Below are 140,337 nucleotides of genomic sequence, written 5' to 3' on the forward strand. Positions count from 1 at the left end.
GCGTGACGTGAAAAAAGGCACATACCTTTGACTTGCCTGATGAACTCTGTATTCCTCGTCCACACGTAAACACAAAAAAGGAGTTTTAAAAGATCTCCATTTTCAGTGATTCTAAACGTCGTTTACGTGTAGCTGAAGGACCCGTCCCATCCAGGCAACAAACTGTTCCAACTTCTGCAATCTGGTAGAAGGTTCCGCATCTTCCGGGCAAGGACAGAGAGACTCAAGAGGAACTTCTATCCCCAAGCCATCCGGGCCCTAAACACACACACCCGCCCTCTCACATCATCTATAATTGACTGAGACAGGACTCTTCCAGACATTAAACCAAGGCACAATGTACATTTCAAATTCCTCTAATTTTAAATATGTTTATATTGTCTATCCTGTAAAATAGTCAGATGTCTATTCATATTAATGTACAGAATTCACCTGCTTGCTGCTACTACTGCACATTCACCCAGTGTATATACTATATATATATATATATAATGTTCTTCCTCTACCCCCCCCAAAAAAAAAAATTTTTTGCACATGTCGAGGAGCGTGTCAGGCTACATTTCACTGTATGTTATACTTGTATATGCATGTGACAAATAAAGAACCTTGAACCTTGGACCTAGCTGCGTTTTCAAAAAGAGAGTTAGCAGTTTAATCTCTTACTACCTGTAATTTATTGCAGATTACTTGTATTTGTTTAATTGTTTACTAAATGTTTGAGGTGTGAAATAAACCGCAATGGAGCAAAAGATGGGTGTGTGTGGCTGGAGGATGTGTTTGTGCGTGTCCGTGTGCGTGCGCGCACTGGGGGGGGGGGGGCAATATTTTTCTTGTAAAACAAAGGGGGGCCCAGCAAAAAAAGTTTGGGAGCCACTGTTTTAGAGCAACAAGTTATTTATAGCACAGTGACTGGAACACAAGTGAAGAGAGATGTAACATCATACAAGACCATTGTTTCATCTGCCTCCATAATGACATCTCTCACCTTATCAACAAATCCAAAGTGTTTTGGATGCAGTGATTAGAGCTGCAAAGGGTTCATCTTTCACCATCTTACAATGCTTTGACTGCAGCCACTCCCCAGCTCTCTGTGAATGGTGCTCATGGCCATTGATCAATAGTCATCGAACAGTGGTCGCTGATCAATAGTCATGACAATAATGATCAAGAAACTGACCTCACAGCCTGTTGTTGTCAGTGGTGCTGCTTTCAATCATTGTGCAAATGTCCTGTTTATAAGGTTGGGAAACCTGCAGTCATCTGAGCCTGAAGACGTCACCTGGATGATGACGAAACGTTTCTCCCACTGAAAATGTCCAGATGAACAGAATCAGCGTTCTGGGATTTCCTTACCTGGATGACTGAGCTTGTAATGACATTTCTGTGTCAAAAAACTATCCTTGTTTTCTTAGAAGACATAATGATACCATAAAAAGTTTTACTGTGTTTTTGTGGGTATTTTGTCGACTCCATTTACATATAGGGGATTTTCACATATTTCACTGAAGAGGCATGTGCCACCCTGCCTAGACCTCTTGCCCCTCCTTTGTCCCCCCATGTAAAAAATTCTACAGCTGATTCTGCTTTACTGCTTTGAGTCCAAGACTTGGCAATTAAGGGGATTCACAGGAAAGAACATAGCCACTGAGAAGTGAAAAGATTAATTTTAAAATTACTTTTATCCATCACAGTCAAAGGAGCTTGCAAAGAAAAGCGTCTGGACTTCTTTAAGTTGCTTGAAGACGTTTCACCTCTCATCCGAGAAGCTTCTTCAGTTCTAAGGTCAAATGGTGGAGAGTCCCAGATATAAACCTAGTGGGAGTTTCCCCCCACAGAGGGACAAAAGGACCCCCTGATGATCCTCTAATCGCCTGAGCCAAGGTGTGAAACTGGGTGTGGGTCCCAATCAGCCAGAGTTTCGGGTGTGTTCATTGTGAAACCTGGCCCCACCTTATCATGCGAATTCCTGAGGTCAGATGGTCCAGGATGTGAGTGGGCGTTAAGGCGTCTGGGAAGGGATCTCAAAACTGGATTATAGATGGCAGAGAGTTGGTGTCGTAAACCCCGCCTCTGTTCAAAGATGGTCGCTCACAGTGGACATAGATGGCTTCTTTCACTCCTCTTTCAAACCATCTGTCCTCTCTGTCCAAAATGTGAACATTGGCATCCTCGAAAGAGTGACCTTTGACCTTAAGATGCAGATGGACTGCTGAGTCTTGTCCTGTGGAGGTGGCTCTTCTGTGTTGTGCCATGCGCTTGTGAAGTGGCTGTTTGGTCTCTCCAATGTAGAGGTCTGAGCATTCCTCGCTGCACTGTACAGCATACACCACATTGTTAAGTTTGTGTTTTGGCGTTTTGTCTTTCAGGTGAACCAGTTTCTGTCTGAGCGTGTTGCTGGGTCAAAAGAGTGTCCTTTATCCTTAAGATGCATTTATCCTTAAGATGCATCTTAAGGTCAAAGGTCACTCTTTCGAGGATGCCAATGTTCACATTTTGGACAGAGAGGACAGATGGTTTGAAAGAGGAGTGAAAGAAGCCATCTATGTCCACTGTGAGCGACCATCTTTGAACAGAGGCGGGGTTTACGACACCAACTCTCTGCCATCTATAATCCAGTTTTGAGATCCCTTCCCAGATGCCTTAACGCCCACTCACATCCTGGGCCATCTGACCTCAGGAATTCGCATGATAAGGTGGGGCCAGGTTTCACAATGAACACACCCGAAACTCTGGCTGATTGTGACCCACGCCCAGTTTCACACCTTGGCTCAGGTGATTAGAGGATCATCAGGGGGTCCTTTTGTCCCTCTGTGGGGGGTCACTCCCACTAGGTTTATATCTGGGACTCTCCACCATTTGACCTTAGAACTGAAGAAGCTTCTCGGATGAGAGGTGAAACGTCTTCAAGCAACTTAAAGAAGTCCAGACGCTTTTCTTTGCAAGCTCCTTAGACTAAGATGACCTGGATGACTGAGAACCTTCACAGACTTTATCCATCACACATTCCTAAGCAAATTCAATCTACAAAAATGTATTTATTTGTATTTATTTATTTTACTAATTTTTAAACATTTAAAATAGAATTAACCAGTACTCTCAATATTTGGGTTAAATTAAATGAATAAAGAGAAGGTTCATATATGTTTGAGGGGTTTGCCACATATTAATGTATAATTTCACATGAACTGTGCTGTTTTGAGGTATTTGTGTTTGTGTGGCTAATGGTTCGCCCCCATCATGTAATATTTTTATTGACATTGTGTATGTGTGTATGTGTGTGTGTGTGTATGTGTCTAACACCTGGCTGTGACTATATGTGGCTGTTACGTTTCGGTGTGTCAGTGTTTTGTTTTTGCGTGACTGTTATGTATTTCCTGCTTTACTTTGAAAGTCTGTGTTATCTTAGTGTGTTCAGTTTACGTTTTCCCTGTCTCGTCAGTTCTAATTTGCCCCAGCTGTGTTTCCCTCCTGTGGTCCATTCCCTGATTGCTCCTTCTATGTATTTAAGCCTTGTGTTTCAGTATGTCATGGTCGCGATCTCCCCCGTGTTGTAAATAGTTTGGTGTGTTTGTTGTAAATAAATAGTCTGTTGTAAATAGTTGTGAATGGGTTTGTTAATATTTTCGTTTGAGACACCTTCGTTTTGGGATTTTGGTGGAGAGCTTTAGTTTTTTTCTCGTGTGTTTTGCCTTATTTTTATTTTCCTGCGTTGCACCCCGGTTGCCTAGGCCGGGGTGTAACAGTGGCCCTGTCAAGAAAGTGCAGCGACAGCCTTCAGCTGTCTGCTTTCACCGACTTCTGTGGATACATACCATTATTGCTTTTTCCAACAGTATTTTAATGCAAATTCATGTCTTCCTGCAGTAACTGTATCCTTCATTCAAGCTGAAAACATGTTTAAAAAAAAAATAAAAAATTTCAAATCATATCCACAAAGGTTCAGGAAACACAAATGATATACTCTAGCTATTTGCTTCTGGGTTTAACACAAAGTAATACATCCTTGTGTTAGTAAAGGATGGGCTAAGAAAGCAAAGAAAATTGATTGGACAGAATAGAAAAATAGACTCACAGTTGAGATATAATGATGCTGCAACCATGTGACAAAACCAAGTGTCAAGAGGTTAAACGGCATCCAAACTGGAAGATTTAAATGTGAAGTAGCTTGATCCTTACTTACTTAAACCTTAATGAGGTGCAGCCTCATTAAGGTTTAAGTAAGCTTAATCTTCAGTGAGTGTAACTTTTTTCTTGTAGTTTATTCAGATACAGTTCATAGTAATATATGGTAGGCTTAGTGCACCATGGATGCTTTTATTTTCAATGCAAAGCACCAAGAATTTCATTATTAACATGCCACATGGCAAGTGTCACAAGGCTTTGCATATAGCATTTTAAAATATTACATATTCATCTGTTACTCATCACTTTCTAATCATCTCGATTGTTGATGCTTCGTGCCATCCTTTCCAGTGTTGTCAGATCAAATAATGTCAAAGAACCCCAATGTTCTAACTCCAGGATGGGAACATTTTTCAAAAACACTTATCAAAGACTTTTAAGTAACAAAAAAAAGATACAAAGCTACCTTAATGCAAGAAAGGGCAGGGGGCAATACCAAGTTCAAAGTTTGTACAAAGTTGCAAACACTTAAACTTGTGACTATTTTAGCTACAGCAAAAACCATAGTTACATGTTACCAGCAGGCAGAGGTGGGTAGTAACTAATTACCTTTCCTCAGTTACATTTACTTGAGTAACCTTTTGTAAAACAATTACTTTTAGGAGTAGTTTTACTTTTTACTTTTACTTGAGTAATATTATTATAAATCGCTACTCTTACTTGAGAAAAATTGCTGGCTACTCTAGTCAGTGTGAGTAACTTCACTGAATGAATGATAAACAAGTTTAAACCAAAAATGAATGAGACACAGACACAAACCTACAGTTTGTGTCAAAGCGACACTTGTTGTTTGTACATAAAGTTTGTTGATTTAATTCTATTCTATCTGCTGAGCCTGTTGTGCCATTTGGAGATCAAATCAATTAACACCATATATTGTCACTGGGAGTACTTTACCCAATTTTAATATATGTGTGTGTGTGTGTGTGTGTTTTATATTGAACAAAAATTGATTTGGAAAAGTGTTTCTTCTGCTTAGATGTATTATTTTGTAATCATGTTATTTATATGTAGCGAAGTTGGGCTAAACTTTATATTTTTGTCTGTCTGATTGTCTCATTTTTGAACATTAAATCAGATGTTATGATCAGTTACTCAGTACTCAAGCAGCCCTTTTTTACTAAATACTTCTTTACTCTTACTTGAGCCATTTTCTACTTTTACTTGAGCAAAACTATGTTGAGGTAGTGCTACTAAAGAATAAAATTTTTGGCTCCTCTACCTCTGCCAGCAGGTAAGGTAGGCTGCCCTGTAAAGAGAGTTCACAGGTGTAGCGTCACCAAACTTCGTCACCCAATCAGAAGTCAGCTGGGTGTGACGCGAAATAACCAGGCGAGATTCAGCGCTGTTTGTTGAGACCGCGTAAAATGTTTGTAGCCTACTGCACACGGAAAGCAACCCGTTATTTCCTAAAACTACAAGTGCTGAGGAAGTTTATTGATAGTACGAACTTCTACTGGCTTGTTATTAGTTTCTGAAGGGAAAATTCGCTGTAAGCTAACAAATGTATTCTTAAGTTCACCGGCGTTGCTGAAGCTTGCTAGCTAACTGATTAACTTCAAGGCCACGTTTTTACAGAACGACTAAATGTTGTAAAGCATGTTTTTTCCTGGTCTATTTGTTGCAAGTATGCTATTTAATGTTCTCTGTACTCTGCCAAAGAACGTGTGAAAGATGGGGCGGGAGAAGGACGCTAAAGAAGACGAGAAGGCCAAGCACAAAGCGACGAAACTGAAAAGACTGAGTGACAGTGAACGCGCAGGAGCTGGGGGAGATAACATCAAGAAGAGGTGAGTGTTGCGCGTGTCTGCTGGAAAGCTATATATACACACATGTATATGACAGGCACAGTTTAGCGAACACTTTATCATTATTCCATCATGAGAGACTGAGGGGCCATTATCAAATCAGCTCCCCGAGCCACCGTGTCCTGATTGCAGCTCCCTGATGATATATGCATGTGACCTGACTGAAGCACGTCCAACATCTGTTCAGCGTCGACACAGGGACCAGATCAAAGCTGTTTTTCGCAGGGAGCTTTGCCTTTCATGTTGTAGAATGTGGAGACAAATTAATTTGGATTAAAAAATGTTAATGAATAAGTTGAGCCATATGGCAGTATGGGTGCCGCTAAATGGGGGGAAACAGTGTTACTGGAAGACTGCTGTACTGGCTGAGCTGTCACGCAGGCTGATGGCATTGAGTGCATGCATTAATTTCACTGTGTACAGTGGGTACTCCATCTTCATATGAATAAATTAATTTACTTTGATATCTGATGCGTTTATTAGCATGCATATGTGAGCAGACAAATGAATGTGGAGTGATCTGTCATTGGCTTGTGTAATTGATGAGAGCAGAGAGATGAATAGACACCTGAAAGCGGCACTGGCAGCAGAGCAGACGGCTTTCTGTGACAGCTAGCCTCATGTTATTTCATGGCACACTGACTGAATTACTGATAAAGGATCAACTTATCCTTCTCAGGTACAAGACTCGGGGAACTAATTTTCCTGAGCAAGTGGCTCCTGCTTTAACTGGCGAACTGCCTCATTCAGATGCTGAGGATTTGTAATTTAAAAAAGAGAGGAGTAATTACAGCTCAGTTTCATTTGGCATCCTGCTCTGAAGGTTGGAAAGGTCACAACTCAAAAAAAAGCAGGCTCAGGGCTGTGGGAGGCTCCTCTGGGACACTGCTTGTCTGATTGGTGGCATTTTGTAGTGTTGTCTGTCTAGAATAATCGTATCTCGGCGTGGACACGAGTCTAACATCATCCTAATATGCCCTCAAGCCTTCACTTGATAACAGCATAGCTCTAACTGTCTGTTAATGCAGTGCTTCTCTGACTTGTCTTGTTTCAAAGACGGCATCATTAACAGCATTTTTCTTTTCCTTTCGTCTGTCATGGCATCCCGATGAACAGCCCAAATCCAACTAAAGCCACGGAGAACATGGATAAAAGAAAATCTCATAAAAAGGTAATTTTTAAAAAGCGGCCTATCAGCCACTGAAATGTGACCCAGTGGGGAGGGATCATTCGTGTCCGCCTATAACTCATGCATATTCCACATGAACATGAACAAATCCCACTCCATTGTCTAACTCAGTGGTTCCCAAACTTTTTTTGCTGAGCCCCCCTTTGTTTTACAAGAAAAATATTGAATCAAGAATGTGGGATACTGTCCGTGATTTGAACAGCCCAGCGCTGCTCCCGACGAAGGGAAAAGCAATTCTGCAGGGGAGACCTACCTCGGCACTTGTGCAGGTGAAGCCAAAGGGAAGATTTGCTTCACCATATTTTCTAGTCTTTGGCTTAGAATGAAGTTGGTTTGGAAACATATTCAGCGATGCTTCATCTCCTGCTTTGCGTTTGTGTGGGCGCCCCGTGCTAGCAGTGTCCAAGCGTTTAGTTTTTTTTCTCCTTGGCATACGGGGGTGGGCCCCACACTTTGGGAAGGTCTGGTCTAACTGTTTGCATATTAATAATAGTACTTTGTATTACAGTGTGTAACATAACCCGATGCTATCCGGTCGTTAAGTGATGACACAACGAATCCTATTTCCGGGCCTAAAGTAGTCTGCGTTTAATATGGCTTTTGTGTTGTTAACATGTTTAATGTTTTGTATTTTCTTCTATTTAATCTCAAAAAGCTCCTAAAACAGTCAGTGATCACTGTTGACCTCCCTCGGCTTTTATTACCACTAATCATTTATTTAAGCTCAGTTTTTAAAACCTTAGGATGTAACTACAGCCCAGCCCATGCAGCAGTATATGAATGACTAACCTCGTATTGTGGATGGATTATCTCAGTTGTTCTCCTGGCTGAAGTTTGGTCCTTTTACAGCATCCTACCATGCGATTACATTTGTTCCTGACCACCGAGAACACTCACGTTAACTTTTATCCAGTGGAAAAAAGTTAGCTTGTTTATATTATGCTAACATAGCTGTGTCGCTAGCGGTCACGTAGCACATCATTATATACCAGCTAGCCAAGCTTCAGTAACCCTACAAACGTCACTGCTGTTTAGTTTTCTGTCTTCATTTATGCTGGAAGTGATAACAGAGCTGTACATTTTAATTTGTTTCCAAAACCCCGCAGTCAGGACATGCTATGTTGTATTTAGATAGAAGCTAGCGAGCTAACTCCCTGCTAACTTCTAACTCCGTTAAATGTCATAAATTCCGTTTTCATGGATGCCTGGATGTTAAACTCAATTGTTACACCTGGTAGAGCAGAACGCTGATCATTTTATTAAAGATGAAAGACTTTAGACAGTTTTTCAACTCTCAGTAATGCCATAGTGATCGTTTGATATATGGACCTGCAGCGGAGTTTAGACCCAGACACGGCTAGTGACGTCAGACTGAACGACCGGATAGATTTAAGGACTGTAGATATTGTTTCATTGTAAGGAATCTTGATTATTCTCGGAAAAAGTTGCTATTTAAGAAAAGCCCAAGCTTGTAACCTTGAGGTGCAGCACTGTTACAGAGATGTGAAAGAAATGAGTCGCACTTTTTTTTTTTTTTAACACTTCTGGTGCTTTGCGTAAGATCAAGGTCCAGCTGTCTGTCCTTGAGCTTTAATCTATGTTATTCCCTTAGGTCAAGACACCAAAGATGGAGAATGTTGAATCATCCAGCAGCATCAGGTAGGGTAAAAGTCCTGCTACCAGCACTGGATTACTGTTGAAATGCTGAGATAATAATCTCACTAAGCTTTGGTGTAACTGTGCCAGAGTTTTCCTTTTTTTTTCTTCTCCCTCCCGAGGTGATGAAAAATTAATTCTTGTGTTTTGATGTTCAGGGTCCCTGGACAGAAGCATTCCCATTTTCTACAGTGTGTTATGTTGTCTTTCAGAAAATTAATTTTACTGTGCACTGACGACAAATATCTTTGGCTTGTCTGCAGTGAAATAAATGAGACTGCATAGTTTGAGTAGTTGGATGCTCAGCGGGGTGTTGCCAGGATGGCAGGCTGTGGCCGAAGGCCCGCTGCGTCAAATCTGTTTCACAGCAGTGTTTCCATAGAGTTGTTAATGGATTATTTCCCAGATGTGGATTTAGCCCAACCCAATGTTCTGAGTGACATTTCAAAGGAGATGTCATATGGAAAAACGTTTTGTGAAATTCTGGCTTTTAATGTTTCCCTTTAGGGTTTTTTTTTCTCCCCCCACAAAGGCTCAGGTGGTAACTGTGCTAGTTGAGTGGGTTTCGTGCAGAGAGCAAAGTTAAGGCCTTGCAGCAGAGTTAGTGAAGAAACATGAGGCTATTAGAACCACAGACCGTAAATGTCAGTGCACACAGAGACCCAACCTCCTTTTTATAGCTTTTTATGGATTTTGCTCAGTAGTGCAGTATACCACAAAAATATAACCGTTTCTACTAGCGCGACGTTTTTTTCCTTTCATTGAGCAGTTGAACTGAACATCTTGACCTCGGTACTCTTACGTTTGCAAAGTTTGACTGAAAAGAGAACAGAACGACAGATAAAGCGTTTTCCTTTCATCGTCTTTTTCCAAAGTGAGCATATTACACGTTACATTAAAAATCCCTCACTTCCTCCATAAAGCCTTACACAGAGTGAACCTTCACTAACTAATCTATTCAGCTCGGCTGCATTTGGCTCAAATCCTTCTCTTCCTTCTCATGACTTCATGTTAAGCGATGTTTCGGCTGTGAGCAGGTGGGAAAAAATCTTTGGGAATGATGTCTTGTTTTTATTTTTGTGATTTTAATATTGTTAAAATGTAGGAAAAGCTCATACATCATCTCTGCTTCAATGCCTGGCTTCCTTCTGACTCATAATAGCCAATCATTAAATTCACTAATTTTTAGTGCAACAATGAAAATGACTGTAGTGTCTGATTAAAGACGTGATGGACCATAAAGGACAGTAATGACATATAAAGGTGTCTTATTGTCTACAGCGTGTACAACAACTGAAACGTCCATCCATTCGCTTCCGCTTATCCTTTTCAGGGTCGCAGGGGGCGCTGGAGCCTATCCCAGCTGTCATAGGGCAAGAGGCGGGGTACACCCTGGACAGGTCGCCAGTCTGTCGCAGGGCCAACACACAGGGACAGACAACCATTCACACTCACATTCATTCGAACATTCACACCTAGTGACAATTTGGATTATCCAATTAACCTATCCCCACAAGCTGCATGTCTTTGGACGGTGGGAGGAAGCCGGAGTACCCGGAGGGAACCCACGCAAACACGGGGAGAACATGCAAACTCCACACAGAAAGACCCCGGCCTGGTGTTGGAATTGAACTCAGGACCTTCTTGCTGTGCGGCAACAGTGCTAACCACCGTGCCACCATGCTGCCCACACAACTGAAACGTTACTGTAGAAATTAGCTTTGCAAATATGCCTAAAGTGTTCCAGTGATGTAGCTTCTGATTTGTCAAAGTAGCTACAATAACACAACTTATCATAGTAAGACTCACTAATACTAATGATGATAATTACTGGTTGTGTTCTGTTTCAGTGTTTCTGAAACTCACAAGTGTGATAGGTTGTCAGGCACAGAGTCCACTTTTCTGTCACATGTTGTGAGCTGTGTGGATTCTCTCCAAGTACTCGGCATTCCCACAGTCCAAAGACGTTAGCTTGGGTTAATTGATTCTATATTTGTTTTATTCTGTGGGGTATACTGGTACTTTATTCTAATTGTATTGTAAAACAGATATCTTTGTTTTTCTGCCTGAGTTCATACAGTATTGGGTGCAGTGACCGGATGGAGTCATAGACCTGAGAACCCCAGGAAAGGCTCATTACCTTCAATCTGAAAGCATCAGGGTCCTGCTGTAGCAGAAAGAACATTATCCTGATAAATGCACAGTGAATAGTTGCTACTATAGTGCCTTGTAATTTGGATCAGTAAGCCAATTTGGCAATTATGTGCTACGCTGCTTTACATTTTCCACATTTTGTTCATTTCCAGAATGTTGTGGGAGGAAAAGGAGAAAACTAATTTTTATTAGCAGCAGTGACTGTAATTTGTTGATTTCTTAATTTGGGCCATTTCTCTACCCATCAAATCTTCACTCTGCAGGGAAATCCAGGCTTGCACTTGTGTAATTACTCCTTTTTTTTCTCTCCTTTTTAAAATCTCTAAACGCTGTCATTATGTCATTATCATTACTGTCGATAATTTTACTCAATTACCACAATTATGCTTGATTTCTTATGGTCAGTGAGTCATCACGGTGTGCTTAAAGATTTTCTTTCTACGCCAAACAGGAGGGCAGCAGTGAAAAATAAGGCATCAAGCTTTTATTCTGCATGTTAACTTTATTAAGTTGATACAAAACCATCTACTCAAGTGAGATTAAAAATGAATAAAATATAGAACACTTGATAAGAATTCAGAAATGTGTTAGTCTAAGTCTTAAAAAACTAAAATAAGGTCCGACTTGGGTCCAAAAAAATTAAAATTAAAAATTGTGAATTAAATTTTGAAGGCTTGCTGTTAAGACTAGAGCTGCACTTTGGAATGAGTATTTTAATAATTATGCTAATATGTCAGCAGAAATGTGTAACTCTGATGCTACAGAGTGGATACATTTGTAGCTAAAACTGTTCATTTTGTCATTCAGTGAATCTGTGAAACAGGAACTACAGGATGATGCTTTTACAGCAAAGAAGAAAGGAGTGAAAAGGAAAAGAATTAAAGATGACCCCAAAGAAGGCACCAGTGATTCTGCCAATTCACCCGCGTAAGTCTGACCAGGTCTAGAAAAAATCCTTGTGTGTCCTTCTTCATGTAGGATCACTTTTACTGAAAGCTGCTGCAGAAAAATGTACCTTTCATGAGTAATTCACTTAGTTTTGTATGCAAGCCATTAGTTTCTTTCATTCCCATGTTGCATGCAGCCTGAAGAAGAAGAAAAAGCAACGTCATCTCGAAGAAGAAGGTGATGGAGTGGCTCAGACAAAGACGTCAAAGAAGAGAACACAAAAGGTAAACTTCTGTCTCCATCGGGGTAATCTTGCACCTACAACAAGTTCAGCACGAGAAACATGGTTCATGGTGAGTTTTTTTTCTCTCTTCTGCACAGATGGTAAAGAAGGAGGAAGAAGAGCAGGCTGTGTCAAAAAAAAGTAAGAAGACAAAGGAGATTGAAGAAGCAAGACAGCTGAAGATCAAAAAGAAGGAGGAGGAGGAGCAGAATCGCTGGAGATGGTTGTGGAGTGCTCTTTTCATCTGGACACTCTTCCCATCCACACATACAAACACAAAGTGCAATTTTAACTTTCACTGATGCGTCTGTACTTTTTTATCATCTTGGTTTTTGTCAGGTGGGAGGAAGAGAAGTATGAAGATGGGGTGAAATGGAAGTTCTTGGAACACAAAGGACCCTACTTTCCCCCTGAGTACCAGCCTTTACCTGACAATGTTCACTTCTACTATAATGGTCAGTTGAGTGTGTGATTGAAACAAGGGTGACGGGTACAGGAGCTCTACTTTTGTGTCTTACAGATACTGTTGAGACAGTGTTAAATGATTTTACAAGTTAGATGCACTTCAGTGTAGGCTTCTCTGCTTCTATACAGCGCAGTCAGACATTACCGACATCATTTACTGATACGTCTGCCTCACTCTAAAAGCCAGAATCAGCTCATGTACGAAAAGCATTGTGTGGGTCTCATTTATGGAGAGCGTTACAGTTGTCCTAGAAAAATTATGAATAAATAATTATACAAGAATTTCATTTTATGCCAATAATTTACGTCATGATTGTCTGTATTCCTAATCTAGGATTACCAGTTATGTATCAAATCAATAAAATGTAAGAGTGAGTTCAATCTTAGACAGAAAAAAGGTTCAGTGTCGATTCAAGAGGCTGTGATGGATAGTCTGTTAATGTTTCTTCAGAAGCTTTTAAAAAGGTTTATTAAACTTTCTTTAAGAAAGATTTTAGACTGATTATCAAACCTTCATGAGTGTCCTTCCAGAGCCAAGGCCAAAGCTCCATCCTCTTTAGTTTAAGTGCTGCTCTGGTCACGGCTTAGTTTTGTAGAAGAGCAGTCCTTTCCAAGAAACATCATCAGTTGCTGTTGGAAAAAAAAATAATGAAATGTTACATTGCAGTTCTGAAAGGTATTCATGCAGTCCTGTGAAATTTTCTTTATGCAATACAGATATTTAAACCCCTCACATTCACACACCCAGACTTCAGGCCTGCATCAAGATCACGTGTAGAAATGAACACGGCTCTCACACTGATACAAAAAAGGAATCCCTCCCTGCTCATGAATAACCTCCACTGCCTGTGATATCCATGTATGGCTTCCAGATATTCACAAAGTGCCGTTGTTTGCCCATGGCAATGTATGAATCTGTGATTTCCTTCTTCCAGAGTCCCATGGAGGCTGCATCCATACTTGTCCAGCATAGTGCAGTGGCTCCTCAGGCTCGAAGCAGTCCATAGTCCAGTGATTTAGTCTGCTTTATCAGTACACAGTTTAGCCTTTAAGGGGATTTTAACCTTAAATACTTCAGACAAACACTTAGTGACATCTTTCCAGAATTCCTGAATTTTAGGACATTCCCATAGACAATGGAGAAGAGTTCCTTTTTCTGTATTTCGTACAAATGTCCAGAATGTCATTGGACATATGATGGAGCCTGACGGGTGTTATATAGGTTCTTATGAGCCATTTATATTGCAAAAGTTTAAAGTGTGTGTTTGTTTGTTCAGGTTACTTTATAAAGTCGCTTCAGCTCATTGGGCATAAAGGTGCAGCCACACAGTTTCGCTCGGGATGAGGTCTGAGCTTGGACTGTAATTTTAAGACAATCTTGTGAACGCTAGCGTACACACATCCTGACTTTGTTTGCTCACACAGAAGACATAGCCGCACGCTATTGGGCCTTTAGGATTCAAGACGTGTTTGAAGCTGGATACTGATTGATGGCTGTAATTGTTTTTGCTTTGTTTAGCAGTCCAGCTGCAAACGGGGTCCTACGGGGACTTGGTTTGTTCTGTTAATTCCTGCACGTGCATGTTTTTAAAGGTTGGTCCTAGCAGTGGACTTGAATGTAGATCACTGTCCTTGCCTCTAATCCTACCTCCCTCTATCCACGGGCTAGTCTGACAGCCTGGAGGAGCTAAGGTGGGGGTGGTACTGGGTGGTGGATCTTCAGAGGACCCCGAGCTCCCAAAGGCTTGTGTTCTTGACTAGTACGGCTCGATAAACGTATAGTTCTGACAATAAGGCTTGGTTGGTTTAATGCTGTTAAAAATGATCTCAGTGTAAGTGATGCTGCTTGTGTGCAGGTAAAAAGGTAAAGCTGAGCCTGGCGGCAGAAGAGGTGGCGGTGTTCTTTGCCCAGATGCTGGATCATGAGTACACCACCAAGAAGGTGTTCCGCGAGAATTTCTTTAAAGATTGGAGAAAGGTAAAGCCAAATGCATCATGGAAGTTGGAGTAAGTTACCTTTAGGTGTGATTATGAGTTTAAAATGTGCTGCAGTAGACTGGTGGCTCCAAAGCCAGCTGGGGTTGGTGTCACCACATCTGCAAACTTTGTCTTCATGTAACAGTTTTGCAAAAGTTGCGTATGTTCAAGCCTTTTGTTAGTGTGAGTGCATCATAAATAGATTGTATGTGTGTAAATACAGGACGAGTGTGACTGGTACATGCTCGCTGGTGTCTGTCAGGGTGTCCTCTGCATGGAAAAAACACCGTGCCAAGCCCCTAGGCATATCATGCAGAATTAATTTTGCGCTGCTTAGTGCTCAATGCACTTGAAAATACAATTTATGTGAAGGCATTGATATGCTAATCCAGACAACTAGCTCTCCTGCATATGAACAAATCCAATTAAACTGTTTTATTATAGCCGGAAAAAACTCTCCTCGGTCCACTGCCCTCAGTGCCCGCCCACTGTCGGGTGTCATTCATGCTTAGACACGCAGGCTGACTGCCTGTCCACGCTGTCAGTGTTCCTGGAGGTGTGTGTGGGGTTGTGTGTAGGTCTCTATTTGCATCTCATCTTCTATGACGGTAGATAACAAAACTGGGCTGTATCAGTTTGATGGATGAGAGTCATTTCCTTTATTCCTAAAGTTTGTGCCCATGATGGAGTGTGTGTGTGTGTGTGTGTGTGTGTGTGTGTGTGTGTGTGAAACATTTAACCATTTTGTGTGCATTTCAAATTACGGTCAGTATTTTTGTGTGATTATTACTGCACTGTTTATAAAAAGCACCTCTGTGGCAGTAAGTGACAACTTATTAATACACTTGATCATTAATTATTATTAGCAATATGTCATGAAATACAGATTCTTTCCCTACAGCTAGACAGCACATTGAAAGCCACTGATGATATTTCAGCATCACAACAGCTTAGAGCTGCAGCTGAAACAGAGTTGCTTTGCCCTGTTGGTCACCTCTGATATGACCTCTGGTGACCCCTTGTGAAACAACTTTTGGCAATTAAAGTTGAAACTCAGCTGCTCCGCCTGGCCTGTCAGGATTCTTTATTTAGCCTGCTTAGCAGTGACCTTACAGTGTTCACACTCATAGCTACTGTAGTTCTGGGAGTGATGTGTTGTTAAAAGTGCTAAATACTGGAAAGCTGTAACATTTTCTTATGTTTCTGTGATGCAAAACTGCAGCTTTGACTGTCCCCACTTTTTAAATGGCTTGTTAGGAGAAAGTACTGTAGCCTTTTATGACAGCACCAGTTGTTTTTTTTTCGACTCTGCTTCACCTCCGTAAAAATGAGTAATTAAAGGAAAGGTCGGTGATCTGTTTGAATCCTCCTCATCTAGTTTTTCTTTTGTTTGTTTTTAATGATGCATTATTGCGTTAATTTGTTATATGAATAGACAAATGTTATGCACTCTGTTTTCATAGCTGGTCAGTAGGGCTGCCACGATTAGTCGACTAGTCACGATTACGTCGACTATCAAAATCATCGACGACTGATTTAATAGTCGACGCATCGTTTGAAGCTTTGTAAGATCACAAAAGACGCAGGAATAAGTAGCAGGATTTAAGAGTGTAATAACGGACTGAAACAGAAGATGGCAGCACTGCATGTACAAGGAACCAGCTGCCGTTAAACTCAGAAGAAGAAGCTGTGTCCCAGAATTCATAGCGCGGCCCAGCTCAGTTTCCAACAATGGCGGCAGCTAGTTAGTTTTAATATTACTCTTATTACGCGAGCCGGCGTACTCGTGCGTTTGAGGAAACGCGGACTGAGAACGGCCCTTCCTGGGATCTTCCTTTCTAATGTACGCTCACTCTGGAATAAGATAGACGAACTGGCCCTGATGAGAAGCATGAACAGAGACTTTGCCTCCTCCTGTGTCTTATGTTTTACGGAGTCGTGGCTCAGTGAGGACATCCCGGACTGCGCGCTCAAGCTGGAGGGCTTTCATCTGCTGCGCGCGGACCGGCAGGCCGCTCTCTCCGGTAAAACCAAAGGTGGAGGTGTCTGCTTCTACATCAATAGTGGCTGGTGCACAGATGTAACAGTGATTGCTCAGCACTGCTCTCCCTCTCTGCTCTCTGGAATATCTTTTCATTCACTGCAAACCGTTTTATTCTCCGCGGGAGTTTGCTTCATTCATCCTGGCCGCTGTTTACATCCCGCCAGACGCGGATGCGCAAGCAGCTCAGTGCGCACTCGCAGAGCAGATTCTCCACACGGAGCGGACATACCCGGACTCTCTCATCATTGCTCTTGGGGACTTTAACAAAGCCAATCTGAGCCATGAGCTTCCGAAATACAAGCAGTATATTAAATGCCCGACCAGAGAGGAGAGGACATTGGACCACTGCTACAGCACGATCAGCGGGGCCTATCGCGCGGTGCCGCGCGCTTCACTCGGACTTTCTGATCACGTCATGATCCACCTAATCCCTGCGTACAGACAGAGGCTGAAGCTCTCCAAACCTGTCGTGAGGACCAAAAAACTGTGGAGCAACGAGGATGTGGAGGAGCTTCGCACGTGTTTGGAGACCACAGACTGGGACACATTGAAGGCTGCTTCTAACAGCTTGGACGAGTTTACGGACACTGTCACCTCCTATATCCACTTCTGTGAGGACAGCATTGTGCCATCACGCACCAGGGTGAGTTATAACAATGACAAACCCTGGTTTACTCCTAAACTCAAAAAGCTGTGGCTGGAAAAGGGAAAGGCGTTCAGAAGCGGAGACAGGGACTGCTACAGAGAGGCCAAGTACAGGTTCACTAAGGAAGTGGACATTGCCAAACATCAGCACTCTGAGAAGATGCAGCAGCAGATCTCAGAGAATGACTCGGCCTCTGTGTGGAAAGGTTTTAGGAATATCGCCAACTACAAGCCTAAAACCCCCCACTCCACTGATGACTTGCTCTTAGCCAACACCCTCAACGACTTCTACTGCCGTTTTGACGAGCCATCAGGCAGCCTTCACACCTCCAACGACCCCAACAATAGAGGCACTTTGGACACTCATTCCCCCACCTCTCCCCCCTCCATAGAGCCATCACCACCTTCAAACTGTTCACCTGCAACACCCGCCCCCTCACCCCACACAAAAGAGGATTTCACACCACCTCCTCCGACCACAACTCTTCATATTCATGAAGCAGATGTGAGGAAGCAGTTTAAGAGTCTGAATGCTCGGAAAGCTCCCGGCCCAGACGGTGTGTCTCCTGCCACCCTCAGACACTGTGCAAACGAGCTGGCCCCAGTGTTTTCTGGCATCTTCAACTCCTCACTGCAGGCATGTCATGTGCCTGCCTGCTTCAAGTCCTCCACCATAATCCCTGTCCCCAAGAAACCTAGGATCACTGGACTAAATGACTACAGACCCGTGGCTCTGACATCTGTGGTCATGAAGTCTTTTGAGCGCCTAGTTCTCTCCCATCTCAAGACCCTCACGGCCCCCCTCCTGGACCCCCTGCAGTTTGCATATAGAGCCAACAGGTCTGTAGACGACGCCATCAACATGGCCCTACACTTCATCCTGCAGCATCTGGACTCCCCAGGAACCTACGCCAGGATCCTGTTTGTGGACTTCAGCTCTGCCTTCAACACCATCCTTCCAGACCATCTCCGAGGCAAGCTTTCCCAGATGAATGTGCCTGATCCCATCTGCCGGTGGATCACTGACTTCCTGACGGACAGGAAGCAGCACGTGAGGCTGGGGAAGAATGTCTCGGACTCCCGGACCATCAGCACCGGCTCCCCTCAGGGCTGTGTTCTTTCTCCTCTGCTCTTCTCCCTGTACACCAACTGCTGCACCTCCACCCACCAGTCTGTCAAGCTAATCAAGTTTGCAGATGACACCACCGTCATTGGGCTCATCTCTGACGGGGATGAGTCTGCCTACAGGAGGGAGGTTGAACGTCTGGTGTCCTGGTGCAGCCACAACAACCTGGTGCTGAATGCCCAGAAGACAGTGGAGATTATTGTGGACTTCAGGAAGCACACAGCCCCACTCCCCCCCATCATCCTGACTGACACCCCCATCACCTCTGTGGACTCATTCCGCTTCCTGGGTACCACCATCACCCAGGACCTGAAGTGGGAGCCCACCATCACCTCCGTCATCAAGAAAGCCCAGCAGAGGATGTACTTCCTGAGGCAGCTGAAGAAATTCAACCTGCCAACACGGACGATGATGCAATTCTACACTGCAATCATCGAGTCCATCCTCACCTCCTCCATCACCGTGTGGTACGCTGGAGCCACTATCAGGGACAAACAGAGACTGCAGCGTGTTGTGCGCTCTGCCGAGAAGGTGATTGGCTGCAGACTCCCATCTCTGCAGGACCTGTACACCTCCAGGACACTGCGGCGTGCAGCCCGGATCTCAGCTGACCCTTCTCACCCTGGACACAGTCTGTTTGACCTGCTCCCCTCAGGCAGGAGGCTCCGGTCCATTCGCACCAGAACCTCTCGCCACAAGAACAGTTTCTTCCCCTCTGCTGTTGGACACATGAACAATAACCACATGACTGTCCCCGCCACTCACACATGACCCTACGCTGTGTCACTGCATCATTTCATGTCTGGCACTGATCACCACCTGCACTCATGTATATATCTTTCTACGTAGCACTCATAATTCTTATTCTCATGTATATATCTCATGTATATCTCATGCACATATCTTTCTTTCTACATAGCACTTTAATTCTTATTGTCTGCACTGAAGCACCGCAGCAATTTCCTAATGTTGTAAACCTCAACATCTGGCAATAAACCCATTCTGATTCTGATTCTGATTATTCTTTCTGGGTCACAAAATAAACGTTTAACATATTTTCAGGTAAGAATGTAGCTGTGTAAACCTCAAATATCTGCTCAGTTTATCAAGACACCACATATTTTCAAAAGCGCTCCGATGTTTTTGGAGATGTCTGTTACCCACTAGCTCGATAGCTAGCCGGGGGCTAGGCTCACTAGCGCCGTGAGAACACCGGACTCCCGGCAAATCGTTTTCAAACCCACCGCCGTCTTTTGCTACTCAGGTTAAACATGACATATGAGTCACTTAGATCACTTAAAAATGTTATTGTTTGGCTTTTTTTAGTATTTTATTTGTTCCTGAGTAAATCGGTTTGGCTGAGATTAAAGTTATAGTTTTTACACAGCTGAATAAACGTCAAGCAGACAGCTGATCATCAGAAGTGTGAGATGCTGGACTATATACTATCATGTCTTTATTTTTAGTTAGCACATACCGTAAACACTTAAAGCTGTAAGCTAATGATAGTTATATAAGAGCAGATGCTGCTGGTGCAATAAGCTGTACGTTTTACGTCCAATGGATGCTGATCTGATTAGTCGACTAATCACAAAAATAATCGGTGAATGGTCGACTCAAAATAATCGTTTGTGGCAGCCCTACTGGTCAGTGAATATAACAAAGCAATGCTCTGTACAGAACTCTTAAGAGCTTCTTCTGCTGACTTTATCACAACACCGTCTTTGACCCCTTCCTCATTTCTTATTTTTTTTTTGCATATTTGTCACACTGACATGTTTCTGTTTTTATTAAAGCTACATTCTAAATATAAAATTTAGCTTTTAAATGAGTTCATCTATTCAGGTGATGAAAAAACTATCCCAACCTGCCTGGCCTAATGTGATTAAGTTACGGCCCCTTAAACCTAATAACACAGTTAGTGATGATTTCATTTATTAAAGGCAGAAAAGCCCAAACCTAATCTGAAACTGCTTGTGGCACCGTTGGCAGCGAGAACTGCAATCAATGGTCTAACTGTCAGTCTTGGTGTGGAGGAATTTTGGCTCTTTTTTGCAGAATTGTTTTAATTCAGCCACAGTGGAAGGTGTTTGAGCACGAGTGCCAAGAGAATCCTAACCGGCCTAACGTCCGGACTTTGGCTAGGACACTTCAAAACATTCAGTATTTTATTTTTGAGCCGTTTTGCTGTTATGTTTCCAATCATCGTCCTGCTGACTGTGTCTTTGGTTTTGGGCATGATGTGTTGCTATGTATTTTTAAACACGTCTGGCAGTAATCTGCAGTGGGTGTGGTCAGTGAGACTGAACTCAGCTTTCCAAAATTGTGGTTAATCAGATTTAACAGGTGGGTGTTCGTCTTCACAAGAAACGGGTAGGTGTGGATAGTTTTTTTTTCTCCTTTCATCAGCTAAATAATATAAAAAGTGCAGTTTTTAATTGCTCAGATTATCTTTCTCTGATATTTGTTTGATCTGAAATGTGTGAGAAACTAAATGGATAAATGGAGGTTGTTATAATTTTTACAGCAGTGTAATTGCTGTTTGCATCACTAGAGGCGAAGACACACGATCAGTTTCTGCAGTTATTCTATCATCACTTTAATTGGAACCATTTACATCATGTTAATTTTTTCCTGTAAATATAAAAATAAAGAATAATGCTCACTACAACTTCCAGATTGTTTTGGTTAATAGCTTGCGTGTTCTTTTTGTTGCTGCTGATATTCTCAGACTTGAAATGAGACTGTATGCCTCAACACACTTTGTGCTTGTGTAGGAAATGACCCATGAGGAGAGGTCACTGATTCAAGATCTTGATAAGTGTGACTTTGGAGAAATCCATGCCATGCATAAAGCCAAAACAGAGGCAAGGAAAAATATGTCCAAGGAGGAGAAACAGGTAAAGCTCGCGTTCCCTTCTTTGTATTTGTATGCTGCTGTCTTCATAATGTGTAGCGTAATAACTGGAGTAAGTCCAGAGGAGCACCCTGTCCATTTCTGAGGTAACGCGATCTGTATCTGAAATCTTTTTGTAGGCTTTGAAAGAGGCAAACCAGAAGATAGTGGATGAATACGGCTACTGCCTTCTGGACCACCACAAAGAACGCATTGGCAATTTTAAGATTGAGCCTCCGGGGTTATTCCGAGGTAGAGGCGAGCATCCCAAGCAAGGCATGCTGAAGAAGAGGATCCAACCAGAGGACGTCATCATCAATTGCAGCAAGTGAGAGTGTGATTGTGAAATCAGTGTATAGTTGAGTACAGCTTTAGTTTCAGTCCCCTCCGTGTGCCCTTGTGGCTCAATGCAGAGCAGTGACATTTTCACTCAAAGAAACAAGTTCTTAATACACAAACTGTTTAAATGTGTAGAATCACAGGCTTGTTTTGTTTTTTCTGACAGTGTTCAAATCAACATGACTAATATTATTTTTTTTGTTACTTTTTTTTAGGCTTAAATCTGTATTTGAGCTGTGCATCAGTGCTGGTCATTTACATACTGTATTGCACTTGTTCTTGCTCTGGCAGAGAATCTCGTATCCCCGCACCACCCGCTGGGCACCACTGGAAGGAAGTTCGACACGATAACACCGTGACATGGCTCGTCAGCTGGACTGAAAACATCCAGGGCTCCAATAAGTACATCATGCTTAATGCCAACTCAAAACTGAAGGTGAGCTATCTGTTGCATAATGGGGGGGATGCACATACAAGTGGGTACAAAGAAACATGCTGTCAGAGCTGCAGACTTTGGGTTCAACAAAGTTCAGACTACTTTGGCAGCACAGTTCTCAAACTGGTTTTGGAAAAAACTAGTATCTCAGATTATTAGAATATTGTTAGATTTGTCTGCCAGTCCACAGGTGGTGGTCCCCATCTTTAAGAAAGGGGACCGGAGGGTGTGTTCCAACTACAGGGGGATCACACTCCTCAGCCTCCCTGGGAAAGTCTATGCCAGGGTGCTGGAAAGGAGAGTTCGTCCGTTAGTCGAACCTCGGATACAGGAGGAACAATGCGGTTTTCGTCCTGGTCGCGGAACACTGGACCAGCTCTTTATCCTCTCCAGGATACTTGAGGGTGCATGGGAGTTTGCCCAACCAGTCTACATGTGTTTTGTGGACTTGGAGAAGGCATTCGACCGTGTCCCTCGGGGTGTCCTGTGGGAGGTGTTGCGGGAATATGGGGTGTCTGGCCCATTGCTACGGGCCATTCGATCCCTATACAACCGTTGCAAGAGCTTGGTTCGCATTGCCGGCAATAAGTCGGACTCGTTCCCGGTGGGTGATGGGCTTCGCCAGGGCTGCCCTTTGTCTCCGGTTCTGTTCATAATTTTTATGGACAGGATTTCTAGGCGCAGCCAAGTGGCGGAGGGCTTTCGCTTTGGTGGCCTCAGAATCTCATCTCTGATTTTTGCAGATGATGTGGTTCTGTTGGCTTCATTGGGTGAAGGCCTCCAGCTCGCACTGGAACGGTTCGCAGCCGAGTGTGAAGCAGCGGGAATGAGGATCAGCACCTCCAAATCTGAGGCCATGGTTCTCAGCCGGAAAAGGGTGGAGTGTCCACTCTGGGTCGGGGATGAGTTCCTGCCACAAGTGGAGGAGTTCAAGTATCTCGGGGTCTTGTTCGCGAGTGATGGGAGAAGGGAGCCGGAGATCGACAGACGGATTGGGGCTGCAGCTGCAGTGATGCGGATGCTGCACCGGTCCGTCGTGGTGAAGAGGGAGCTGAGTGTAAAAGCGAAGCTCTCAATTTACCGGTCGATCTACGTCCCTACCCTCACCTATGGCCACGAGCTGTGGGTAGTGACCGAAAGAACGAGATCGCGGATACAAGCGGCAGAAATGAGCTTCCTCCGAAGGGTGGCTGGCCTCTCCCTTAGAGATAGGGTGAGAAGTTCGGCCATCCGGGAGGGGCTCAGAGTAGAGCAGCTGCTGCTCCACATCGAAAGGAGCCAGCTGAGGTGGTTCGGGCATCTGACGAGGATGCCCCCTGGGCGCCTCCTGGGTGAGGTGTTCCAGGCATGTCCCACCGGGAGGAGGCCCCGGGGCAGACCCAGGACACGCTGGAGAGATTATATCTCTCGGCTGGCCTGGGAACGCCTTGGTATTCCCCCGGATAAGCTGGAGGAGGTGGCTGGGGAGAGGGAGGTCTGGGCCTCTTTGCTTAGGCTGCTGCCCCCGCGACCCGGCCCCGGACAAAGCGGATGAAGATGGATGGATGGATGGATGTTAGATTTGTATTGTTGATTGTCATTTATGCTTAGAAATATTTACTTATATACTAAGATCAATTCATACATTTAAAATACAGAAACATCCAACTTCTGAAGCATGTGTTCAGTCACTGGTTGATGATTCTTTACCATAAATGACTTCATTGTGTGCCGCATGGAGCCGATCGGCTTGCTGCTTCACTGTTATTGGCTGCTTTGATAACAGCCTTTAACTTGCCTGTTTCTCATTTTCTTTTCTGACTAAATGATAAATTCTCTATCGGCCTCAGGTCGTCTGAGTTATCTGGTCTATCAAGTACAGCAGTAACACCGCTGGTGTGTCACTGCATCAAACTAAACTGAGATAAGCAGGATCAACATAATATTTCATTTTCTCAAACTTGAAATTTTTTTCACAAGCTGTAAGTCAGATTAAAATGACAAAGGCTTGAATCATTTCACTTTACATGTAATGGACATGATATAAATAAATTTTTGAGATGCATTAGTCAAAGTGCTTCAGTTCTGATATTTTCCTAGCTCGCATTATGCCATTTTAAATAGAAAAGAATAAATAAGTATAAAGATATTTTGCTGTGTGTTTCGCTCATCTTCTACTGTTGTTCATGTGGTGAGCAAACACTTAGCCACTGTCCTTCAAAGATAACTTGATAAATGTTGGAATTCATCATTCAGAACATTCAAGCTTTGTTTGATCTGTCACCAAACATCTCTCTATTCATTCTGTGGACTCCTTCAACCAACATTGTGAATGCTTTAATCCCACATTAAAAATATGAAATGTAACAGAAGCGTCCCGTTTCCAAAGGATTTACTTTTTCTTTCCCTCTTGAACGTAAGAAGCAAAACCAAACCGACTGGAAAAGCAAAAAAGCAGAACTTCAAAACACCATTTTCATCATCACCAAAAACTGCATGTGCACCAAACGTTTGATATAGAATATTTAAAGTGAAACTCCTAAGAACCTGTTTACAAGTCATGGGTGGAACTACATGTGAAATAAGTTGTGGCTTCAAAGTGAGTAGAACTGATAAGTTTCTTCATTTGAACTAGTTTGATTCTGCAGACTGCAAGTTTGGGGAAAAAATGAAAAAGAAGTTTGTAGAATTAGCTGCTCGTGCAACATCCTCCTCCAGGCTAGAGGCTGGCTGTAAAATTAGACGAACTGTTGTGCTGCAGAGTTGCGTAGTAAGTAAATCAAGAATCAAAACCTTACAGAAAGAATGCAGGGGAATGCAAATAACATTATAACCAAGTTATAATAAAATAAATAATTTGAATGGTTTGCATTTTGTCAGTTCAGCTCCAGATCTGCCAACTGACAAATGGTTGTTGTCCTGCTTCTGATATTATTCACAGAGCTGATTTAAATGAAACGTTAGCATAAACACAGCACAGATTTACAAACAAATCACAAACCTGGACACTTTTACACATTATGTTGAGCTATAATGCATAAAATGTATATTCTTAAACAAAATTCGTAATTACTTTTGCACAGCATGTCTTTTATCCCGCCTTCCTTCTCTCGCCCCGCCCCTCCCTGAGCCGGAGGTTTCTTCCTGTTAAAAGGGAGTTTTTCCTTCCCACTGTCGCCAAAGTGCTGCTCATAGAGGTCATATGATTGTTGGGTTTTCTCTGTATTATTGTAGGGTCTACTGTACAATATAAAGCGCCTTGAGGCGACTGTTGTTGTGATTTGGCGCTGTGTAAATACATTGAATTGAATTTGATAATCCAATATGAGTAAACCTTTGCAACATGTTGTTGTTCTGTGCTCTGTTTGCTGACTCGTCTTCCTTTCCATCTTTCATGCATAAAGGTTAAGTTATTCCGCAGTTCTCCGTGACTGTATCGGCACATTGACTGATGGAGGGTTTAATTGTATGTAGATAGCAATAAATAACCAGAAGCAAACAGCAGACACAGAATGTTGTCTTATAGTGGAAGATCCTGTGTTAGTGATTGTTTCAGGGCTTTTAAAGGAAAACCACTTTTTCATCATTTTATTTTATAATTGTCATCACCTGTCACTTTTGCTTCGTGTTTCCGTTTCATGTTTAGTCTTTTCTCTCTTCCTGCTTATCTTGCCTTTCTTTCTTGCAGGGAGAGAAGGATTGGGAGAAATATGAGGTTGCTCGGAAACTGAAATCACGCGTGGATGACATCCGTTACCAGTACCTCCAGGATCTAAAGTCCAAACAGATGGTTACACGTCAGAGAGCTGTGGCGCTGTATTTCATAGACAAGGTTTGGGTTGCACAACTGATATTACAAATTGTTACATGTTCACACAGCAGAACTAGAAAGAAACTTTCACACGTGAGCTTCTCTGATATCTGTCCACACGGCCTCTGTCGTAGCTTTGCTTGTGATGTTTGCATGAATGTCGAGAAAAACTGACGACTGCAGTGGCCGTGTAAATAGGCTGGAGCAAAGTGAAGATATTGGAAATCAATTCAGTATGTCTTGATTGCCTTTTCTGTTTTCCAACATAGTTGGATGAAAATCTTTTGCAAAGTAAATGGATTACATGTAGCCATTTTCTTCCAGAGACTTCAAGCTAATTATCTCAGTCTGTATGAAGTGAAATGATGGATTGAGGATGTGATTGCTTTTGGCTCATGCCAGAAACTGTTTCAGTTGCCATTTTTGTCTTTCGTTTGTCACGAAGGTCTTTTTATTAGTGCGTGTATATATATTTTAACGGTTGTCTGACTCGCATGCGTGCTGTGTACCTTGTGATGGAAAAGCTCGGCGTGTACTTCTGCATCTGTGGTAATCTCTGTATCCTCTGACCCAAAAAGCTGGCCCTGAGAGCTGGCAATGAGAAAGAGGAGGGAGAGACGGCGGACACGGTGGGTTGCTGCTCGCTTCGTGTTGAGCACATCACTCTGCATGAGCAGCTGGATGGAGACGAAAGTGTGGTGGAATTTGACTTCCTGGGTAAAGACTGCATTCGTTACTACAACAAGGTTCCTGTCATCAAAAAGGTAAAGGAAGAAATGACATAAACACGTTGGCACTTAAACGGGTGGATGCTAAACAGTGTTCTCATGGGTGCACAGTGGTCAGCGTGATCGCTCTAAGATCACAAATGGAGGCAATTTTTAGCCTGGTTTCTCATTAAGATAATCATGTGCGCATCTTTGCATAAACCTGTACTTGTAACACACACACAACCACACAATGTTGGCAGCTCTTTCCTCTTTGAAATCATGGATGTGTGTGGGGAGCAGCTACACTAATCTCATCATCAGGAGGAGGAACAGGAGGGTATCTTTGTTGATTTGATTTTAAACTGGAGCTTAATCTATCTTAGTTTATAAACTTGTGTGTAGGGAATTTTGAATGAAGGAGAGACGGCTGAGCCGCTTTACACACAGCAAACAAACTGCCTGAATGACTTACTGGGCTACAGACCCGAGCCAAAACAGAGCCAGCCAGATGTTGTGACAGATACTGTTTTAATACTTTATATGGTCACTAATTATGGTGCTTATGAGCAATATCATTACCTTAACAAGTACATGCACTTGTTAAGTGCACCTGCAGTGATGATTATATTGATTAGAGGTGCTGTTTGTTTCAGTAGCTAACACCCTGGAAACTCTGGGTTTTCTCCTCCAGAGAGAGTCAATTACTGGGGAAAGACTCAGGTTTTCTCCCCTCTGACCTCTGCTTCTACTGCACCTGAACCAGCTGTTTTATTTCGTCATTCATAAAATTGCTATCAAACGGCACAGCAGAGCGAATTCATTTGTAGAAGTTTTAAAACCCCTGTTAGCTGTTAGTTCACTTTTTCCTTGTCTTTTTTGTGTGACTGCTTTTATAGTTTATCAGTACTCAATACAAGGACAGAGATCAGCTTAGAATAAACTTTGTAAGTTTCTAATTGTGTGACTGTGATGCAGCTAACAGCTAATTCCTGCACTGGAATCACTGCCCGTAATAACGTTTCTCTGTAAAGTTGTAGGCGAATCATAAAATCAAACACTGACGTCACACAGAAAAATGACTGTCACTATTGGGATCCTGGAGATGATGAATAGTATATAATATTTGAGAAAAGTTGAGGAGGAAATCACTTTAAAACAGAACCTAATACATTTTAAAATCACTTTTTAAATACACGATGCAGGAGGTCTGATTGTAATTTGATTACATTTCATGTTGAAATGTGTTCAGATTGAGATTTAGTCCTTGTACAGTTTCTGAAAACTCAACATAGTTTCCACTGAAACTCTAAATCAGAACTGGATCCGCTAACTGTCCAGTTTGGAGTCCACATGCATGATTGTTCCAAAATGGGTCAAGATTACAAACTGAGACTGGATCATACCTGGATCCAGTCTGGCTCCGGGCATTTCCAAGTCTTATCCCATCAGGATCCATTCATAGTGGCTTATTTAAAACGGCTCAGCCTTCGTCCAAAACTGAGCTGAAATGTCTAAAATCTAGCCGATCAACGTGTCGATGGCTCTTTAACAGCCCGGACACTTCTTATTATTTATTTGTTCATTCTGCCCTTTTTTTTTTCCCCCAGTTAAATGAGAAATAGTCATTTTGAACTCTCGCAGGCTCCCAGTTCTGCTGTCTTACAGCCCTACCAATCAGCTATCAATGAAGTTTGCTATTACATGGTTAAATATTAAGTGGTTATACTGGAAAACATCCAACATTTCATCCAGTAATGACAAAGATAATGAAATCTTCTGTAAGAACTTGAGATTGTTAAAGATTGTCAGTACATTAAAGTTTACTAAATAATGTTTGAAACTAAATTTTAAATGAATACAATCCTCAGCGCTGAGACATGTTCATATATTTTGATCTGCTTGATTAAAACGGAGGCTCTGCTCTTTATTTACCCGTTGCCATGGTGATTCATCACTGCCTTCGTCCACTCGTGCACATGCTCGGTTCAATTAACTGTGTTTGTTCACTCTAACTCTGCTCAGCTGCTCAGGAACCGAAAACTATTACAGAGATGATCTTAGTCACTCAGCTCGGTTTATTTTTAAACTCAGTTTGTTGAAGATGTTTCCTGGAGCAGCGCCCTGAATCTGCAGTTTGTAAACAGTAACGCTGTTTTGGAAAAGTCTTTACTAATGTAGTTCATGTGAGGCAAATCTGTCCATTCTCAGTAAGACAAGACATCAGCAAAAGCCACTGAGTCCAGTTTATATCATTATAATAATCAAGGTTTTGCCCTTTGGTTTTTGGCACAACTCACTGTGGAGAAGGTCACACGTGTCGATGTGTGCAGAGCCCCAAGCGCAGAGGGAACTGAGATTTGTCCGAGGGATGCAGTTGTGGATTGGATCGCTGCGTTGGTTTAATTTGTCAGGCTGCTTGAGTAGTTCAGTCTGCAGCTCTCGGATCCAGAACCACAGCACGATGCTTACATAAAGTGCTGCTTCTGTCATCTGGACGCTGCACTGATACGCATGTAGTTCTGGGAAATAGATGGTATTGCAAGTTTAAGCTTGTGTTGCCATGTATTTACAGATAAAGGTGTATTCAAACGATTTATTATTGTGCACACATACAAATGCTTTGTTTTCAGGAGAGAAAATAGAAACTGAAGGCAGCAGATAACCTGTACTTTTGCTCCTAGTTCAAAACACTTGGTATTACATTTGCTACAACGTAGCTTAATAGGATCTGTCAGCAGACCTCATTTTTAATGTCACCTCACATGACTATAAGTCCTTTTTTTTTTTTTTTTTTTTCGAGACTTCTTGATGATAAATCAAACAGCTTACTTTCAAAGTCACCAGAGAGCCGTTTTACAATGTAGCGACAAGAAACCTGCTCAGATTGTTTCCAGTTCGCTGTCCTGACACATAACAGGCAACGTTTGTGAGAGAGCACTTTAGTAAAATAACTGAAACTCACTTCTGATTGATTACAGTTAAAAGAAGGTTCATCATGTTTTGTCACAAATGATTGCGAAATTAGTCTCGATGTTTGTTTGCTGGACATTAGTGCAGAGAATTGAGGGGCTGCCTCAGACTTGCAGGACCTTGACGTGTCTGTATCTGATGCACTAAATGATAATGCAGACTTAATGAGCAGGTTAGCAAATATCACAACAGAAGAACAAAATGTGACTGAAAACTTGACAAAAGAAAGAAGTCTAGAGTCTGTCAAACAGCTGTCTCGTGCGGATGTGTGTGTCTGTGTGCGCACACGTGCATATATGCATATGTAAATTTTTAACTCCTCCTCTGGTGTCAGCCAGTGCTATCATCTGTTGCAGAGATGGGAAAAGAAATGTTAGCACCTGACAGCCAAAGTGTTTTGTTTCTTGGCAGAATGTATAATTATTCAAATGAGTGCATTCAAAAGCATCACATGAGCTAGAATTAATTAGTCCCTGCATATTTTAGCATCATCAATTCCATGGAAAATCAGTAAGATTGCTGCTAAATGTCACCAGGAATAAAATGGAACAAGAATGGAAGAGAGGAATGTTTAGTTCTAATATCTGGAGATATCCCAACACATTGAATGCTGTCATATGTATTTCACTTATCCTGTACATTTTGCATTGACAGTTTTTCTCAATTTTTTCGAGTCATAGAAAAAAGCACTGGAATAAATAACCGAATCATTTTAAAGGGAAGTCCTGTATGTTGTTCGTTAGCATCAGGCTGTCAGTGCGTGGCCACCGCTGTATCAACTTGGACGACGGCCTGACTTTTTCAAAGAACCCAGAGTGTGAGGACACATGTGGATGCGTAAATACAGACACATACATTACATCTCACGCCCAAAGCATCGGTGCTTTGCTTTTTATATTTGCAGCTCGTCTTTCAAAGGAAACAAAATTGACACACAAATCAGCCGGTGAATATGTCAGCGTGTTTTATGAGGCAACACATCTGTGGCTCGTAATTGGTGTCTTGCATATTTTAGTAGTTTATTTGGGGAAAGGATGCATCTGTGAAACCCACAGAGTCACTTGAAATGTCAGATTTAATTGTGCCAGTTTTAATCCTCTGGCTTTGAGATGGACAAATAAAGCGAGGCTCCAAACGTGCCCCACAATTGCACTCTGATGTGTGTGTGTGTGTGTGTGTGTGTACCTGTAGTTTTGTGGTATTTTTAGACCTGTCAGAAAATATTTTCTGTTTGGTTTTTTTTAATTTCATCAGTTTTTTTCAGCCAGAATCCACCAATGAAACATAAACCCAAGAAAAATCTAGTGCAGCACCTGTGCAGATGTATTAAATGTTCTTATTTCTCTCTATACATGTTGATGTACTTTACCTGCATCTCTTTTCAGGTGTTTAAGAGTCTTAAACTTTTTCTGGAGAATAAACAGCCCGGAGACGAACTCTTTGACCGCCTAAATGTGAGTATGTCTCAGCATGCATCTCCTCCAACATGTTGCACCTTTTATATGATCATTGCTATTAATGTGTCACAACATGGGACATTATGGGAGTTTTTTTGTTCACATTTTTAGCTGCTACACAAATGTTGGTGTCAAAAGCAAGCAGCTGATTTGATTTGAGTGTGAGGTTGTTTAAAAAGGGTGAGGAACCCCCCCCCCCCCCCCCCCCCCCCCCCCCCGAGTAATATTTTAAGAAAACAGAAAAAAATGGTGGAAGCAAAGTAGAATTACACTTTTTATATTTTCTAGGGACAGAAAGCTGCAGTGAGGGGAAAAGTAGGGACTAAATTGTGAGGTGTAAGAGATGAGATTGAATGAGGATGAGCCGTTGGTGTGGAGAGATGAAAGGGCTAAATTAAGGAAATGGGAGGTGCAGAGAAGGGCTCGAATATTGGAAGCAGGGGGGAGACTGAAAGCAGAAAGGGAGTTTCAAAAGGGAGAGGGGATGGACCCTGGCAGATAAAAATGAAACTGTGCGCGTGAAAATTGAGAGTGAACATGTTGGGCGGATGAATTTCCACACATCAAAATGTGGCATCCTCTGAACCTTCTCCTCTAGCTTCAGGCAGACGGCAAAGCCTCACAGAGTGCTCGGCTTTCTCGAAAACGACCTCACTCATCTGTTTGAGACAATAACCGATTTCTGAAAAATACCTGACTTTGCGATATGTTCAGAGTAACAGTGTTGTATAAAAACATACAGAAGAAAATGCAGATTAAGATTCATGTGCAAGATTAGAGAGCCAGTCACGTGTTTGGCATATTAAGACTGACAGGCAGGAGAAGGATGTTGCAACACAGGACAGGAATGTGAGGAAGAGATGAGAAAGATGGAGCAATTGAAGGAGGGAGTACAGTGCTTCTGCTCTCTGCCCTCCTGTGTGTGTCAGGAAATGTCAGTGTCTGTTGGAGGTGGAATGGTAATGGCTGCAGAGGGCAGGCCTGATTGACACCTGGAAAGGCCAGGACACCGAGAGAGCAGAGGCAGAAGAGGTGTGTAGTAGTAGATGAAGCAGTAGAAAAGTGCCAAATGGTCCAGTTGAGGGGTGGTTTAGTAGAGAGGGTGGATGATTGGTAGAAAAAAGGATGGGGAAGGTGGTGGGAGGGCAATTTGGAGAGGTGACAGGCAGGCAGCTGAGAAGAAAGGGAGAGTGGGGATGGAAGATGGGTAGAAATGTAAGGAGGGGGGGAGATTCTGACATATACCCAAATCAGCTTGGCTCATAAGTTTGCTGTTCATTATTGCAACACTGATGATATTATACCAGCACGAGTTTTCTTCTTCTATAGAACACGCAGCCTAAACAAAAGGGCAGAATAAGAGCATTGAAGCAGCTGCATTTGTCGATTAAATGATGTATTCTCAAACACAGACTCAGGAGTGCTGAGTTGTCAGCGTCCCCAAAACAAGCTAGTTAATGTTGTGTAGTTCAGCCGCATGGCGAGGTAAAAGTGTTTGTTTTGAATGCTGCGGCAGAGGGCTGGGTGAAAAGATTTCTATGGCAGAAATGGTGCAGATCGTGATAACGACAAGTACTTTTTTGTGCTTGGAAAGTGCCTTAGTTGAAGCCTGCAGGCACACTTTAAACTTGTTTTTATCTGCTTTTTTCAATTTTAGAAAAGCAGAAAGTTTATTTTTCTACATCTGCACTCAGCTACACAGACTGGAGGAAAGACATCAGGAGACGAGGCTTATGAGTTAGACATCAGTGAAGATGAATTTCAAGGAGTGTGTGTGTAGCTGCCATCACCTGTGTGTGAATGGGTGAATGACTGAATGTAGTGTGAAGCGCTTTGGGGTCCTTAGGGACTAGAAAAGCGCTATACAAATGCAGGCCATTTACCATTTGCACACTGGTCGTGGGTGACAAAGCACATTCATTATTTCATTATTTGGAGATTTTGTTTAAAAGCTGCACATATTGATGGTGAAAGAAGAGCTAGAGTCTCAAATAGGACAAAACATCCTGGGCAGATGAACTTAAATACTTTATTTCAGTGTTTTAGTTAAATGCATTCACTTAAAGGAATCACTGTTAATTTTGTGGAGGGTGAAGCTGAAGGAGAACAGGATGAGTGTTTCGGGTTTTTTCATCGGCCTGCTCCTTCTTATGGTGCTGCTTTGTAGGCCGTGAGATTTCACATCTCTAAGCATTCAGTGTCGTGTCTTAGTGAATAACATTTTAGAGAAAGACGAGGAGAGTTGATGCTCATCAATATGATTGCAGAATGCCTCGCTAAGGTGATTGTGGGTTTTATGAGCATGCACACAGATAAACACACACATAGACAGACATTATGTTAAGGTCTGGATGTCTGATCTGTTTTGAAATTCCAGGTATTTTCAGCTTCTCTGGAAGCCTCTTTACTGAACTCCACATCATTCAGGTTAGCTGTAATAACTACATCTTACAAAGATGAATTAAATTACAACCAGCAGTGTGTTGTGGTCCTTACGAGCTCCTTTATTCGGTACATTTTCCCTCCACTCTTTTGTATCATTTACCCATCTATAGGAACCGGTTTTGTTTTTTGGCCGAGGAACCGATGCACGCAAATTAGACCCAGTGAGAAATGAAAAGCACCTCATCATAGGCGGTGTAGAAAGGCAATAGTCGATATTTCCCTGGCATTAGTAGCCATCACAACAAATTGGATAGCAGTATGTTAATGAGAAAGTCCAGTATGTTGCATCCTGTATTATAGATAGGAAATTAGAACTGTGGTAATGACGCATTTTAATAACGCCTTAGGAGAAGACATGGATGACACACACACACACACACACACACACACACACACACACACACACACACACACACACACACAGCGCACCATGCCGAGGGAGTTGGGGGTGTGAGAGGTATCGTACTCGCCCCATAGACTTGCAAACTCCTTCATTAGCATCGTAGGGCCAGAGTTAGGTAGCTCGTTAGCAAGGCAGCCACAGCAGCAGATGCTTCTACCTGCGTGCTCGTGCTCCAGCACACGCATGCACACATACACTATATGTATACATGGAAAAACACCCACTCAGCTTGCAGTGAGACACAGTGATACAGGCCTGTGGCCCCAGTAGGTCCTGATCCTGATGATTAAACCAGCATCATTATTATAGACTATCAGAATTACTTCTGCTTCACATCTGAATGCTTTCATCCATATTCAAAATGCATGTGACGCCTTCCTCATCAAGTCTATATTTGCACCTGAAACTGCCGTGTGTGCATGAGCATATGGTTTTTGCTCTAACTCCAGTGAGTCCTCTCACACTGTTAACTCTGTTTCATCTGTTTTGTAAAGACTGCTGTTTCTCAGGTGTTAATGGAAATGTAAACTAGCTATATACAACTTAAACTTGTTATAACACCTGCAGAAATGTCAGTGAGACATAGAATTATGATCTGTTTTATTCTCCCTGATCTAATGGATGATGATAATGAAGTCAGAGATTCTATTTTGATTTATTTGTAAGATGGAGATTCTTTGCCACCGCAGTGGCACATTACCACAGTGCCACCTAGTGGTAGATGGCATGTGTTGATTTATGTGTTTTCTTTCTTGTTCCTGTTTCTCGTTGCAGACCAGCGTTCTGAACAAACACCTGAGTTCTCTAATGCCCGGTCTGACTGCGAAAGTCTTCAGGACATACAACGCCTCCATCACTCTGCAGCAGCAACTTAAGGAGCTCACAAACAGTCAGTCACACCTGCTCGCTGCACTGTAACAGTCTAAATTGACTTTAAATGCTCTGCACCACACATGAGCATTTTAAAGCGGTGGCTCGTGTTCCTCAGGTGCTGGTGCAGGGCGGTTAATAATGTAACTTGCCATCAGTTCAGCTCATTGTGTCACAGGGTCCAGTGAAAACAATGCAGTGACCCTCTTTTATATTTAGCCGGCTTAGTTCAAGGTATCCTGATGTCAGTCGGGTTTCTCAGTTATGACAGGAGTACATTATCACTAAACCCAGAGCCGTGCATCTCGGTCTCGCTCTTATCAGAGTCCCATTGGCTGCCTCGGCCATGATTTTTCCCTTTCAGAGATAGAAGTGTCATACTCGTCTCATTTCTGGCTTGCCACTGAGAGCCAATATGCAGGCTGACATGTGGTTGCAGGCAGTGTTGTGTGAACCACAGGAGGAATAGATGAAGTTAATACACGTGTATAAATGAAATAGGAGAATGTAATTGTATGAATGTGACTTGAAGCTTGATGTTTTGTCGCTGTGTGAGGTAATGGCATTAGGCGTGTCAGCGTGAGTTTCTCTTTAATAGTTTCTGTGCATAATTCTGGTTTGATATCTGTTCTCACTTGGATTTTTTTCCTTGTTTAAATACAAATTACTTTTTTTTTTCGTTCCTCAGAGTCTGACAATGTGGCAGAGAAACTGTTGTCCTACAATCGAGCTAACAGAGCAGTTGCTATTCTGTGTAACCACCAGCGGGCGCCGCCAAAGACCTTTGAGCAATCCATGGCTAACCTTCAGGCAAAGGTAAGGGCAGCTTGATTGAAAGTTACTTTAGTTTATATTTTATTGGACACAGTAATTTAAATTGGATTAGAAAGGGGCGATCGTGGCTCAAGAGTTGGGAGTTCGCCTTGTAATTGGAAGGTTGCCGGTTCGAGCCCCGGCTCGGACAGTCTCGGTTCGGTCGTTGTGTCCTTGTGCAAGACACTTCACCCGTTGCCTACTGGTGGTGGTCAGAGGGCCCGGTGGCGCCAGCAGCCTCGCCTCTGTCAGTGCGCCCCAGGGTGGCTGTGGCTACAATGTAGCTGCCATCACCAGTGTGTGAATGTGTGTGTGGATGGGTGGATGACTGGATGTGTAAAGCGCTTTGAGGTCCTTAGTAAAGCGCTATACAAATACAGGCCATTTACCATTTATTTTTTTGTATTCTTCTCATTGTTAATTGACTGAAGAACAGATGAGAATTCAAGTGACAGTAAATGGTAATGGTAAATGGCCTGCATTTGTATAGCGCTTTACTAAGGACCTCAAAGCGCTTTACACATCCAGTCATTCACACACTGGTGATGGCAGCTACATTGTAGCCACAGCCGCCCTGGGGCGCACTGACAGAGGCGAGGCTGCCGGACACTGGCGCCACCGGGCCCTCTGACCACCACCAGTAGGCAAACACGGGGTTAGTATTAGGGCTGCTCAATTAATCGAATTTTAATCACGATTACGATCTGGGCTTTCAACGATCATTAAAAATGACTGAGCCGATTATTAGCCCCTCCCTCATTTATCCGCGACACCTTAAAGGCCGTCTGTGAAAATATTGTCGGGCATAAACCGGTCCGTGGCGCAAAAAAGGTTGGAGACCGCTGATTAAGAGGACCCGAGGGAAGCTCGGAAAGCTAAGCAGAAGTTATTTGGAGAGGAGAGTGACTGCCGTTGGTTGAAAAGAGAGTTTAAAAAAAAAAAAAAACTTCAGTGGTGTTGCACACTATTTTATATTATTTTTTTAAAGTCATTGTTAACCCTTTAAAGCCGGTCAGAGCAGCACGCTCCGTTTTGCGTAACTATTTTTAAATCCCTGTAGAACCTGAACCGTGTAAGCTAGCGCAATAATTTGTTTTGCATATGAAACCGGAGGAGTTGTACTTACATCTGATGCCATCAGCTTGTCCTCGGTCACGGTTTCGTTCCACATATAGCTTTGCAAAAACTGCATAAAAAGCGCTTGCAGGAACAAAAACATAATATTCCAGAAACACGTTTTGCTGTTCCTATCAGCTGTTTGTAACACTTCCCACAGTGAAATGATGCACCTGCTGTTTTCTTTGCAAATTTGCATCATAGGATTGTTTTTTGTTTTTCCTGCAGTATATAAAAATTGCTGTATCTCCAAAATAAAACTATGAAGACACTCAAAATAAATTTCCTGTGGTGGGAAACTATTTTTTTGCAACTTTAAAGTTTTGAGGGATAAACCTCTTAAATTTCTCCAAGTAGAAATATATGTAAACAAAACAAAAGCGATTTTCAATTTTTTTTTGTAGTTTATTGCACTTTTTTGCAATTTATGTAATTACTATGGACTTAATGCATACATATTATTAAAATATGGGCTATAACAGTTGTATTGATGTATAGCAACTTGAAATGCTCCCACAAATGGCACTACAGCATGTACAAAAAAAAAATAATATAAGCTCTGGTGGACTTGGTTCTATAGTAGGTCTTAAAGGGTTAAATAAATATCGTCAAATAATCGAGATCTCAATTTCAGTGAAAATAATCGTGATTATCATTTTTGCCATAATCGAGCAGCCCTAGTTAGTATCTTGCCCAAAGAGATTTGGATCCACAGCCTGTCCTGTCACATTTTGAATTTAAATGTGGTGCCTGTGTGAGAGCTTGTATCCATATGTTCTCCACCCAGATTGATGCCAGGAAGGAGCAGCTGGCCTTAGCCAAGACGGAGCTGAAACAGGCCAAGAAGGAGGCCAAGACGAAGGGGAGTTCGGACCCGAAGTTGCAAGCGTGAGTGTCAGTAGTGGTGCGGCGGACAAAAGAGAAGCTTTGGTAACATTTTGTCCTGTCCATGCGTTGGACTGAGGGCTACCACGAAGTAGCTTTAACCATTTTGGCAGATACCTGATATCCTCTGTCCTGAACATTTTATTTCTTTAATACAACCAAAAAAAACAAGAGCATGAAACTTTACAGGTGTGTACCCGAGATCAGAATAAAGGTTTTAAAATGGTTGCGGTGGAATCCACGGTGCACTGCTGGAGTTACGTCATCGTTCTTTCCTTTTTCTTGTATGCCTCCTATTTTTAGAATATAATTCATTCATTCATTCGAGTGACCCTCAGGCAATGAATGGTTTCATGATATCTAATATTTTCATCACAGGGTAAATAGGAAAGCGCTGAACAACTTTGAATGCGTTTGCAATGACAACATTAGATTTATTTCCCCCCCAGTAAAAATGTTTGTTTTCGGGTCTTTTCTACTATTTTCAAATATTTACACAAACTCCTCTTTAATTGTTACACTGTGAGAGGAAGTGATACAAAAAGGTTCTTCCATCCACACATATCTGTACCAGTGATGATTCCTTCTCTGTCAGGCTGGTGGAGCGGAAAAAGGCAGCAGTGAAGCGTTGTGAAGAGCAGCTGCTGAAGCTGGAGGTCCAGGCAACCGACAGGGAAGAGAACAAACAGATCGCTCTGGGTACCTCAAAGCTCAACTACTTAGACCCGCGGATATCCGTGGCCTGGTGAGTGAACACTACCAGCTGTTAAATATATAACACAAGATGTATACTGATATTTTCCCTCAGACTCAGAAGTGATAGCTGGTTTGTTTCAACTTTACCGTCTGTGTACCTCTGTTTCTAGGTGAAAAGATCTAAACCTGAATAAAGACGTTTAGGCTCATTTTTAATATTCCTCCCATCTATTCAGGTGTAAAAACATGGAGGTACCTATAGAGAAAATCTACAATAAAACCCAACGGGAGAAGTTTGCCTGGGCCATCGACATGACAGAGGCAGACTTTGAGTTCTAACCTAAAACTTGTTCAAGTCTCTCGTCTTAAAAGGTGACATAAGCTGCAATTCAGGAACCACTCCGTTAATTTTACATACAGTACTTCAATGCTGCATTTATTGTATTTTCAAAGACTGCCCATGTTGTACTTATAACTGTGTGGTACGATCGAGCTGTGCTTAATGTGCTTTTGCTTAGTGGTGTTTGTTTTTGTTCAACACTTTCTTTGGAAAAACTGCTGTTATTTGCTGTTTGTATGTTTTTGTTTTCATTAATCTGAATAAAGGTTCCCATTAGGCAGTAACGGGCCAAAGAAGCTGTCACGAGTTCTTAAACACCACTTTTGGGGAAGTGTTGTTTCAAATGCATAATTCTGCTGGTGTCGGTTTGCATTAACAAAGACAGTTTGTATAAGACTGAGGGCCAGTTCATTCTAAACACAGTGCTTTAAAATTAACAATGGGAAACACTGATTAGAATGCAAATAAAAAGGCAGTAACTTTAAAATCCTTTAAACCCCATATTTAATTAAAATGGTACAAAGACAACAGATTTTGCTTTTTGGAAAAAATCAATGAAAATATATGCATGCGCTGATTTTTATTTAAGGGCAGAAATACATTTAAACAAACTTTTATGACCGGTGTTTTCCAGCGTGTTGCGTGACCTCTTCTTGAACTGATGAGACTAAATGTTGTAGTTTTTAAAGTAAAAGTTGCATTTTCCAGTTCATAGCACACTAAAGTTTACAGTAGATAATTTCATCTGTGGATGCGATGACAGAGTCTTTAATGACAATAAGTGCTTCTGAGCCCAGTGACTGAAGATTCTTATTTTTGTGCCGTGTCACTCCATACATCTGAATATATTATGCACTGTCCATGATGGGCTCACATACTTATTTGCTGTGTCATTGTCCTTATTAATTCTGAAACCCTTGGTGTCCCTGTGGTGCTCATGATGAAGTTTCAACATGCAGGGTTTAAATGATTATTTACATTTTACAAACTGTCCTAACCTAAGAGGTTGATTATAATTTCATTACATTATAAACAATATAGATTTAAAAACCATGCAACACTGAGACGTTCCACAGAATTTGCATCTGAAAATACGATTCTGGTTTAAAAAAACAAAACTACAGAAAAATGCAGAGCACCTCGGAGTTGGATGTATTGTTAAAAATTCTGTCAGCACCAGAGGGGTATGCTACGAAGAACATTCAACACAGGCAGGCTCTCTTTGCTGTAGCTGGCTTGACAAAACGTAAAACTCCAGTAAGAGATTTGTTTTCAGCTCAGTGCGCGCTCGTGTAAAAAGGGGTTTCATGCATCGTGACTCTGTGTCCACGCAAAATGATCCAAGTGCCATCTACTCCAATCTCAGACGTTATCAGATGGTGTAAAAACTGGATTTGGTGCATAAAGTGGTAAAAATTAGAATTTATTATGTTATTGCCGAGTGTAATTTCAGTGCTGTCACCTTAGAAATAGTTCTGAGTCTTTTAGACTGGATACATTAAATGTGCCTGATGTAAAGGAAATGCACAAATCGCTTTCATTTGTCAGCAGATTGCGAAATGAATTTCACATTAGTACTCTTTGTGTGGGTTCTGTATGCTGGACTAAATCAGGGGTGTCTAACTCCAGGCCTTGAGGGCTGGTGTCCTGCAGGTTTTAGATCTCAGATCTCACCCTGGGTCAACACACCTGAATGAGATGATGAGGTCATTACCAGGCCTCTGGAGAACATCAAGAGATGCTGAGAAGGTCATTTAGCCATTTAAATCAGCTGTTTTGGATCAAGGATGCATCTAAAACCTGCAGGACACCGGCCCTCGAGGCCTGGAGTTTGACACGGCTGTACTAAATAGTTGGGATAGGCTCCTGCCCCCACACACACATCTTAACTGGATAAGCAGGAAAGAGATGGAATGAAGTTTAACATTTATACATTTTTTTTTTTTTTTTGCTTCACTAAAATAAACATGCACATACATAATGCAATTTCCTGACGATGATTTTAGTGGTTCCACTAAAGTGCAGCTTAACAACTTGTGACACATAAAACTTATTCCCCGAACATGCGTATAAATAACACTTTTTAAAAATGCGATGGATAAAAAAAAATAATAAAAACTCTGAAAATATGGATTTTTAAAACAAACTCTGAACATAACCTGCGGCCGAGCGGCTTACGTCTTCAGGTTAAGTGACCATAGTGACTTAGGTTAAAAGAGCCGCTTATCTTAAAATCAGTTTTCTGTAATGAAAACTGATTTTAAGTTTGACCAACTCCAATAACTCACTGATCTCACTTCATAGTGCACCCCTCTTTCCAAGTATTGACCATACATGACAAACAGCCGTGTATTAAATAGCTTTAATAGAAGACTATCAGGATTGGAATGCATCCCACACAATGGTTGTAACAGTGCTCACTGTGAAACACTGCTAGCTTTAGAGATTCGCTGCACCGTGTTGGTGCGGACACTGGGTTAGAGGTTTGTACTAACCTGTTAGCCTGCAAGTTTTAGTCCTCGTCAGAGGCTAGGGCAAAACCAACACTGTCTGCTTTCGTGTCAAGGAATTCAACTACTGATATACATGTATATGAAAATAACCTCCAGGTTAGTACGCTAAATCTGCAATCCTGCACATGAGCACTTGAGGTGCTGAAGGGCATGTCACACTACTCTAGCTTACAAGTAACGTTCAAATTTTCAAGTCATTACATAACCATTTCACAATATATAAAAAAGCATTTCACACAACGACACACCAAATCAATATTAGTCATTTTCAGAATGGAAAAAGTCTGCTGCTCCTGAATACAGGACCGACTTCTCGCCTTGTGATTTAGGAACCTGTGGGACAGATTTAGAAAAACATTCACTATTAAAGCTGACATTCAACATATTTACAGGAAAACTGACAAAGCTAGATGTGCCGACTACTTGATTACCTTCATTATGATCCTTGACCCTCTTTAGCTTTTTCTGGTGTTGCCTCGATCTCCTCGACACCAGCCTGGGTCATCAGGTCAGCAATGTTTTTTTCCAAGTCATCAATACGTGTGCTCATTTCATCAAGTGGAGAATTAGTTAAGGCTGGTAATTACAACTGGAAATCACAAAGTCAGCTAACACGGAACAAATGACCCAGCCTACAATTATTAACTTTGATGCATATAATCAATACAATGTTTTAGATGATTATTAGGATATTCCTTCCAATGATCTGGTCTGACATGGTCTGGAACTTGTCCTGCATCTGTTGCAGCAGAGTCTGAACCTGTGGAGGGGAAAAGAGCAGAAATTATAAATGAAACTGGAGCCACTTAGTAGTTAAAGTTTATGGAGATATAAAGTGAAGTCATAACACTGCCAGATACAAACACTTAAGCATATGGTCTGTGAATCTGTTTCTATGCCAACAACTTAAAAGCTTGACTATGGATCTATGATTTACTGTAACAAGTACACCTGCAGCGCCCCCCCATCTCTTCATTCTGCATCTCCTTCACATAACAGTCAAGTTAATCCTCAGCTTCTTTAAATCTGTGTGAATACGACTGTAGGAAACTAGGTAATGCATAACAACAAATGACTCAAACTAGCGGAGGTGGTTTTTAAACGTTTGCGAGGTTTACTGAAGCTGAACGTCTCTCACTGACCCCCATCTCTATGGCAACACTCAAACACTGCCTACGCAGGCTTTGTCGTATAGGAAACACTAAAAGAATCATTAACATATAATCTGTACATTTTAAGGTCTGTGTGAAACTGCGCGATATTCAGTAGTCAGACACTGATAAGGGAAACCTACTATATATAAGTGCCAGGTGAATAAGGATAGAAAATGTACTGCAGGTAACTTTTACATAATTCTGTGCAGTTTACTCGTTGGAATTTGGTGATGCCATTTACATGACCGGTTGACCATTACATAACATTCTGGAGCTAAAGTCTGGGATTGTGGTTTGGATGCAACAAGCTCAACACACACTTTGAATCTAGAGTTTTACACACCAAACAAAATCCACGAAACACCGCATAAGTGCTAAAATTTGCTAGCTCAGATAGCTTGCTATCGTTAGCATTGTTATTGGCTTTGCTAGCTAAGGCTAAGCTACTGTGGCTAAAGCTAGCTTGCCTCGCGATCACGACTCACCACATTGGTAAGGTCCTGCACCGATTTGGGGTCCGTCTCAGCCATGTTGTGATGTAAATGATTATCAGCGCCCAAACAGCACAAAAATTCAAACCGCTATCTAGCGACTGTTTTGCTATCTACTCGAAGTAAGCAATCTCGCACAACACCCACAGCACAGTCAGCTGTTCCAAAGCACAGAGAATCTCGCGAGAGCTGCTCCAAAGTACAGCGAGTTTTGAATGGGCAGTACAGAGTTGTAGATTTTATTTACCCCACGTAGCTTCATAAAACTCCTGACATTCAGATATTTGTTCAGTGCAGTAGTCTGCCTCATTTAGGCGTCCGGGTCATAGAAACATGCACACAAAAGCCTTTGTTAAATCTGTATTAACTAAAACAAAAGATAGAAGTCGATGTATCCGTGCGAGTGCGTGTGCGCCTGCCTGCGAGTGCGTGTGCGCCTGCCTGCGCGCGCACGTTTCTCCTCATCTGAACGAGTTGGATTTGAAAGTTGGAGCTGCCGGGAGCCCGGTGTGTTTTGACGCCGAAGAATTCGTGTGCGGGTTTTGTTTATGTTACAAACGGGCGGAAAGTGAACGACGAGGCTTGGTAAGTAAAGCTTGAAGTTTTAAGTTAACTCTTAAATTAGGGAACTTACTGGGGTATAAAATCCTTATAAGGGGCGATACAGAATCAGCCCCAGTGAGCTCGCTCTACTATTATAGAAAACGGTAGACTTTCTTTGGTGATTTAATTTTTGCCCTTAAAAGTTCTTATTTGCACAGGCTTATACGAAACCTTCATCTGTTTATAACAATGTAACCACTCGCTGTGAATGCTGGGCCTCTGTGTCTTGTTACTCTGAGGCTGGCACAGTAGCCTAAAATTGATGTCTGGAAGTTCAGGCATGTTAGCCCAACCCAAAGAAGCTATGCTTTGCTTACGTAACAAAGCTCGTTGTGTTATCAGATGTAGTCCATCACATTTGGGCTGCTCTCATGTGATGGTTAACTTCTACAGCAGGCGGAGGGAAGTAGCTGGAGACGCCTTGGATTGTTAAATTTCCTGAATAATATTTAACTTTGGAAAACACGTAGAAACCTTTTTATGGAATGTGTTAAAGGTCTGCTGCAGGTTTTCATTCACTTTGCATTGTTAATCATCACACCTTTAAAATGCTTTCTGCAATGTTGGTGTTTTTACAGCCGTTATGTCCTTATTACAAATAAATGCCCTCTGATGTTAATCAGGCTGTACACAGGAGATTCCACTCAATGCATCTGCTGTTACGTTGAGGAGAAAAGGTTAACAGCAGCAGTCTTACAAGAAGAGAACCTGTTGGTGAGGGTTTTGTGTTATCACGACAAAAGTGTGTTGACCCAGTGCTGACTGGATTTCCAGGTTTGACTGATTCGTCAGCTGAGCCTTGTGACCAATCAAAAGAGCACATTCATTCTAGCGCGTTTCAAGGTTTGATAATGAAAATATTACACAGTCATTACTGAACAGGAACACAACAGTACCCACAAGCATGATGCCACTGCTCACTGTTGTTCAGCATGTGTAGGTCAGGGTTTTGTGTACACAAAATACGTTTGTTTTTGTTTTGTTTCTATTGAAGAACAACAATAGGGAACTGGAGTTTTAGGGAACTGTATGAAATCAAATTTACTGAAACATATTGTAACACTGTTTGGAGGGAAAAGAGAACTACTGTGACCATTTGTAATAAAGTAAAATAAAATTCACTTCCTGCTGTGACAAAACAAATTTCCCACGTGTGGGACTAATAAAGCTTATCTTATCTTATCTTATCTTATCTTATCTTATCTTATCTTATCATGCCAAGTAGTCACAGTAGTCACTTTGCATTGCTAATAATAATATTAATTTGAAGATTTAATTTAAGAAAACATTTTGAATTACCAGGACCTTTGTTATGAAGACAGCCTGGTAATAGAATATGTTTAACTGAACATTTAAGCTAAGAAGAAAAAAGAAAAGCTGGTGTATGCAGTTTGACAGAAGTCGGTGCAGATATGCATTTTGACTTGTTATTTAAACAGTGTGGTAGATCCCATACTGGTCACCTTAGTAACGCCCCTAGCTTCACCAGCCGGTGACTGTTTAACCTCTCCTGGCAGTCCATGTCCTCTGTTGCTGTACATTCCCAGACCTTTGACTCTCACTTGTGATCCCTGTTCTGATATGTGGCCACTATAAAAGACAAGAAGTTTAAATAATAGAAAAGTAGTTTGCTACTTGTCTGTCCTCCTTGACCTATTTATGTAATGAATTAAAGTACAGTATACTATTTCCAGACAGTCATGGGTCCATTTATTGTAACTGTTGGGAAACCTGAATAAAAATGAACATTTTCTTTGCTGCACCTCTGTTTGGAATCACTACTACGCCTGCCTGTAACAGCAGAGCTTGCCTAAGATGTGTTATTGAATGATTTTGATTGATGGAAATGGATGTAAAACGATTAGAAAAATAAGATAACTGCCAACATTTAGAAGTTGTATTTGGACAATAATGAGCCTTTTGTACTTTAAAAAAATATAAAAAGATAAACATTTAACAGCTGTTTTTGACTAATCAACCAGCAAATATGTGAAACTGTAACAGACTATGCAACAATGACATAGTTGTCTACTTCAACATTATGTTCTGCATAAAGAAGCTTAAAAGCAGTATTATGCCTGCCTTGTATGTGTGCATTGATAGGCCAGAATCAGCTGACTGAGATCATTTTGGCTCTAATATGAAAGTATATTGCTTCATGTTTTATGTAAGTTTGGTTGTTTTGGTCATCATGCACGGGCTACTTTCCTGTAAGAGATTTAGTGCTGGAAATAAACATGAAAATTGTGATGTGAGATATAAGAATGAGGCATTTAATTGCACTCGGGCAATGTTAATCTCTGGTTAGTGACTCTGGGCGCCTCATAATGCCCATTAATGATAACGCTGCTGACCTCCCATTACTTTGACTCTCTGACAGTGGCCTGCTGTCTGTCAGATCTCCTACTGCTACTCATCCACCTCCTGAACACTCGTAATATTCCCTTGCTGTGATGGATGCCGAGGTGGTTCTCCAGGAGGAGGACATGGAGGGCTCGTGGACGCTGCTCTCCTGGCTGGCATCATTCGTAATGGTGTTTGGGGGAGCCCTGCCTTATGTGCCGCAATATCAGGAGATCCAGAAAAGCAGCAACACTGAGGGATTCTCCACCAGAGTCTGTCTGGTGCTGCTCATAGCTAACATCTTGCGTATATTTTTCTGGTAAGAAAGCATTTGTTCTTTACTCATAATTTTTATCCTTTTGCTTTTCTGTTTTATTCCTTTTAAAGGTGCTAACCTGTCATGTCAGCCTTGAGGCTCTGTATTTAAATACAGCTGATCCTACCGGACTACATGCTGATCTATAAGAGCTCTGTATCTAAAGTCCTGATTGATTTTGGTTGCCTTGGTCTTGTTCTTGCAGGATAGGGAAGCAGTTTGAGCTGACCCTGCTGCTTCAGAGTGTGGTCATGATTCTCACCATGTTTGCCATGCTCCACCTTTGTTGCACTGTGCAAAACGCCAACAGAGTAAGCACCAAGCAGCATCGCCTTTCAGGTAACCGCAGCTTACCATGCAATCACTGTCATGAGCATTTACAATTACAGCAAGTGACGCATCCAACATTCAATGCTTCCCTGTGTCAGCAGTTTTAGGCGAGAACTCCTGCTTCTTTCCAAAAGAGGGAGCTAGTGGAAAAGCTAACATTGCAAGATTGCTGTTCTCAAAACACCTTACCTATGAGAGCTACTTTTTTATATTCTGACTTGTCCTCTGTATATTGAATTCTTCTTTTCAGTTTCCAGTGTGACGAATACGCAAACACACTGAACACAGTAAAGCTTGAAATATCATTAAAATATCACGTTAAAGAATGTGTAAGAAGTGCAAAGCCAAACAGAGACCATCCACTATAACTGCAAACCCTTCTTTAACCTTATGGCATAACCTGAAGTGCACCTCCCTCAAAATGTAACTACATGTCATGTTCATGCAGCCTGCAACTAGTTTTTAATTTATCAATAATCACTGTCTCAATGTAAAAAAATGGAAACTAATATAAAAGCAAAATTCTGGAGTGAGATCACTGAAATTGTCCAAATTGATGTGAAGGGATGAACAAGGCACTTTATTTGTTTCTATTTGCTGGCACTGCATGTAAAGCACCAGGACTCAACCATAAGGTGAATATGCACCAGCACAAGTATAAATGTCGGCAACAACGTCGACCACTAAACGTAGGTTACGTCGTAGACGCTACCGCAGACGTCTAAAACAGCCATTAGTCAGTTTGTGTGGAAATAAGCCGGGTTACATGGTGGCATTGTGACAAATATGTCTTCATAACATGAATTATAGAGTACAGCAAGGTAAAGATTTGATTTAAGGTGCACAGGCAGCAGGTCTGCAGAATGTCGGCCCATCCCACCCTGTGAATTACAGGATATCTCTTCTTAGAGTGCGTGTGCACGAAGTATAAGAAATGTGATGGAAACACAAGCATGTGAATGTGTTTCTTAGGAGGCTGTGGATGACGTATTGGTACAGAGTGAGAGCAGATGATGTGAGCTAAGATTAAGCGCACCAATATCAGTGTCTCCTCTGAATTGTGTGTGTGTGTGTGATGCCAAGACGGGGAACCCAACCAAGATTATTTACAGGGTCTATTTTTATAGGCTGCTGTCTTTTATAGGTAAAAGACGCTCGAGTTGATTGCTAAATATCCTGACAGAAATTCAATCTTAGTGCAGTTTTTCTTTTTTTGTTTTATTAGACAACGAAGTAAAACTGAATAATGGAATCTTGTAATAGTCTGATCATGCAGAGCACAACGTGTTATTAAAGACATAAATCACGATAACTGATTTTAGGTTGATGGATATGAAACAGGGAGAATATTTCTTTGTAAAGACGAGCAGAAAGCATGTCTGTTTGTTAGGCTGTCAGAGGCAAATCCCTCTAAATGAGTTTTGATTGAGGAACTACAGACTGAGTGTGTGTGTGTTTAGACAGGAGAGTAATGATCATCTTTATGTTAGACTGTGCTTCTCTTGCCTTTACAAAGAACTGATCTATTACTCATCAGCAGCCCCCTCCCCCCTCTGTTTATATTATTTCAGCCTACGCCAAACAGTTTTTGTGGTGAATAAAATAGTTTATTGTCTGATCGTCTGATTTCCATATAGGCTGTTTGTGAACGTGTAGCAGTGAACAACAATTCTGCCTGCAAGCCACTGAGGCGTAAACTGTTAATCAGAGGAAACAGAGCGATTGATTTAAAGCGATCTTTATTTTTTAATCACACTATCAGATAAAACACATCATGAACACTCTTTCACATTAAGCCCCTCGCTCTCTCTTAAGGGCAGCTCTGAGGTCCAGTTGCGATGGGGGATGGTGGGGTCGGGACAAGAATAGATCAGAACGGCTCTTCTCCCCAGCTGCCTGCTCTTCCCTCCACGTTTCTTGTGCAAAGTCTTTCCAACAGATCAGGGTCATCTCTATGTAAAATAGTTACTTCTAACCATGATGCATGTCGGCGTGGTTTACAAACACGGAGCTATTTTTGTGGCTCCTTCATTTCTTAGCTCCTCGCTCAGAAGTCCTGACTGCTCTTTATTTTTCTCTTCTTCTTTTTCTCACACCTTCCTCCACTGTTCTTCTACTCTCCCATCTCCTCCTCCTGTCGATCCTTCTGTTGCAGTTTCAAGGGCTCCCACTTCTTTTCCTTAACTTCTACTTTTATGAACAGATATCTGAGACTGCCAGAGTCCATGCTGAGGTCATCTCTGATCCACTTGCTTTAATGCCAACTTCTGTCATCTGCCTACTAACCTCATTTCCACTGCCTCAAAGCACACTCGAGCAGAACATAACCTGACTGACTGAGGCCAAACAGAGAACTGGATGTCTCCTGTGAGTGTCATTCTCCCACAGTTAAAAAAAAGATTAAAATTTTGCAGTGCTGAAAGTTTTTTTCTTTCTTTTCTGTTGGCTATACCAACACATTGTTGTTGCGTTCCTAAATACATTAAGATATAGTGAAATGTTTCTTTTATAACATTGCTCTTATTACAATATTACATAGTCCAGTGTATTACTTACCTTTTTACGCTTTATAGAAAGTAATTTATGAATTGCTCATTACATTACTTTTTGCATTACTCCTCAGCATCACATAGGAAGCACTGTCACTTAATTGCCTATATAATATGAAACTTTCCATCTACATGTATATATGGATATCCTGACAGTGAAGACTTATCAATGATCTCCTTTCAGTATTTAGTTCTTATCACAAAGCTGAAAACAGCTGGGAGCACTCGACAGCTGCTTCGTGTGTTAGCACGCTGCCATTGAAGCTGGATGCTGAGATTTGATATCGTGCACAGGAGATGAGTTTGTTTTTTCTTCTGGATTTCACAACCTTGTGTCCAAAACATTAGCATAATGTGCATATCTCCACCCCTGAAGATCTGTAGACCACTGTGCCATTTAGGCTATGGTTCACTAATGATGTTTTACTCAGAGCTGACTCTGGTCTTCTCAGCCTTCCTGTCCTTTTGTATCTGAGTTCAGCCTTCGACACGATCTCTCCTTCTAAACAGACTTTCCTCTCTTGGCGTCTCCGACACACCCCCAGCCTGGTTCCAATCATATCTCCTTGACCGCTTCCAGTTTTTTAAACTCAAATCATTCCGCTCTCGTCTATTCCCGGTCACTTCTGATGTACCCCAACGTACAGTCTTAGGCCCTCTTCTCTTCATAACATACATCCTCCCTCTTGGTACCATTTTCCATAAATTTCATCTTTCCTTTCACTGTTTTGCTGATGACACCCAGTTAAATCTCTCCCGCTGGCCTGATTCCTCCCTCCCACCTTCTCTTATAGAATGTTTATCGGAATTAAAATCCTAATTTTCTAAAGCTCGATGAGGATAAAACTGAACTCCTTCTTGTCGGCACTAAATCCAGCCCACTGAAGGCAAATCATTTCACTCTCACTGTTGATAACTCCACAGTTTTCCCTTCTCCTCAGGTTAAGAGCCTTGGTGTCATCCTAGACAGTTCACTGTCCTATAAATCTCACATCAGTGATCTCACCTGTTCTGCTTATTTCCATCTATGCAACATTAACCGATTACGTCCTTCTCTTTCCACCCAGTCTGCGTCCATTCTTGTTTAATAGTCTCGTTACCTCCCGCATTGACTATTGTAATTCTCTCTTGCATGGTCTCCCCCAAAAATCCCTCCATAAGCTTCAACTGGTTCAAAACTCTGCTCCCGGCATTATTACCAGAACCCCCTCCTTTTTTTTTCTTGCGCCTGTCCCGTTTGGTTCTTTTGCCATCAGAATTATTGTCTAAAGGCAAAGAAAGATTCTCCCCATGTTTGCGTGGGTTCTCTCCGGGTACTCCGGCTTCCTCCCACCGTCCAAAGACACGCAGCTTGTGGGGATAGGTTAATTGGAAAAATCCAAATTGCCACTAGGTGTGTGAATGTGCGAGTGAATGTGAGTGTGAATGATTGTCTGTCCCTGTGTGTTGGCCCTGCGACAGACTGGCGACCTGTCCAGGGTGTACCCCGCCTTTCGTCCTATGACAGCTGGGATAGGCTCCAGCGCCCCCCGCGACCCTGAAAAGGATAAGTGGAAGCGAATGGATGGATGGATGGCAAAGAAAGATGCCCAACGAACTTCCTCCTACAAGCGCATCACCTGTCATGTGATTACTGAATTAAGGAAAGTACCACTGCTTATGAGAATCACAGTTAGGCGTCTCCAAATAGGTTTGAAACTGGTGACTGGGAGTTCCTTTTTGTGTTTCTGTCACTAAGATGTGGTTAATAGTAAAAATTTGTAATTGTTTTCTCCTCAAAGGGTAGGTGTAAAGCCATTGTTGCCCGGTAACAGTGCCTCCTGCTTTTGTATTGTATACGTGAAAACAGGTAATTGTATAAAGTTGTTGCCAGAATGGCACGACAAAGAGAAATGTCAGTCAGATGAGCAAGCTCGCTTCTTTCAAGGATGAGCTTGTTGTGCAAGTTTTATGCCCACACTTTTTTTTACTCCGGCTTTCTTATAAACAACCAAAGAGTGCCAGTAACTACATCATGGCATGTGAAAAAGGAAGTGCTGTTTTTGGCTTTATGCACAAACTGTAGCACAGTCTGGAAGTTTCTTCAGACTATCTCACCAGGAGTGCTCAGACTTTAGAAGTGAAGCCAAGCTAAGAGATAACAAACACAACTACACAGCCTGGATTTTCTCGTCAGGTCACCTTCATTATTATTTATTGTTTTTGTACTAGATGTGTAAGGTGTGTGTGTGTGTGTGTGTGTGTGTGTGTGTGTGTGTGTGTGTGTGTGTGTGTGTGTGTGTGTGTGTGTGTGTTTGCATCCTATACAGTAGCTCTTTCTGTCTCCTTAATCCATTGATGATGCAGTGATATCAGGATGAAAAGTCAGCAGAAAACAGAATCTGTTTTTCGTCTGCATCAGCATTGTTACTCTGCCCATTTTGATGCCCTTTGCATAATCGTTCATAGAGGTGAAACTTCATATATTTGTGGTTAAAATGTGTTCTTGAGTCTTTGTCATAGTCTCTGCCTGTGCTCACTCAGAGTTATGACTTTGCAAAGTCTTCAGTACCTGCCCCAGGGTGCCACATTAGCAGTCCTGGCCTTATAATGCAGGAGTTTGAAGCCAGATAGAGAAGTAAGGGGTCTGAATATATTCAAAGACACACGTGACCTCAGGCTAAGTGTCAGATTGGTGCAGACAGTAACTCTGAGTATGTGAAAGAAGAGAATTCTGGGGCTGGATAAAAAAAACTTGATTTAAAACAAGTCAAGAATATCTAATGAAGTGTAATTACTGAGCTACTGTGAGGTCACTGAAAGTGGAACACCATAAAAGCTGAACAACATCCTCCTCTGTTGGCTGAAACGGGTAAAGCACACACATTTAACGTTGTACTTACAGCTTACGTTTGTGTGAAGAAAGCGCGTTTGAAAGTTAGCAACAGCTGCTGTTTAACATTCTGTTTGTTACCTTACCTCACTATAAACAGAAGAGGCGGGGCTCTTGATAACTAGCGTTGACCCTGTGGTCTTCCCTAAAAGCATTATCACTCAAGACAGTGGAAGCATGATAGGAATTGTTGAAGTGTTCACGAATCACCGTCTCTAATGTGATAAAATGAACTGCTACTCTGTCCTCTGTTGCCTCATAAATTCAGATCATAGCTGCCAGATGCAGCCGCAGTTCTTTGAAACAATACTGCTAACTTGATTTTAGAATGTAACAATTTCAATGAATTAATAGATAGAAATTAGACACGAGACACACCTGTGGGTTCAGCGCATCAAAATAAAAAGTGAAGGAAGCTGAATATTTGACTTATTTTTGAATTTCCACATCAAAGTTATGGTCGTGTTGTACTTAAATTGCTCGTGTTAACATACTAATATTAATTCAAGTACAACTTTAACATATACTCATAGTTTCATACAGTCCAACAGCTCAGCTTTTGCTGACAAAGGTTTTAATGAAGTTATTGATGAAGGCCACAGTTAATGAGACTGATGCACTGTTGTCTCTCTAATAAATGAAGTGTGTGTGTGTGTCTTTGTTGTTTTCTAGCATCTGTTCATCAGGTCTGCTGTAGAGCTGGGTGGGTGTATATTTCTGTTCCCTCGAGGAAGTGCACTTGTATTTTAGCCAAAAGCTGTTATCCTGTCACAGCAGTTAGACACAGGTCAGACTTAGGGCCCGTTCTTCGTACCTCGCTAAGTAAGTTAGCCGGATTTGACTGTTGACGATTTCGCGTGATCTTGGATCGTTCGGTTCTTCGAAGCTCATCCGGGACTTGCTGTCATAGCAACAGAGCCGTAAGCGTAAACCTGCTGGGGAGCAGGTTTACTTTATGTAAACAGGATTAGATCGCGGCCACGCAGGTATGCCCGCGTCATTCATACGAAAGCAACAGCGATATTTTACCACTGTTGTACCATAAATAAATAACATCAATGTAATTAAAGATAATGCAGCACTTGATCCTTTTATTGATGTCACACAGATACATACAGGTCATTCCCTAAAAAAGGGAAATGTACTATTAACATTCTATTACATGTATGTGATTATTACAGATGTAATTCATATTTCAGAGTAGCAATTGCAAATTACTTCGTGTAATCAAGATGAGACCACGGCTATAAAAGCGAAGGTGGATTTGGGAAGCCTGTCGCAGCCATGTCCTGTCCGTTTACGCGAGCAGCCCATTGCGGAAGGTGCAAGATTGATAAGGAGAGTCCTCAGAATTCAGCGTATATTGCGGGACAGACAGGATCCTTTAGCTCAGCGCGACAGTGTGCTCATAGAGAGATATCGATTTTCCCGTGAGGGTATTATTCACTTAACCAACTTGTTGACGAGGGGGTGCAGGACCACCACCTGTCTTTTTTTGCGCTGCCCCTTTTCTTGGTTGCTGTTATAAACAAACAAACAGATTATTTCAGGGTCTCTTTCCAAGAGACGAAAAGCAACATAAGTGATAAATATTACCATTCTGTAGAATATTCTTATATTTCACTTTTACTTGTTCCCATGTTCTAGTGGGTCCTGTTGTGGCTCTAATGTGAAAGGGGATATAATATAACATAATGTAATATAATATAATGTAATATAATATTGGATAATATAGTGTGATATGATAAATCTACCCTACCACCTACTGGTGTTGGCCAGAGGGGCCGATGGCGCGATATGGCAGCCTGGCTTCTGTCCCAGGGCAGCTGTGACAGCTACCAGTGTGTGAATGTGAGAGTGACTGAATAGTGGCATTGTAAAACGCTTTGGGTGCCTTGAAGAGCGCTATATAGATCCACTCCATTATTATTGTTATTATTAAATTACTTACGAGTTTAATTTGTCAGCAACTTTCTGCCAGCCCTCTCTCCTTGCTTTTGCAGCCTTTGCAGTGTTCCCTTGCGTTTTAATTAGACTCTGAAACTCCTAAAATCCCTCACTCAAGAGTTCTTGCTCTGCTGCCGAAGAATACCGAGCGCGCTCATTCGACATTTTCGCCGACCAATCAAAGGGTTGCCGATCAATGTTTCTACTATCGATGCGTAGCCCCTGTTGGGCCACCCAGTGATCTCACATTACTTCATCCAGCTATACTAATCGTCAACAACAGGTGTGTTCGGGGAACCGGAATAGCGAGCTCAGAGTTAGCGCGATGATTTGATCTTGGATGTAGTAAGCGACGTACGAAGAACGGGCCCTTAGTGTACTAGTAAGCCTGTGTAGCGTCAGCTTGTTGTACACTGTCTGTGTCCAAAGCTCTTCTAATCTCCGTCTTATGTCTCTGCTACATATCCAGCTCATACTGTGCAGCTCTTTCTGAACTATATGCAGATTTGTCACTTGATGTGAAGTCGCTGTGGATGCTATCTGTAGTTATTATCAGCTGTCCAACAACTGAATCACTGTGGTGGTTATCTCAAAGAAAGAGACTAATGAGGGCTGAGGTTGTGTTTGATATCAGGAGTAAGCTTGAATAGTTTTTAAAGTGACATCAAACCTTTGGTTTTATTTTATTTTTTTAACTAGCCACACATATAGTCAAGGTAAAGGTACCAATGTTTTATGTATCAGGACACAATGATGAATCATGTGGTCCTTAGTGTGTCTTAAAATAATTTCAATAAAAACCCAAATGAACAACATTTGAAAACTAAGGCTAAATACAGAAGCAGTATGGGAAAGTTGAGCTTATAGAACCACCTTAAGCAGCTTAAGCAGCTTAAGCAGCTTATAGAACCACCTTAAGCAGCGATAAGTTGTTTTACAGTTTAGAGTAAAATTTCAATCATATATATTTAATCTCTGTAGTATTCTGGATAAAGCTATTTCTTATATTTTGTAACTTTGTAAAATATTGTATTATTTACCCCAACTGGTCACAGCAGATGGCCCCGCCCCTCCCTGAGCCTGGTACTGCTGGAGGTTACTTCCTGTTAAAAGGGAGTTTTTCCTTCCCACTGTCGCCAAAGTGCTTGCTCATAGGGGCTCATATGATTGTTGGGTTTTCTCTGTATGTATTATTGCAGGGTCTACCTTAAAGCGCCTTGAGGTGACTGTTGTTGTGATTTGGCGCTATGTAAATAAAATAAAATTGAAGTGACTCGAATTGAATTGAGTTCAGTCTGTTGGAGCAACTGTAACCACATAATTTCCTTAGAGTAAAGTATTCTGTATGACTTCAACAGTCTCTCACATTGTTGTGGAGGCATTTTGGGCCACTTTCCTTTACAAAGTTGCTTTAGTTTATTGAAGTTTGCAGGTATTCATTTATAAATCGCTAGTTTTAAGGTCTGGCACAGCATTTTAATAAGTTTGAAGTTTGGACTTTGACTAGGTCATTGCAGCTCCTTGATTATTTTCTCTTTCAGCCAATCTGTTGTAGATTTGATGCTGTGCTTGGTTTCACTGACCTGTCGCTTGACGGCTAAAGCTCGGCCCATTTTGGTGTGCAGAGGAGTTCAGCGTCAACTCTGCAAAGTGCCCAGGTCCTGTATGGCTGCCAAATCATCACCTTTCCACCACCGCTGTGTTTGACAGTTGGTGTGAGGTGTTTGTGCTAATATGCTGTGTTTAGTTTTCCTCCAACTTGGCTCCGTACATCATGGCCATATATCTTCACTTTGCTACTTTGGCTTTTTCTAGTTGTACTGTCATGAACTTTTACTTTTTACATGCTAACTGAGACCTGTAGAGTCTCAGTCCGCAGCTCTTTTTCTTTTGCAGTTTCTCTGAGCATTGCATGTTCTGTCCTAGGGGGGGAATTGTTATGATGTTCACTCCTGAGAAGACTGGGAACTGTTTTCCACCTGTGAATAATCTTTCTGACTGTAGAATGATGGACTGGAAATTGGTTGGAAATTGACTTGCAATCCTTCCCAGGCTGTTGGGCAGCAACAATTGCTCATGTGAGATCACTGCATTGTGTTAACACACAGCCGGAACGCTCCGGACCACCAAACTGCCAAAACGTCTGTTTTAAAAAAAGGTGCTCACACTTGCTCAGGATCAGATAATCATTAGCAAGCACGTTCTGTTAACAGCAGTTGGCTGCTACTTAACATCCTAATTGCTATAGAAACAGACACTGATTCTATATTTTGGCATAAACAATAATAATAATAAAAATGATAATAATAGCACAATCTAGTATGTCTTATGTTGTTGCAGTGACCTAACTGTAAAACCTGCTACAGACCAATTTCACACATATGTGAAATCCTGGATTTGAAAGAATGCATACTTTATTTATTTAGCATGACTGTAGACACATGTATGGGTGGGCTCAATGTTAGCCTGTGCATGAGATTCATCTGGATGCCCGTTCAAGAGCAGTGCAACTGAATTATTGCAGGTAAAAGTTGGCAGCCCTATTCCTCCTGCAGTAAATGACTTCTGTTCACTGTTCTCTGGTGTAAACCCTCAACTTGTTTTCATTATCATATTGAGAAAGTATCTTTTTTCAGATAAAAACTGTGTGGTCTCAAGACTAATTCTACTGTGTACTGTCTTTATTTTCCTATGTTCGTTTTTATTCACCTATAAGGGCACACAAGCTGAACGACCAGACACCGTCCAACGATGGACTCTGTGTGTCGTTCAGTATTAAAGGTGCTTCACATGATGTGCTGAACAAATAACTTGCAGTTTCAGGCTCTGCCCAACATACCACAACAGTAACACACTCACAGAGCAGCGCATTAAATGAAAACCGCTGCTCACGCACATCTGCATCACTGCGGTGGCACAAATCAGGTGTAACAAACATTGACCGAGATTATGTGCAGCCTAAATTGAATTTACATATCCTGCAACAGGAAAAAAGTGTTTTGCTCACTTTCAAAGTGATGTATTTTAATTAAAGCCCCGATAACAGCTGAGTTTTATTAGCAAGTCAAATGAAGTCAGCTAGGTGAGAGGTGTTTTATTAGCAGCCAGGCATACTGGATTACTCCAACAGGATAGATAAAAATGCAAATAAAACGAGGGGGGGGTATTTGCAGTGATAATTTTTGTTCCCGGAAGCTCAAAGGAAAGTAGCAATGAGAAAACATTTTTGAGACGAGAGATAAGTGTTATAATTAGTTTTGGATTTGATAAGGCTTTATTCATTTATTTTTATATATTGCATTTGCAACAGGAGCAGTAGGTTTTTGGTTGGTAATAAAACCAGAACATTGGCGACTCTTCCATTGGTCTCATGGACCAGGCGACGGTTCATCCCTCAGGGGCGGTTTGTTCCCAATCATGCAGCTAGCATTTTTCAAAGTTTATGGGCTTTTTAGATTTGTACCATGTAACACATAAACCTAGCAGGAACAGTACTGGTGCAACAGGCTTTTTCATGGGTCACATGTGCACATAAGAAAGTCTTTGATAATGTGGCTCTTTCAGATCAGTGCTGTGATATGGAGCCTGGTGGCACTGTCGGGAATAATCATGCATTCATATGGCTTCAGATGATTCCATTTACAATATTGGCAAATTGTCTGTGACAGTGTGAAGTTTTTTCATACTCTGGGGGAAAAAAAGGATTGGTTCACCACTCAGGACCTGACTTTTTCTGATTATTTCACACCCATGTAAAACTTTTCAGCTGCAACAGGCAAAAAATGTTTTTGTAGCTCTTTTATACTCCAGTTGTACGCACGCATTAGCCTGCTGTCCGGTCAAATTGTCAACACGTCTTACGCGGCATCCACTCTGAATTTCTTCCGAAGAGAGGATTTGGTTCTTCTAAACCAGGGGTAGGCAACTCCAGGCCTCGAGTGCCAGTGTCCTGCAGGTTTTAAATCGCACCCTGGGTTAACACACCTGAATCAAATGATTAGTTCATTACCAGGCCTCTGGAGAACTTCAAGAAATGCTGAGGAGTCATTTAGCCATTTAAATCAGCTGTGATGGATCATGGACACATCTAAAACCTCCAGGACACTGGCACTCGAGGCCTGGAGTTGCCTACCCCTGTTCTAAACCAACATGTCTGCCCATAGCTGTGCCTCAGTGTAAAGTTTACAGCAGCTTGTCAGCTGGTTTGATTCTGCCCATGGAGTAGCTCCATCAGTCTTCTTTTAGAGACGTTTTCTGAAACTTGGATCGAGTTTAAATCAGAATGCATGTTTTAATTGAACTACCTGATGCCCTGCAGGGCTTTGCTAACAGAAGAGAAACCCCTCTGGTCTGTCCTGATACCTTGTGGTTATTTATGGATGTGGGTTAGTAATTCACAGAGTTGTCTCTGACCCTGTTGACCTGGTTGTGTCAGTCAGGACAGGGTGTCGCCTCATTAGACCAACACTACGGAGAAGACCTGACAAACAGATAGCATCCATCACATCCGTCTCCACTACATAACCTGACAGGTGTGTGTGCCTAAAGAGAGGTTCGGATATCTACCCATCTGTTAGTGTGTGTGTGTGTGTGTGTGTGTGTGTGTGTGTGTGTGAGAGAAGGACAATCTCAGGGGGTGTTGTACATCTGTGGGGGTGTGTGTGTGTTATGTCAGTGACGACCTCCATCTATCAGTCCAGGTAGATGCTAACTGAAGATGAAGGCAATACCATGTAAGTTAGGTAAATGAGACGGTGCTCTATGAATTACAAAGAATGAAATATAAAATTACCACTCGTGTAAATGTTGTTTGTTCTGATTTATACTCAAGAAAGAACTGAAACCACTTTTCTTTATCATCTTTTTCCTTCTCAGTTTTCCGTCATGGTGCTAGCTCCTGATACGCTCTATGCTGTGTATCCTGATCAGCCAATAGCTGATAATTAGCTGGCTTCCTTGTCGGTGTCTATCCGTTTTCCGCTCTCATCTGTCTGTCTGAGATGTCTGGAAAGAAAGATTTGTTTTAGTGGCTCGTCTGAGTCAAACTGATTATACAGATATAAACACACCAGACTCACAAATACAGTTAGCTGGAAAATTATTTTTCTGTACTCGATTTCTTATTTTTTTGCAAATTTGACTATGAAACAAAGATATCCCAAATAAAAAGTTTCAAAATTATGGTTTATGTATTAATGAATGCATTTCTGAATGAATTAAGGGAAAAAGCAACCCGAGTCTACCTGGCTCTGTGTAAGTAATTCCCCCCTAAACCTGATAACTGGTTTTGCCACCCTTGGCAGCAACAACAGCAGTGGTGTTTGTGATAACTGGCAGTGAGTCTTTTGCATCACTGTGGAAACATTTTGGCCCACTCTTCTTTGTAGACTTGTTTTAATTCAGCCACACTGGAGGTTTTTCAAGCATGAAAGTCTGACTCTGACTGGGCCTTTCCAAAGTTTTCATTGGTTGTTATTTTTTCTTTTTTAGCCATTTAGAGGTGGATTTTCAGGTGTTTCCAAACTTTGTCACGCTGCAGTACCTGAGTGCCTTCGAATTTCCAGGGTATGAACTGATCGCTGCTCATTCTCCTGGTATAAAATACATTCATGGTTTCATCGGTTACGGGAACTTTCAGGTCCTGAAACAGAAAGCAAACATCACACTATCATCAGTGTCCACGCTACCATTCTGAGATCATGTGAACTGAAATGAGTGAAGTATCCTTTTCAGTCATCGGTGTGCTTTTTGCCTTGGAACTCTCCTGTGGATGCCATTTGGCTCATTTTTTCCCACCTTTCTTTAAGACTGATCTTAACTGAGGCAAGGTGATGCCTGCAGTTCTTTTGTTCTTGGCTCTATTTTGGCCTCCTGGATCCGTCATTGATGTGCTCTTGGAGTAATTTTCCCTTCCTGTGAAGGTTCACCGCTGTCCCTCCAGAGGCTTTCTCTCCATTGTGGATAATGGCTCCCACTGTGGTTTGATGGAGTCCCAAAGCCTTAGATGTGGCTTTGTAACCCACTCCAGACTGATAGATGATGCTGATAGTTGTTTTTAGTTAGTGGCACGATGTGTTGCTTTTTCGAGATCTTTCCTCCTTCACTTTGTCAGACACGTAATGTCTTGATTCATCATGTCTAACAGTAATCAGATCCAGCCAATTGGAACTCAGTTTTATAATAACAGTTAATTCATGATTTTAAAAGGGAGGAAATGACTTTTGCACACTGGTCAGGCAGCAGTGAAATCGTCATTTAAAAACTTCATTTTTTGTCTTTAGTTGAACGATATTTGTTTGATGGTCTGAAACATGTAATTGTGGCAAATACGCCCAAAAACGTATGACGGGGGAAATGCGTCTTCATAGCGCTGTACATTAAAAATGCTGATCATGGACAGCTGGCACCTCTAAGAATTCCTTCTATGCTGCTGCTACAAACACCTCACAGTTCTTCGTGGGTCCGTATTAGTGTTTTAGTCATTTGCTTCCCAAAGACAATGATGCTGCGTAATAAACACTGATTGCTGTGAGGTTTAAGCTCATTATTTCCTCATCCAGTTGTGCTGAAATGCAGTTGGCCTCAGCCGTTCCTCCTTCGCGCTCTCACCGCTCAGGTTTTGCGCTCTGATCAGGCGTGATCAGAGGGAATATGAGTCAAATTTTAAAAGCCCTCAGGCTCTCTCATTAGAAAACTTTCTGCCTCTCACTAAGACCGAACCTGCTTTTACTGTAGCCCTGAACTTTTTTTGACATTCCACCGTGGGTGTGAGGACGCAAATGTCTGGACATGGAGTCGTTTTGAACAAAGTGTTCGGTGGTCTCCATGTGAGGAGGGTTTTGTCCTGAGAATATTCACTCTTCCTTATCAGTATCCACATTTATGTGGATATTTGGCCAAATATGTCATTTCTAGCCTGTTTTTGAAGTTTGTGACACGATTTAACGCGTAGTCCTCGTGTCAACCACACGAGTCACAACAGTTTGAGCTCCACCTCAAACTTGCCACAAAGTCAAATCTGCCAAAGTTTTCAGTGTTAACTCTACAACAATTTAGAGATAATAATTTTTGCACAGGAGCAGGAACTTCCAGTGGTGTGTAGTAGATGATGTAGCAGGGAGCTTTCCTGCTGTCCTAATTGGAGAGGTGATGCTGCGCCCTGGGCACTCTGCCATCTACGAGATGCTAGACTCGTCTCCAGCATGTCACACAGCGCTTCCTGAGAACATCGGTGTCTGGAGGACTGCCCTGAAACACACACACACACACACACACACACACACACACACACACACACACACACACACACACACACACACACACCACTAATATCATAAGACAGTGATAGAAAGATAGACAAACTGCAATGCCACTGAGGAAACAGGATATCACAGAGACAAAAACAGACAACCAGGTGATGCGAGTGTCATTATTGTTTGTTTATGCTCGTTCTTGTTTGGATGAGTAATTTTTAATCTCTTGCTGCTTCCACAGTTTTCTGAAAGCAGGCACTCCACAAACAGCTCCGGTTTATCAGAAGCGATGGAAGCACAGACAGTGTTAGTACACACTGATGCTTAATAAGGCAGCGATTGGCAATGTTTAATTATTATTTGAATGTCGCGCGAGTCATTTAACACATGGCACAAAGTGCAGTGCGGCCATGATTTAAATCTTTTCGAGTTCACGCTGTGAACTTTACGCCGTGCTGTTATTGAGTTTTCCGTTCCGCTTTTAGACGATTGATTTTCTTCTCTTAGATTTAGGAGAAAAAGAAGTTTTGAGTCTGGAAACCAAAATGCTGTTTGAATGTTTGGATATGTAACTTGGCTCTGCAGTTAACGTCAGAGTCGCTCTGTCGTAAGAAGGTGTAAAGTAAAATATTCTCTCTACAGTAAGTCGTCTGTCTGTTTTCCCCGACATCCTTTTTTGCATTATTTGCACGAACTTTTTTATTTATTTTTACTTCCCGCTCATCTCTCCAACCCTATAAATCTTTCTTCATTCATCTACTCTGTTGAAACAAGTGGACACTGATGCAATCTCGCAGCAACTGCCCGGCTGCTGCTGCTCAGGCTGCTGCTGCTCAGGCTTCTGTCCGTACCGGTATGACAACAAGCACCGATGCACGTCGCCTGTTATTTAGATCAGTGTTTGACAGCGTGTTGAGTGATGACTTTTGAGAAGATTTTTTTTGCGGAAAGTTTCAATCTTTTCGCCGTCGGCTGAGGTCCTTTAGGGTTCGTATGAAGCGCTATGTTTGCACCTAAAGATAAGCCCAGATTCAGCTTATTAGCCTTTGGCAGTCAGTAGTCGCCCATGTTTTTCTCCGCTGTGTAGAAATGTTAAAAAAGCCAGCCGAAGCAGATAACCTCCCTCTGATTGACAACATCAGGGCTGCAAACACAAGAACATAACACAATTTCATGCTTATAAGTGTGTATTTGTTATGTACTTGGCATATCTGCTGTTGTTTGCTGCAGTAGCAGAACATCTGCTCTGTGGACACCTGGTATCAAGAGCTGCTGATAAACGCTCATTAAATTGCTGTGGGCGCTAACTTTGAACAATGTTTCTCAGCGAAATAATGACTTAATGTTGCTGCTGTGCTTGTAATTGTGCTCTCTGACTGAGTAATGTGATAATTATACCTGTGTGTGTGTGTGTGTGTGTGTGTGTGTAACACTGTGGATACAGACGTCCTGTGTATCTCGCTAAAGTTGCCAACTCGTGTATCACTTCCAGTCGACGCACGTCGTTGTTATTGTTGTCTTTGTTGTCTTTGTTGTCTGGATCTACGGAAACATTTTTTTTTTAATTTCTTTGCTTTTGAACATGAATGCACATCTGGCAGAAGATCACACTGTCAGGTACGGATTCTTCTTATTCCTTTACATCTTTGTACGAGCTGTGAGAGCATTTGGATTCATTTATAAAATGATAACATTTTTATTGCATTCTCCATCTGCACGCTTCAAGTACTTCTGACAAAAGTGCAGCTGTACAAATATAACGCTGCATTTGTCAGCCTATTGCAAAACATGCCTGATTATATTTTCATGCATCAGGTCTGTGTTCCTGCTGCAGGGGGGTCGCGGCGGTGACGTAGATGGAGCTCTCGCCGCTGTTGCTCATGTCATGTGATCCACGCAGTCACGGCGTGCACGACCTCACTCCTAGCTCTGTGACCGAGCGGGGAATGTGCAGGGCTGTTCAAACATCTACGGCGTTAACCACGCTGTATCAGCTTCCTGAGTTTGCAGGCATGTGAATCCCAACATGTTTACATGCGTCATTGGTACAGATTTGCATAGATCAGCTAAAAGTCGTCCTGCAGCCTTAATGCTTTTGCGTAGCTGCATGTCTGATATTTTCCAGTATTTCAAAGGAAAGTCCAGTTATTTAATGTGAACAGAGTTTTTAGACATGTGGGAGGGTTGAACGTGGTTTATGAACGCTCCTAATTCTGTTGCTTAACATTACATGACATTACATAATGTTGTAATGTCAATACATTCTATTTTTGCAAGTGCTGTGAAGTCTTTGCCCTGTAATGCTGGTCTGTGTATATCATATGTTCACTTAAGGCTTTATTCCCCTCCAGGAATCTGCACATATTAATAAAGCACAGCATTAAAGCATTAAGAGGTCTTCTTCCAACATAACCCTTAGACTAATACACAGACACGGCCCACGTAGCACATCTCTGCCATGAAGGTCATGTTGTTTGGTCAAGAGAGCTTTTGTCACACCCAGTGGTCTGCAGCAAAGAACAGTACTGCTGCTTATCTTTGATTAACACCTGCTTATCTGAACAGAAAGAAAGCCTCCCATTGATAATGTATCTGCCGAAGTAAAGCTTTAATAAACAGTGTGTACCTTTTTCCTTATCTGGACCTCCTGATTCTTCCATCTGGTCAACAGCTGATTATTATCAGAACAGATCACCTTCACACACACGCTTAGCTTTGACTGCATTAGAGCGTCTGTGTGTGAGTGAATCTGCATTAAGCGGAAAGTTGGGAGAGAAAAGAGGAAACAGGTTGTGTTCTACATATGTGTGCACCGTGTATGTGCATGCACATCATGTGTGTGTTTGTGTGTCTGCGAGAGACCGTCAAGACAGGACGAGAGAACAACAGAGCCAAAGTGTAGTTAATTTGATCTCATGCTTCTCTGTGTCTGTCATGCTCTCGCAGTGTGGATTAGAGTGGGTAGAGTGCTCCGCTGACACCACACCTCCTCGCTTCTGTTCACTCCACTCCTTCATCCTCAGCACCAAGGTCACAGCATTTCAGTGCTTCGGCCTCAATGCTGGTTGTCATCCATCAGACACTCTCCATCCTGAAGAATTCCAACTGTTCAGTCTTTCACAGCCCTTTTGAATCTGCTGTGTGGACACAGAACGGAGCTGCTTTAGAGCTGTGGAGCTAATGGAAGGAGCCTGAGTGATCCAGGACATTTGGATGTTGTTGTCTGCCTACATCCACTTCAAAATGTCTAATAGCTTTGCCTTAATCTGAAGAGTTTTTAAGCAGAGATATTTGGTGTAACGTGTAATGACAGAAATGGGTAAAGAGGGCAGACGCTTACTAAATGCCACATAATTTGCTAAAATGCAGCTCCTGAATATTTTAACTGATAGCTCAGCGGTCCCCCGCCTGTCCCCAGCCAGGCAGTATTTTCACGGACCGGCCTTTAAGGTGTTGCGGATAAATACAACAAAATAAAATGATCCGACCAAGACAAAAAATGTGGTATTTTGTAAATATAATAATAAACATGAATTCACTGTGTAACTTTATTAGCAGCGTCCTCCTGAAATGCGCCTACAACACTGAGTAACATCCTCCGCTCTGCCCCATAATGCTCTCTGGTCGCTATGGTCATGTGTAAACATTTCTTTCAAAATGAGACACACAATTACAACACAGGAAAAGACCCTGAAAACCATAAATGTCACACCCGAGCCTCAAGTCTCGCGGCCCGGCGCCAAACGACTCACGGACCGGTACCGGGCCGTCGCCAGGGGGTTGGGGACCGCTGTGATAGAAGATATATTAATAGTAATAATTGTGTAGTACTGTTTGAGACAGGTATCATAACTCTAAAATCTTCACCATATAAGCCCATCGGCGTGTCTGGTCCAAATGAATTCCTGTCAAACATCAGCATTAGGAACTGTTTTTTATCGTAAGCTACAAAGCTGACGTTACACGGCCGACTCTGTCTGGGAGCAGGTGTACGTGAACATCACACAATCATAGACTCACAGATGTGTTTTTGTTTCTCATGCAATGTGCTGAGTGCAGCGAGAGCAACAGAAACATTGTTATTATTATCCTATCCTATTATCCTATTATTATACTTATCCTGGTGCATGAAGGGACATTAGCACAGTCAACTTTGCTGGACTTTGCAGCTCAGCGTCAGCTCTGTGCTTTGACGTATCAAACAAGTCCTCACAGCTCAGGCTCGTGCTACTCTGACAGCATGAGCTGCCAACACTGGCTGAAAGTGCCAGTCTGCAAAAAAGTAGAAGCGAGGCCACGGATGTTTTGCTTCATCTGAATCACCTGAAGTTGCTCCTGCTGAAAACAGACTCCGATCCGTCTGTTATTATCTTTAAAGTTTCTGAGAAGAAAAGAATGAATAAAAAATGACTACTTTGGAGAAACTGAGGACTTCTTGTCTTTTATGTCAGTGTGTTAGAAACGGGCTTCGGTGTTTGGGATTAGAGGGTGACGGCTTATCAACTGGCATCAGTAACAAAGCACAGCTGCTCACTCAGCCTGTATCTGAAAAACATGTGAAACACAAGAACAACAGCACTTAATTTGAACCAATGTTCTGCTTTCATTTTGCTGCAGACAGCAAATTCTAAGCAAAAAAACAACTTAAAAAAGAACTTGCTGAAGTGTCTTGAGGCCAAACTACCTTCAGACTTACCCAAATTTGGGAATTTCAAAAAGGTTGAAGACATTTACGGATTGAACGGGCATGCAAGGTAAGATAGAGGATTATGCAGCTGCTGTTGGGGCAAATGAAGGACAGTGGCAGCAAAAAAAGCTTTTAAATTTTGATTTTCTCTGCTTAACGGATTTTACAGTGTAAGAGAAACACAGAAGGACTGAGGGAGGATAAGAGTCATGGAAACATGTGCCAAGTGCTCCTTGTGACTTGAGGTTGGTTGCACAGTTTAGCTGTGTTGTACTGCTTCTATCGGATAAAGTGAGATATCAAGGATATCTCACTTTATCCGAGCCGACTGTATATAATTTTGTTTCATTTCATTTTAAATGTACTCGTACTTATTGTTCTAAGGCTCGTCATGTTGAACTGAATACAATGAAATAATCGCACAAACACAAAGATTGCACTGAGTCTTGCGAGAGCCTGACTGTGGTGGCCTGTGCAGACGGGTCATCGTTTTTGAGCACAGCATGCACAGCTGACTGACTCACTCTTGTTTATCTCACAGCTGCAGGTGGAAGCCGTCCGCCGACTTTCAGGGAGGGAGACTGACAAAGGAACTAGTGTAAGAATGAAAAGTAAACTGGATTGTGGCGAGGATGTGAGAGTTTGAAAGTACGTTAAAACTGTGAGCGGCCCTGAAGCTGAAATAGAAGTTGCAGGTCGAAGCGACTCTTTGCATAAGTAGTGAAGGAGCACATGCTGTGATATGAAGCTCTTACAATTACTCTTCTATGTTGCTGTGAGTTATTAATGCTAATACAGCTCGTTAGTTAGTCCTCATCTCAGTCAAAGGTTAAAGAGAACACACACACACACACACACACACACACACACACACACACACACACACACACACACACACACACACACACACGCCTTCATCTTCAGTTAGCATCTACCTGGACTGATAGATGGAGGTCTTCACTGACATAACACACACACACAATCTGGTACCCACACACCCTCACAGATGTACAACACTCTCTCTCACTCTCACACGCACTCACTCACTCACACACACACACACACACACACACACACACACACACGGGGTGTAAAAACAATCACTAGTGGAGAAATCAGTCATGGATCACAGGAAGGTCAAAGCCTCCCACCTTCAAAAAAGTGCTACTGCAGCAAAAATGCTGTTGACAAATGACTGTTTGCTAAAAACCACAAAGAAAAGACTTTCAGCTCCTTATTTTCTTAAGTATGTTTCAGAATGTGTCTTTCTCTTGTAGTAGCCAAAAGGACTGTAAAGCTGAATAACTCATTTAAATGGTAATAGTAACGTCGCGGTGTATTGCACTCACTGTTTATTCATTTTTAGGAAATCATTTTATTAAGTCTCCCGTTGTATCACATCATAATCTTTCATGTAATACCTCCTGAGTGTGCTGTTAAGGCGACAGAATCAGCTCTTGCTGCGTCGGCTGTTTGCCCTTTGTTGCACTGGCTGCTAACATTAGCATTGCTAATCTCTGTTGTACAAAGAAAAAGTCTGACCTTTGCCCTTTGACCCTTCACCCCCGGAGTACAACTTGTTGTATTATCTTTTGCACACACAGGAACAGCTGTTTGGTGGTTGATTTGGAAACTGAAAAGTCCAACACATCCCATCAGACGTTAAGAGCTCTTTATCCTTCCAGGTCTAGTGATGCCTGATTTGAGAATGCACCACGTCACAGTGTGGGGTGTTCACTGATTGTTGGTGGGTATATTTTGTATCCTGCATGCTTAAGGCAGCACCCTCACCTAACACAGAGGTAGAGACGCGGACTCACATGTGGTAAGTCAGCTGTTGTCCTTATGTTGCTTTATTTCAGGAAGAATCGGCTGTATGTTCCACTTGGTTTAGATATTCCACTATGACGATTTCCATGAGGGAAGAGATTCAATTTTCTGAAACCAGTTGCTTAATGCCAGTGTTCACATTTTGACGACAGCTCGGGGGCATTGATATTCCAGCCCATAGATTTGATTGGCTATCATTAGCCATCTTATGGCTTTCCCTTGACTGATTGCTTTTCCAGCCAAGTAATCTCAGTTTCAAGTAAGAGTGCCAGATGACGCTCTAAACCCAGAGAATTGGAGAGATTCAAAAGTGTGAACCCAAGTGACTCTCTTACCTTGCAGCCTTTCAGCTTACGGCACCTTTTTAAAAACGTTTTCCTTCATAAAGCCTCTGTTAAAAGGCTCACAATGCCTTAGCCTTAGGCATTCAGGCAAGCCACTGAGAACTATCGACTGCTGAATGCATTACTTGGATGTTTTTGCATGAATGACTTTGATGATACACAGAACATTATGCAAATTTGTGTTCTTTCTGTGAGTAGATATTTATAAAAAGATGCACGCAGGCTTTTTAGCTTTGCCAGATGTGGCCATGCGGGGATGAGAGACTTTACCGCTGTGCTCCGTGGGATTATAGAACAAGTTATTTTATTAATGTGCTGGACATAAAAGATTAAAATAGAAGACATACTTACAGTAAATTGGGCACTGAAGCAACAAATAGAAAACTGTATTAAAATGAAAATTGAAAAGATGCTGCAACAGAACACAAATTGAAATTAAAACAAAACATTGTTAAGGTATCGCGCAAACAGACAGAAGCTAATGGAAATTAAAAAGATTGCATTAATTGCAGTGGACATTGAGAATTCCCTCGGTGATGTACGATGATGAGATTTAACCTCTTTTCCTTTAAAGGACCAGCCTGAAGCAGTCTGTTAAGTAATCATGCTGAAAACGACCTAAATGGCATTTTCACAACTTACGCTGTTTCGTTGTTTATTATATTTTTTACGTGTCCCACATACTCGGAACAAAAACATGTTTACTTGGAGCTTTCCTGGCAACTGGAAACGTCAATTAAGGAGCCATCCTAAAGGGTCGAATGTTTTCTGTCTTGAACGACTGAGCACGGATGGTAACGTTCTTCAGAAAATCACCTCATATTTCACAGAAATAGCCCCTTTTATTACCACAGATAACTCTTGTAATGCATAGCTACTTCAGAGCGTCCAGTTGCCCGCTCTTCTGTACTGTTGCATCTCAGAATTGTTCTTCACTAAGAAGAGTTTCAAGTGTGTTAAAAAAGGACGGTGAAATGAAGCTGTTGATGTGGATGAGGGTCCATATGAAACATTACTGGTAATATCTAGAGTCATTTCAAATAATGGTGATCGCTGCTTCCTTTTTATATTCTGCTTTTTATTACTTTTTTTGACTGAATTGTTCTGTGCTCAAGTGAAAATGAATTTTAAATAGATTTTATAATCTGTGATCTTCATCTCAGTCAGCGTGACTCGACTCAAATATAGTAAAAGTTTGACCACAGGCTGTGTGTTCATCCATCGCGAGCAAAATCTAAACTAGTTCAAGACATTAATCTGCCGGGAAGGCAGTTTATTTATTTATTTATTTATTTATTTATGTTTGTAGATTTGTGTGTGTGTGTGTGTGTGTGTGTGTGTGTGGCAAAGTGTTTCTGAGCGGTGTACCAGGGGCACGGAGAAAAGTTGTCGTAGCATAGGCACAAGCAGTGTGTGCGTGTGTGTGTGTGTGTGTGTGTGTGTGTGTGTGTGTGTGTGTGTGTGTGTGTGAGAGAGAGAGAAAGGGAGAGGCCCAGTGTGTTTTACATTCTCACTATATCCTAACGAGTGGACATTTGCATTATTCAGAGAGCTTGCAGAGCAGTGGACCCTTTCCTGTCTGTCTTCTCTCAGTCCTGTTCAGTTAGTGAACCAAGCTGGGAAAACAAGACCCCCCCCCCCCCCCCCCCATCCCACCCCCCTTTATGTGGTATTTCTGCCCATCCAAATGATTGCAGAGCTCCTGCAGCGTCCCCATTAAAACCTATGAAGGAGGCGTGTCTGTTCCTCGTGCTGTCAGTATTCTGTGGAGCTGTGTTGAGGAGACAAAACCAAACTGCGGCTCAGTTCGCGGATTCTGACACGACCGCCGGCCACAGCTCCTGGATTGGATTAGAATACGGTGAGGAAGTTAGTTGCTCGCATTGCCTGCGTTATCTAAACCGTCTTTACCCGGGCGACCGTGGCTCAGCGGGTTGGGAAGCGCATCTGTAACCGGAAGGTCGCCGGTTCGATCCCCGGGCTCTCTGTCCTGGTCGTTGTGTCCCTGAGCAAGACACTTTACCCTACCGCCTACTGGTGCCGATATGGCAGCCTCGCTTCTGTCAGTCAGCTGTGGCTACAACCGTAGCTGCCTCCACCAGTGTGTGAATGTGAGAGTGAATTAGTGGATAGTGGAATTGTAAAGCGCTTTGGGTGCCTTGAAAAGCGCTGTATAAATCCAATCCATTATTACCCATTACAGCGATCTCAAAAGTCCACTCCATCCAACACAACAAGAAGTCCCATCCATCAGATTAGGCCAGCGAGCCGAGCGGCGAACGAGACAGCCTACAAGAGATGTCAAACAGCAACTTTCACACATCTTAAAATACACAGAGCAGACTCCACAGAGCTAAGTCGTTGTACACGCAGACTGACAGTGCTGAGTCGGCACATCTCAAAGCTCTCTAGCTGTCAGTGTCAATTCCCATCTCTGTCTCTGCTCTTGGTTCCACGCTGCTCTCTCTCTCTGCTAAGCCTGATGGGAAATTAGTTTAGCTTCTCTGCTGTATATCTCAGGACTACTCTTTGACTCAGGCACCTTCTCCAGTTATATATATGCTTCCATCTCTAATCATCTTTTCCAGCCTCTGTGCAGCCTGCATCAAACAGCCATTGAAATAATGTCTGGAGTTGTACGCTGTAGCTCCTCCTGCCGAGACACTTCCTCCCAGAATAACGTCACACGCAGGTATCGACATGTCTTTTACTCATTAAATTGTCTCATCTCCAATGACCTTTGTGTAAACAAAGACTCTGTGTCAAGGAAGAGTGCTTCCTCACCTCCTGGCACTTCGGAGTCTCTGGGGTCTTTGAAGTGCGCCTCTGGTCTTCAGGCCCACCAGACAAGGAGGGAGCTCTTTGAGAAAGGCGGTCACTTGCCCTTCCCGATGAAAGGATTCCAATATCGTGAGGGAAAAGGTGAAGTGGTCAGAGAACGGTGCAGGAGGATAATAGAAGCGACTCCATAAAAGACGTCGTCTTCTCTTTTGGTTGTACTTTTTAAAGGCTTTACAAAAGAGAGAGGGGGGTGCAGGGATAAAGAAGGGGAAGTCGGCGTGTTGCTTAATGTATGAAAATAGATTGCAGCTCTCAGGAAGAGAACAAGAGAAGAACATTTTTTGGCATCTTGGCGTGTGTGCTGCAGATAAGCAGAAGGAAGGTTAAGCTGAGCTCAAAAATTGAAAATGTAACATGTGAGAGGCTCAGAAAGGAGTGCTACACAGAGAGGTGACACTGATTTTCACTACTCTCATTGGTGCAGCGCCTCGATACTTCACCACCTCGGCCTCATTCTTAAGGAAATGAAGCAGCTTTTAATTTTGTGATAAAGGCCAACCTCTCCTGGCACTTCCCTCCCTCTGCCAAGCGCCGGTGGCTGCAGTAGCTCAAGTCAGGTCTGTTTATTCGTGCGGAGCATGAAACACAACAAATGCTGTCTGAGGGGCTGCACAAAATCAGACAACAGTCCAAAGAAATTAAGCTATTAAGAAGTAATTAAAACAACAAATTAACCCAGTTAAAACAATTAAGACAATTAAGGTCTTTAATATTGTAAACAAAAGATAAGCTTGAAGCTGGGACTAATCTGAGAGTAAAGGAGGTTTTTCAGGTGAGGGGGAAGCTGGAGTGACTGAAGACTGTTCTTCAGTCACTCCAGCTTCTTCTAGCCCATACCGCAGATAGTTCACGTTGAGCGTAATAGAAATCTGAGTCACTCAGTCAGTGATTGAAGAAAGGAACAGTTTACGTTGACCTTGACCTGAAGTCTGTGACGGCAGATTTAACCTGCAGGTCTAATTTATGTCTTACCCGTGGTTTTCAGCATGATGCCCAACTTTATCAAGTTGGTTTATTTTCAGGTTGACAGAGTTTTGTGAGAGCCAAGCAGGGTTTTAATAGTTTTGCAATTTTCATTAGTTTTTATTTTTATTTAGTTTTGACTTCAGATTTTCAATTTTATATCAGTTTTGATTAGTTTTTACCGATTGTTTGCTAGTTTAGTTTAGTTTTTATTTTTTTGAAAATCCTTAGTTTCAGTTTAGTTTTGATTAGTTTCAGTTATAGTTTTAGTCGTGTTTGCAATAATTAAGTGCAACAAAATCCCAGTTTCATCATATCACGCAGAGACAGACAACTCACATTCCCACCTATGGGTTCTTTAAATAAATAAATAAATACATAAATAAATAAAGCCAGATGAACAACCATTGATACCAGGCAACTATAAAATGTATATCTTGGCCCCAATGAGACTATTAGCTCTTGCAGCACCGGGTGTTCGTAATTTTGGTTCAAGTGAATTGATAAACTTTTTGAAGGCAATTGACTCACAGTTATGTAGATGTCCCCGTCCTGTTGTCTCGGGATGCATCACGCTGCCTTGCCTGGGGTTAGCGTCTGTTTCTGGGGATGAGGGTTGAGTGTGCTCCCTTCTCAAGGTAAGCTAGGTTAGCCTTCTTGTGTGAGCTTTTCAAGTTCACTTTAAGGTTTGTGGGATTTTTTTCCCTTTAGAAATGTCCCTCATAATTTGTCTCTTCCCACTACAAGACACTTGCTTTATCCAAAACACAGTCATATTCAAAGTAATCCCAAATTGGACTCTGGCGCTTTCTCCCGACTTTTCCTGACATGATTCTGCGCGTGGACGGAGCAGCAACACAGACGACTCGACTAACGTGCTGCCACCTGCTGGCATAATGAGACAGCAAGAAAAATCTGGGAACTAAACTTCATTTTCACCCTCGACTATTGTAGGACACGCACACATCAATGAAACTAAACACATTTTTGCTATAAATTCAGTTAATTTTAGTTAGTTTTGTGAACACTCATTACAGTTTTAGTTAGTTTTCCTTTTTTTGTTTTTATTTTTATTTCCGTTAACGAAAATGTTTTTTCACTTCTAGTTTTTGTTATTTTGTTAGTTTTCGTTAACGATAATAACCTTGGAGCCAAGCACATTGAGGATATTCAGCCGGTTTAGAGAAGTCCTTCAGATGAAAATCAGACACAACAATAAGGTCCAAAACCAGCACATACGCTATTATTATATTATTATATTGTTATATTAGATTAGTCTTCTTTAGGAGCGGATGGACTTTTTACTTCTCCCCTCTCAACTTGATTTATTTATTTCACGGTCCAGTTACGGAGGAAAGAGATATTTTAGTCTTACGTTGGGGGTTTCAGCTTAGTTAAAGCTAACAGGGAAATGAGCCCGCTGGCGTTCTTAAAGATATTATTGACAGATTTAATGGTGTTAATTATAACGATCTGCTTTGTTAAAAGCTTTCTAATTTCTGTTCATCTCATAGTTTGTGATGAACGACACAAGTCTGTCCAGAGAGGCGATATTTGTCCTGTCGCATGTGTGTAAGAAAGCTGCGAACCCTGTGTGGGGGTGATGTGTCTGCTGCAGTATGTTCTAATAAAGCCATTAATCACATTTGCTGTTTGCTGCAAACATGCAGCACTTGTTGCAACACGTCTCATTCTGTGTGTCCCAAGACAGCGCAGCAGATGCAGCGTACAAGAGTGAAATCAAAAATGTCCCAGTCAGGTGTTTGATGCATGTGCGCGCTTATTCTGCGCAACCACACGTATGTATCGCGTGTACGGTTAGAAATGGAAAAGTCCTTGTTCAGACGGAGGAGCTGGAAACATTTCTCTCTGAGTGACACAGAAACATTGACTCCTGTATCTTTGTCACCACCGCCAAGAAAAGCAAGAGTCGTGCAAAACCGTCGTCAGGATGCGATCAGAAAGTTCTGCGATTCTACACATAAAAATCCAACTTCCAGTATTTTGGTTCTCATTAGCTCATTTCCTGGAAGTCCCATTCTGACCACTCATGCATCTGCAGTGTGCACTGAATTTCCGTTTTGGAACGAGGACATTCAGCAGATGTGGCATGTGTGAAACTTGGTGAGGAAGGTAGTGATGGTCCAGCCAAAAACCCCACAAAACAGTTCAGCTTGTCTGAAATGAGCCACCCCAGTGTAAAGTGTTTCCACTGAATGTGAGATGGAAACACGTCAGGATGAGATTTTTAATAAACTATGAAGAAATAAAAGCCACTAATAGACTTGTGTTGTTTAATATTTCAGAAGAAAGTTATCATATAACTTTTCTACATGTATAAGCTGATATTTGTACTCTTACTGTGTCCTTAATCAGGCAGTACAAGTGGAGTCAAATGTATATACAGTAGTAACAGAAACTTGCTGTGTTTGAATCGTAACAATAAGTTTGACTCTCAGCATGTCTGATCTATTCATCTGACACAAGTAAAGAAAATGCAGTTTAATACCTTTAATAAGTTTCTAATGAATGTTGTGAGTCTGCGATCATTTCTTTTCTTATAGCATTGCTGTCTCTAATTCTTATACTTCGATTATTTTAACTGGAATCAGGACTGATGTCTGTTGATCTTCCTCAGATTTCTTCCGTTGTTTTCTCTTATTTGATTTGATAGTCTGGGGTCGGAGTGTGAATGCTGGGATGTTTGCTTATACAAATGAAACTGAATTGAAATGATTCATTTTTAGTTTAGCTGACAGCAAACTAAATGGTTAATTCCACCTTAAGTCTTAGTCTGGATTAATTCATTCTTAAAAGATGAATTGATTAATTTGGAATGAAATAGATTCTTCTTTTTCGTTTGTGTCATTTTGAATGCAGTATCTGTATTTTACCGTCTTGGTTGAACCAAAATGCAATTTGAAGACATCTGTGTGTCTGACGTCTTCTTAATGACTGTTTTCTGTTCATCGAGTAGATCACAGTAGACACCAGGATAGAGCACAGAAGCATCATTCAAACCATACAAGTAAAAAACATCAGCTGACACAGAAACGTCAGTTTGTGAGCTTAAAATCACCTACATCTACACACCTACACGCCCCTATTTTTGCTCATGAAGCGAGCGTACTTGGACGTCTGAAAAGTATCTACCTCAGGTGGAGAGGTCAGGTGCTTCACAGCACACGGCGTGCTCCAGTCTCTACACTAACTAATGCGCTCTTATTTAGTCATCAATCCCCTCTAGCTGATGTCAGCCGGTTTTCCACGGTCATACATACACAATGAGAGATTGTCCATCATCTCATATAATGGTCCACTGGTACAATACTGATGGTTGATGGGAATTCAGCTGTAGTGAGCCTAATGTTCCCGCTCATAAGATTTCCTTCTGAAGCACGTGGAGTCGCCGCTGTTACTGAAGATGGCAGGACAGAAACTGCTAGACCACAGTGTGGCTGTTCTCGTGTTCAATTTTACTTCACAGTCACACTGACTCACTTTTTCTTTAATGTTTCTGCAAGCTAACAAACGCTGTGGTCTTTTAATTTTCCTCTGAATTGTAACGGCACACGTGATAAATACGCTTGTGTCAATGAAAAGGTTTAAAGGTAATAAACGTAAATGTATAGCTCAGCCTCGCTAAAGTTCAATTTATTACAAAGTCATAGAAATGTTAAAAATCTCGTTTTTCTTTGTTACATTCACGTATGCATGTGCTCAGTGATTTTAGTGCCGTCTTTGCAGAATTCTATGCATCCTGTAATGAAATGTGCTCATTGGTCCTTCTTTTTTGCACCTGTCTCAATCACTCCTCTTTTCCCATCCTCACATAGCGTAAGCATGTCGTTACCCCTCAGCAGCCACACACGCGCTTACATTTATCTCTGTTTCATCATCTCTGCTTTCTGTTTCTGACTCTTTTTCAGAATCTTTCATTTTCTCTGTTCTGCTCTCGTCACCATTTCTTTCATTTTTGACTAGAGTCCAAAAACCGTCGATTACCAGTAAATGTTTGTCTGCGTTTCTATCTCCCGATTATAGACCTGAACTTGCATTACTTCTGGAAGTGGAGCGCCTTTGAGGACTACCTCCTCTTCTGCTTCGGCTTCACCGTCGTGTGTGCAGTCATCACCCTGCTGCTGCTGGACTCTGTGGTGTTTGTGGAGACTTTGGGTTCGCTGGCCGTGATGTTCGAGGCCATGCTGGGCGTCCCGCAGCTGCTGCAGAATTTCCATAATCGCTCCACAAAAGGCATGAGGTACAGTGTGCTCCAAGGTCAAACAGAGCTCTGCTCACTGCCCTCACACTGGCATACAGAGGCACAGTCAGACTTCACTCCTGTCAGGGAGTCTCAGCAGTGATTTATATTCTCATGAACACATTATGCTAATAAGGTCATTTATAGCTACTGAAGTCTCCATGAAAAGAAAATGGAGAGTCACATGCATCTTAATTTCACTAATGAAATCATTTTTTAAATGTTTGAATTCTTTTAAGACAATAATTATAACAAAATTGTTTTAATTTATTTTATTTAACAATTCAAAGCCAAACAGAAAAATTCAAAACCTACAAATTAAAAAATTAATAATTTTTTTCCCTACTAGTCTTAGGACTGTGAACTGCTTACTAACAGTATGTGTCAGCACAAAACTATCTCATGGCTTTAAAAGGTTAATGCCAGCATCATGTTTGTGATGTATTGTTTGTAGTTGGACTTATCGTGTTTGCTTTGTAAGAGTTTCAGATCAGATCATGCAAATGTGCTTTATTTTGGTTCGCAGCACACAAGTTTGTGAAAATTGTCCTGAATTTAGGGTAAAAAGAAGAAGCATGTGTTATTTTGTGTCCCACTTGGTTGTGATAGTTGCTGCTTAGGAGTGTAAATTTACTTGGAATGAGAGGCTTTTAAAAACAAGTGTGTAATCAGCGCTGGTGGATCACTCAAAGGTGTGAGGATCGTGCCCAAGCTCTGGCTGTGCGTTCTAGCTCTTCACCCTGCATTTTTAGAGCCGTGCACGACATATTTCCAGTCTTCAAGAACACTAGTATTTGGATGAAAACAGAGCAGATCTTAACTAAACCGACTGTCTGAGCTGAGGCAGAAGGAGAGTCCTGATACGCGATGTATAGCAGAATGTGTCTGCTTGTACAGAGAACTGTTGCCACGATCTGGAAGATTATCAAAAACTTATTGTCATTCAGCTGCCTCTCATTGATCTGAGTTACCATGTTTTCCATTATTTTGGTTAGTGGGCTACTTGCACCCTCTTCAACTTGCTGATTTGGGGATCTGCTAATTTGCGGTGCTCTCGGTAGAATGCTGGCATTATTTAAATGGACTGTCTGAGTCTTTGTAAATTAGCATATTGTTAGTAGATCATCTGCAGAACTTTTTACTCCCATCAGAGCATTTTTGTGATTGCAACCTCACTTAATTTGCTCCACTAATGAAATCTGGTCCTTAGTGTCCTACAACATCTGCAGAGCTGCACACTACAGCTTCTGATTAGTAAAGGTTTCAGTGAAAGATCAAAGATCTGTTTAACATATATACTCAGTTCCACTTGCACTTGTTGATTTCAGTTTGTGTGCCAGAGGCTGAAAATAGTGTCACAGTCTACAGCGTGTACCGGGACGTCACTTTGATTCTTATTGCACGAAAGGACGAGAGCACGAAGTCGCATCACGGATAGAAACAACTGGGTTATGCTGCTAACACAACATGCTAATGCTAAGCTAGCCAAGACTGAGTGTCTGCTGATCCCAGCTCAGTAGCCAGACCCTGAACTTCAACATGAGCTCTCAGGCTCCAGGCTCTGCTTCTAGAATCACCGTGATGATCACATCAAACTCTCGCTGCGCTGGTTTTTATCTTTGGTTTCTGGTGTCAACTTTGTCTTCATACCTCAATACTAAGAGAAAGATCATATGTGTGTCATTAGGGATTTGTGTTGTGTGTATCTGTAGCTTAAAGGTTTATATTGTTAAATGGTAATTTTGAGACAATGTGTTCAAGTCGTTTTATGGAGAAATGGGAAAGTAATGAAATGAGATTTGTGATGAATTACTTTCTGTATTTGATATGTTGCCTAGCGATGGTGGTGACTCTCAAAGTGGAGCCAGTGAGAACCAATCAGATTGATTGTCTGCTATCCTGTCTTCCTTCTCTCACCCCAACCAATCACAGCAGATGGCCCCGCCCCTCCCTGAGCCTGGTTCTGCCGGAGGTTTCTTCCTGTTAAAAGGGAGTTTTTCCTTCCCACTGTTGCCAAAGTGCTGCTCATAGGGGGTCATATGATTGTTGGGTTCTTCTCTGTATGTAGTATTGTAGGGTCTACCTTACAATATAAAGCACCTTGAGGCGACTGTTGTTGTGATTTAGTGCTGTATAAATAAAATTGAATTGAATTGAATAAGCAATATCGATAATGGAACTGGAATCTCTAAATTCTATCAATTCACATCCCTAACAATGAAGAATTTAAAAATCCAATGTTGCTCTAATATTTAAAGTATATTGCAAGTAAAGGGGATTCAGCTTTAGCATTAGTTTCTGTCAGATATCTAAAACGTCACAGAGAAAGCTAGCCTAGATGCTTTTAGTATGTGACCAGAGCAAATGCAGGTTTTCTTCAAAAGACTAAAACTAAATCAGTCTCATGCCAAAATCGACTGTCTGTTTAAAGACAGGAAACACCAAAATAGAGCCTTCAAGAGAGTGAACACCAGGAAAGCAGCAGGACCAGACGGCATCCCAGGTCGTATCCTAAGAGACTGCGCATACCAGCTAGCTCCTGTGTTCACTGAGATATTCAACATCTCTTTATCTCAGTCGGTGATCCCCACATGCTTCAAAGAGTCCATCATTGTTCCTGTCCCGAAGAAACCCCACCCTGCTTCTCTCAATGACTATCGCCCTGTAGCCCTCACCTCAGTAGTGATGAAGTGCTTTGAACGCCTGGTCAGAGACTTCATCATTTCTTCACTACCAGACACACTGGACCCACTACAGTTCGCTTACCGTCCAAATCGTTCCACAGACGATGCCATCTCTCATCTCCTCCACACATCACTCACTCACTTGGACACTAGAAGGGGGAATTATGTTAAAATGCTCTTCATAGACTACAGCTCTGCATTTAACACCATAATTCCCTCCACACTCACCACCAAGCTGGAGCATCTGGGACTCAGCTCATCTATGTGTCAGTGGATCTCCAACTTCCTAACTGGCAGACCACAGGCAGTAAGGATGGGCCTCCACCACTCTCAGCACTGGAGCCCCCCAGGGGTGTGTTCTGAGCCCCCTGCTGTACTCTTTGTACACATATGACTGTGTGGCCACTACCAGCTCCACCACCATCATCACGTTTGCTGACGACACCGTCGTGGTGGGCCTGATCTCTGATAACAACGAGACGGCCTACCTGAAGGAGATTAGGAATCTGGAGAACTGGTGCCAGAGGAACAACCTCCTTCTAAACGTCAGTAAGACAAAGGAGCTGATAGTGGACTTCAGCACTAAGCAGGAGAGGAACTACCAGACCCCCGTCATCAACGAGTGCCCAGTGGAGAGAGTGGACAGCTTCAAATACCTCGGAGTTCACATCACGCAGGACCTGTCATGGTCCTGTCACATCAACACCGTGGTGAAAAAGGCCCGACAGCGTCTCTACCACCTCAGACGCTTGAGAGACTTCCAACTGCCCTCCAAGGTGCTCAGGAACTTTTACTCGTGCACCATAGAGAGCATCCTGGCGGGAAACATCTTAACCTGGTTCGGGAACAGCACCAAGCAGGACAGACGAGCTCTACAGAGGGTTGTGCGGTCAGCTGAGCGCACCATCCGCTCCGAGCTCCCTGACCTGCACTCAATCTACAGCAGGCGGTGCTGGACCAAGGCCAGGAAGATCGTGAAGGACCTCAGCCATCCCAACAACAGACTGTTCTCTCTGCTGAGGTCAGGAAAGCGATTCCGCTCCCTGAAGACCAACACAGAGAGACTGAGGAGGAGCTTCTTCCCGCAGGCGATACGGTCTCTCAATCACACCACCACACAGTACTGACCCACACATACAGTTCTTACACACACACTGGACTTTCTGGACTTTGGTTTTGCACAACACTGGTCACTATATTCTTCATTTCCGGTTAATACTTGTACAGCTGCTGTTATTGTGTATATATTTATTTATATTTAGATTTCTTCATACATTCTTATATATTTCTATATTGTGTATTTTGTTGTACAGTTATTTTATTTTCAACTTTAATTTATATATTTATCTTTATCTTATTCTCCCAGTTAAATTTACCCTTCATTCTAATTTGTGTTGTACAGTTATTTCATTTTTAACCTTAATTTATATTTTATTCCTTCCTAGTTAAATTTACCCTTTTTAATTTTTCATATTTATTTCCTATCTTATTCATAGCCTTTTCCTTTTTTGTTTTCTTTAGGTCACGAGCAGTTGTCCAAGCATTTCACTACATATCGTACTGTGTATGACTGTGTACGTGACAAATAAAATTTGAATTTGAATTTGAATTTGAAATATGAGTGACAGTTATTAGTATTAGCATTAACATTACCACTAATGAACAGGAGTCCACAGATCCCTTAGAAAATATAGTATAGAATTATTTTTAAAAGCAACATTTAAAAGGGATCCCTTAGGTTTGGGTCACCCCCCACTTAAAATTCAAGGTTTCAAGGTCACCTTGAATGAGAAGAGAAAGCAGAAGGTGGAAACGGGAGGCAAACAAAACCCTCAGCTTACGTTATGAATGCTTTCCCAGTTAAGATTGTGTCAGAGTGAGTTAAGGTCAGTGAGCATGCTTATTAGCCTCTCAGGTAAATGACTGCACAGAACCTCATGCTAATTATGATCATTATTTCCTTATTATGTCTGTCGTCAGTATAAAATCTGTGTGTTTATTAATATGCATTTATAAAAAAATACTTTTAATCTCTAGGAAACAACTGGCATCTTTTCATGAGGTTTTCAGGAAGTTACTGAAGTTGGTTAACATTCATACCAGGGGAGCGTGGTGAAGAAAGAAGAGCTAAAATTAGGAAATTACAGTGACGTCAGCTGGAAGTAGCAACTCTCCTCGGCGCGGGGTTTGTTTTCCTTTAGTCGAGATTCCTTTTTGTAAAAATGCACAATGGATACATAACGTGTGTGTGTGTGTCTGTGTGTGTGTGCGTACGTGTGTGTGTGTGTGCAGATTGTTAGCTATAGCAGTAGACTTATAACTGATGTTTTGATCCATGTGCACTTACTATAAAAATGAATTAATATTTTAAATATCATGAACTGATTGGTTTTGCTGTGTAAATATTTGCATTATATTTTCCAACATGAAGAATTATGGAGCTATTTTTAGTGTGTTGTGAGGTGAGAGGGGACCCGTGATATACTGTCAATGTTTTCCTATTAGAGACGTTTGCTTTGTCTGCACTGAGCAGCAGAGTGACCGGTGTGTACCGTATATCTTTATATCTTCAGTATGTCCCCACTTCCACTTCAGATTGCCATCCATGCTTTCTGTAACTACCTGCACATACTGTGTTACACCACCTGCATCTCTGATTGCATTTTTATCTTCAAGTTGCTGTTTTATGATTTACTGTTCTCTCGCAGTTATTTACCATTTCACATGTCCTCAGGATCTAGACTTGAACCTGAACATCACACAAAGATTGGCAACACAAAAGGTCTTTGAAGTTGGGAACATCAAATCCTTAAACTCAGATATGTGAAAGTCCCCAAAAATAAAAAAGGAAGTCAGCTGTGTTTGTGTAGGAGGTATGAGTTAATCATAGAGTAATACTGCACAGTATTGGATGACTCATTCCACAAGATTATGCATTTTCAACAGGAATATTTCATAATTTCAGTATAGATATTGGCTTTATGGCACAAATGTTGCTGACGGTTGGAAACGGCACAGATGATCCCTCGCGATGCATACATGAGGATTTTCCAGTTTCTAGATATTAAACACTGTTTTCCACACGACGGTGTGGCACACAATCAACACTTGCTCTAATGCTATCCCAGGTGTAACAGTAGCTTGTTTTTGTGCACTCACATTCCCCTGAGCCCTATTACAGAGGTGTGATGCTGAGTGTATGGATCTGTTTCATGAAGGACTACGCACCTTTTCCAGGTCACCCAAATAATGACTTTCCATGAGATGCATGGAAAAGTCAAGTAAAGGATGTGAAAGAAGCATGGAGTATATTTGACAGTTTGTTTAATATGTTTCCAGGCAACATTTTTTCATTTGTGCATATGTGTGCACACTCATTCTACTACTACTAATACTAGGAAAATTAAAGAGGTGACAGTTCAGTGAAGAAAAAATCCAACAAAAAAAGCAAAAGACTGGATGAGCCTGACTGACGTGATTGGCAAGGAAAATTAGGTGTAGGTTTGAAAAAGTATTAATCCAAAGGGTTAATGTCATTAGCAAAATCTAATTAGTGTCAGGTATCAAGAGACAAGGTGGAAGCTCCAAATCAATGAGGATGAACTGAAAGCACAGGTTAGAGACACTTGTTAAAAAGAGGAGAAACGTGAGAGGAATTGATGATTAAAAAGAAATCCATGTTGTACTTCATGGCGTCCCCCAAGAGACCCTGGTCTGCACCTTGAATTTAATGTGTAAACTGTTGTTTGTCTCTGGGGTCCAACAATCAAATGAAACCCGTTTTTTTTGCTTTCGTCGTCTTCTCCTTTTCTTCCTCCTCCTCCTTTCAGCTGGTCCCTTTAAGGGTTGCCACATTGAATCATTTGCCTCCATCTCATCCTATCCTTAGTGACATCTACTGTCACACCAACCCTCTGCACGTCCTCCTTCAATACATCCATGAATCTTCTTTTCTTCTGCCTGGTAGCTCCATCTTCAGCATCCTTCGCCCATCATATACACCGTCCCTCCTCTGCACGTGTCCCAGCCATCTCATCTCACCTCTCTTTGTCTCCAAATTGCTCAACCTGAGCTGTCACTCTGAAATAGTCATTATTAATCTGGCTGGTGACTGTCTGAGTATCAGAACTCTGTAACTGCTAGCTCCGTGCTCTGTCTTTTTGTCAGTTCCACCATCTCCCAAACCATACCTCACAGCAGGTCTCACTAGCATCTTGTCATCCTCCCCTTTCACTCTTGCTGCTGTCCTTCTATCACAAATCACCTCTGACACCCACTCCACCCTACCTGCACCCGTGTCTTCACCTCTCTTGACTGCTGCCTATTGCTTTCTGGTAATGTCAAGTTGACCCTTAAGTGTTTAAACTCATCTACCTTCACCACCTCTACTCCTTGCACATGTATTCTGTCCTTTCATTCCTATTTTCTCCAGAGCATACCTCTACCTCTCCAGGCTCTCTTCCACCTGCTCCCTACTCTCAGTACAGATCACAGTGTCCTCTGCAAACATCATAATCCAGATGGCAGTCCTCATCTGTTAGTAGGGCTGCCACGATTAGTCGACTAGTCACGATTACGTCGACTATCAAAATCGTCGACGACTGATTTAATAGTCGACGCCTCGTTTGAAGCTTTGTAAGATCACAAAAGCCGCAGAAGTAATAGGATTTAAGAGTGTAATAACGGACTGAAACAGAAGATGGCAGCACTGCATGTACAAGGATGCCAGCTGCCGTTAAACCCCGAAGAAGAAGAAGCTGTGTCCCAGAATTCATAGCGCAGCCCAGCTCAGTTTCCAACAATGGCGGCAGCTAGTTAGTTTTAATATTACTCTTATTATTCTTTCTGGGTCACAAAATAAACGTTTAACATATTTTCAGGCGAGAATGTAGCTGTGTAAACCTCAAATATCTGCTCAGTTTATCAGGACACCGCATATTTTCAAAAGCGCTCCGACGTTTTCGGAGACGTCTGACTCCCGGCAAATCGTTTTCAAACCCACCGCCGTCTTTCGCTACTCAGGTTAAACATGATATATAAGTCACTTAGATAACTTAAACATGTTATTTTTGGATTTTTTTTTGTAGTATTTTATTTGTAGTAAATCGGTTTGGCTGAGATTAAAGTTATAGTTTTTACACAGCTGAATAAACGTCAAGCAGACAGCTGATTATCAGAAGTGTGAGATGCTCAAGAATTTACTCCGGTGTCCTGTTATATTTTAGATAGCAAGGAGTTTATTAAACTTCACCGAAACAATCTGCAGATTTCATTAAAATTTAATAAACTATCATCTTGTCTTTATTTTTAGTTAGCACAGACCTTAAACACTTAAAGCTGTAAGCTAATGATAGTTATATAAGAGCAGATGCTGCTGGTGCAATAAGCTGTACGTTTTATGTCCAATGGATGATGATCTGATTAGTCGACTATCAAAATAATCGTTTGTGGCAGCCCTAGCTGTTTATGTGTCCATCAGCACTGCCAAACCTATGAGAGCCATTTTTCATTCTTGGATCTATATAATGTCAGAGAGAGGGGACTCCTAATGTAGTCAGGCATATAGCTTTGGATGTGCTGACAGCCAAGCAGGTGATACTCTAGATGTCACTTGAATTATGGCCTCAGTGAGCGTCTGTTCTCAGTAGCTTCAAGCTCCCTTCATGCAGTAAACGTAGTCATATTGTATTATTGTGTTTTAAAAAGCAACACAGACTGCAGTACTTACTGGTATCTAATGTTTCAGTGCTCGGCTACGTTTTGATTGACAAGTTGCTGCTGTATGTGTGTACATAGTGTGCAGATCCACTTTGTGTTTGTACAGTTCCAAAAAACCAAGACAGCAACAGACAAATGCCAAACCAACAGCTTCAAACTAATAAGTGGCTACGACTGTCGTTCCTACACAGGTATGAAAGCAGTCTTAAATATTTAATGAATTTACTATTTTGCATCTTTCAAATAAGTAGAAATTGCATAATCATCAGTTTTATGTGCTGTTGATGTCTAAGAATAAACTGGTTTCTTGCTGTTTAGTAAACACTGACTATGTAATGTTCTCAGGTTTAGATCTGATGGTGTTTGGTCGTTGAATGAAGCTGCCAACCGCTCGGCTTTTTAAAAGCCTTCATTACTCAGGTGGATGCTGCAACCGGTGCTGGAGTTGCTATTTGTTTATGTAAACAACGTGTGTGTGTGTGTGTGTGTGTGTGTGTGTGTGTGTGTGTGTGTGTGTGTGTGCGTGTGATTGCTCAGCTGCCTGGGGAGTGTGTCTGTTTTTTTCTTTCGTCTCATTAAAGTTTATCACTTTTGCTTCCTGTCCCATTCTCCTTTGCTAGCTCTGCACCAAAGCCTCCAACCTTCACAATGTCACTCTGTGACAGTAAAGGGAACGCTGACGCTGGCCGTCTCTCTCACTGACAGTATGCAGACAAATACAGTGCTGGGCTTTCTTCTACTCTTTTTCTCTCTTAGTTAAATTTTCTTTATTGTCATGAATGTGAGCTATTATATAACACGTACATAACGATCCGTCCCTTATTCCCCATTTTTATCACACACTCTTACACATACACTCTAACACCTTGTTTCTTGCTCTCAGCTCAGGTTAACACTCTTCAGGCGTTAATAACGCTCCTACTGGGGATGGTAATGGGACCGTGGCCATTACCTGTAGGCCATTTCAACCAGTACCTTTACCTTTACAGTCTGGCCCTCGGGGGCAGCGCTAAGACCTCTAAGCAATTTGTGACCTGTGTATTAGAGCTATATCCCAGAGGAACCAACGAGTGTAATGTTGTCACTCTGTGTCCTGCTTCTATGCTGTTGCTACCTTGTGATGGAAGATTTAATAGAAGCAGAATGCTCATCTACCTCACAATCAATCTAAATTCACAGGTTATTGCCTCTAAAACAAATGACACCTTAACCCTGAGCTTGAGCACAGTTTGAAGACCCATTAGGTGATCGTGGTCTGTTATTTGAATAAATTCTTACCTGTGATCTAAGGGAAATAGCGATTATTGTGAATAAATGACCGATGTCTCTCCATGACATAAGATAATTGGTCCAGCAGCCCGATGAGCGACGCTAATAAGCCCGATATGACGGTAATTCTAGCTTTTAATTATCTTTATTTTTACCTGGACACATTTTACTTTACTTATTTGTATTTGGAGAAGAGTGATTTAGGAGATTCAGCCTGCCCTTTGTTGTTATTGCTCTTTCTTTTGTACGCATCATTTCAATGTCCGAAAGCAACTGTGTTAAAACTGTCAGCGAAGGTTCTCAGTCATCCAGCTCATCGTAGTCTAACCATGTGCAGTGCAGCGAGGAATGCCCAGACTTCTACATTGGAGAGACCAAACAGCCACTTCATGAACGTATGGCACAGCATAGAAGAGCCACCTCCACGGGACAAGACTCGACTGTCCATCTGCATCTAAAGGTCAAAGGTCATTCTTTGAGGATGCCAATGTTCACACAGGCACACACCACAATTGAAATAAAAAGATGGGGGCTCCTGTTATAGCAGCTTGGCTTGTTCTTAGGACATGTTTTGTCCTCTCACACAGATTTCCTTTAGCAACAGTTTAACTTAAACGGTGATGAATATGAGCCGTCGCACTCTCACTATTCTCCTGTGGTGTATATTCGTAACCCCGAGTGCCAGCACACTACTGCAGATGGAAAGAAAGAAAAGATGGTACTCAACCAACGCACAACACCTGTGTCTCACTCTGCGCCTGTCAGCAGTTCCCACTATCTGTTCCTCTTGCTGCTGGGCTCTGATCAGGCCCCCTACCACAAACAGTTTTCAGCTGTGCCAGCATAATTACGAGAATTATTCTTAATGATCAATTAGCCTCTTTACGTGATAAACCTGCACTGGGTAATGCAATTTACCATTGGAATGACTGCTGTGCTTCTGTACACCTATTCAGATATTCCATTTAAAAACATAAATGTTTTATAATAAATAGAGATGTTGTTATTAATTAATGATTATTTATAACATTCTTTATCAGTTAGATGCTAAATTAAAAATGTGCCTTAGAAAGGGAAATTTCTGTGAGAAACTTTTAAGCTGATTTGTAAACTTTCCAGTACTGTGAATAAAGTTTTAATTACTGTGATGACAATAAAAGTTTCTCATTTTTAATAAATAAAAGCATTTTTCTCACCGGGCTCCTCAGCCTTCACTTTCTCTGCTCTTCTATGCCGTCGATGCTGTTATCATAGTGACAGAGAAGAATTTATTATCAAGGTAAAAATAAAACAACAATAAAATGGAGAAATTCTGGTGAAGTTTTTTAGAGATACAGTGGTCCTTCGTTTATCGCAGGAGTTGCGTTCTAAAAATAACCCACGATAGATAAAAGTAGCCAACTTTATGTTTTTTACAATTATTCTAGATGTTTTAAGGCTGTAAAACCCCGCACTACGCACTTTATACACTTTTCTCAGACAGGCAGGAACATTTTCACACTTTTCTCACTTGTTTAAACTCTCAAAGTTCAAACCTTCGTAAAAAAATACGTCCAGTATTATAGAAAGAAACCAAAGATCAAACCCTGTTTTCAGGTTTGATTTCAAGAAGAATGAGTTGAGTAAAATTTGACTCATCTGACTCTTTTGTTTCGCGTTATGTGCCTTAAAATCCAAAAAATACAGTAACTTCTACCTTCCTTTAGGATGTCCAGAAGTCCAACTTTTTGTGCGATGGTTAGCATCTTCCTCTGGCTTTTGGGTGCCAGCGCAGGAGCCTCTGACGGTGCAAAACGTTTCGTCGACATTGTTGTGTTTGTTGGGGAGAAAACTTACAAACATACAGAGCAGCACTTCAGAGTCACACTGCTAGAGATTGAAGATTTATGTAAATATGACAAGCTGAACGCATCCTGTACTGTACAGGAGACACGGCGCGAGATTGATTGACAATGGTCTACAGCCAATCAGGACGCAGGAGACAACGTGCTGCAAAAAAAATAAAAAATCTGCGAAACAGCGAGGCTGCGAAAGGTGAACCGCGTTATAGCGAGAGATAAAGGGTTGAGGGTTGAACAAGGCTGTTCCAACATTTAGCAGCTACAGCTTCAAAGACGCAGTCACCTCGAGACTGGATGAGCTTTGAGAGATTGTGAGAGTCAAAGTTAAAAATAAACCCACAGTTGGTAGCAGAGGATTTGATGCAGGGCCCAGATCTCAAAGCTTGTGTGGACCATAACATTTAGTCTGAATTTCAGCCTCGCACTTTATAAAATTTAAAGTCTCTTCTGTGTGTGTCTGAAACCGCTCTATGACATCTACAAGTCAAAGCTGTTTTAGCAGCATGACGTGGTTTAATATTCTGGCACATCTTGTTTTTTCAAATATTATTTAATTATTTTCAAACCGTGTTGACCGATTTTGAAAAACATACTTGCATTTATAATTATTAATGAATGAGATGTTTCTCATTCATTAATAATGTGTGTGTGCCACACCAAGGTTTAGTCACTGTGTTTAATCTGAATGCAGTGTGCAGTGTCTTGACAGCCTTGCATGAAATACGTTTGTTTAGCTTTGAATCAGGTGGTATTTGAAAAGCAACGCTACAGCATCCTTTCAGATTACACAAGATTACACATGTAATAAATATATTTAAATAGCCAGCACCAAAAAGCTTCCCCATCTATTCCGTCCTGTTGACATACTCCAATGAGGGATATAAAATATCCGTAGGCAAACTCTGTGTAACACCCCTTCTTCTCCTTTCCTCCCTTCTGCTTCATTTTGTTTAGCAGAATCCATCTTTTTCTGGCAGGTTGGGAACTTTTCGGTGTTTGCCTGTGTGCGATCGATCAACATGCATAATTCATAGTTAGTGCGTTAAGAGCAGCTAGGCTCCTCTCTCACTGGGCCCTTTGATTTTCGTCTCTATCTGCCCCCCTCGGGGAGATCTGCAGCCCCGCTGCTAAATCACCTCACCAGCATGTGTGGGTGCACATGTGAACACGCACTTAAAACAGCATGTGTGGACACACATTTTAACCCAATGCACACATGCATGTTTGCTTTAAAAAATAAAGATGGAAAAGGGGATCTGAAGCTCTTCAAAGCTTTTAAGCATCAGCCCCTGTTTCTCCAGTGGGCCTTTTTCCACAGAGCTTTGTACTGGATCAGCAGTTTCTGGGACCTTCTGAACCCCCCTCCCATTGAGACTTTTTTTTAGGTCTCAGATGCAAAGTGTGATTCCCAGCTCAAAGCTTAAAGCTGTTGTGGGTTGGATCAGCTGCTTATTTATCTCAGTGGCAGCAGCAGTGGAAATGTGCTGTTTTTCTACTGAGATACCGAGGGCAAGATTTTGGCTCTTCGTTGTGGAAAAATCTACAGACAAATCTATCTAAATCAAGGACAGTTAGCGGAGAAACAACTGTGAAGGCAACTATTAAGTGTGACTCAGTTTCTATTACAAGTCACGTGGCACTTTGCCAATGACTCTACTATTATCTTCACTGTTATACACCAGCTTTACCAGCATTTAGAAGAAGGGCAGGAGGTATACATATAAATATATATTCCCCCCTCGCCCCTGTGGGCGGTCTATCCTTCTAGCTTGGGTCCTCTACCAGAGGCCTGGGAGCTTGAGGGTCCTGCGCAGTATCTTAGCTGTTCCCAGGACTGCGCTCTTCTGGACAGAGATCTCCAATGTTGTTCCTGGATCTGCTGGAGCCACTCGCCTAGCTTGGGAGTCACCGCACCGAGTACTCCGATTACCACTGGGATCACAGTTACCTTCACCCTCCACATCCTCTCGAGCTCTTCTCTGAGCCCTTGGTATTTCTCGAGCTTCTCGTGTTCCTTCTTCCTGATGTTGCTGTCATTCGGAACCGCTACATCGATCACTACGGCCGTCTTCTTCTACCATCACTATGTCCGGTTATTTAGCCACCACCGTTTTGTCCGTCTATATCTGGAAGTCCCACAGGATCTTAGCTCGGTCATTCTCCACCACCCTTGGGGGCATCTCCCATTTTGACCCCGGGACTTCCAGGCCATATTCAGCACAGATGTTCCTGTACACTATGCCGGCCACTTGGTTATAGCATTCCATGTATGCCCTGCTTGCTAGCATCTTGCACCCTGCTGTTATGTGCTGGATTGTCTCAGGGGCATCTTTACACATCCTGCACCTGGGGTCTTGCCTGGTGTGATAGACCCCAGCCTCTATGGATCTTGTGTAGGGATGGGTATTGTTTAGGTTTTATCCGATACCAGTACAAAACCAGATTGTATTGTATTGTATCTTTATTCGAGGTGTTACCTCCTTTGACAGTATCACAGTATCAGCTTAAAGCACTTGTTGCTGCTGAGTTTGCATCTTTTGCTGTGAAGTACAGCCAGACTTTTGAACGCTTTGCCTTGGGCATTTTTAATCTGTAGCTCTGTTCTAAAAGAACATACGTACCTGGGCCCGCCTACTATCCTCAGAAATGTAAAACGTAAAACGATTGAAAAAAAAAAAAAAAAGCACCGAAATGTGCGCTGCTTTTCGGTCTGGTTACTACCGTTTATGTCAGATACCGGTACCCATCCCTAATCTTGTGCTCAGAGCTTGTTCCTGTGTTGCCATGATTAGTGCCTCTGTGCTGTCTTTCAGTCCGGCTTTGTCCAGCCACTGGTAGGATTTCTGGATATCAGCCACCTCCGCTATCTGCCGGTGGTACATACATGCAGGGGCCTATTTTACCAAAGAGTAAAACAGTGAAATGTGGATTATTAAATATTAGGTCTCTCTCCTCCAAGTCTCTGTTGGTACATGACTTAATAATTGATCAACAAATCGATTTACTCTGCCTTACAGAAACCTGGTTGTAGCCGGATTTTTTTTCTGCTCTTGACGAAGGCGGTCGCACTTTTCTCCTCTCGTCCTCCTCCTCTCCCTTAGCTTCCCCTTTGGTTTGGCTAAAACCTAAAAGTAGTCAGGTTCTATTGGCTCCATATACATTCTGATGTCTGATTACTTATTATCTTTAAAACATCCATCAGACTCAGAAGATGGGATGTTTTCATTGCATGTAATTAAAAAAATGCCATTGTTGCAGGGCACAACTGCCTGTCCCAATACAGGATGTTTTGTAGAAGTGGAGTCTGTCAGTTTTTGGCTTCTACACTGAAGCTGGTTTAGACTGAAGTTTTATGACACAGTATTTCCTTCAAATAGTCCTTATTTAGATGTTAATGGCTGCCCATGTATAGGTAGTAACTCATTTAATCATGGTTATTTTCTTCATTCCTCCACTACCATCAGCTGCTGCAAATACAATATTAAACACTATTTTAGGCACGTTCCATAACACAACCATTACTTTCCTCTGTAACAGTGACATTAGTAATGGGTGTACTCACTTGCAGTTTGATGAACAAAATATTTGCGGTTTTGCATGTTTGGAGTCTTCAACTAAATGAGTTGAAATAACTTGATTGACACTGTTTTTGTGGTCGTTGCAAGTGTTGTCCAATGTCCTCACCTTAAAATTCACCTTGCCACATATTTGCTTTGGGCATTTAACACCTGCATGAATTGAAACCCAGACCGGTGGGAATGTTTTGGTTAACACAGGGCCTGGAGTCAGCTTCAGTTTTCACTGTAAGGTTTATTTCTCTGTCTTAAACATCGTCATTGAGTTGTCACAGATAAAACTGTCTGCCGCCAGCTTTGAGGCGACGTTACAGTTTGTAATTGATTTTAGCAGTTGCAAAGGAATTCAGAAATGAAATGCTGAGATTCTGTTTCACAGAGTGACATTTAAAGATGCACCAGGCGTCTTTGTAAATATTTGGGACGTGAAATTAGAAAATAGCACAAACTGAGTCGTTGTCCTTTTCATTCTCTCTCCTTTCATCCTTCTCTCTCTGTCTCTCTTTCTAAATGTCACTCAGCCCTGCTTCCTGTAGTAGCGTTCCACTTGTCCACTCTGGGTGCTTAGAGGAGTTAATAGGTGGCCTGGCAGCGCTCGTTCAACACACAGTCCCATTACTGCGAGGCTCACATGCCGCACTGCCACAGCAAAGTGCAATCAGACCCCCTCTCTGTTTCTCCATCTCTCTCCCCTCTCCTGTCGCTTCCATCACCATCAGGGTGGCTTCGCTTCTCACACCTCTTCAGATTTATCATTCCTCTGCCTGGTTACGTCGTCATCCATCTCTGGGAATTTTCTTCATTTTGTCTCCCGTATCCTCCTGTGTCCACGTCCACACCTGAAACACACAGTTCAAGATTTCACCCTTTCCTCTCCCGTTTCTAGCCTCTTAGCTCAGATGAAGGTGTTTGGTCGTTGAATGAAGCTGCCAACCGCTTGACTTTTTAAAAGCCTTCATTACTCAGGTGGATGCTGCAACCGATGCTGGAGTTGCTATTTGTTTATGTAAACAATGTGTGTGTGTTTGCGTGCGTGCATGCGTGTGTGTGTGTGTTTTGGTGAGAATGTGAGAGAAAATGTGCATTTTAGCACACCCTGTTTCTATTTCCCTTTTAGTACAATTTAACACAAAGTGGTGATGTTGAGTTGTGCGTGTGTGCGTGTGACAAAGCTACTCACTCACTTAGTATTCTCAATCAATAGCATAATCATGCCTTTTCCCTGCGGGCACTCAAAGCCTTAATCAGGACCAAGTTCAATTGTTCTGTAGGTCTTTCATCAACTGTCGAGTGAGCCACAAACGGCGTCTCTGCCAGATGGACCAACATGAGAGTAGCATGACAAACAGTAACACGTGGGAAGCATGTTTGTGAGTTTGTGCGCGTGCCTGCGAGACACAAACGACCTCAAATTGGTGTTTTGTCTTCATTTTCCCACTCTGTTGTGCAGACTTCTTCTGTACAGATGACCCACTCTGCTTAATTACATTGTTAATGACTCTTCCTCATTAATGATGTTTGCTGTCTCCTGAGCAAAGAAATGAGTCAAAGCGGGGCTCGGAGTATTCGGCAGGGTGAGGTTTAGGCTCCGGCAGAGAGGCTTGCCGGAAAAACCGAAGCTGTGATTAGGCAGAAGAATAAACGAGGACAGAAATAGACATTCAGTGAAATAAACCAAGAATAGTTTGTGTAAAATTATTTTGACCTCTAAGAGCTCTCGTGGGTGTAGTTTTCAACTTTTTTACTCTTCTTTTTTCCTCTTCTTCACCATGAGCTGCTCACTTGTCTTGACCTATACCCAAATTTGGGTGCAGAGTCCCATTGAACATATCCACATGACCATATACACTCACTGGCCACTTCGTTAGTTATATCTAGTATGGGGTTAGGGCCCCTCTTACCTTAAGTACTTCCTTAATTCTTTGTAGCATTAATTCATCAAGGTGCTGGACAGAGATACTTTTTTCAAGTAACGAGTAAAGTAAGGGATTACTATTGCAAAAACGGTAATTAGATTACCGTTACTTTCCCGTAGGAACGCTGCGTTACTGCGTTACTAAAACCGTGATTTTTTGCGAGAATGTCTCATGACAGTGACGTAAGCGAGTGCGACGTTCGTGACAACAGCTGTGTGCAGATCAACAATGGATCATATATCGAGTGCAGAGAGAGTATGAGCGTGCAGCGTTTAAAGCGTGGAAGTACTGACCTTACTTTGAGTTTGATTCCATAAAAAGTGACAAAAACATTAGTGTCCGCTGTGCGTGGGAAGAAAACTTCTTTTTACAGCAAAAAAACCCCTAAACAAGCACCGAGTAGCTACGACGTAATGGGAAATTCACAGAGAAACTGCCGTATCCTTCCACTCACGGCTGCAGCACACCTGCACTAAAGCACACCTCCGCCTGCCCCACTCCTGCTTTACAGGTGAAAATAGAGCAACAGGACCGCTGAGTCTTTGACTTTATTTATTTTCTGCTGTGTTTTACTTGCATCTATTTGAAAGACTGAGTGTAAACACAAAAAATATTTTATTTTATGTGCTGGAATGTGCAGAAAATAGGTTTAAATGTTAAACTAATTTCTTCCAGTCAGAGAATGTTGCAGATAATTAAATTTTTGCTTGATGCATAAAGTTAAAAGATTAAAACTAATAAAACAAGTTTAAAAAAAAGACTTTTCCATTTGATTACATTTTGTATGATGGATTATGTAGAAAAAGTAGAATTGGGCTGAAAGATCTATCACTTTATCACCTATTCAGGTTGTAAATCGTGTTTTTAAAAGTAACTAAGTAACTAAGTAATTAATTACTTTTGAAAATAAGTAATCAGTAAAGTAACGGGATTACTTTTTTGGGGAAGTAATCAGTAATTAGTTACTGATTACTTTTTTCAAGTAACTTGACCAACACTGGTGCTGGAATCATTTCTCAGAGATTTTGGTTCACACTGACATAATCGCCTCACACACTTGCTGCAGATTTTTCAGTTGCAACTCCATCATGTAAGTCTTCCATTCCACCACATCCCAAAGGTGCTCTATTGGATTGAGATCTGTGAAAGTGAACTCATTTTCTTCTTCAGAAAACCAGTTTGATATGATTTGAGCCGTGTGACATGGCATATTATCCTTCTGAACATGGCTACACATTCCCAGATAGCAAAATTGGTATGGCCTAGATCTGGCCCACACAATGTGCTTACACATGGCCCACATACCGCAAAGAATGACGGCCCTTTGGTGGCCCAGATCTGGTTTAACAGAGGTGGCCTACACATGGGCCAGCACAAGGCCAGTTGCAGACACACTGCTGGCCCTGTGCTGGCCCAGAACAGTTTCAGTTCTGGCCCCAGATGTCAGCCTAATGTGTACCTTAATCAAGCCATGTAATAACAACATGTGCCAGAACATAATAGTACATAATAAAGTGTACACTCACAAACCTGCATTTGAAATGTTGGCTACCATAGCAGTATAGAATTGCAACATGGCATTTGGGTCTTCTAACAAAAATAGGAAAATAGGAACATAAACAGTGCCATCATTGAGATACATGACACCAGTCAGTCAGAAGTACCAGCTTGATGCCAGATCTGGGCCAGACCCGTTTCCTATGAGCCTGGCCACATAAACCAAACCACAATCGAGCCAGATGTGGCATGCCATCACATAGACAGTGCCATCTATGCCAGGCCTGGCTATATCTGGATGACATACCACTCACCATGCCAGAAGTCAGGTAGCAGTGCTGGCTAAATACCAGCTCTGGGCCAAACCTGGACCAGGCAGTGCAAATGGTTCAGAGTAGCAGCTAATAAGTCTTTTAAGTCTTTTTAAATACTAATAATGAGATAACACTTTGTTCCTTTTTATGCTATGGAGAGGAGCAGAGTAAAGGGAAAGACAGAGTCAGTAAAAACAAAGATGGCAGTTGTGCAGGACAATGGAGAAAAGGGAAAAAGTGGCTCAGTGAAAGGAAAAAAACAGCAGAGATAAAACAGCAAAAGAAATCTCAGCGTCACTTAAGAGCCTTCTTTGAAGAAAAAGAACTTCAGCTGAACAAAAACCAAGTATTTTCCCTGAGGAATACTGGCGTCTCTGAGAGAGAGTGAAGTAAAAGCACAATGATTTAAAATTCCTTAGCTTGCCTATTTTTGGAGCAGTTCAATCAAACCGTTGAATGTTTACCCCGAAAGTTTAAATTGTTAGGGGAGCGTAACACACCGCTGACACTCCCTGATCAGCCTGTGGGAGCAGTGGGAATAGCCTGGTTCTTATGAGCCTGAGCTGGTTAAACTGGATGAAGCCAAGTCAGCTGGACACTGGAATGTTTTTAAAGCTTTCAGAGTGAAGTTGGTAATAAAATACATTTTGTGACTTTGAAACTTTGCTGAGAAAAAAAACTCAATAGAAATGTGAAGAATCCTTCAGATCCAGTCAACAGCCTGAATGACAAACCTTTTAGAAGAGCACGTTGTTGCACTGATGCATGGCTGGCAGACTTCTCGTTACTGACTGAATGCTGGATTGTGCCATAGATTTTGCGTAACTTTACATATGCATAGTAAAAGTGTAACCTTCTAAAATTTATTTTAGACAGAAAATTCCCAAACTTTTAAAGCATTTTTTTTAATCAGTACCTATATGTGCAATTTTTATGTCCTGCTGATGATTTAAATTACAGCTATTACTCTCTCCATTCAGATAAGTTAGGGGTTTCAAAAAAGCTGCCTATAGAGTAATGAAATTGGAAACAGTTTCCAGAGGGACTCGGGCTATATCAGAGCATAAAAAGAGTCACATATTTCTCCAGACATAAAAGTGTCCAAAGGAATCGAGTCGCGGTTGGATTATCACCGCTCTAATATGAGTGAGTCATCTGAGTTCATTGTAACAATAGACCTTTGGTAGGATCCTTTGTGATCTTACGAGCATGCATAGGAGCGAGACTGTCATCTGCAGCTGATCTGTGACGAATTAAAAATGAGAAAGTTTAACCATTCGTGTGCCATTGGTAGCGTAGTGAACTGAAGCTGTCATCTGTGTACAGTAGACTCGTGCATTCTTCCGGTTCTTATATTAGAAATGGCTGAGATCATTTTCACTTCCTCTGGCCTGTTTGTCAAAATAAGAACACTTGGTTTAAAGGAAGTCACCTTTAAATGAAGCTATTATTTAAAAGGTGCTCAAATTGAATCATTAAAATGCGTCACTGTGCAGAAGAGTCACAAAGACATATAACCTGAACCATCTACATTTGGTACAGTTACACATATCTTGAATAATTTCTATGGCAGGGCGAGCTTGTTTGTGTTCCTCATCAGCCTGAAGGGAGCCCAGGGGAGAGTTTGATGCCGCTCTGCAAGGGTAGCTGAAGGATAGTGCAGGACTGCCGTCCCCACGGTCATTAGGCTGCCTGTGCTTGACACACACTCATCATCCATAGCGATCTCGCAGAGGTCTCCGTCCCGCTCGCAGAGATCCCTCACTTTCTCTCTGGTGGTTTGACTCGTCTTAGCCCCGTCTCTTTCTTGCTGCATGCTGGATGAATTCTGTTTTCCGCAGCCTCTCTGTCTCTGTCTCTCTGCACTCCCTCACCCCCTCCCGTGTGACCCTTTTACTGTATGTCTCACTGATGACTGATTGTCCTGGCCAGGCCCAGCCAGCTCTAATAAAAAGAATAAACTCATATTACATTCATGCCTATGGGTCTTTGCTGTTCACAAAGAAAGAATAAAAAATAGAGGAGAGAGCAGAGAGTAGGTGGAGTGGGAGTGAGGTGCTGTAAGAGCATAGAGCATGAAGAGTAAGAGTTGAAGGAGCTTGACAGTAAATGAGTCAAGACTGCAACAAAAAGGAGAAAAGGGTGGGAAGGAGGCAAAAGCTTGAGAAGGCAGTGTGAATAACTGATGGAAGAGTGCAATAAGCAGTGATGAGACGGTGATTTCTGTACTGTGCTTTTCGCAAATTTTCAGATGACTTCTTCAAGGTCCCGTGTTAGGAGCAGGCTGCCAGCTTGGCTGATGACTCGAGTCTTTCTTTTCAGCCCCGTGTCTCCGACAGTCTTTCCTTTGCTTTCTCTAACTTGCTCTGATCAATCAGAAGCTTAGACTAAACTTCACTCTGACTAATGATTTTTCACTGCCTCTCCTGCTGCTTCTTAGACAACGGGAACTTAATCAAGAAAATAAAAAAATCAGTTTAAACTTTTCAAATGAAAACAAAAAGCTACTTTTGGCTGATAGTGCTGTTATTTTGGACTCTTTGGGAGGCCTAATCAACAGGAGGATTGTTTGTGTGCTGTATGAAAGAAAGCATTTTAAGGTAATAATTTAACATTTTGGGAAATAAAAACTTGTTTGCTTGAAAAAGCATTCCCTCCTTTTATGCCTGTGCGATAAATATTCACCTGAAGTCAGCAAATTAGTTAGTGATAATAAGCAACTCCAAGGCCAACTGACAGAATAATCATCTGCTGCATCTGTACAGCTGAACTGTGAAACTGACATGCATGATTTTAGGTTAGAGTCACGTGAAAAGAATTTTTCATTAAATTCTGTGTTGTCTTGTTAAGAGGCTGTGTAGCAGCTAGATGCTACTAATCAAATGCACTGGATTAATTAATCATGAGCTGATGTGACCACCTCTATAAAGCAGAGGGTTAGGCAGTTTGCTGGTCTGGAATATTAAGCTGTGTGTTAATAATACAATGCCACAATCTTCCCTGGAGTGGATGTCCCAGCAAAATCACCCCAACATCAGACTGCGCAATACTCATTGCAGCAGTTTCCTGCACCTTAACAGCGGGCATGTTGGAGGGTATACTGGTGCTTCCTGGAGTCTTCATTGGTTGCCAGTCAATACATTTCTCACTCATAACCCTTCCTAACGTGGAGTTGTAATTTTTACACTTGTTGTTTTCAGTACAAATTTAACAAATGATTTCTATCATGTTTATGAGTGATGGGTTAATAAGCGGGTAGGTACAATCCAGCAGAACCAGACTAACTGTTCTCGGTTTGACGTTTAGCTTTATGCTAAGTTATGCTAACTGGCTCCAGTTATGCTAGCACACTAGCATCTATCTTCTGTCTAATGCTGAGCAAGAAAGCCAGTTTGCAAAATGTCAGTGCTTTGAGGAAAGCTCACACTTGTCTCTTTGTGTTTCCATTGCTCCAGTGTGAAAATGGTGCTGCTGTGGACAGCTGGTGACGTCTTCAAGACCACCTATTTTGTGATGAATGAAAGCCCGGCGCAGTTCTGGGTGTGCGGTTCAGTCCAGATCCTGATTGATGTCGCCATCCTCCTCCAGGTCCTGTTTTACAGCCAAGACACAAGAGCCAAGCTGGGCTGAGCATGGCTGTTACAGTGACTAACACAAAAGCCCGAGTGTTTGAGTAAGTTTCGAGGACTCTGATGACTTCACGCCCTTTACAACATGCTGCAGTGTTGATAACGTTTAATGTTTAGTGCCAGAGTAAGGACAAATCAAAGTCAAATAGTGTGTTTGTTTTGTTTTTCTTTGGTGTGTTTGTTCACTTCTTTTACTGTTCATACTATCCTAGTGTCAAAGAGACCCAACCGAGTGACCTGTAAACGCCGTAAAGCCAAAATTCATGCATTAGCATCTTTAATCATGCCCTAGCACCTAAATGCATTTGCCTGTACATTTGTCCTTATTTTGCTACGTGTCTCCTGAAGTGTAGTGGGCATGGAAATTGTAAGGAGGATGCATTACTCATATTGGCAGCTCACTAACGACAAATATGTGCTTCTGTAACAACCGTAACAACCAGTCCTGCACTGGTAGGCCTCCACTGGACCCTGCTGCCTGACTGATGGCTCTCCCACTTCACACTCCTCACTTCACTGGACTGTTTCTCATGATACATAATATGTGAGCTTGTCTGTGCCTTTGCATGTGTGCGAGGTTGTCGTTCTCTCTGGTGTGTTAGCACAGCTAAAATTGATTTTCGCCGTTGGCATCAAGAGCCAAGCCAAAGCTTCAGAATGTACATGGAGTAATCTACACAGGCCATCAATCTGTGTGTTATGTATGGTGGTTTGATTGACGTGCAGTACATGTCTCCACACAGTATACATAGAAATATGAAAAATGTGGGCAGTGATGGTTTGCACTTTTCCTCAGCTGCAAAATGTGTTGCGGGCATCGGAAACACAGCAGACTTCAGGGCAACTAAACTTCTCGAGGGGACAGTGTTACTGAATCTTTGTGCTATTGCAATTTCTGCCAGTGTATTTAGGTTAAGCTGTTTTTTGCTCATCTTTTCCTCATTCAAAAGGAGGAAAGATTTATATATATATATATATATATATATATATATATATTTACCTTGGTTATTGACTAGATGGTGTCCACACCCAGTAAATAATAAGTGTGCTGCTAACAGATATTTAAAAAAGGTCAATTGTTCGTGTTCAGTTTTCTTAAACTTCATCATTAAGTCAAATCCCTTCATTATCAAGCCCATCGTTAAAATCAAAGGTGATTTTATTTTCAGCAACAGGAAATAACTTTTCTTTTAACAATCATTTCCTTTTCTGATTGGCTCATTAATACACTCGCTGTGATTTTAATAGGTCACTCAGTCTAACTGCAGGTGGCTGATTCTTCGCTTTAGTCCAAGAAGTGAAGTGGTGAAAAAAAAATTATTATTTTTTCTTCCGGTCTCGTTGTTCCAGATCAATTATGTGTCTTTCAAATTTTGTTTCCTCATTTTAAAACATAATCAGGCTTATATGCACTGATTTACCTGTAAAACACTTAAAAATAGCTCATTAAAATCGTGTCTAAGATACTAACTGAGGGTCTAAAACTGAAGTTAGCCGATGCACTGAAAACAGGCGGATGCTGTGAAAAGAACCGAAAATGCTTCCAGCTCATCATTTCCACAGTCTGAATGACATTTAAGCGAAACCATAGAAATCAAAATCAAAAACAAAGACCCCTTTCAGACAGCTTAATATTTCATTTTCATTTAATCTAGGGTCAGTTTTTAAAATATTAGAAAAGCAAATTCTAGCAATATTTAACCTCCTAAGACCTGAACTCTTCCACAGCAGCATTTTTAATTTCTCTTTGCTATTTGGGCTGATTGGGACCTGATGAATGTAAAATTTTATTATTATTTTTTTAAACCTGACTTTTGGTTCTGAATAAAATGAGATCCACATATGAGCACATTTGTTTTAAATTTCGATAGAACAGTGGCAGTATAATGTCCTCGTAAGTGGATTTCAGGCCCTTGTAGAGCAAAATCTAGTATTTTGGTCTAGACGACCCAAAATGTGATGTCCACATATGTGGACACCAGGTTCTAGGAGGTTAATGAATGATTTGCTTCTTAGTAAAGCTTAATTTAAGACTGGTTTGCCCTTATTTAAGTGGATTCGGGCCAGTGATTCAGAAATCCAAAGTTAACAATGGATTCTGCCAAAAATCAGCAGATTCTGAATGCAGATGTCTTGCAGTGAAGTTCGACTCACAGGAGGAACATCAGCTGAAACCTCTGGAACAGCCCTGCAGTCTCTCAACCTGAACAACATGCCGTGTGAGCCCTGTCTCACAAAATGATCTGCAAGAAGACGGGCTGACAATTCATGTGTGAAGGATGACTTGTAGCTGACGACATCTCTCAGGGATGCCCCGACTTTTATATAAAACTGTACATCAACTAATGGCTACAAAGAAGTCAATAAAAGAGAACGACTCCCTATTGTCTCTCAGAAAGTCAGACCCACTTTAGTGTCTCCACTCACATAGAAATGTGCTGCTGGATGGGGCAAAGGTTATGTAATGCACGGAAAACGTGCTAACCTTTGGTTTAGTTCCTTCATGCTTCCGTGTAAAAGCTCCGATGAGCTCGGCTTTAGAGGCAGCAGCGGCTGGAGTGTTTTCCACGAGGTTCACGTTTTCACATCTTCAGTTTGAATGCGCTCTCTGTTTAATAGGTTTTGGGGAAACCTTGCAGCCATAACAGAAGCAGTTAAACTCTGCATTCTCTGCAGCTTATAATATGCAAAACAGTTCACATGTACTTTATTCAGAGGCTCTGTCTATAATCGAAACAGCAATTTAAAAATAGAGCCTTAAGGTTAGTTTTGGTTCTGTTACCTACTGCTTGATAGTTTCCTCCTACAAAAACACTGCAGGGTCAAATACATCAGTCCCAGCAGCTGATCAGTACTCGGAACAGGTTTCTTTTTAGTTTTCCACTTGCATGATTTAATTAAGTAATGAAGTTTCAAGCTGATTAAATCTTCCACACTTTTACCTCACCAGTTTCCATTAGTTGATCTACACCTGTTTATCTCAGTGAACATCATATTTAAATTACCCGCTTTTGCTGTTATGGTTTTTATAATGAAGGCAGCAGCAGCAGCCAGCATGTCGGTACCATTAGCTCAATAATAAAAAAATATTGTTTGGTCTGCTTTGGAAACAGACCAAGTTTGCATGCATTCTTTAAATCCACATATCTCAGATCTGTTTGCCATGTTGTAAGCTGCATGTGGCTTATCGCCTCTATCCTGCACACCACAGTTGTATTTTGTTCCAGTTCTGTGTCATGTATGCTCTTATCATCAGATGTGTATTTTTATATTGTTTTTCCTCTGCAGAGGCTCAGAATAGCACCCACACCGACTTTAGTTTAACATTTGCCTGCTCTGTAGCCTTTTCCTCTCAAGGACAGCAGGACAAATGAACACACACACACACACATACACACACACATACACACACACATACACACACACATGCGCCTCAGGTGTGATAATCAGTGAAGTTCATATGATGGTAAATCTACTTGTTGCCTTTCTGCATGCAGAGGGAGGATATGCTGTGTAACAATAATAAGCCAAAAGATCCTTTCTGTTGAACCAAAAGTACAAACAAAGTAACTTTTCACTGGAATATAATGAATATAATGTAACTGTGATGTAAAATGTAAGAGTTTGTGACATCAGGTATGTAAAAATACTGCAAAAATGTTAATGTCTGAACGTTTTACTGTCTTATGGCAGCTCTATGTATGTATGTGAAATATTTATCATCATCAAATATAAACTATTTTGAGTCCATGGTGTAGTGCTGTGTGCTTTCTGTCTCTGTGAACTCTGTGAATGTGAAGCATGTGAAGAAGAAAGAGTTTGACAGACAGAATAGAAGCCTGGTAGTCTGAGTGATTAGCTTTAACATGGCTAAGATCTAACATATAACATTTCCAACAGCTTAGCTAGAAACACCAGACGTGAACCACATATATGTTCTCTACATTCCCGTACAGTAGATATATCTTTTCTACAGAACAGGTCCCAGTCGAGCTGTCTTGCAGTGAGATAAAGTGCAGAGGGAAAACCTTGAATTCTTTTATTTAAAAGGATTGAGCACCAAATAAATAATGAAAAAGACTGAGGTAGAGTTCAGACTTTTCTGTTGCTGAACGCACGGAATTGAAGATCTGCGGGTTAATTAAGACTCGTGTCCCTCCAAGGCTTTAATCCCCTCTACCTAATTCAACATCACACACGCAGATGGTTGCGGCATCGCTTGGTTCAAGATAACTCACAGCAATAAAGAGGAGCGCTGCAGCGTGGATAGTAAAATATTAAGGAAGCTGGCTATAGTTTGAGTGTTGGACAAGGACAGAATGTGTGCTGCACCTGTCGGTCTCTAGCATATCGAGACTATCTCTCCACACGTTACATGTTCCATATGCACGGGGTACGACCCCCTTGGTCGTGGCGTGTGGATATTTCTTTAAGACACTCCGGCACACCCGGCTACGCCCCACAGCTCACGTGTAAAACAGCTGTGCTTTCAGTGGATTCATGTTTTGGCCTGGCTTGTACATCCATTAATAATAGATAAACTGGAATGCAGGCTTGAACTTGAACGCTGTATCTGATCCTGATACCTGTAACGTGTGTCTCATTGGTATCACATAGCATGATGGCAGTCATGACTTTGTCTATGGGTTTTAAAATGTTTCATCATAAATCTCATAATGGATCTATCTGACCACCTGCCATCAGCTACGTCTTTCCATCCACCCATCCATCAGCTGATAATTCCAACATGTCTGTCTTTACAGTGGCTTGTTTTAATGATGGATGAGGTGGGCTGAAATAGTTCACCTGCACCCCATGTCCACGAGGTCTGCTCTGCTCCGGTCTGCTCCATTTATTAATGATAGGTGACGAATATTGAATAATAATGAATACACCATGTTTCTTAAAACACTGATTCTTGTTTATGTGTTCCAGGATAACTGTCCTTATTGTTTCTACCCTCATGTTCATCCTCTAGTTCTTTACATATGCTTCTCCTGGCTGTTACACAGAGTTCCTGCTTTATTTTGGTAATTATTTTCTTTGCTTTTCTTCTATTGTTTTACTTCCTGTCTTTGTCCTAGTTCTCTGCTGAGGTTAGTTTCATGTGTCTTGTGCTAGTCATTCAGTTTCTATTTAAACACATCAGCCGCTTAATTAGCCATACACCTGGTTAATTGCTTGTTAAATATCTAATTAGCCAATTACATGGCTGTGACTTTAAACGTGGCATGGTTTTTGGTGCCAGACGGATTGGTCTGAGTATTTCAGAAACTGCTGATCTGCAGGGATTTTCCCATGCAACCATCTCTACGGTTTACAGAGAATGATCTGAAAAAGGAAACTATCCAGTGAGCGGCAGGGCTCTGTTAAAAACCTTCAAGGAGATGGTCTACACCAGCAGACCACAATTGGTGCTTCAACATGAAGGCAGGAGGAAGGAAGGCAAGAGTAACAGTAACCATTCTAGCCAGAACGGGAAACTGAGACTGGCACAGGCTCACCAAAGTTGGACAAAAGAAGAGCAGAAAAAATCTGCCTGGTCTGATCAGTCGCAATTTCTGTTGCAACATTCACATGTTAGAGTCAGAATCTGATGTAAACAACTCTGCCTTGTAGCAATAGTTGTTGGCGTAAGTGTGTTGGGGATATTTTCTCGCCACACCTCGGACTCTTTAGTACAAACTGATCATTTTCTAAACACCACAGCCTGCTGAGTATTACTGCTGAACATGTCCATCCTTTCATGACCACAGTGTACCCATCCTCTGATGGCTGCTTCCAGCAGAATAACACGAAGCTCAAATCATCGCAAACTGGTTTTTTGAATATGACAATGGCCTCCATAGATCTCAAATGGACTCCATAATCACCAGGTCTCAATATTTCTTCATATTTCTGACATCTTTCCTTCCACTTATCCAGTTTAGGGTTGCAGCAGGGCTGGAGCCACATGCATGTCTTTGGACTGTAGTAGCACGCACACGCAGGAAAGCACAAACTCCACAGCGTTTTCAGCCAATCAGTGGATTTGACCTTCTTGCTGCGCTATCAACCCTTGTGTAGCTGTGTTTTACTGCAGCGGTCCCCAACCTTTTTTGCACCACGGACCGGTTTATGCCCAACAATATTTTCACGGACCAGCCTTTAACGTGTCAGAGATGGGCGTTACTGTAATCCGATTACTTTTTTCAAGTAACGAGTAAAGTAAGGGATTACTATTGCAAAAACGGTAATTAGATTACCGTTACTTTCCCGTAGGAACGCTGCGTTACTGCGTTACTAAAACCGTGATTTTTTGCGAGAATGTCTCATGACAGTGACGTAAGCGAGTGCGACGTTCGTGACAACAGCTGTGTGCAGATCAACAATGGATCATATATCGAGTGCAGAGAGAGTATGAGCGTGCAGCGTTTAAAGCGTGGAAGTACTGACCTTACTTTGAGTTTGATTCCATAAAAAGTGACAAAAACATTAGTGTCCGCTGTGCGTGGGAAGAAAACTTCTTTTTACAGTGAAAAAACCCCTAAACTTCCAACAAGCACCGAGTAGCTACGATGTAATGGGAAACTCACAGAGAAACTCACGGATTCTTCCACTGACCGCGGCACACCTGCACCAGGGTAAACCTCCGCCTACCCCACTCCTGCTTTACAGGTGAAAATAGAGCAAGGACCGCTGAGTCTTTGACTTTATTTATTTTCTGCTGTGTTTTACTTGCATCTATTTGAAAGACTGAGTGTAAACACAAAAAACATTTTATTTTATGTGCTGGAATGTGCAGAAAATAGGTTTAAATGTTAAACTAATTTCTTCCAGTCAGAGAATGTTGCAGATAATTACATTTTTGCTTGATGCATAAAGTTAAAAGATTAAAACTAATAAAACAAGTTAAAAAAAGAGACTTTTCCATTTGATTACATTTTGTATGATGGATTATGCAGAAAAAGTAGAATTGGGCTGAAAGATCTATCACTTTATCACCTATTCAGGTTGTAAGTCGTGTTTTTAAAAAGTAACTAAAGTAATTAAGTAATTAATTACTTTTGAAAATAAGTAATCAGTAAAGTAACGGGATTACTTTTTTGGGGAAGTAATTAGTAATTAGTTACTGATTACTTTTTTCAAGTAACTTGACCAACACTGGTCGCGGATAAATACAACAAAATAAAACTAGTACCGGTACCAAAAAAAAGAAAATTTATTCATAACACACGTGAAAAGACCCAGGAAAACCGAGTAAACGATAAAAACGATAACAAAATAACGCTGAAAACCGATAAAAACCCTGAAAACTATACATTTCACACCTGAACCTCAACTCTCGCGGCCCGGTACCAAACGACTCACGGACCGGTACCAGTCCGAGGCCCGGGGGTTGGGGACCGCTGTTTTACTGTATGTCTATATTGGTTGAGCAGCATAAAGATGCAGTTGTACAGTTCTCTCCCATAGTTCTCATTCTGAAATTAAAGTTTGATAGATCCTAAATCTTTATTTCTTGTCACATTTTGATGTATAATGTAGCCTAATGATTTGGCTTAAAATAACCTACAGGTTCGACTGTTCATCATAACACTTAAATGCTTCCTCGACCGTAGCCAATAGTTTGATGTAATGCACGATCCAAACTACCATCAGCAGCTGCAGTGAGCGTCTCCTTTCCAAAGTTATCCCTTATTTGGATAACGGTGTGCACTTTAATCAGCAGCAGCCAGATGTGTTTGTTTTGAAAAGCCTGTCTTACATCAGCTCAGCATAATCCCTAAAAGGACATGTTGGAAAATGGACAACATCCATGTGAAGGTTCCCCACTGATTACTACAGAGGATTCATAGGACGTTTTCTTCATCTTTTACCTTTTCTTACGACATAAATTAGGCCAAAAAAAGCAGAGCAGGAGAGAGAAAGGGATACAACTCGCTTCTGAAAATTCAAGCTCAAAGCAGGCTGATGGGCTCATAATAATAAGCCCAGGTATGTGACACAGGAGTTTTGAGAGCTCTTCCATTTGAGAATGACAAAAAAAATTCAGCTTCTTATCCTGTTATCAAGACTAATAAAAGCATTTCACTGCTCGTTTCCTGTACAAACAATTTCTGAAAATGACCCTTGGCACTTCTTTGGTCAAAGAGTGGAGGATAATGCACCAAGACAAGAGTCTTCAATGACAGATGGACAGACAGAAATCTTTTTTTTTTTTTTTTTTTTTTCTTTCTTTCTTTCTTTCTTTCTTCTTTTTCTTTTAGTCGACTAGTCACGATTACGTCGACTATCAAAATCGTCGACGACTGATTTAATAGTCGACGCGTCGTTTGAAGCTTTGTAAGATCCTGAAAAACGCAGGAATAAGTAGCAGGATTTAAGAGTGTAATAACGGACTGAAACAGAAGATGGCAGCACTGCATGTACAAGGAACCAGCTGCCGTTAAACCCCGAAGAAGAAGAAGCAGCGTCCCAGAATTCATAGCGCAGCCCATCGCAGTTTCCAACAATGGTGGCAGCTAGTTAGTTTTAATATTGCTCTTATTATTCTTTCTGGGTCACAAAATAAACATTTAACATATTTTCAGGCGAGAATGTAGCTGTGTAAACCTCAAATATCTGCTCAGTTTATCAAGACACCGCATATTTTCAAAAGCGACGTTTTCGGAGACGTCTGTTACCCACTAGCTCGATAGCGAGCCGGGGGCTAGGCTAACTAGAGCCGTGAGAACACCGGACTCCCGGCAAATCTTTTTCAAACCCACCGCCGTCTTTCGCTATTCAGGTTAAACATGATATATGAGTCACTTAGATAACTTAAAAATGTAATTGTTTGGCTTTTTTTAGTATTTTATTTGTTCCTGAGTAAATCGGTTTGGCTGAGATTAAAGTTATAGTTTTTACACAGCTGAATAAACGTCAAGCAGACAGCTGATCATCAGAAGTGTGAGATGCTCCAGAATTTACTCCGGTGTCCTGTTATATTTTAGATAGCAAGGAGTTTATTAAACTTCACCGAAACAATCTGCAAATTTCATTAAAATTTAATAAACTATCATCTTGTCTTTATTTTTAGTTAGCACAGACCTTAAACAGTTAAAGCTGTAAGCTAATGATAGTTATATAAGAGCAGATGCTGCTGGTGCAATAAGCTGTACGTTTTACCTCCAATGGATGATGATCTGATTAGTCGACTAATCGCAAAAATAATCAGTGACTAGTTGACTATCAAAATAACCGTTTGTGGCAGCCCTAATGGAGAGCGGTAAATTCTTCTCTGGGTATAAAGGTCATCCTACCAACATGGTCTTAAAGACTAAAATATAACATAGTTCATCAATCTGGTGGCAAAATGCACTGGATAGATTGCTATTCAGCAAAAAGGACTAGATGTCACAGAAAAAATCTTTATGTATTTTGTAGAATTTAATAAGCAGATGGTCGTCCAGTATGGGATGCTCTATAGCCTGGAGATTGATTTTTTCCTCCAATTTATTGCTCAGAGTAAAATGGAAAAGAGGAAGAGAACGATTCTCTGCTGGCTGCCCTGTCATCACTCACAGAGCTGATGACATTGAAAACACAAGAGTAAAGTGCACGATGTATGAGGCACCTGAGGAAAAGACAAAGCACGAGTCAAACTGTATACTTTTGGGAAATGCAGCATATCCAGATGGCTTGGGTTTAGGGCCGCCTCATGTTCCTGCAGTACGGGACAGTCAACCCCCCAGGTATGTAATGACAGGCCGGGACAGGATCAAACCCTCAAGATGGAGGAGGTTGTTCCGAGGTCACAGACTGTGGAGAACAGAGGAGGTGTAGGGGGGAAAAGAGAAGGACAAAGTGAAAAAAACACTCAGGAATCTTTAAAAATTCAGGTGTTGGAGAATTTAATGAAATCAAAAGCTGACCTTCTTCCACCCTTCGTTTAAAAAGATCATCTGAAACGTCCACGTGAGGTTTAAACTTGTACTCCGTGACAGATTGGAAGTATCGACCTTGTGTTTATGTTTGACGGTGGAGGCATCTCGTGGATCATCACGGATCGAGTGAATCGTGTCTCCTGATATGGCAGAACAACATCGCTGAAAAAGAAGTAGGAGATCCTCAAAATGATGATCATACTGAACACTGTATCCCAACTTCTGTGCAGATTAGATATGGAGACAGCATCAGTTTGGTAAGACTCTACCATGTAATCCAGATTGTGGTTACTCTTTTGGTGGCTGATCGAAATAAAATAAGCAGGAAATGATTTAGTACACTTAAATTCTATGTAATAACTCTGGGAATTTTTAATATTAACACATTTAAACAGTTTGCAGTGCAAACAATCTATTAATCAACAAAATCATCACATCAGATTTTCAGTGCAAAACTAGTTGCTGCTGCTTATTTTGACTGTTTTGAACAGTGCTGCTCAAAAGTCTTGAACCACTGCTTTTTCATATTTTCCAAGGAGCCAGACTATGGATTAGTTTGTTAAAGTGGTCTTGAGCAAAGGTTTGCTAGGTTTTCTGCAGTTTTTCTTTGGACACTGGCTGGTTTTCGACTCATTTTCAGTTCAGCTCTTTTGTGTTCCTTCCTTTGTTAATATCACTGATCTGTGAATCATTTAAGCATAAAGAGGAGTCAAACTTATAGGATGAAACGGTGTCTGTAGCACCTTAGCAAATAAACTATTTTAAATTGCATGCTTAGGCACTTTGTCACAAAATCATAGGGTTTGTTTCCATTTCTTTAGTAAAATTTATGAAAAATTCCAACGATCAAAGAGTTTGACGGGCATAAAATGCCAAGTGCCACTCAGCTCAGCACGACCAGGAAGAAATGACCCGAAAGACTGAAGCTCAAAGTCCTGATCTCATGGACTCGTGTGGAGTATTGACTATGTGCACGTTAGCATATGCTACTTCTGGTGCGGAAACTCCTGTGGGGAGCTTTGTTTCCGGTGTCCAATTCGCGCCTTGTTTACGGTCCAAAACAAGTTTTGGAAATGAATGAATCAAGCGGCGATTCACATTTCTATAGATGTCTTGGGCATTTACCCAATATATCTGTAAATGATGTTCATCGACTTGTCGATATTTTTCCCCGCGCCTCAGAGCAAAAGAGAAAAGGGATTCAAATGTTAGGTTTCTCAGCTGTCCCTCGTTTATCGCGGGTGTTATGTTCTAAAAATAACCAGCGAGAGGTGAAATCAAGTAGCCAATTTTATTTTTTGATGGTGCAAAACGTTTCATGGACATCGTGGACATACAGCGCTGCACCTCAGAGTCACACTGCTAGCATCGATGCAGCGATTCTGTACTGTACAGGAGAGACGTCACGGAGGAGATCGTCTGCAGCGATCAGGACGCAGGACACAATGTGCCGTAAAAATAAGCATGCAAACTTGCACTAAAAAAAAATCTGCGAAACAGCGAGGTGAAAGGTGAACCGCGTTATAGCGAGGGACCGCTGTAATTTTGAAGGTAAGTCACAACATACCCTTCGTACATACTAATGTATAGAAACCCTTACCAGCAGTCGTTCATTTTTTGTGTGGCTTTTTTCACGGTTTGTTAACATGCTGTGTAGGTGTGTACTTGACTAGCTGATATCGACATAACGGGAAACATCTGGTTTGACTGTTCTTCACCTGTAGTTTGAACGCTGAACATTTGCCTGTTTAAATCATGAGACCAGTCATTATACAGAGATGTGCTTCTGAATGTGGACGAGGTGTCTTCTGCTGCAGTGATGCAGTTCTGCTTGTGTTGAGTGATGTAAACAACTGATCGATCTAAACGCTTTAAACGTCAAAATTGATCATTAGATTTTTCATGACACAACAGCGGTGAGTGTTCCCACCTTCTGCTCTTTGTAACTTAACGCAATCTTTCCTTTTTTCGAGTTTTGGACATGATTTTGGAGGATATATCTTCACAGTAGCGATTGACCGCAAAGTAAAGCTACCGGAAATGTACAACCCCACATCCGGTCTCAAACCAGGAAGTTAGCATTTTCTCGTGCACAGGGTCAATTACAGCAGCCTGGAGGTCAGAACCAAACAGACCAAAGTGCAGGTCACACAGTAAATCTTGAAAACACTCTGATGGATGCTTTATGCACTGATCTCTATATGAGACGGGATGCTGCAGTCTGTTTCGTAATAGAAAGGCTTATTTTTATCAAAGTCTCCTTCGGGATAAACATTGCCCTTGCTCACCAACTGTTCCCCTGTGGAGTTCATGTTTTTCTTTGCTCTCACTGACATTTCAACATCTGAAGATCGAGTCCACAGATGGCCAAATAGCTCTTTTTTGCATCATCTCCTTCTCACTCAGATTTATTTTGGAATCATGAGCCCAGCATAGGGGGCAGGTTCTTTTTGCTGGTGACGCCAGTTTTTTTCCTTCATATGGCGTTTTGATGCCTGCAAGCTACACATCGCGCGAGTGTGCACTCATGTGGGTGTGTGCTGTCTATCATGATGGAGAATGCAGTATAGCAAGTGTCATGTTAGTAGAACGAGGACATTAGTTACAGTGGAGCCAGACGATAAACAGATACTTCATGAAAGGGACGATAACAGAAGAAAGTGAAGTATTCAGCAAACACACAATTTCGATGCACAAGAGCTGGAGAATGTCAAGCGGAAAGTTGTTTTCCTCAGACAAAAGTTTTTGACACTGGCTTTAAAATGTGTGACTCAGATTGTTCAGATTTTTTTTCACACATCCCAAAAGACATGAATTAAGGCAGCTAAACAGAGCAGCAGCAGCTTCCAACAGAATAAAGGGCAAACGTAGAACTCGCAGTCAAAAGCAAAGAACTAAATGCTCGGCTTAAAGCAATGAATAATCAGTAACAATGAGTTTTAAGGAAGATGGCACATCATATCAGTGCTAAGAAGAAGTCAGTTGTTCGTTATTGAAAACTCGCTGACTTATTGGTTGTTTCATATCTAGATAATTGGCTCTATTCTCACGGTTCTGGGTCATTTTGACCCAGCATTTTGAGTTCCTATGTTTTGGTTTAATTTTGGATTGTATTCTGATTCTTGTGCTTTGTTGATTATTATTAGAATTCTATGTTTCTGTTTCTTCTTGTTAAGGGATTCGTTCTTAGGTTTGGTGTCTCATGTTTAGTGTAGGTTTAGTTCTGTGTCTACTCTGCGTCTTTGTGTAGTTGTTTCTTGTTTCCTGTTTTCTGTTTTATTGTGAAGGTCCGTGTCTTATGTGAGTATATTCAGTTTTGCTTCCCTTGTCTCGTCTCATCAATTACTTCCAGCTGTGTTCCCCACCTGTGTGTAATCTCCCTCTGTCATCCTGTGTTTCCCCCTGCATCTGTCTACGTCTCCCTGCATCTCCGTTTGTGTCTCCAGGTGTTTTATTCTTAGTAGTAGTTGCAGTAGTTCTGCTCTACTGGTATATTGTAACATAATTGAGTTTTTTAGTAAAAGTCTCTCTCTGACTTTGTAATGGGCATGCACAGATATGACAGAAAGCAAAACATCACTGACTCTGCAACTTTACCATTGCATAAAATCCCCCATTGTCATTAAATTGTTGGGTTATGCTAAATCATCCTCGATCAGAACTGAGACTAGGACAGACAGTCCGTCCATCCATCCAATCTCCATCCGTCCATCGATCCATCCATCCGTCCATCCATCCATCCATCCATTTGTCCATTCATCTGTCTATCCATCCGTCCATCTGGTCCTCCATCCATGCATCCATCCATCCATTATTCGTCTATCCATCTTTCCATCCATCCATCTATACATCCATTCGTCCATCCATCCATCCATTCGCCGTTGAGATGGTGGTGGGTCTGGAGCCTATCCCAACTACCATAGGGCAATAAGCGGGATGCACCCTGGACAGGTGGCCAGTCTGTTACATATTGGATTGGATGGTTATTAGTAATTAAAAATAAGTGATTAGAAAACATAACTGACTTCAAGCGGTATTTAAATTATCAAGCACCCAACATTTGTTGTAACGGTGTTTGTGTAAACTCTCTAAATTGCATTTCTTGTGTTGAGGATAAGCTGGGCTTATAGAAATAATTCAATAAAAAATGAACAAGTAATAATAATAACAAAATACTTTTAGTTCACTGCAATCAGGAATGCATGCTATGCTATGCTTTCAGAAAGCCATTGTGGCTGCTTCCCCCTCTTCCACCAGCACCAGCACCCCGAGCCACTTCTGAGCCACATTAAATGACTCCATAAGTTAGTTTAATAGAGAGGAGTGCAGGCCCACAGTGAAATATCCACCTTGTCAGTGTGCCACAGCTGGCCCTCAATTTAGGACTGAATAGCTAGCATTTCGTGTTGTTTGCCCATATGTTCTCTGGCTCAGAGGAGTGTGTGTGCGTGCTTGTGATTGTACGGGTGTGTTTGCAGTTCCACAGGCTCTTTTGCCTCATGATTGCTTCGGCAGCACTCTACTGCTTTCTCTCCTCTATTTGCAATCGGCATGGAAGGTCACGCATGCAGCACGCTCATACAAACACACACACACACAGATACATTCACGCCAGCTGTTTTCTCCTCTCTAAGACAAACTGCGAGAGAAAAAGCAGCAGACGGGGGAAGATTTCCTCAAACTTTCAAATGTGTTTTTAACCCAAAGACCTCTCAGACTTGCTCAGTGTTTTAGGGTCAGATGAAGACAGCAGGGCTTTGTGCATTCACACTCAGTTCCTCCATTCCCTGAGCAATTAGCTCAGGATTAGATTGAGGTCAATACCTTCACCTTCGTTGCAGTCCCTCTTTGTGGAACATTTTAATCAATCCAGCCCCTCTACACACAAATCAACTTTCTTTTTCACCTCCCTCCCTCTGTTTTTATGCCTCAATTGAGATTCAAATGAAACCTCATCTAATCTGGCAGTTAAGCAGAACATTATTTTCTGCTCTCAGGTGAGGTCGTTACATTGTCTTTTTATGCTGAAAGACATGAAACAAAGGGGCCGCGTGTACTGTACCACTGAACATCATTATTAGCCCCCAAACTCTCTTTTGAATAGGTGATTTAAACCAGAATAGAAAGGAGGATGATGATGATGAGGAGGAGGAGGACAGTGCTAGATGTGACAGTGCTGAAGGTGATGATGATGATATGGGTCAAAACCCTCATGACCATCAGCAACAAACTGATTTCCTCCCACCGTTACTTTTGAAGGAGGCAGAGTGGCTGTCTGCAATACTTTACAGTCCATAGGTTTTACACACCATTACTGCATGTTATGATACTGCATTAGTGTGATGACCTCAAGCTTTATAGCACATCGCAGAGCATGTGGCTGATGAGGATTTATCCAGAGGTCATCTGTGTGATGTGCACGCCAAGATAACATCAACTTCTGCAGAGCTTCCCGACATTAAGTCACCGATAATCATTAGTTGCGTGCTGGAAGTCAGAGCAGATACACAAGTTCATTAAACTACTCTTGTTTTTAATTTCATAAATTAAAAGGTTCTTCCTGGATGATGAGGAGAGATGTTCAATGTCACTCAAAGTGTTCAACAGAAAACATCAAATTTACAGAATATTAATTCATCGAGACAGCTGAGTATGTGATATTAATCTGCTTTGTTTAAAATACATTAGTTCCAGAAACAATTGACCTTGTTATAAACCCATCAATAATGAAATAACTGAAATAATCACATAAGGCATGACTCTTTACTTTGGCCTAGTCTAAACTAACAATAAATACTAACAGAAATCATTGAGATTCTTATCCCAGTGTCTTTGTTTTCAGTATCTCTGCTTTTACAAAACAATATGGTTGCTACACACTTACCTCAATAAATGTCAAGGACCCTGTGGTTCAGTTATAGCACAGTATGGCACTGCGAGGTAGCGGCTTCCTGTTATGATATGATGGCATTAGAGAATCTCCAGACTGCTTTCCTTTAGTAACAGGTTGAAGTAGGTTATGATAACTGTGTCCTGCTGCTCTCTGCTGCCTGTAATGCTGTGGCTTTGTTTTGACATTGTAAAGTGAAGTAAAATAAAGCAGCAGTGTAGGCATTCCTATAACGTTGTCCTCTGTTCTCGAAGCCAGCTAACTGTGTGCTGCCAGTACCTTTCTATCTTTATCATATCATACAGCTTTATTGCAACTGATTTTTTTCCAGTAGTGGTTTAGCATGTTTTTGGCAGCAGTGATCAGAATACTGTAAGGTCTGAGAGTGGCCTCCTCTATGCTCTGTACTCAGGCCTTGGAAAACCTGGCATGTGATGGGAGACTTTGTCCAATTGCCAGATGAGGTGATTGTTGTAAAGAGTGATGCATGAGGTTTGAATACCACGTTTTTATATGCATTCAAAATGCGCTCATGTTCAAACATCTTCTAGATTTCTGCCTACTGAGACTTTCAATTCTAAAATCTATTTGAAATATTTGAAAATACAAATACATTTTCTTTTTTGAATAAATGTCAAAAAAAATATTTTGAATCAGCTGTTTGTTTGTTGTTATGTTGGCAGGAAAACATACCAAACAAAATACAAATAAACAGATACAAGTTGCCTTTGTGTCATCAAGATGATGCTTTTTGAATGCAAACTTTTATACATGTCATATAAAGACATTTTCATGATTAATGGGACTAACAATGATTGCTGCTTCAGCAGGGTCATTGTGAAAGCCAAGCCACTGTCACTGGATACTTGGAGAGTTAAATAAACAAAGGCGTTGTAAAAAGACAGAAACCCACCTGTGCTGCTGTGACAGTGTTTGCACTTGATCTCTAATCACACTTATGAAAGTATTAAACATGAGATTATTAGAAATTTTTCAATGGCTTAAATTCTATTTATTATCTTTCTGGCTGTGTAAAATTACTGTACTCACTGATGATACATTGGCATTCATAAACACATTATTTTGGCTTCGATGTATTCTAATGTAGCCATACAATGAATAAGGCTGAAAAACCGCCGCCTGGCATCAAACCACCAGAGAGGCAATAAGGTAAGTATCACTGCCAAGAAAGCTGGTGAGTCTATTAAAGGGAGACAAACTACAAGCGTAGTACTAGCGCTCAAATTTGCTAAATGTAATGTTCTGTGAGGCAAACCAACAGAGATGTGTAGTTTATCTTTCCTTACCAAACTATTCAACTCTGGAGCCATTAAAGCATTTTAGGATAGGATATGTTTCTGAAGGTGGTTGGTGTGCATATGTGATGCTTCACAGTGTAGTGAGTTTACAGTATGTGGCAAGGGGTGAGTGACATTTTTACACAAATTTTGTCAGTCCTTCAGAAATCCAAAGGTGTGCTCCCCTGCTTCACCCCAAGAGAGAAACCTGATGGTTGGAGGATGAGAAAACAGAGTAGGAGATGTGAAGGAGGGGGAGGGAGAGTCGAGGGGATCAAGGAGCAGTAAGGATGAATGTGCAGAAAGTGGCTCGGAAGAAAAGCAACAAGACAAAGACGGAGGAAAATAACATAAAGATGAAATAAAGCGTTAAAAGGCTGTGAGGATATTTAGCGTGCACGGCTCAGTTGATGAAAATCTTTTGGCCTCTCCATCACAGTAAACCTTTATTCTGACACAATAAAATAACAATTACCTCTTTCACACCTTTCTTTCAAACACTGTCCTCCACAGACGTATGCACGGCTGTCATGTTTGATGCTGTCGGGAAACTGATTTTACAGCAACATGTGCCACAGTCTGTATTTCCTGTAATGTAAATCTAATGCACGTGTGTTCAAAACTATTTCTGTGTATACTCTGTATAACGCCTGTAGAGCTTTCTAAAAGGCCAGATGTTAACTGATGCATCTTGGATTAGATACATCAGATAACATCAGATTAGAAATGTAAAGAAATTAAGTCGACTCTAATTATTATTTTTACATTTCTAGTGGGTCAAATAAAAATGTGAAATGTAGAGGAAACCAAAAATACATCAATAAGAGAGGGAAGATTAGACTTAATGCACCAGGAGACAAGAGTATCTGAACCCTCTGCCTGAATATTAAAATAGAAAGAAACGCTCAAAAACATCTTACTTTACTGTTATTTGAGACGGACTGAATCAAATACATTATTACACAAAACCCATATTTATTTTTCCCGTTACATTGCTTGTTATCCCTGAAATGTCAGCATCAACGGGGAGTGCGTGGAAAGGGTCTCCAGTTTCAAGTTTCTGGGTGTGCACATAGACACAGACCTCCAATGGAGCTCTAACACCTCTGCGGTCTTAAAGAAGGCCCAACAGCGTCTCCACTTTCTGAGAATCCTCAGAAAAATGGACCTGAAGAAGGAGCTGCTGACCGTCTTCTACCGCTGCTCCATTGAAAGTGTGCTGACATATTGCATCGGTGTGTGGTTCTCCAGCTGCACCACAGCACACAGAAAGGCACTCCAGAGGGTCATCAACATGGCCCAAAAAATCATTGGACATCCTCTTCCCTCCCTGAAGGACCTGTACGGCACTCGCTGTCTCAAGAGGGCATGCAGCATCCTACGGGACTGCACACACCCAGGACACCGGGTGTTTAAGCTGCTGCCGTCTGGCAGGAGGTTCAGGCTGCTGAGGTCCCGAACAAATAGACTCAAGGACAGCTTTTACAACAGGGCAATAGCCCTGATCAATGTAAATAGCTGACCTGACTGGATACCTCCCTGGACTTTTTTAGGGGGAGGTAACAATGTTTAAAACGATAACAATAATATTTATATTTATAACAAGGTGCAATAATAATTAATGTGCAATAATAACAGTGTGCAATACACATACACTTATTCTTCTTTTTTATACTAAGTTAATATACTGTGTTGTGTTGTTTGTTACGTTGTGATGTGTCATATCGTGTCGTGTTGTGTTATATGTAGTGCCGACGTAGGACAGTTTTTCCAATTTCATTGTACTACTGTACTATGTATGACTGTGCAATGACAATAAAGAGTTATCTTATCTTATCTTATCTTATCTTAAATGTGGCAAAGAATGACAAGGTAAGGTTACAATGTTTCTTTTTGTGTCATCAATACGAGAGCTGGAAGAGAGGCAACCAATCTGAAGGTGAAACCTGGGAAAAGAGGAATGAAGGCAAATAGGAACGGGGAAAAGCAAAAGAAAAGATGTGGAAAAAACACAAGCACCCAGAGAAATGGCTCCACGGACAAAATATACTTTTAAATGACCATGTGGTAATATACACGGTAAAATGAAGTAGGATGGAACAGGATAATTACTGAAAAAACAAAACAAGACAAAAAACAGTCAATTTCATAATTTCACAACATTTTAAGTGGAGATATTGTCTGAATTACAGGAGCGGGACCACTCCTCCTTCACGCCCCTTCCAACCTCAGACTATGTATGCCTCCTTCTCCAATACCTGCTGTTGTCATTTTCATGCCCCCCCCCCCCCCCCCCCTTTCCCCTCTCTTCTCCTCTTCTCTCCTCCTACCTTCCTTCATTCACCTCTCATTAGTACATGGGGTTCTGCCCGGCCCGGGAGCCTTCGCCAGTCCCCTTCGAGGCCTTCCCCAAACCGCAGCACCAGTTCATACTCCCTCATGCCTCCGCTCATCGTTCAGAGGATGTGATTCCAGCTACTGAAAGTGAATTTTAAATGTAAGATGTCATCATGAAACTTTCCCAGTTAACTCCTCACACTAAGACAGTTATTTCCTGTGTATTAGGAGGTTTTCATTAATATCCAAGAACATAATAATAATTCCTGGTTTTAAATCCTTGTTTGGTTTTGGTGACATTATGATTTCACAGAGGAACCTTTTTTTTTACACTCAATACTCTGAACTGGCACAAAGAGTCCATCCATATAATGCTCTATGAATCAGGTGTTGACAGAAGTCCCACTATAATGACATTCATAAACTTTTGTTTCGTAAAACTGAAAATGTTCCTGCATGTAAGTGTTGAGAAAACGGGCCTTAGAGACATTCAGTTGTGGTCGTTTCATGGTCTCATGGTCATTTTGGACTCTTAACGCTTCTTTTATAGAAAAAAAGAACCTGCCCACAGGGAGGAACAAAATGTTTTATGATTGAGATATTTGGTCACAATGACAACCTGTATGTTTGGAGGAGTGAAGGTGAGACTTTAAACCTGAAAACACTGTCGAGCATGGTGGTGGTAGCATCACACTCTGGGGTTGTTTTGCTGCCAGCTGGAATAGTGATGATGGAGGACTCTACCTCCCAGTTCTTGAACTTCACATGAAATCAAAAGCTCGATGGTTAAAACAACACAACAGGACAATAATCCCAAACACGTGTAAAAGCTGAGTTTGGCTAACGTTAAGTTTCTTGGACAGCCTTCCCAAAGCACCGATCGCAAACCACTCAACATTTCTAACTATGCTTAAAAGCCAGTTCTGCCAAGAAGAGTGGTCAAATATCCAACCAGAAGTATTCCACAAGCTTGTTGGTGTTACCAGCATCATCTATTCAAAGTACAGTTTGCTTGTGTCTGTTTGGGCCTGTTTGGATATTTACTTTGTGTGTGGAAGAGAGAAAATCCAAAATAAATTCAGTGTTTGAAAACACAAAAATGACCAAAAATGCAAAAAAGGCTTCTTTACAGATCACATACTGTACACATACATGTGCTTGTACAATGTTATTTATACACGGACACACAAAAGCACACTTAGTCACCATTACAAAGCCCCCCCCCCCACACACACACACACTCCTATCTGCTGCTGTAAACAACTCCTCAACCTTTTTCCAGTCTCAAATCCTCTGTGTGATTTACCTGCCCACATGAACAGCTTGCATGGAAGCATCATGAGGTCAGACACGCACAATTGCACACTTACTGTCTTTCTTTTCTCTCGCTCTCCACTGATGTCAGCGACGTGCAGCAGAGAAAGAACGAGCGGCTGAGTGAAACGGACAGAGTGGACTTCTCCCTCCCACACACCTAGCTTTCTATAACAGTCTCCTCTGCTGTATCACTGCAAGCCTTTGTGGACCTCTTGTTCCCAGTGTGAATCATTAACTGGCTCTACAAGCCCAGACAGGCGAGTGAGAGGAGAAGAGAGCATTTCTCAAACACTCGGCTTAAAAGCAGAGAACTTCTTTTGTTTTTTTTGCTGCACTTTTCGCTCTCACTTTCCAACAAGTCATGCAAACACAATGAAATGCGCAGGGTGTTTTGGTGAAGTGGGGTAGTCATCGTGCTCGATCATGAGACACATTTACATTTACGTGGCCTTTTGTCGTGCTGCTTCCTTTGCTTTGTCTCTTATGAACGTTGAGCCAAAAGAGAAATCTAATGCTGGGCAATTGAGAAGATGGAAATCAATGAGAGATACCACAGGTGAGTGTGTGTTCTCATGTATATTTGTGTGTGTGTGTGTGTGTGGAGCATTGGAGCATTAGGGATTATCCTTTTACTGCTACTCTGCTTTAAAGCATCAGGCTCTGATTTCATTAAGCTTCTCCAGCCAGAGTCTGATCGTACTGAGGAAAAGGCTGAATGGGTTTGTGATCTTCCTCGCTGCTCTCTGCACGACAGTGGAAACCTGACTTACTAATGGCGCGGTCTGAGTCAAAGGACTGACAGCAGGGGTAACCACAAGGTGATTAGCACACACACCAATTCAGGCATTATTCTCATTAGAAATGCTTATGATATACGGTAGTTTGAATAAATCCCTGAAATGGAAAACATTTAATGGGACATCCATGCAAGTAAATGACAGCTCCAACGGTCAGTGTGCTGAGCTGCATGTTGGGAGTCATGGTCAAAACCATAAATTATGCATTTGCTGTATGTTACAGTGAGACACTTATTCAGAGAGTGGAAATCCTTTCATTATCTGATTATTATGGATCCCTTGTTCTTTGCAGCATGTGATGTTTGACTGTTCTTCTATCCACTGGTGGCCTCTTCCGTGCAAGAATTGGTAACTTGGCTGTTTGGACTTTTAAATCATCAGTTTTTTAAAAATCATCCTGCTGGTAGTACTGTATGTGCAACGAGCCACACACTGAATTTAAACATATGTGCATGTGGGTGACCATCTCTCCATATTTTTTGGTTTGTCGTTTGACCTGGATCCTTCACCTCCTAAACTAATGATCCAAAGGCTCTGCTGTTTGACTCGGGCATGGCTCATAGTGTCATCAACTCACTTATTTTGTCTTTTAACAATCAATGCAAATCTATTTTAGATACAGTGGCACCTCTGAAACAAAGTGTTGTCCATTCTTCAAATTTCTGTCCTTGAATAAATGAAACTAATCAAACTTTTAGGCGATATTGTTGCAAGTTAGAATGTTTATGGAAGGCTTCCAAGCTTGAGGTTCATCAGGTTCATCTCAAGGAATCAATTTTCTCACTTAGCGACATGATAAAAAATGCCAGAACTGAATATTTAGCAAATCTTATACAGTGGGGCAAAAAAGTATTTAGTCAGCCACCGATTGTGTAAGTTCCCCCACCTAAAATGATGACAGAGGTCAGTAATTTGCACCAGAGGTACACTTCAACTGTGAGAGACAGAATGTGAAAAAAAAATCCATGAATTCACATGGTAGGATTTGTAAAGAATTTATTGGTAAATCAGGGTGGAAAATAAGTATTTGGTCACCTCAATTTTAAATCATGCTTTTTATTTGTTCTTGTTTCTAATGTCTCTGTAAAGCACTTTGAATCGCCTTGTTGTTGAATTGTGCTATACAAATAAACTTGCCTTGCCTCAAACAAGGAAAATCTCTGGCTCTCACAGACCTGTAACGTCTTCTGTAAGAAGCTTTTCTGTCCCCCACTCGTTACCTGTATGAATGGCACCTGTTTGAACTCATCTGTATAAAAGACACCTGTCCACAGCCTCAAACAGTCAGACTCCAAACTCCGCCATGGCCAAGACCAAAGAGCTTTCGAAGGACACCAGGAAAAGTATTGTAGACCTGCACCAGACTGGGAAGAGTGAATCTACAATAGGCAAGCAGCTTGGTGTGAAAAAATCAACTGTGGGAGCAATCATCAGAAAATGGAAGACATACAAGACCACTGATAATCTCCCACGATCTGGGGCTCCACGCAAGATCTCATCCCGTGGGGTCAAAATGATCATGAGAACGGTGAGCAAAGATCCCAGAACCACACGGGGGGACCTGGTGAATGACCTGCAGAGAGCTGGGACCAAAGTAACAAAGGTCACCATCAGTAACACACTACAACGGCAGGGAATCAAATCCCGCAGTGCCAGACGTGTTCCGCTGCTGAAGCCAGTGCATGTCCAGGCCCGTCTGAAGTTTGCCAGAGAGCACATGGATGATACAGCAGAGGATTGGGAGAATGTCATGTGGTCAGATGAAACCAAAGTAGAACTTTTTGGTATAAACTCAACTCGTCGTGTTTGGAGGAAGAAGAATACTGAGTTGCATCCCAAGAACACCATACCTACTGTGAAGCATGGGGGTGGAAACATCATGCTATGGGGCTGTTTTTCTGCCAAGGGGACAGGACGACTGATCCGTGTTAAGGACAGAATGAATGGGGCCATGTATCGTGAGATTTTGAGCCAAAACCTCCTTCCATCAGTGAGAACTTTGAAGATGAAACGAGGCTGGGTCTTCCAACATGACAATGATCCAAAACACACCGCCCGGGCAACAAAGGAGTGGCTCCGTAAGAAGCATTTGAAAGTCCTGGAGTGGCCTAGCCAGTCTCCAGACCTCAACCCCATAGAAAATCTGTGGCGGGAGTTGAAAGTCCGTGTTGCTCGGCGACAGCCCCAAAACATCACTGCTCTCGAGAAGATCTGCATGGAGGAATGGGCCAAAATACCAGCTACTGTGTGTGCAAACCTGGTAAAGACCTATAGTAAACGTTTGACCTCTGTTATTGCCAACAAAGGTTATGTTACAAAGTATTGAGTTGTATTTTTGTTATTGACCAAATACTTATTTTCCACCCTGATTTACCAATAAATTCTTTACAAATCCTACCATGTGGATTCATGGATTTTTTTTTCACATTCTGTCTCTCACAGTTGAAGTGTACCTCTGGTGCAAATTACTGACCTCTGTCATCATTTTAGGTGGGGGAACTTGCACAATCGGTGGCTGACTAAATACTTTTTTGCCCCACTGTAGCTTCAAAAAAGAACAATCCTAAAATGTTGTTTGATAAGAATATTGTCTGATATTCCTCGTGTACCAGTTTCTACTAAATCTGATTGTAATGAATTTTTGAACTATTTTGTAAATAAGGTCGCTGCCATCAGGTCTAATATTTCCCCATCATCCTCTCATCACGCTGACACTTTGCTTACTTCTGATACCTGGACCTCTTTTGCTCCTGTTACCTTACCATCAGTGCTCTGCTCGGGCATATGAAACTGACTTCAAGCCACCTTCATGTACTTTCTCCTTCAATTTTGGTGACGGAGTGACCCGTCTCAAGGCAGAGTCCGCTGAGTATGGCACCGCCACCATTAGATCGCCACCATTAGTTCGATTTGGCACCAGGGGCGGCGTATCTTCCTGTCGACCGAGTAGAGGAATAAAAGGGGTGAGGAGCAAGTTGTGAGCCGCATCGGGGGTGGCTAGATTTTGGTTCCCACTTACTTGTTAAGGGCGTCGGTCGGGGAGACGTGCGGGGGATCGCCAATCGTGCAGGGTGACGCAAGCCGATGGTATGGGGGTGTGGGGTTTAAATAATGAGTTCACGTGTGTCTGGACCGTCATGAGAATGGCCTCATTACGTGGGCCGTTAATGTGTATATGAAGTCGGGTAGACTTCCGGGAAATAGTTGAGAGCCTGTATCAATGTATATGTTTTGTGAGTGTATAATGAAAAAGAAATTCTGGGGGAGGGAGACGGGGATTAAAGTTAGAATAAAGAATTGGTGGTGACGCCAAGGGGGAGGGGTTACGGGATATAAGAGACGGCGAGCCGGATATGAAGGGGAGTGTGTTGTAACATACAGGCTGTGTAGCGCGGATCTCAGTTTTATGTCTTTGTAACCATCTTTTTATGCACTGGGGAGGCCGTTTCAAATAAAGTAGCCACACTAATACCTTACAGACTACGCCTGTGTTTGTCCGGGAGAGGTCTGGAAGGGGACCCCGTGACAATTTTCATTAGTGTGTTTGACTCTATTGGTATTGTGGAAATAATTAATACTTCTCTTTAAACTCCCTCTCTCCTGCATTGGCAGAAAACTGAAACCACTATTTCTGAATTCCTTCACAGGGAAGCCAAAATAAGTGAAGAACTCACTACAATGCAGGACTGTCAGAGGCCAATGGTCAATCAATGGTCAATGGTAACTTTATTGTCCCTGATGGGAAATTGATTCGCAGTATGTCAAAACAAACAACAAACATACAACCAACACATCACGTACACTCATTAAAAAAATTCTATAATATAATATAAGCCTGATAAAACAACCTAGATATTCCATCGAAAAAAGTGCAATGTGCGATGGCAACAACACTTACAATTTAGTGTTGTTAATTAAGATAATAGCACTAGGTACAAACGACAATTTGTGTCGCTTTGTCTTCACTGCAGTCATTTTATAACGACGACCTGATGGAAGCAGTTGAAAATCGTTAGAGAGAGGATGATCTGAGCACAACAGGACAGAAGTTGCCTTCCTCAGCACCTGCCTGTTATAAAAGTCCACAAGCTGGACCTGAGACCTCCCTGAAATCTTGCCCGCCACTTTAACCAGATTGTTAAGTCTGGTCTTATTATCCATGGACATACTACCGTACCAAGCAATGATACAGAAAGTTAAAACAGATTCAATAAAACTTTTATAAAAGAGAGTCATCATTTCAGATGAAACATTAAAACCTCTCAACCTCCTTAAAAAGTACAGTCTTTGTTGGGCCTTTTTCACTGTAGCAGCAAGATGTGACTCAAAGGACAGAGAGGCACACTTATCTTTACTGGTAAATTATACTGGGTTTTTACAAAAGCTGGGAAAACGGAGTAACTACTGCTCTGCTGAGTGGTCTTTCAATCTGAGCTGGTTGAGCCACAGGAAAGTGAAATAAACCAGAATTATCCTTCACGCTTAGTTAACGTTGTATAGAAATTTCACCAGTGGCAAAAAGAATTTATCATTATTTGCCATATTTCAGATATAAACATGAATATCTGGCAGTGGCAGAGTTTATGAAACTGTAATAGATTGAATGATTTTCTGCCCTTAATATAAAGAAGGACTCATACTGGAACCACTTGTTAACTAAATTTATTGATAAAATTATTGTTTCTCTATTTGGACGGACTTCAAAGGCTGTGTGAAGTTTTTAAACTTTTCAAAAATTTATTAACATCAATACAAAATAGAAATTATATTAAATTCAGTTATCACAATAAAAAAAGAACGTATTTCTATATTTTACATTTGTGCACACAGTTTGGTATACAGCGCTGTCACAAACCTTTTCCCTCCTTGCTGATTTCTTTTTTCAGTATTTTTTTTTTAGTCGTATTTTGAATTTTTATTTTCTTTTTTGCATATTTGTCACGCTGTTTCAGATCAAAACTAACTCGTGTAAATATGAAATGGAGTTGTTGAAATATAATTTTATTTATTAGGATCTACCTCAGCTCAGTGTTCATGGTTCAACAATAAGGACAACAGTGGGCTAAAATGGCATCCATGTGAGAGTCCCAAGGCAAAAACCACTGCTGACCAAAAAGTGCACAAAGACTCATCTGACATGTGCAAAACAAACAAAAAAACCCAAAACCCAAAACATCTTAATGATCCCCAAGACTTTTGGGAAAATATTCTGTGGACTAAGAAGACCAAAGATGAAGGAGGGAGGCTGGTTTCATGTTTTCATCTGGCATAAAACTAATGCAGAACACCACACCAACAGTCAGACACGGCAGTGGTAGGGTGATGGTTTGGGGCTTCTTTCCGGTTCAGAACCCGGGTGGCCATGAAATTTGCTCTCTCAACTGCACTCAAGATATGAAGCAGAACAATGACCGTAACTCACCAGCAAGTCCACCTCTGAATGTCTTTAAAAACCAAAATCTGTCATGTTGAGGCTGTGTGCAGGCAGGAACGCTGGACCCAGAGTGCAGACTCCAGAGACAAAAACAGCTTTAATGCTGAACTCAAAGTAACAAACTCAAAATACAATGAATAAACTCAGGCAGCAGAACACACAGCAAGAATGAGGGTAGATCGCAACACAGACAGATGAAAACACAGGGCTTAAGTACACAAAGGGAGCAATCAGTGAATGCGAGACAGGAGGGAAACACAGCAGGGACAAATCAGGCCTAGCGAGACAGGGGAAGCAAAACAGGAAACATAACACAGAGACGCTGACTTGACGAGGGGAGACAGCAACTATGGATCACAGACAGAAAACCAGAAGACTAAAACTGTAACAAAACCCACACAAAGAACCTCCACTTAGAATAATCCAATAACCTATAAAACAAAGAAAGCTAGAATCTAAAGAAATAAACTAAATCAAAGAACCAAAAACACAAAACACTGGGTCGACGCCCCAGGCACCCTAACAAGATGATGGTTTTTGGAGTGGTCCACTAAATGCCTAGACTGATTGAAATTCTTTGGTGTGATGTTAAACAGGCCGTTTGTGCTCTTAAAGCAATTCTGCAAAGACGATTTGGCCAAAATTCCTCCACAGCAACGTGAAAAGCTTGTTGCCTGTTATCACAAAACACTGATTTGAGCTTATCAGTTTTAAACAGACTGATTCACATAAAGCATTTTTGTACTCAGTCACTCAAAGTGCTTTATTCAACATGCCTCATTCACAGGTTGATGTTTTCTATCTGACATTCGCCGTCCAATGAAAACATCAGAAAGCAATGTAAGGTTCAGTATCTTTGTCCAAGGATGTGTTACCATGCAGACTGGAGCAGCCAGGAATCAAACCACCAACCTGTCAGTGAGCAGATGACCTGCTCCACCTATTGTTATTTTGATTACTGACGATTCTTTTGTTGTCACGCAGGGTCGGGACTGTTTGGATCACCTTTTTGCCTTCATAATGAAATAAAACATTTTCTTTACCTGGGTTATCAATATCTAACATTGAAGGGGATGATCTGAAACATGTAAGACAAATATGCAAAAAATAGGAACTCAGGGACACAGCACTGTATATGCTGATAAGTATGTAGGAGATCAGGTCTTTTTACTTTTGTTCTTTCGCTGTATTTTTGGTTTAGTTTGTTATTTTTGCCTCATTTTAGACATTTATTGAATGTAGACAGCTTATCATGATGAGTGACAAATGTTGGGGCAGAAGCTTCTGAGTGGGAGGAGGGCAGGATTATATATAGTATAGACATAAATATGTATATATGTATATAATTCCCTCTTCAAAGTGAAAAGTTGTGAATCACACGCTGAAAGGAACTCCGCTGGCATTTGAACATGACGTTCAGCCAGCTTGTTTATTTCTTCATATAATATCCACAGAGAAAAATAAAAAGTCCACTGATTAAACTAGAGCAACATGATGCATTATTCTGCATTTGCATCTTTTGATTGTCTATGCGAACAATCAGAAACTGCAGATGTAAACCAGAAGGTTACAAATGAGCCAATTACTGCATCCTATAAAATTGAAGATATTGTTTACTTTGGTAAACAAAGATATTGTTATATTGAAGATATTGTTTACTTTGGAAAAGGAACAAGACCTCGTTTGTTTTGTAAATAAGGATAAAAGGAATAGAAATTATAGACATTTGTTGAAAAAATACCAGGACATCATTAAAAGTTGTTAAAATTCTCTTTTTCCTCTTCTTCTTTTCTTGCTTTCTGACTCTCGTTGTGAACAGTAGGTTCTCTGCTGAACCATCGAGTTTGCCCGTGGCACCGAGTTGCCTTCTTTGGAGTCTTGTGGCAGAACAGCTGCCTCCCTAGAATAGCTCTGCCCATCCATATGTTGATGCACTGTGCAGCATTTTTGTACCATTCAACAGTGAACAATAATCATAGGTTAATTATAATTAAATATGCCCTTGCTTGATGTGTGCACAGTGTAATTTGAGTAAATGAGAACAAAAGCAGTGAGTAAAAGGAAACCTGGAAAGACTGATTAAAGGAGCGTGAGCGACCTCGTGTACATTTGAGGGGACTGTTTTATCACTCGAGCTCTTCTTCTCACACATGCATGCACAGCTGTTTTCCTCATAAACTCTGCAGGCATTGAACATTGTTTCCTTGATGAGTTCCAGTGCCAGAGTTTGAAAGAGCAAACTTCAAACAGGCAAAATTACACGTATTGTTCCCACGCTCAAAAGCTGCTGTCATGCATGCAAAAAGAGGACGATCCCATTCTTACTCCCAGGGTGTCAAATGGTGACAGGTGTTGTGCATCAGGTTATGCAAATAGTAAGATAGGTCTACACATCTGAACTCTTGGTCAGGACCCTGATCTATGATGCTGGAGTCAACTTAGGACAAAGAACGAACACTTCACAAAAGCACTCAAAGAAAGCCAAAAGAAAGGCAAAACTCGGATCAATCGTTTCCACTCTCCTGTTTCCTGTCAAGGCTTTCTGTTTGGACCATTAATCGCAATCAATTTTAAAACAGGACTATATGTAAGGTATGATACATTATTGATGGCTGGGCCTCAAAACAAACATTTCACTCAAGCAGAAACCCACTGAGCTGAATGAGTTTTTGAATTATATTGATTGTTGTCCCAATTGGTGTTGAAGCTGCAGTTGATCGTACTGTTTGGTTGAAAGAGTCACAAAGAAAGGTGAGAGACGACTGAGAGGAAGACGTCTTTATTTTTCACCACCTTTGACTTGTGTTGTTATTCTGTTTGCGGCTGACGTGTCTGCCTCTGCCTGTTCCACTCTGCTCTTCTTAGATTAACTAGTGTTTCAGTTTCGGCTCAGAGCTAGAGTCATGAATGTATTGATGAGGACACGTGTGCATGTCCTTTTACTGGTGAACACACGCAAACACACTCTGAAGTCTCAAGGCCTCAGAAACTCACAAAGCGATCTGGTTTCATCAGGAATTTAGTGACTGCTGACTGAAGCGTCCCACAAATCTCAAATCCACAAACACAAGGTGTGCTCGGAAATATTGTGAGGCCTGATTCAAAGGTAGTTGTCCCCCTTAACGTCGTCATCTTGTGCACCTCTGGATCACCTTTACCTCTGTAAGCCTTTTTCACCACTTTCATGTGAACGTCTGCTGTTAAACCACCAACCTTACAGAGATCAATCTTGATGTCCTCACGGCTCAGGAAAGCGTAGAAGTAATGGGATGCGACCAAGAGCGAGGTCCTTGATTCCTTCAACATTCCCCACAGTCAGACTGTCAGTGCTTAAAGGAGGCAGACTTCCATCATGTATGTGTTTTGCATTTTTGATGGGCTCGGCTTAGCACCTTTGCACAAAGCTTAGCTTTAAAACTGTAAATCTTTACGTAAATTTCAGTTTAATTTATAACTTTAGAAACTTGTTTCTTACTGGGTTTTGCTGATACTGGTGCGTAATAATCAGCAGGTTAATAAGCAGCACTGTCCCAGGTATAATGTGGAACCTGAACAGTCGATAACATTATGGGAAGCACTCTCTCGTACTGGGAAAGTGGATCTCGTCAAAGAGAGAGGCCATTAAGATTACATTTCCTGTTGATCTTATCAAAGGATAAAAACAGAGGAACTATATTTTCACAACTCAGGGCACGTTATACCACAAAGCAAAGTGAAATAATAATGGCGACAAAACACACTGACTGCTTGTTAACCTTTATATTCCAATTCAATTCAGTTTTATTTATACAGCTCCAAATCACAACAACAGTCGCTTCAGCGTGACGATAATTAAGGCATCTAAATTATTTTAGTTTTAGTCGATCATATGTACCAAATATCATTGTCGTAGCAGATGAAACCTAAAACTGACTAAATATAAAGTGTAAAAGACTGTTATGTTTTTACCAGTGACAGTTGCTCCACATAGCAAAGTTTCTTATTTTTCTATACAGCGCATCGTTTTTTATCCTCATGCATTAGTTTTTATTTAGATATCGTCTTTTTTTTAGGACGGAAGGAAAACAGTGAAAATGGCTGTTGTTGTTGTATAATTATAATGTGTTTTGAATAAAAGCTGCATTATAATATACAGAACTAGAGTGAAAGTCAATGTCGACAGGTCACGTGTTGGAGATCTTGTCAGAATTGGTGGAATTAGTGAAGACAGAAAAGTACCAGCCAGATGTTAATCTATCATGTAATGCCATCTGGAAAGTGTCTGATTAGCAATGGCTTAATTTCTCAGCATGACAGTGATCCCAGACACACTGCCACTGCAGTAAATGTACACCTGAATGGTCCCAGCATCGAAAAACACCGAATGTCCTTTAAGCAGCCTGGAGAACTGTTTTAGAAGACTCTTAAATAAATGACAAGTACTCTTACTTAAGGGGAAGATGGTCATGCCAGACATTGACTTTCAAGCTTGTTAGAAGCGTACAAACTGTGCTTTTGCCTTACAAACTGTTTTCCGATGTACCGTCTCACATTTCCAACTAATCATTGCACCAATGTCTTGCTTTCCCAACAAAAGATGAAGAAATGAGGAGCGGCACTGTGTGCTGATCCCTGCAGCCGTGTGCTGGTGTGAAGCTAAGACTGAATCCAAAAAATAATACAAACTTCAAACTTTCACCACCCCAGTTTTCATCACGCTACACAATTGACTGTATATATGACACAGATAGAAACTTCAATGCAAACGCACAATGTGGCACTGTAGACATTTGACCTTGTTATTGACACATTACACTGTTCAAATAAACACTCTACAATGTTGCTGTTTTTCTCTGTTTGTGTGGCTTAAGTTTCCAGCTAAGTCTATTTTTATCTGTAATAACTTGCCTATTTTTATTTATTCATTCTATTTATTGTTACTTTTATCCTTAGAGAAAGCCGAACTGAATTTCATTTTACTTTGTATAATGACAATAAAGGTCACTGATTCAAACAGGAGTGGGACAGCCTTGAAGATCTTCACAAAGTATATTTGCACAAAGGGCTCAAAAACACCTCAAAAGCTAAAGTCGAATCGTAGGATAATGACAGTAGCGCTAACTGAGACTCATCACTTTCATGATGATGCTGATGGTCTGTCTGGTGACTCACTCGCTTTATGTTTGTTGTGTCCACAGATGATGTAGGCGTTTAACACTATCAAATCAAAATGCTCAAGAAGTGTTAGAAACAGGCTTTTCAGTCACGGCAAAATACTGAATTTTGTGCATCCCATTAGAGCAAACGGGACAGAGAAGGCAGCAGCAGAGTACCACTGATAAGGCTGTAATAATAACACACACGCTGTTGTCACAGTGAGCCAGACTGCAGGCCAGCTACACTTAATGCATTTCCATCCAAATGAGTGAGACCTACAGTAAGAAGCTGGGGCCTGTGATAAGTCGCACATTAACCCAACATGAGCGTATGCTGTACTGTTGGACGCTGTGCTGTGATGGAGGTGTTCAATAACCCAAACTCGTCTGAGTCCTCACCTTCTACCAGCACCTTCTCGGCACTCTGTCTTCTCTTTTTCTCCTCTCTGTCACGGAGACTGATTTCACTTGTCTGTATTTCTTCACCTTTCCAAACCCAGGTGCAGTTAGTTTAAAATATGACTTCTCAAGCTGTGTTATAAAATGCTGACATGTTTAGAGGGGACACTCTGATTAACAATGAGGGCAGCTAATGCTCACACACCATGCTGCCCAGAATAAACAGAGAAAAGTGCAAACACATGACTGGAAAGACAGCGGCACGCACTGCAGCCAAAGGCAAACATGGCCAAACATGACAGAAGAATGTTTATGTAACATTTCACACCATATGTCTGCTTATTAGATTAGAGATAAGCTTGCAGTGTCATGGACTTGCAACCTGTCCAGATGTGATAGGATCTAACCCCTCCACCACCACAGTTGGATAAGCAGTTAAGAAATGCATGGTTGGTGATATGATTTTAATGATAATCAAAAGCTGAAAAGTTATGGTTGAACATGTACTTTTCACCTTACTATTAACTTTAAAAGCTGCATAATAAATTAAGGTGTTAGTTACTATTCTGAGTCTGTGATAACATTGAGTCTGCAAGCTCTCACGACAGGCCTGATCCATGCTTCTCCAAAATTTTGTCTGAACCATTAAAGCACAAATGCACACAATAAATCAAGTACAATAAAATAATAACCCTATTATAATCAGAATTTATCAGAGTGCAATGATTTGTCTTCCTTCTCTCACCCCAACCAATCACAGCAGATGGTCCCGCCCCTCCCTAGCCTGGTTGTGTCGGAGGTTTCTTCCTGTTAAAAGGGAGTTTTTCCTTCCCACTGTTGTCAAAGTGCTGCTCATAGGGGGTCATATGATTGTTGGGTTTCTCTCTTTTTTGTTTGTGTTACGGCCCTAGCCTCTCTCTCTCTCCTGAGTGTGCCTGTGTGGGCGTGTCCCACTACCTCCCCTGCCTGAGATGCCACCTTTCCCTCCTGTACAGCTGACTCCCATCAGCAATTAAGGGTATTTAAGCCCAGAGCAGGGGGAGCTCTGGGCCAGAGTGCCATTTTGTGTGGGTCCAACTAGTGAGCTGAGTGTCTTGTGGTGTTTCCAGCTAGTGAGCTGCGCTTTCCTTTTGACTTTTTGCCTTACTGACCGACGCCTGAGTTTTGTTTGTTTCGTTTAGTTGAATTACTTCAATAAAACTGTTTTATTTAACTGTTTTGCCTCCCTGCCTAGCCCCCCCCCCCCCCCCCAGGGGAACGTAACATTTGCTTTATTGTAGGGTCTACCTTACAATATAAAGCACCTTGAGGTGATTGTTGTTGTTATTTGGCGCTGTATGAATAAAATTGAATTGCAAATAAATCTGTATTTTATTTATAATACAACATAGAAAACACATCACTTATTTAAACAAAGAAAATGTGCCATTTTAAGAAAAACAGGTCATTTTGAACTTTCTTGTCTGATACAACATTCTAGCTGTTTAACAGTTTGTTGTATTTTTGTCTCATTATTTTCTGCAGGTGAAAGGTCAGGATCAGAGTCAAGCCTCTTCAGTGCAGTATGACGATTAGCATGGTGTTGCTGAGCCATGCAAAAAGACCTGATGTATGTGTTGCTCTAAAACAGGGGTGTCAAACTCAAATACACAGTGGGCCAAAATTCAAAACTGGATCAAAGTGGCGGGCTAACATTAATATTCATTGAAAAAAAATCTTCCTCCAAATATAACAAGGAATCTTTTCTTATGGACTCAAGTTTTGCTGAAAAACTGAGTATGGAACAAGCAAAGCTTAATACTAAACAATATATATAACTTATATAAACGTATATATAACTTAATATTGCACACATGCAAAATCGAAATTCCAATTAAATAACACATCAGTGGAATTCATTTCTTAAATAAAAATTGTATTTGCAGCCAAAACACCAACAGAGCATTCTGGGAATTGTAGTATTAGCAGTACATGAACTGTATAATACCAGCAGGTGATGTATGTGTTGCTCTAAAACCTGCGTATACCTTCCAGTATTTCCAGATGTACAAACTGCCAGTTCTGTAGGCACCTCCATACCATCAGACATACAGGCTTCTGAGACCTGATAACTAAACAGATGATCTCTCTCCTCTTTAATCCAGAGGACGTGGATCCAGGCTTTCCAAAACTAATTTCAGATTGTGATTTATCTGACCGCAGAACAGTTTCCACTTTGCCTCAGTCCAATTTAAATGAGCTTTGGCCCAGAAGAGACAGTGGCATCTGGATCGTTTTCACAAATGGCTTCTTCTTCTTTGCATGACGGAGCTTTAACCTGCATTTGTGGATGGCATGGTGACACAGACCATGACTCCTGAACGTGTCCCTGAGCCCGTGAAGTGATTTCCACAAGAGAATCATGCTTGTTTGTAATGCAGTGCCACATAATACCCAATCACGTTGCTGAACTTCCAGTGAACCTCATTAGTATTAAAATGTTCTTCACCTAACTGTGTTTCTGATAACAAAGTTACATGAGTCATGTGGGTATTCTTACATGCAAAGCCCAAACTAAATGTAACAGGATTGTAACCAAGCAAACAGAAAATATGATCTTCACTGGTGCACGAACCAGTTCTTCAATATACTGAAGATTTTGTTGTTACAAAGGAGAAGAACTGAGTAGAAAAGCAACTATTCTTTGCTAGATTTTTCAACTTGTAAGTGCCTCCTAGTTTGCAAAGAAAAGTATATATTGTAAAAGCTGGAACCTACTACCTCCCTCAAAGCCAACCCCTGTTTCAAAGGTTATCAGCCTGTTAAATCGCTGTTATCAGTTACTGTCGCTGTCGTAATACCAGCAAGCAGCCCTCTCCATATGCTCCCTGGGTATCCTGAGCCTGCTATTTTATGGTGGTGGTACTGTGTTGCTGAACCAAAATTAAGAGCTCACTTCAAGTTTTTTCCACTTTAAAAGGGCAAAATAATCCCCTGTATCTGGAGCCGTCTCTAGTGGCAGTGGCATAAATCATCAGATGACCTTCTCGAGGAAAACTTCTGGCCTTTTTTTTTTATGTCAGTTAGACATGCCTCTTTTAGGGTTGTGTTCAGGCAGACCCTGTTCACAGAGCAGCAGCAACACCTCCAGTAAGCTAATAGGTAACCAGAGAGAAATGTGATTTAGCAGGTGTTTGCACATATGTCATATCCTGGCTGTGCAGTATGCCCGACTCACAGGCACGACTGAAACTCAAAAATACAGCTTTATTGCTGGTGTGCAGGTGTTTCAAAATGATACTAAACGAAACTGGAATTCTGGAACCTAAACATACAACAAACACACGGGGAGAAACTATTAACGCTGATTCTTTGATCCCCATGATAGAACAGAGAAAACCCGACTCAGAGTGGTCAAAACATTTATAATTCTTTATTCAATCATCTTCCGGGAGAGAGAGCCCTGCACAGCCCAAAGCCTGTTACAGAAACTCTAACATTAGAAGCTCAACATGAGTCTCATATAGCTGTTATTTCTGTACTTCAGACGTCACACACAGTTTCAGTTTCGATACAAACAGCTCCTTATATGTCAGTAGCTTCCTCTTTTTCTGTTTAGCTTCCTGTACAGCTTGCAATAACTTCCCCTTTCTGAGGTCTGTTGCCAGGGCAACCTGTCACCCTTAACCTAGTCTTGTCTCCTCTGAGCTCAGTTTTTAAAGGCCTCTCATATTAAAATTAGAGATGGACCGATCCGATATTACGTATCGGTATCGGTCCGATACTGACCTAAATTACTGGATCGGATATCGGAGAAAAATAAAAAATGTAATCCGATCCATTAAATATCACGAAAGCACCTCACAAAACTTGCAACACGCCGTAACTCGCCTCAGAACGTTAGCACGTCGGAGCAGTATGCATCACGTGATAGAGCGGCTGTGGCATGCGGGACCTGTCGGTGGTCTGGATAGCATGTGGAGCTTCGCTAGCAACCCGGCATTTCATCTCCGACAAAGTTATCCCCGAGAGAAGTAAAGCAAGTGTGTAAGTCCATCTCTGAATGTTTGTAAAGCATTCCTGCGTTAAGCTTAACAAGCGACTGCGTCTTCTTGCTGCTACTTCAATCATGAAACTGCTTAACGATCAGCTGATCGGCTTTTCTGTTGCGAGTCCAGCTCTCTGGTTTGTTTTTGGCCCACTTTGCACCAGAAAGAGGAAACCAGCGGCTGAACAACAGCAGCACGTTTAAGCTTGATCAGCTGTTGTTAGAATTTATTTAATATTTCTTTCTACTCCAGGATCTTTTTCTGTAGCTGACGCTGGTAACTGTGCAGGGGCGGATCTAGCAAAGTTTAGCCAGGGGGGCCGATAGGGCATTAACAGGGAAAAGGGGCCACAAAGACATACTTTTCTTTCTTATTCTCATTTAAAATGTCGAGCTTTTAATAAATAATTATCTGACACCCAAAGTTTTAATTTGATGCAAAATGAATAGAAGTCAATTACTGTATATAGTAACTATTAAGTCTAATATATATACCCTAGTAAGCTATAGTACTTTTTCCTTTGGGAGGGTACCATCTGTGCAGTCTGCAATTTTGTTGAAGAAAGATGTTGAATCTATTTAATATTTCTTGAAAAATAATTGAGTTCTGTGCATTTTTTTTCACACTGCATCAAATTAAGGTTGATTACGTCGATTAAGCATCATGAGGTGGAGTGTGAGGGGTGGTTCCCTATTTTTTATTTTTTTATTTTTGTTGTTGCTGGGAGTTGGAACCCTATTAGTTAGGTTGCTTAATATTTATGCTAAGTACTCTTTAAAATACCAGAATAGGGAGGATGGTGTAGGTTCAAGTTTATTAGATTGATCAGTATTGCTGAACTATGAAATATTTTTTTTTGCATACAGGTATAACAGAATAGCTTTAGTGTAGTTGTTGTTTTAAACTTGAGTATGAACTTATACAAAATGCAGCAAGATATTAAAAAACAGTTTTGTTGATTAAAAAACACTATATCGGATTCATATCGGTATCGGCAGATATCCAAATTTATGATATCGGTATCGGTATCGGACATAAAAAAGTGGTATCGTGCCATCTCTAATTAAAATACATAAAACAATATAATCAGAAAATAAGCATTAAAATATATATATATTTCTTAACAATACACAGCAGGAATGAGAGAGAACGCGACAGTGGGCTGAGGGAAACAGGCTTAAATACACAATACAATGACGAGGGAACAGGAAACACAGCTGAGACAAATGAACAAAACGAGACAGAGGAAGAAAAACTAAACACACTGAACATGAACCACAAGACTGTCAAAATAAAACAGGAACATAAAGACACAAACTCCCAACATGGCACAGGAACATACAACAGAACAAGAAAAAGAAGGAAAAAAGGGAGCGCAGGAGGTAGACATGATGGGCTGGGGAAACATGGGAATGAACACATGGAAGGGAAACAAGACACAAAGACCCACACAAACTCAGACACACGGAGGGGACACAGAGGACAAAGACACAACGGGAACCTAAATGTATAAGAAACTAACATGGAAGAAACTCAGGACTAACTACATGAGCCTTAAATAATTGGAGATGATTTAATTGGAAACTAAATGTAACAGGATTGTAACCAAGAATTGTATGTTTATCGCAGTTTCAGGAGCGGGGCCACGCCTCCAAACGCACTCCTTCCAGTTCTCATCTATACATGTTCCCGCAGTTCTACAAGCCGTTCATTCGCGTTCACGTGCCCCACTCTCCCTCCCCTTTTCAGTTCTTTAACTTCTTCACTTCTATTTCGTGCACGAGGATCTGCCAGGCCCGGGAGCCGCCACCAGTCCCCTTCGAGGCCTTCCCCAAACCGCAGCTCAATGCATGACCAAGCCCTTCACCTTTACCACTAAAAACCTAACCAAACCTAAAATGAGAGCGTGGGCCCAGCGAGTTAATAAACATAATAAAAAATGTCACCAAAGCACCAGAGACTGAAAATGCTGCATCAAAAGGACCCAGAACCATGACAGCAGCTGTTTGTCAAAGAAACCTCTTCTTCAGGTTGTTTAACTAGACTCTCTGTTCATGGTGCTTGAGTCACAATGTCAAACAAAATTATTTACATACAATATTTTAAAATGAACACTTTATTTCCTGTAGTTGTTTAAAAAGTTGTCTGCTTTTTGTAGACACAACACTGGTTTGTTCTCTGAGTTAGTTGCCTTTAGGTGTCTAAATGAAAACAATGGAAGACCTTCAGAAAACTGTGAGAACTTTTGCTGATGACCACTAAAGTCTGACTCCCTGACAGAGGGAAGGGGTGGCTCAAGACTTTTGCACAGTTTTATGTTTATTGAGTCTATTCTGTATAGTTCAGCTTGATATGAATTCATTTGACATCCATATTTTTTCTTCCACTTTATTAAATCATGAATGTAAATAGTAGCTGCATAATGACGTCAGAGATATGCAGATTGGTGCATGACAATTATGCCCACGCTGTCGGGTATGATGTCCTCAGAATATGTAATATGTAATGGTGTTATAGGCTGAAGCAAGAAACAAGGAACATGAAAAGTAACTTTTGCACGAGCATCCGATCCCTGCAGCCATGTGTGGATTTATTTTCAGGGATGTGTGAATCCGTGCACCACTGCCAGAGTTTGAAAATCCATTCAAGAGTCGCGCTGACCTCAGAAATGAAGCAAGAAACTAGCAAGAAGCCCATGTTTTCTACTATTTTTGTGTGTGTGTGTGTGTGTGTGTGTGTGTGTGTGTGTGTGTGTGTGTGTGTGTGTGTGTGCATGCGTACATTGAGAAGCTTTCTTGCTTCTTCATACTCCTCAAGTAGCAACTTCATAATACTGATGAACACAGAAAGAATCTAATGTGTGGGAATGTTAAAGGCACGACATGAGTTGTGAAACCAACTAACTCCATCTCTCAAAGAATCAGTATCTATTTAATTAACATAATTAATTAGCCAGGTAATAACCTGGCTAGATTAGGTTCTTCTTCTTCTTGCCAGAGATGCTATCACTGTATTAAGAGCTCTGTTTTGATCCCAGGTTACTGTGTATTGTGTTTCCTGTAACAAGATATAAGAGGGAAGAATACCCACGTAAAAGCTTGAGAGTGTAATGAGAGTCGCTGTGTTTCCAACCATCCAGATACTGTTTCGTTGGTTACCTTTTAGAAAGGAAACTTCAGGGATGAACTCATGGGGGGTGGAAAAACACCGCTGGCGACCTCTGACCAAAGCTCTGATGAAACAGGCTACACCTCAGTAACTTCTCTCAGATAACTCTTGCAAACTTTATGTGGCAATTATTTATTTTGCAGGTTACACCGTCATTAAGGACATAAAAACTAGACTCCCCGAGTGCTTTTACTTGATTTGTTATCATCTCTAAAATCTGGAATGTAGCAGTGGGAATATATGAGCCAAGATTGAGGAACAGGTCAAAAGTAATTTCGAAGCTTTGCCTTTTTTAGCTGAGAAATCGCTCCAGAATGAGATCATTCATCTCTCTGGGCCAAGAACAGCAACATCTCTGCATTTTTACATCTCCTCTTTTGGGTGATGGCAGCTTCTTGCATCTCTGGGCTCTTACAATATGCAGAAGCAAAGCTTTCAGCCAGCAGCTGAGACACAAATTGAGTGTTGAGTGTTTTTCCAGTGGTTGCTTGATAGTTTTGGAGCAGTCTTTTTAAAGATAGCTTCCCTGTGAAAAGAAGGGAAGAAAAGATGAGGGTGGAGGTTTCCAATGGGTTGCTTATTTTAAATCCTCAGGCTCTCACCTTGGCGAGGTCAGTGCTGATTACGCAAAAACTACTACTACCAAAATTCATTCAAAAGTTGGCAGAGTAACAAAGTGCCCTTTCAACTTTGCTTAGTGATTGTAATTGAAATAAGCCCCTCAGAGGGCCCTGCAGTTAACCTGAATATTAACTACTTGACCTACCTTAATATTCCTCCAATGCTGACTTTAATTACTTAAAAGTAAATTAGTGATGTGGGCTGGATCCAGAAGAAGACAGACCAAACTGGAATCTTTAACTGGATGTGATTGAAGTGGGATGAAAAGAAGAAATTTAAATTAATGTCAGGGATGGACACACGGCGAAAACAGAGACAGCGGTGAGCTTTGCCTACCACGCGGTCCGCTGTATAGGATTTTCTTTTATGCTGAATAGGATTTGGAAGTCAGTAGGGAGCCTTGTTCATAAGCTATGAACCTGTTTTGAATATAAATGATCCCGAGAAGCGAACACAACGCTGGCTCATTTCGAGTGATTTCGCCCACTGGAGGGTGTGCAGGTCTGAATATTTTTACATTAGGAATATGCATTTGAATTCTGCGAATCCGCCTTCACTTATTATTAACGAGGCTGAAGTTAGTAATGATTACAGTATTAATGATGAGTCCAGCTTAATCTAATCTAAAGACAACGATGACCAGACCCTGAAATCGGGGATTTCATCTAATGTCATGTTTTTTTCTTTCGAGCACTCTGACTCTATGAAACACAGCTCTTCTCCACCCACTCTGTGTGTGTGTGTCTGTGTGTGTGTTTAATATATAAACAAGAATTACACGAACAAACATGCATGTTGTTGATACACCTTGGTTTTTATGCCAAAAATAATGTCATCTGTCAGTTGTGCTCTGGGATGTTTGGAGGTTCTTTGATAAAACACTGTGTGAAATAAATATGTTATTGCTGCTCTCAAATATTACAATTAAAGACCAACAATGTTAAAAGGCTATAAGAATAAAATCACATGTTTTCTTGTTGTGGGTCGGACACCAATAGTCTTACAAGCTGCAAACCACGCGTGGTGCAATGTCAGAGCTAATAAGGTCAATGGGCCTAAACGCTGTTAAAGAGTGTTCTGCTGTTGCTGTGATTCCTCATGTCTCCATCTTCAAATATACACGAGCCTGCTTGTTATTTTTTCTTTGTTGTGGTTTCTTTTTCTTTTTGCCTGAGAGTGTACAAGACAAGTGCAAACCAAAGGATTTGTTTTTGCTCTTAAATTTTTGGTCCACAGTGACAGTTTCAGGCAAAACATGGTGGATCAAACGCTGCGTATATGTTTAATTCATAGGAAAAGAAACCAACAAGATTATCTTTGTATCACACAAACTCAGATGTTAGAGACACTAATTGAAATGGACCTTATGTAAATGCTGTCTACCTACATCAGCCATAGGTTTCATCAGCCGGTCCTTTCCTTGCCCTCTTGCAAACATATTTTGCATTGTCAGTGCTTTACCTCTGTTTTCTGAATTTCACTAGCAGGGACCACTCCCTTGGCAACGATGAGCAACGAGGGATGAGGAAGTGTGATTAGTGCTGCGGTTTGGGGAAGGCCTTGAAGGGGACTGGAAACGGCTCTCGGGCCGGGCAGAACCCCCAAAGACAGCATCCCCTGCAGGAGCAAAGACTGGGCATAACAGAGGTTTTGGAGAATGTTGTGAATGTATACCAGGTAGG

General features: G+C 41.5%; 3 protein-coding genes across 11 annotated transcripts; 2 read left to right on the plus strand and 1 right to left on the minus strand.

Moving 5' to 3' along the window:
* The first annotated feature begins 5,413 nt into the window (after window positions 1–5,413).
* LOC147324284 (DNA topoisomerase I, mitochondrial) lies at window positions 5,414–38,891 on the plus strand. Of its 7 annotated transcripts, none has more exons than XM_086297944.1 (20): window positions 5,414–5,514; window positions 5,845–5,972; window positions 7,107–7,161; window positions 8,792–8,838; window positions 11,797–11,916; window positions 12,074–12,161; window positions 12,259–12,383; window positions 12,500–12,615; window positions 14,482–14,603; window positions 21,195–21,317; window positions 21,454–21,641; window positions 21,944–22,088; window positions 25,756–25,899; window positions 26,457–26,642; window positions 30,944–31,012; window positions 34,638–34,752; window positions 35,422–35,549; window positions 37,450–37,550; window positions 38,143–38,292; window positions 38,480–38,891. In XM_086297944.1, the coding sequence occupies exons 2-20, from the start codon at window positions 5,857–5,859 to the stop codon at window positions 38,580–38,582; spliced, it is 2,241 nt and encodes a 746-aa protein (XP_086154070.1). In that variant the 5' UTR covers window positions 5,414–5,514; window positions 5,845–5,856; the 3' UTR covers window positions 38,583–38,891. The 7 variants fall into 7 exon arrangements, with proteins under 7 accessions (XP_086154070.1, XP_086154069.1, XP_086154067.1 ...); XM_086297943.1 differs by having other exon boundaries at window positions 5,439–5,551; XM_086297941.1 differs by having other exon boundaries at window positions 5,471–5,625.
* A 661-nt stretch (window positions 38,892–39,552) lies between these two features.
* On the minus strand, window positions 39,553–42,930 carry hsbp1b (heat shock factor binding protein 1b). The gene is made up of 4 exons (XM_086297951.1): window positions 42,736–42,930; window positions 41,790–41,856; window positions 41,528–41,654; window positions 39,553–41,429 (listed from the first exon to the last, which is right to left on the minus strand). The coding sequence occupies exons 1-3, from the start codon at window positions 42,778–42,780 to the stop codon at window positions 41,533–41,535; spliced, it is 234 nt and encodes a 77-aa protein (XP_086154077.1). The 5' UTR covers window positions 42,781–42,930; the 3' UTR covers window positions 39,553–41,429; window positions 41,528–41,532.
* LOC147324286 (solute carrier family 66 member 2) lies at window positions 42,292–99,247 on the plus strand. 3 transcript variants are annotated; one of them, XM_086297949.1, is made up of 5 exons: window positions 42,292–42,434; window positions 45,725–46,006; window positions 46,209–46,342; window positions 75,664–75,880; window positions 98,150–99,247. In XM_086297949.1, the coding sequence occupies exons 2-5, from the start codon at window positions 45,798–45,800 to the stop codon at window positions 98,322–98,324; spliced, it is 735 nt and encodes a 244-aa protein (XP_086154075.1). In that variant the 5' UTR covers window positions 42,292–42,434; window positions 45,725–45,797; the 3' UTR covers window positions 98,325–99,247. The 3 variants fall into 3 exon arrangements, with proteins under 3 accessions (XP_086154075.1, XP_086154076.1, XP_086154074.1); XM_086297950.1 differs by having other exon boundaries at window positions 42,313–42,406; XM_086297948.1 differs by lacking the exon at window positions 42,292–42,434 and adding an exon at window positions 42,470–43,326.
* The last annotated feature ends 41,090 nt before the right edge of the window (window positions 99,248–140,337 follow it).

Source organism: Aulonocara sp. 'chitande type north' Nkhata Bay, linkage group LG7, assembly GCF_057382095.1.
Source record: "Aulonocara sp. 'chitande type north' Nkhata Bay isolate Kocher_YH1m ecotype deep benthic linkage group LG7, A_spYH_male_GT1.1, whole genome shotgun sequence".
NCBI lineage: Eukaryota > Metazoa > Chordata > Actinopteri > Cichliformes > Cichlidae > Aulonocara > Aulonocara sp. 'chitande type north' Nkhata Bay.

Bases quoted from the DNA above. Each gene is read 5' to 3' on its own strand.
- LOC147324284 (XM_086297944.1), top strand. From the start codon at position 5,857: ATGGGGCGGGAGAAGGACGCTAAAGAAGACGAGAAGGCCAAGCACAAA. The intron at 25,900-26,456 runs GTTTGGGTTGCA...TGACCCAAAAAG, and splicing joins CGCTGTATTTCATAGACAAG to CTGGCCCTGAGAGCTGGCAA. The intron at 26,643-30,943 runs GTAAAGGAAGAA...ATCTCTTTTCAG, and splicing joins AGGTTCCTGTCATCAAAAAG to GTGTTTAAGAGTCTTAAACT.
- hsbp1b (XM_086297951.1), bottom strand. From the start codon at position 42,780: ATGGCTGAGACGGACCCCAAATCGGTGCAGGACCTTACCAATGTG. The intron at 41,857-42,735 runs GTGAGTCGTGAT...TCCCCTCCACAG, and splicing joins TGCAGGACCTTACCAATGTG to GTTCAGACTCTGCTGCAACA. The intron at 41,655-41,789 runs ATATCCTAATAA...CTAATTCTCCAC, and splicing joins AGACCAGATCATTGGAAGGA to TTGATGAAATGAGCACACGT.
- LOC147324286 (XM_086297949.1), top strand. From the start codon at position 45,798: ATGGATGCCGAGGTGGTTCTCCAGGAGGAGGACATGGAGGGCTCGTGG. The intron at 46,343-75,663 runs GTAACCGCAGCT...TCCCGATTATAG, and splicing joins CAAGCAGCATCGCCTTTCAG to ACCTGAACTTGCATTACTTC. The intron at 75,881-98,149 runs GTACAGTGTGCT...CCATTGCTCCAG, and splicing joins CGCTCCACAAAAGGCATGAG to TGTGAAAATGGTGCTGCTGT.